General features: G+C 51.2%; 1 protein-coding gene, 1 non-coding gene and 1 pseudogene across 2 annotated transcripts; 1 reads left to right on the top strand and 2 right to left on the bottom strand.

Annotated features, from left to right (window-relative positions):
• Positions 1-11,088: 11,088 nt before the first annotated feature.
• Positions 11,089-39,216, bottom strand: LOC124514412 (hsc70-interacting protein-like; annotated as a pseudogene).
• A 172-nt stretch (positions 39,217-39,388) lies between these two features.
• On the top strand, positions 39,389-112,011 carry TNFRSF8 (TNF receptor superfamily member 8). The gene is made up of 22 exons (XM_047082396.1): positions 39,389-39,484; positions 41,224-41,244; positions 41,565-41,692; positions 46,591-46,651; positions 56,061-56,136; positions 56,309-56,425; positions 62,823-62,975; positions 66,568-66,661; positions 67,024-67,187; positions 69,441-69,557; positions 77,337-77,489; positions 81,069-81,162; positions 81,525-81,688; positions 83,942-84,058; positions 86,865-87,017; positions 94,559-94,655; positions 94,857-95,002; positions 96,869-96,970; positions 97,098-97,151; positions 103,749-103,774; positions 106,350-106,554; positions 109,714-112,011. The coding sequence occupies exons 1-22, from the start codon at positions 39,389-39,391 to the stop codon at positions 109,959-109,961; spliced, it is 2,586 nt and encodes an 861-aa protein (XP_046938352.1). The 3' UTR covers positions 109,962-112,011.
• On the bottom strand, positions 57,518-57,591 carry TRNAK-CUU (transfer RNA lysine (anticodon CUU)). Its single transcript has one exon. It is a non-coding gene; the product is annotated as a tRNA-Lys (tRNA).
• Positions 112,012-114,069: the final 2,058 nt, after the last annotated feature.

Here is a 114,069-nt window from a genome sequence, read left to right as displayed (position 1 = left end):
ATTCTTTGGTCAGAGGGAGAAGAGAATCTGGGTACCTTCGGCCCAACGAAAACGAAAAATTTACAGCTGAGATCAACTCCTAAGTTCAGCTGACCCCGAATAGCAAGTTTAAACAAGACAGACATGTTTCCCATAAAAGTCCAGACTGCAGCGCTGGGTCCAATTAAGTGCTCAGGGTAAGTGGTTTCTCTGGAAGGAAACAGTTCTTTTGGAGACGTGGCTTTCACCTGTTGGCTTTCGTTGCTTCTGTGTGCGAGACACGACACCCATGGTCTCCTGGCAGCGTGACACCGTAGACGGTCAGACTCACCCTTATTTTGTGTACCGGGAAAAATGGTGCTAACCTCTGACACTCACCCGGGCTGTGAGATAATGCTAATTTCGGAGACGTTAAAATGTGAAAGAGTTAGCATCTTCGAAGTCTTCAGCCTAAGGCCTCCGGGCTGTCTATGTGCTGACTCCTGGGTTCTGCGCACCCCCAGCTGTCTCAGTGGCTTCCTTGGGGCCGTTGGGAACAGTCGCCTGGGCTGGGAAGACAGCAGCCTTAACCTGATCTTTGCTGCTGGTCAGCCTGTCAACATTTCAGGGAGGTCGAGGAGGGCTTGGCCCCAGGATCCTATCCTGCCCTCGCCGCCTCTCCCAAACTGTCGGTGTGACTGCTCCAGTTTGGGGACGAGGCCTGTCTTCAACCCTAAGGGGCCCCAAGAGTGAAGGTGACAGGCAGAGACCCCTGGACAGAGCTCCGTGTCTCCATGGCCTGCTTCACTCAGCCTGCAGCCCCCACCCGCCGCCGTCCTGCCCTCCCAGCTACCCACGAGCCGCTGCCAGTCCTTCAGGGTCCTTCCCTCCCCCTCCCCGGGGTTGCCCGGATCTCTCCTTGTCCCGTACCTTCACCCCTCTAGCTCCTACCCAGTCTTCCACATCTCAGCTGGCGAGCCCGTCAGATGGACCCCACCGGTCACACGCCTCGCCTCCCTGCGCCCGTCCGTCTCGGGCCTCGTGTGTTACTGAATTCCTGATCCTGAGATTCCTTGCTGTGTGCCCCTCTCCCCTGCTAGAATGTAACAGCTTCATGAGAGCTGAGGTAGTTCTTTTTTTCTTCATTGGAATTTTTCCCCCTACTTTCTCAAGAGTGGTGGCTAACCTGTGTTCCGCATTTGGCGTTTTCCTCTCGCCTGGTTTTCTACCCACATCATGAAGGTGACGAGAAGGATGCTCTAATTTCATGGAACCGAAGGAGCCCCGTGGTTGCCACAGACACTGGTATGTCTTACATGTGTCTCCCCACTCCTGCAAATTAACAGCATTCTTTTTTTTTTCCTTTTTTACATTTTATTTCATTTTTTTTGAAAGACGGAGACAGAGCACGAGCAGGGGAGGGGCAGAGAGAGAGGGAGACACAGAATCGGAAGCAGGCTCCTGGCTCTGAGCTGTCAGCACAGAGCCCGATGTGGGGCTCGAACTCACAGATCATGAGATCATGACCTGAGCTGAAGTCGGTCGTTCAACTGACTGAGCCACCCAGGTGCCCCTAAAAAAAACTATTTAAAAAAAAGAAGTAAAGGAGCACCTGGGTGACTCAGTCAGTTAAGTGTCCTACTTCAGCTCAAGTCATGATCTCGCAGTCCAGTCCGTGGGTTCAAGCCCCACGTCGGGCTCTGTGCTGACATCTCGGAGCCTGGAGCCCGTTTCGGATTCTGTGTCTCCCTCTCTCTCTCTCCACCCCTCCCCCGCTCATGCTGTCTCTCTCTCTCTCAAAAATAAACATTTAAAAAAAAGTAAGAACAGGGTCTCCTGGCTGGCTCAGTCGATGGAGCATGCGACGCTTGATCTTGGGGTTGTGAGTTCGAGCCCCACCTTGAGTGTAGAGGTTACTTAAATAAACTTAAAAAAAAAAAAAAAAGAACAGAGGGACTGACCTCTGTTGCCTGTATCACAGCATAGACTCGTGGACCCTGCACAGGTCATTCACTCACTCGTTCACCGTGTGTGCACCGAGCTCCTGCCGTGTGCCATCACCGTGTCCGGGGCCCTGCAGTGAACCTGACAGCAGTGACAGCAGCGTCCTGCCCCCACGGGGCCCCCGTGCAGGAGCAGGGACCGAAAGCAGCCAACGCTGTAAAGTGCGAAGTGGCCGTGGTGCCCACCACCTCTCCTCCCTTCCGCTCCAGCCCTGCTCCAGCTTTTCTTCTGGGTCTTTTTTTTTTTTTTTTTTTAAATTTTTTTTTCAACGTTTATTTATTTTTGGGACAGAGAGAGACAGAGTATGAACGGGGGAGGGGCAGAGAGAGAGGGAGACACAGAATCGGAAACAGGCTCCAGGCTCCGAGCCATCAGCCCAGAGCCCGACGTGGGGCTCGAACTCACGGACCGCGAGATCGTGACCTGGCTGAAGTCGGACGCTTAACCGACTGCGCCACCCAGGCGCCCCTTCTTCTGGGTCTTAAACCTGCCGCTGCCCCCGGCCTCCGGGTCTGGATCCACGCAGCTCCTTCTGCCCAGAATTCTCTTCCTACCGCCGAACTACGCAAGCCTCAGCTCCCGTGTCTGCTCGTCGGAGGCCTCCCCCAATCCCACAGAACTGGCCAAGGCCCCCCCGAGTCCGAGACCAGCCTCGGCTCTCCTGCCGTAGCCTCTTCCACCGAACAGTGAGATGTTGGGGGGCGGGAGCTGGGCCCAGACTCGTCCTCAGCTCTGTCCTAAAACAGCATATGGCATGTGGTTGGTGTTCAGTAGGTAAATGGTGGGTGAGTGAATCAATGAGCCCCTGGGACTTGGGAGACAGACCCACACGGCCCTGGGACCCAAAGGGTGACCTGGGGGTTGGCCCTGGCAGGTGAACTGTAACTGACTAGTTTTTAGTATGTTATGTTGTCCTGTGTCTCGGGCAGATCACGGGGGGTCTGGCCTCCTGGGAGGGGACGTGGGGAGCGGCTGGGGACACTGTGGCATCTCCATCCTGGAGACTTCCTACACCTGTCTGCCTCCGTCCCCAGAATGCAGATGGGGAGTGTGTGGAAAAGCGAACTCTAGCTGGCCTCTCAAGGGACCCTTCCAACGTCCCAAAGAACAGAAGCTCCCCCAGCTGCCATCTGGGAGGGTGGCTGTCCCTGGAGGGGTGGAGTGGCCGCTCTGCTGCTGCTCTGTCCTCACGGAAGTGGCCCGCACGTGGCCCGGAAAACAACAAGACGTTGGATTTTCCAGAACTATTTCCCCACGTGCTGTTTGAATGTAGCGTTCTGATGTCCTGAGGATTTGCAGCATTTTGGTGCAATAAAAAGTTTCTACTGGGCACCCCGAGTCAGAGATCGGGGTTCAGACTCTTGCCGCGGTCTGGCGGCTTCCTGACCCATGTCCTTGGGTGCGTCACCTACTCATCCTGTGGAAAGGGTGACAGCACCAGTGGGCAGGTACAGAAGGCTGCACGTGGGCCGACCTGAGAACAGGGCCCTAACTGGTAAGACAGGTCAGGTGTCCCCAGCTCCTCACGTCCCCCACCCCGTCTCGTCAAGACCAGTGCCATCTGGACGGGGCACAGTGCCCTGCCCTCTGAGTTCAGCTTCCTTGTGTGCACCTTCTCCAGGGGCGGGGGGGGGAGCCATTAAGTGTGGAGTCTACAGGGTTAAAGCCTTGCTGCTCTGGGGGCTGTTGCCCAGAGCAAATGGGTGACAGAGCAGTCCGTCATCGGGGCTCTGCCCGCAGGGAGTAGGACAGGCGAAGTCAGCCACAGGCCGCAGGTGACCAGGGCCTTCCCCAGCCATGTGAGGGGGGTCGGCCAGGCTGTGCAGGAAGTCATGAGGGGAAGCCAGGGCTCCATGGGACCAGGCTGTGGCCAGAGGGGGGTGGCCTGAGGTTGGACCTCGCTGACTGGGTGGCCTTCAGGGACGTCCCCCTGTCGTGGCACCAGGCTGAGCCCTGACCACAGGGTACTCCTTTTCAGGTCCTCTTTGTCTGACTGGAGGTGGCAGGGTTTCTCTCTCCGTTTCCAGAAGCCACCAAAACAGCCTCTGAAAGTCCCCAGAGTCCTCTCTGCCTTATGGCAGGGGAGCAAGGGGCCCGGGTGCAGAAGGGACCATTCTTGGCTACCCTGGACTGGGAACCCATGGGATCTCAGCTGGGAAAGAAGGTGAGGGAGGCTTGGAGAATTTTCCAGATCTCAGGTATGGTGGTGGTGGTGGGGGATCTTTCCTGCCCTCAGGGCTGGGGAATCAAAACCCCAGCCCAGAGGGAGACCTCTCCTTTCTAATCCCAACAAATTCGGACAACCTCCCCAGCCCCCCTTGCCCAAGTCTGCTGGGAGTGGGAGGAACAGCACGAGAAACACCCTTCCTGGTTGGCGGGCTCAGTCCCAGCCAAGTGGGCAGAGCACTGAGCCTGGAGCCGTGGGCCTCTGAACCTCAGTTTCCTCATCTGTGGAATGGGGATTTTAATGCTGGCTACCTTATGAGGGTGTTTCGAGGACTAAATGAGATAATAAATGCTTAGTGCAACAGCTAACACTTTGTGCTTGATAAATACAAGGGACTGATTGAAAGCAGGCGTCTGTGTAAGTATTTGAAGGAGGAGGTCCTGTCTTTGGGGAGGTCTACCCCACCAGACTTGAAACATAGTAAGGAATGAGGGAGGGAAGGGGAAAGTTCTAGGTAGTTTCTCTGGTAAATGATTGGTAAAGGACCCTGCCTGGCCCCATGTCCCTCCCAGGGTGGGCCCCCATGGGCCTGCATGCCCAGGAGAGCCGGGTGGGTGGGTGAGAACAGCATGGCTGGGCTGACCAGAGGCCTGGAAACCACTCAGGCCTTTCCAGGAATCGTTGGGTTAGAACTAGGGGCGTGGGGCTGGCCGACACAGCCTGGGAAGAGAGCGGGACGTGGGCGTGAGGTTACGCAAGCCTCCATCCATCTCCTTTAGGAACAAACCTCTCTCCTGTCTTCCCTTCAAGAACTGTTGTCCAGACCTTTCCTCAACCTCCCTGCCTGGCCCCGCACTCCTTGCCCCCAACCCCCCACCTCTGGAAACCATCCCTGGCCTTCATCTTCCCACGTCTCTTGACCAGGGCCGGGTGGGCTCATTGGATCTTCTTGCCTTGCTGGGCGGGGGCCGGGGTTCCCAGGGGCTGCTCAGCCCCGTCGGCCCCAGCTCGTCGATGCCCATGGAGGACGTGGTGGCCACCAGCATCGGGAAGAGCCAGTATCGCCCCTGGGCCCCCAAAAAGTGGGTTCAGTGGTGGCCCCAAGCATGGATCTTCCCAGAACCTCAGAATGTGACCTTATTTGGGGTTGGCGTCTTTGCAGACGCCATCAAAGTAAGGCTCTCAGGATGAGATCATCCAGGATGAGGGAGGGTCTAACTCCAGCAGCGGGTGTCCTCGTAAGAGGAAAGGAGCACACGGACACTGGAGAGGGGACCTGACGTGTCTGGAAGCCGAGGGCTCCGGGATTGCCGGCCGCCGCCAGGAGCTGGGCAAGGTGCCTGGGACAGATGCTCCCTCAGAGCCTCCAGAAGGAACCGACCCCGCAGACACCTTGCTTCGGGGCTTGCCAGGGAACGAGGCGCGGCCCTGTGCGGGGCTGGCCCCCTTGATGGTTGCTCGCGTGGGCGCCCCGGTCCACAGCTGGGCTCTCAGCTGCAGCAACTGACTTTGTGGGCAAACAAAGCCGCCGCGTCACGGGCCGAGCGTGCCCCGCCACCACCAACTCGTACGTTGAAACCCTAACCCCGCGCACCTCCGAAGGTAACCAAATTAGGAGACCAAGTCTTTAAAAAGGTGATTCAGTTCTTTACAACCCAGCACGACTGGTGTCCTTATAACAAGGGGAAATTTGGACTCAGATGCACACACACGCACACACACACACACACACACACACACGGAGGAAACACATTTGGGCTTTGTCAGCCACGGGGCGCGTGGTCCTTTGTCAGGACAGCCCCGGGAGACTGATCCCCCCCACCCCCCCCACCCCCGCTGCCACACACACGCGGCCTCAAGGGCACACGCCCTCCTGCACGCTCACACATCCCCTCACACGATCAGCACGCACACACGCACGCACACACACACACGTGCTACAAGAGGCCTTGTCGTTGTCACTGTGGCCCCAGCACCTAGTCATTTAACACCCCACTGGCCTCCGCTGCTTTCATGGAAGCCAACGTTTGGTTTTTCTTTTGCCGAGAGCTTCTCACTCAATTTCTCTCGGTCTCACTTTTCATTCTGACTGGGAAGGGTTTTTTTTTGTTGTTTTTTTTTTCAATCTCTCTCTCTTGTGGTTTTGGCTGTGCCAGTGGCTGCAGCTCTGTCCCCTCACCTCCGAGCTAGCTCTTGCCTCTCCCAAGTGTCCACTGGGGGGGGGGGAGGGGGGGACGTGCCCTGCTTGTCAGTCCCCTCCCCCGCCAGCTGCCCAGCCCTTTGCAAAATGGAAGGTGGAGGGGAAGGACGTGTGAGGGTGAGACGCGAGGTCGCCGCGGGGGCTGGGGTGGAGGCCGGACCCCAAAGGCACGAATGTGTCATTCAGCCTCCTCTACTGGGAGTTTCTGTGAGCAGTTCGAGAAGTGTTTGGGCACAGAGAATCGTGACGTGATAGCTAGAGCCCCTTCAGGGACTTGGGGTCACCAGCTGATCACAGAGCTTTCCTGGGGATGCTGACACCTGCTTGCCCCAGATTCTTGCCCCTCCCCCAGCCACCACGCTTGGGGTTCTCCAAGCCGGGCCTCCACCCGCTTCCTCCAGACTGTCTTCAAGTTCAATTCTGCCTCTGCTAACGGAGGAACTCTGGGCAAGGCCCTCCATGCCCTCATTAACTCAGAGTTGTGAAGTATGAAAAGTTCTAGAACAGTCTGTGGGAGAAAGCAGCCTCTTCCTGCTTCCAGACGCTTCAGACCCCAAATCCTATGACTCCCCTCTTCCTTTTCAGATTATTTGGATTTGGGGAGAGGGGCCACAGAGAGATGTGGTGCATCACTGGAATAGCAGAAAATTGTACTTTTTCTTCTTTCTGATGGGATATTGGATAATTCACCCCTCAACTCAGTTTCATATCCATAAACTGGCTATTGTAATGCCTACCTTGTGGGACACAGGGAAGAATAAACGAGCTCGTGAGGCCCTACGCCCCAATGTGACCATATTTGAAGATAGGGCCTCTGGGGACGTACGGTTAAGTGAGGTCATAAGAGCCCCGGTCCTATAGTGGGCCTTAAAAGGAAAGGACAACGGGGGATACACAACCAGGAGCAAGGTCAAGTGAGGACACTGAGAAGGTGACTGTCTGCAGGCCAAGGAGAGAGACCTCAGGAAAACCAAACATGCTGACACAGCGACCTTGGGCTTCTAGCCCCTACGGCTGGAACTAGGCTTCTGCTGTGTGAGCCCCCCAGTCTGTGGTATTCTGTTACAGCAGTGATAGCAAGCTAACGTAGAGGCTATTTTTTTAAGTGTTTTTTGTTGTTGTTGTTGTTTATTTATTTTGAGAGAGAGAGAGAGAATGCAGGGGAGGGGCAGAGAGAGAGGGAGAGGGAGAATCCCAAGCAGGCCCTGAGCTATCAGCACAGAGATCGATGCAGGGCTCGATCCTGTAAACAGTGAGATCATGACCTGAGCTAAAATCAAGAGCCGACACTCAACCGACTGAGCCACCCAGGTGCCCTTAACATAGGGGCTATTGTTGGGATCACTGGCATGCACAAAGAAACTGGTCAGTAAATGGGAGGCAGTGTCGTCGGTGGGAGGCAATTCTCCCTGCTGTTTCTATAGATCTCATGGCGGCTTTTGTCCTGGACAGTCCGTTTGCACAGCGCACAGCCGAGGGACCTAGTGACTGTCTCCCTGTGGGTCAGAGAACAAGTTCATTTACCCTCTAGGATGGTAGGGTCTGCCACCACCCCCCCTCCCCCTCCAGTCCCCAGTGGAGATGTGCTTCCATTGCCGGGTAATAAAAATAATGTCATCTTGGGGCAAAGGATGAGTCTTATGAGATTGGGGGTCTCCTAAACTGTGACCCAGACAACTGTATGCTCAGCATTCAGCTGGGCCAGCGCCACGCATCACTCTGCGGGACTGGAGGGCAAGGGGACCCGTTCAAATACGGGGCTCAGGCTGCATGCGGTGCGGAGAGCAGTAAACCATTTAAATCCCTTTGGGCTCCTGGAATGCCACGGAAGGGTGGCAAGCCAAACTAATTGTTTGACATTTATTATCACTGACTCAGGATGGCTGTATTCATTAAATCAAATATTTATAGTGCCAAGCCCCGGGGGGAAAAGCATTGAAGAAATTAGGCAAAATTCCCTGGCTCATTGAACTTGCCTTCCAACGGGGGTTCTGAGACTCTATGCGCAAGTGCTCCTGTGTGCGTGCGCTGAACCCTTGGGGACCTCGGGGGCCTGCAGGGAGCATGGTGGCCTCATTTGTACTAGATGGCAGTGTATTTGCATGTTTAGAATAGATCCCTGTCTTTGTAGTAGTTAGGCAATGAATATTCGCGAGCTTCCTGTGTATCCAGCACTCCGTGAAGACTTATCAGCTCCTTTAATCTCTGCACAACCCTGTGAAGTGGGTGAAGCGGGCCTGGGAGGTTAACCAGCTTGCTCCGGGTGGCTCAGCTGTGGCAGAGACAGAGGCACGATTTGAACCCAGCTTTGTCTGACTTACTTTCCCCAAATTCTTGCTTGCTTGCTGCTTTTTTTTTTTTTTTTTTTACAACACTGGGTGTGCCTCCAATTCCATTCTATTCATACAAGGCATTTCTTTTTCTTCTTTTTTGAAAAAGTTTGCGGCCCAGGTGTTCCGCGTGCTGTTCATTTCCCTGAGCCCCGGGGAAGGCGATGGGGATGCCAACGCAAGGAAAAGCTCGCCTTGGCGCCTGGGCTCTTGCAACGCTGAGCTCCCACACAGGGGCCCTGGGGGTGAGCTCTGCCTGACCTGGTCATTTTGAAATCAGGGGCCCCTCCTGGGAAGGATGCAGCCTGGGGAGAGCTGCAAGGCAGGCTCAAAAATCAGGGCTTGAGATGACTCATCTGTGGCTATTTATTATCCATCTACATTTCTCGGTCTGATTGGGCTGCTCGAGGGCCAAGCCTCCTTTTTTCTGGGTGCTGAGTAAGCAACCCAGCGTCCTGCCCACTCTGGCCTTATCTGGAGCTCGCTCTTCTCGCCCTCGGCAACGCTCGGGCCCCGTGGGGCCACGGGAAGTTCCCCCCAACTGCCCTCACCGAGGTCTTCCCAGCAGCACCCCCCCGGCCGGTTCCTGTCCTTTTTCCCCAGACGGCTCTTCCTTCTGTTCTCAGCCTCTATGTCACCACCTCAGGGAAGCCCTCTCTGACCACCGCACCCACCCCACCGCAGTCTGCTTACGTGGGCAAGATGGAGTCATTCATGTCAAGCAGGGGCCTCTGTCGAGCAATGACACAAGCAGGGAAGGGCATCGCACCGGCATCAGCTGCCACCCCAGAACTGGTAACAGCCAGAAGCCGAGGGCGTCTGCAAGAGCCCAAGAACGATTGCGTCCCTTTCGAAAGGGGAGGATTTTTTTTTACCGGCAAACTGTCAGACTCTTCGGATGTGACCCCTCTGTGTCTGACCACTTCAAAAAGGCAGCTCCCGCCCAAGGCTCTGCCGGATGGCTCTCCGAACAGAACTGAGGTCCTTCCCTGCTCCGACGTGATAGGCAGCAGGTGTCGACAGCCGACCCGGACGGGACGGACCGGGGCCTTTATCTCAGCTGCGTGCCTCGGACTGACTTCACGTTTGGCTCGTTGACTTCCTACGGCCTCTGTTACCTTGACCATGGCGTGACTTGTCTCATGTTCTGCTCTGTGTGCCACGTAAGAGGCCAAGTTAATCACGTGGTGAGATGTCATTGAGTTTGGAATCCTGAACCTGCTTTAGAACCATGTTAACTTTATGACCGAATAAAGCTGACATCCTGGAGAGACGCGACCCGTGTGGGCGCCTTCCGAGTATGCTCGTGACAGTCTGGCGTGGTCGGCAGGACTCCATGTCGCCGACTCATCGTGTGTTAGAAAATTTAGAAACATCGGAGTGCCTGGGTGGTTCAGTCGATGAAGCGTTGGCTCTTTCTTGCTCTCAGCTCAGGTCTTGATATCAGGGTCGTGGGTTCAAGCCCTGCGTGAAGCTCTGCCTACTTAAAACAAATTTTGAGGGGCACCTGGGTGGCTCAGTCAAGCTTCCACCTGACTCGGTTTTGGCTCGGATCATGACCTCACAGTTCCGTGAGTTCGAGCCCCGTGTCGGACTCTGTGCTGGCAGCCCGGAGCCTGCTTGGGTTTCTCTCTCTCTTCCTCTCCCTCTGCTCCTCCCCCACTCTCGCTGTCTCTGTCTTTCTCAAAATAAATAAATAACGTAAAAAAATGAAATCTTTAAAAAAAGGAATAACTGGAGGAAAATTATGTACTGGTGGGGTCTCATATTACAGATTAGAGACTTGCTATACATTCTTGTGCCCCTACTTACTTTGCACTTAAACGTTATAGGACAAGTCAAATACATGCACGCTCACTCACATTATCAATTAGGATACGAAAATGCATCGCCGATCTCGTTTCCTGCCATCGACACCGCTCAGTGAAATATTCCTTATAATTGCCAATATTCTCTTGATTTCCCCAGTTTCCTTTATAATTGCCAATATTTTCTTGACTGAGCCCCCGGGGCTCAGTCTCACGATCCTGGGATCACGACCTGAGCCAAAATCAAGAGTCAGACACTTAACTGACTGAGCCACCCAGGCGCCCCTGAAGATTTTATTTTTAAGTAATCTCTACACCCTACATGAGGCTCAAGTTTACAACCCCCAGGTCAAGAGTCGTATGCTCCACCAGCTAAGCCAGCTAGGTGCCCTGGTTTCAAAAGAGTTTAAAGGGTGTAATTCCTAACAGAACATTCTTTGATTGAACACCCTAATGACAAACCACTGTACCATTAATGTTTCAGTTGCGTGTGGGGGTAGAGGCGTAGGGATTATCTTGACGGCACCCCAGCTTTCCTCCTGAGAAGGTCAGAGCTACACTGGTTTGTAGTAATGCGACATCCATTAGATGCTTGAAGTTGCTTTTCCTTCAGGGAGGGCTTTATTTGCCAAGAAGGCGTTGTGCTTGATCTCCAAACTTGGCTGACAGCTTACTGATGAGATTCATAACCTTTGGGTTGCCGTGATATTTGACACGTTTGCTGGGTTCTGGGCCATGTCCTGGAAGGCCACCATAACTTCTGGATCCTGCGTGGCTACAAGAACGACTGGGTCACTGAGAATTTCACTAAGCCCAGGCATTCCTGCCATTCCAAGCTTGTCCGCTGCCACTCCTCTGGGAAAATTACCAGGGATTCCCCCGGGTAAGCCACAGGGGTAAGAGCCATCCTGAGCTCCTGATTGCCCTATGGCTTCTTCCTTCCCACGGGCTGTCTCATGTTCTTCCTGAGCCTTCTTAACCCCTTCTATTCTCTCTTTGACTCCTAGTTCCTCATGTCTTTGCTCGTATTTTCTCCAACGTTCGGCAATTTTCTAGGCCCTCGATCGAACTTCTTTCAGTATTGAGCTAGCATTTTCGTCATAATCCAGTTTGCAAGCAAGGGCAAGGTCGTCTGCTGCTTCTTCCCAATGGCCCGGAAGTCTGGGCGCTTCCCCCCTCGTCACTCGTAAGGCTGAGCCGAATCAGGATTTGTTTCAATAGCCCCGTCACAGTCTCGGATGGCAGCTTTTGGCTTCTGTAATTTGACGAAGACACCGGCTCTCTTGGCATACAGAAGGGCCAAGGGAGGATTCAATTCGATGGCATCTGAACAAGTCAATGGCTTTCTGTAGTTCACCATCGCTTAGAGCATCAATGGCAGTCATTTTTGTTTTTAATCATTTACCCGATCCATCATTTCCTCAGTCATCTCTACATCGTCATCTCCCGTTTCTTGAGGGACATCAGTATCTGGTTCAATGACACCTTTGTTGTCAATTTCTAGAACACTTTCTTCGCCTGATGGTTAGTGTGTCTTTCTGTTTCCTCTGCCTTCTTACTTTGCGATTTTTCTTCCTTGGTATTGTCTTCTGATTGAGTTTGATAAGTGGCAGGGGGTAGTCCCCCCTCCCCCTCCCCAAGGCTCTCCACCAACTCCCTCAGGAAGCTCATTTCCTCAGTGTGCAGAATGCTCGGATCCGGCTTACACATTTTCACAAAGATCTAAAGCTCACTCACTGTGTGTGTGTGTGTGTGTGTGTGTGTGTGTGTTGGGGGGGGGGGTCCATAGTCCACAGGCTCCCTGTGGGGCAGTGGACCCTGCAGAAGTTGCCGCCGGATTCCAAGCGCAGGTAGCAGCTCAGCGTGACTGTGACCGTGTGGAAGGGGGCGGCTGCTGCGAGCTCTCCTGACGTTTTCTCTTGTTGCATTAACCAGATACTTCACCTATTGCCACAACGGAAATTGCCACGGTGGTAACGAGACCCCAAGCATCGCGCGGAAAATTAGCCAATCCTACCATCTGCTTAATTTTGTAAAGATTACTTATTTTGTTTTCAATTGTTATTTATTTGTTTTTTAGAGAGAGCGAGCGGGAGAGGGAGCAGAAGGAGACAGAGAATCATATTCTTTTTTTAATGTGTATGATTTATTTATTTTGAGAGAGCACCAGGTGGGGAGGGGCAGAGAGAGGGGGACAGAGGATCTGAAGAAGGCTCTGCGCTGACGGGCTGACAGCGGCGAGCCCGATGCGGGGCTCAAACCCACGAGCTGCGAGATCATGATCCTGAACTGAGGTCAGATGCTCAACCGACTGAGCCACCCAGGTGCCCAAGCTTGAGAGGATCTCAAGGAGTCTCCACACTCAGCTCGGATCCCGACATGGGGCTTAATCTCCCAAACTGGGAGATCACGACCTGAGCCGAAATTGAGAGTCGGACGCTTAACTGACGGAGCCACCCAGGCGTCCCACCATCTGCCTAATTAACGCAGCATTAAAAGAAGCAAGGTTTTTCACATTAGCGGAGAAAGACGCACCAAACAGCAGACCCGGCCATACCAGACCTCCCAGAATCTTCTGACAACGATCTAGATTTGGCACGTACAACGTGGGGGGGGGGGGGATGATCCAGAAATTGCCCTGCTCGTTGAAGCGGCCTGGGAAGATCTCTCAGATTTTTCAGAAGACACGTCCGATGTCGATGCCTGGCCACAACAGGTAAACGCCAACTGGTGTAAGTGCCAAGATGTGCTCACCCCCGCGAGGCATCCTTATTTTAATGATTGCTTCTGGACTGAACTACAAGCACTGCTAGGAGCCTTACAACGACTACTGAAAGTCTCAAAGAGATGGATTGGTGGCTTTTCATATCGTATTGTCAATGTCTCCAAGGGCTGATTCATCAGAGAGATAATGGAGGACACGATTCTAGGCTACGAACATACCCCACCCCGTACCACATTATTGGCAAAATTTGGTGGCCCCTCTTATTTTTTTTTTAAATTTTTTTCTTAACGTTTATTTATTTGTGAGACACAGAGAGACAGAGCATGAACAGGGGAGGGGCAGAGAGAGAGGGAGACACAGAATCCGAAACAGGCTCCAGGCTCTGAGCTGTCAGCACAGAGCCCGATGCGGGGCTCGAACCCATGGACCGCGAGATGGTGACCTGGCTGAAGTCGGACGCCTAACCGACTGCGCCACCCAGGCGCCCCTGTGGTGGCCCCTCTTATGTACCATAACCATAACTATGATGAATATCCTGATGAACTCAGAAGACAAAAATGATATGTTAGCTCCTGAATACAATATAACATTCCCTACATCCCCAAAACAGCTCACACCTGAACTCAGTTTTTCAAATCATGTCCCGGGGCGCCTGGGTGGCGCAGTCGGTTAAGCGTCCGACTTCAGCCAGGTCACGATCTCCCGGTCCGTGAGTTCGAGCCCCGCGTCGGGCTCTGGGCTGATGGCTCAGAGCCTGGAGCCTGTTTCCCATTCTGTGTCTCCCTCTCTCTCTGACCCTCCCCCGTTCATGCTCTGTCTCTCTCTGTCCCAAAAATAAATAAACGTTGAAAAAAAAAAATTTAAAAAAATCATGTCCCAACCACACCAGGGTTGCCTGAGCACATATCAGGCTGTATTTTATACAGTAACATCTTTTCAGAGCTAATTACATATGCACTTCATTCTACCAGAGCTCAGAAAGCAGCTTGAAGACACGGTAGCACAATTTTAGAACCAAATTTTTATTCTAGCTTACAAACTGCACACCTTGGGGCACCTGGGTGGTTCAGTCGGTTAAGTGTCTGACTTCAACTCAGGTCAGTTTGTGGGTTCGAGCCCCACGTCGGGCTCTGTGCCAACAGCCTCAAGCGTGCTTCAGATTCTGTGTCTCCCTCTCTCTCTGCCCCTCCCCTATGTGTGCGCTGTCCCTCTCTTGCTCAAAAATAAACATTAAAAAAATGCTGCACACCTTTGTCGAGCCATATACAGAATTAACTACGCACTAGATGATTGTGGACAAAATACGATAACATGTGAAAGACCAGAATTATGTTCTTTCAATGAAGACTTTTTTTTTAATGTTTATTTTTGAGAGAGAGAGAGCACGAGTGAGGGAGGGGCAGACCGAGAGGGAGACACAGAATCCGAAGCAGGCTCCGAGCTATCGGTACAAGAGCCCGACGTGGGGCTCGAACCCACGAACTGCAAGACCGTGACCTGAGCTGAAGTCGGACGCTTAACCCACTGAGCCACCCAAGCGGCCCAAGACCTGTGTATTATTGAGAGAGGATGTTGGAATGCTACACACTGTATGAGAATGTTCCATTGGAAGCCACAGTAGATACATGGTGTTACCAACCCAACACCAAAAATCCTTAGGCCAAATATGTTTGAGTCTATTTTACTTAACCTTCTGAGAATTGTATACAAACCCATGCCACAGAGAGTTGAAATACTCTTCCGAAAGAAACAATGCAAGTTGTACTATACACAATCTGAACATAAAATTTATGGCACAGAGTTAGGAACAACCACCCATGAAGGGCCCAACTGACCACCCATCAACAGGATTGAGTTTAGAAAGCCTACAGTTCTGGTAGGATTAGGCATCATCTCTAATTTAATTATCTCTGGAATTCAGGAAGCAAGAATTCAAATTACGAAGCAGGAATTATTTGCTTTTTAAAAACATGTGAATCCCCTACTTAATACAGTAGGAAGTTTAGATTCCAAGATCTCAGCATTCTGAGAACTATATTCCCTTGTCTCAACTGTGCATGATTACCATGCCTACCAACGGGAATTAAAAAAAAATTAAAAAAAAATTTTTTTTAAATGTTCATTCATTTTTGAAAGACACAGAGAGACAGAGCACAAGCAGGGGTGGGGCAGAGAGAGAGGGGGACACAGAATCTGAAGCCGGATCCAGGGTCTGAGCTGTCAGCACAGAGCCCAAGGTGGGGCTCGAACTCACAAACCGCGAGATCATGACCCGAGCTGAAGTTGAACGCTCAACAGATTGAGCCACCCTGGCGCCCCCACCCCCCAATTTTTTTTTAATGTTTATTTATTTTTGAGAGAGAGACAGACAGAGTGTGAGCAAGGGAGGGGCAGAGAGAGAGAGGGAGACACAGAATCCCAAGCGCGCTCCGGGCTCTGAGCCGTCAGCACAGAGCCCGACATGGGGCTCAAACCTGAGAACCGACATGGGGCTCGAACCCGAAAAACGTGAGATCATGACCTGAGCTGAAGTCGGACCCTTAACCCACTGAGCCACCCGGACGCCCCTATGTGTGCGGCATTTCAACAGGCCGCCCGCTTCCCGTCCCCTAATGTTTCATCAACCTCTGCAGTCACTCGTTGGTACTTTCCTTGTCAGGGTCTGAAACTCTGGTGTCAAACCTTTGCTCCCCTGGAGAAGGCGGGTGGTACCAAGCAGCAAATAAGCATGATAAAGCAGGGGGGTGGGGTGGGAGAAGAGGGCAGAAGACTGAGGTCTAGGGACTGTCCCTGCACTAACTTGCTGCCCGACTTTTCCTTAGGGACGGTGTAAATGGGTGGGGGAGGGGTTATCCCACGGTAGCGACTCATCGCCTTCCAGATCCCTCTCAGCACTCACACTCTGGGCTGCCTTCTTATGCAAATCAGTAGCTGGGGGCTGTGGGTGATGACTGTTGGGTTTTTGTCAGCCCAGAAGAGAGTCCCAGTCTCCAGCAGGGACCCCGTGAGTCTCCAGACCTAGCCGAGGCCTGAGTCGGGGCTGTGCCTCAGTTTCCCCAGATCGTGAGGCTTCGGCTCCTATTTGGAGGGAGAGAAGGCCCTGGGTGTGGGGCCGCCCCTCCCTCGGTGGTGTGGAGGGACTGGAGCTGGAAGATGCCAGGAGGATTTTCTGAATGAACTTCACGTGCTGATAGGCAGCTCTTGCCAGGAACAGGGTCCCTCCTGGCTAGGACTGTGGCCTGTTCCCGTACCCTCTCCCCTACCCCCGCCCCCCATCCCCCTGCTGTGAAGACAGCAGGACAATGGTGCCACGACTCTGTCCTGGGTTTTACTTTCAGAGCAGTGCCTGCTTTTCTCAGCCTGCACGCTGTACCCCTGGAGGGGTCCCTGGGAGGCAGGGCTGATGTCTCCCCGGGCCCCTGGCCTTGTCGTTCAGTCATCCAAAAGATATGCATTAAGCCAAGCCCTGGTCACATCAGTGGGCAAGGCAGACGGTCCCTGCTCCCATGAGCTCCCGTCCTGGGGGGGACAGTCAGGCTCCTGGCGGAGACAGTTTTAGATGGTGGTGTAAGGCGTTCCTTGAAAGGAACAAACGGGGTGACGTGACAGAGACTGGCACCAGCAACTTGGGGGAAGGCCTCTTTGAGGTGGTTTCATCTAAGCCAAAAACCTGAAGGATGAGAAGGGCAGCATTTAAACAATTTATCTTTTTAGGGATGCCCGGCTATCTCAGTCCGTGGAGCATGGAACTCTTGATCTTGAGGTCTTGAGTTTGAGCTCCTCGTTGGCCATAGAGTTTACTTTACAAAATTTAGTTTGGGGGGCACCGGGGTGACTCAGTCTATTGAACATCTCACTCTTGATTTCGGTTCATGTCATGATCCCAGGGTCGTGGGATTGAGCCCCGCATTGGGCTCTGTGCTAAGCATCGAGCCTGCTTGGGATTCCCGCCCCCCCCCCCGTTTTCTCTCCCATCTTCTCCCTCCCCCCATACTCTCTAACTCTAAAATAAAAAATAAAAATTAAAAAAAAATTATTTTTATAGCTTTGTTGAGGTGTAATTGACATATAAACTTTATTTAAGGTACACAATTTGGTGTTTTGGCATATGTATGCATCCATACAACCACAACCAAGGTAATGAACATATTCATCACCCCACAAGTTTCTTTGGAGGGCCAGCATTTTGAAAAGTTGGGGAATAGGGTTTCAGGCAGCAGAACTGGCAAGTGCAAAGGCCCTGTGGCAGGGACAAGCTTGGTGGCCCCAGGAGCAGAAAGGAGGCCAGTAGGGAATGTGATGGGGGATGAGGTGACGGTGGTGAGGGGCAGGAGCCCCACATGGGGGTCTTTTTGGTCTAGGTAAGAAGCTGAGTTCTGAATCTAAGTGCTTCCTCGACACCCTCTTGACTGGTGAGTGAGCAGTCGCTTTATACTTGGCCATCAGCTCCTCTGGCCCTATTCTCACCAAGGCTCTTCTGAGAAAGCAGCCATGTGGGTCTATGACACCTGCGAATGACTTAGTAAGTGGTTTCCCCCAGAAATGATTTATATTTTACTGGGGCCTTCAATACCTCCGCCCAAAGGAGTGAGTAATGATGGAATTTCAGGCTGATGGGCAGGCCCGTGGGAGGAGCCTTGATCAATCACTCTTCTGTCTCTAAGTTCTCAGCCTTCAGAAAGTGAAGCTGGCTTCTTGAATGTTCTGGTCGTAAGTCACGATTTGAGGACAGGGTGCGTTTGACTCCCTCCAATCCTCCAGACTTGGTCCTTGGGAGCCTCCCCCAGCTGGACTGCCAGAGGCAGAAGGGGAAGGAGGGGGGTCGACAGAAGCCGATCCTCATAGAGCAAGTTCCTTGACAACAGACAGCTCTGGGAGCCTGAGAGCAGACCGTAGGACCGACGACCAGGGAGTGAGGAGTACCCCTGGGGCTTCAGGACAACATGATTTTGGGGGGCCAGTTCCAGCAAGGACAGCCACCACCCTAGAGAGGAGCGAGGCTTACTCTAGAGTCACAGATTTGGGTTTGAATCATGACTCTAGAAACTTAGTAACTGGGTGGCTTGAGCGGATGATTTCTCTGAACATCCGATTTCTCATGGATTTTAAAAAATCGTCCCTTAAAACAAAAATCATCACTTTGCAGGGCTACTGTCCAGGTACCTTGTAAGTACCTTTGATTCATTTATTCTGCATTTTTTTTTTTTTTTACCATACACCCATTTTGTGCCATGCATGGAACATGGTGGGCAAAATCCCTGCCCCCGGGGGTTACTTTTCCTCCTCGGAAGCCAGCAGACCCTGGCCTTGATTTTTCCATCTGTAGGGTGGGGGCAGTGCTCCCTGGAGAGAAGTGTGGCTCATCCAGGTAGGAAGGTCCCTGTAAGGAGTGGTGCCCTCTTTCCCGAGGAGCCACCTGGGGAACTCTTGTCCAGGCACACAGGATTGGGGACGTGCTCAAGGGTACACCCCCTCCTCCCCTGTGCCTCTGACTGAGCTGCTGCTTGTTTCTTTCTTGCACCCGAAGCCTCTAATTCCATGATTAATATCGGACTAGGCTTGGTTTCCTGAGAGTTGAAATGACTCACCCCCATTCACAACGGCCCTGCTGAGCATGAAGGTCTGGGGGAGACGGGGACTCCGTGATGGGGAGCTGAGGCCCCTGGGGTCATCCCTGCCACCTTCTCGGCCTTGGCCAAGTCTCTTTCCCTCTCTGGTCTTACCTTCCTCCTCTGCCGCTCTGGAAGGTGGAAGGAAATATTGGAAACCGGGAAGAAGAGTGGAAGCCCCTGCCAGGTTCCTGGTCCCAGGAGCTCAAGAGGGTTACAATCGTCTCTTGGGGCCTGGTCAGGGCCTCCTCACGGTTCTAGTCACAGGAACCTTTTTAGTCCTCGCTGCAACCCTTTGCAGTGGATACGCTGTTCACATCATGCATGAAGAAATCGAGACTCAGAGAGGGTGAGTAACTTGCTGAAATCCACACAGCTAGTAAGTGGCAGAGACAGGGCTGGACCAGTGCCTGGTCTTAGCGTCTCCACCAGCCTAGAAGAGCAGGGCTGGAAGTATCTTGCAGGAGCCCCGCAGGCCCGGATGAGACCCAGGCCTCCTCTCCTTCATTCTCCCTGGAGCCTCAGACCAAGAGGACTTAAAGCAGACTGTCAGATACCAGCCCCCCATTAAAAATTTTTTTTCTTTTTCTTTTTTTTTTTTTAATGTTTATTTATTTGTTTTTGAGAGAGAGAGAGATAGAGAGTGAGCAAGGGAGGGACAAAGTGAGAGGTAGACAGAATCCCAAGCAGGCTCTGTGCCGTCAGCACAGAGCCTGATGTGGGGCTTGAACCCATGAAACATGAGATCATGACCTGAGCTGAAATGAAGAGTTGGATGCTTAACCAACTGAGCCACCCAGGTGCCCCTAAAAAAAATTTTTTTTTATGTTTATTTAGTTTTGAGAGAGAGAGAGAGAGAGAGAGACAGAGCATGAGCAGGGGAGGAGCAGAGAGAGACACACACACATACAGAATCGGAAGCAGGCTCCAGGCTCTGAGCTGTCAGCACAGAGCCTCACGTGGGGCTCGAACCCACGAGCTGTGAGATCATGACCTGAGCCAATGTTGATGCTTAACCGACTGAGACACTGTGCCCCCAGGCCCCCATTTTACAGATGAAGGCACTGAGGCCTGGAGATGGGTAGTTGTACAGCTAGATGCAGACCTGGGCTCGAACCTGGGCTCCTTACCCTCCTTTCAGTCTTCCCACCCCTACAGCTGCCACCTATTAGGCGGGAGCCTAGACGGAGCCCGTAGCTGGGCACGGAGGCCCGAGGAAGTGCCCCACAGTAGCTGTGTGACTAGCAGGCTGGCCTGTGCTGAGGCACAGGGGGTGGTCGCCCATGTAGCGTCACCTGAGAGGCCAGGGAGGACCTCTGACCCCAAGGCTCTCGCCTGCGGGCACCCAGAACCCCGTATGAGTCACTCCTAGCTGGAATGGTGAATGCCATGGGAAACTCATGCCTGGGGAAGGGGAACCCCGGACTGTGAGCATTTCGTCTCTGGTCCCAAACGGAGAGGTCTGGGGCCGCAGCAGGGGCCTGGATACCCAGTGGGGGTGGGGCAGAAGGCAGCGAAGCTCTTTACATGTCAGAGCTTTCTGCGTCCACTCTTTTATTCAGGGTTCATTGCAGCCCTCAGAAGGCTGCCTGGCAGCTTTATTTATTTTTTATTAAAAAAAAAAGTGTATTTATTTATTTTTGAGAGAGAGAGGCAGAGCACAAGCAAGGGAGGGGCAGAGAGAGAGAGGGAGACACAGAACTTGAAGCAGGCTCCAGGCTCTGAGCTGTCAGCACAGAACCCCGACGTGGGGCTCGAACTCACGAAGAGTGAGATCATGACCTGAGCTGATTAACCGACGGAGCCACCCCTGCGTCCCTGCTCGGCGGTTTTAAAACCCACATCTGGCAGAGGAGGCCACATGCCGCCGGTGGGCCCCGTCCACCTCCTGGTATTCACACGCCTGTGCAGTCCCCACCCACAATGGGGAGAGCCAGCCTGGGTCACCAGTAACACAGTGTGGAAATGACGAAACATGGCTTCTGAGGCCAGATCGTCCGTCGTCCACGGCCATACCACCCTGAACGCGCCCGATCTCGTCTGAGGCCAGACCATCAAAGCCATTGTGGCTTCCGTCTTGTTCTTTGGGGATCACTTGCTCTGGAGGAAGCCAGCTGCCATGTTGTAAGGGTGCTCAAGCTGCCTCGAGAACTGATGCCTCCTGCCCATAGCCATGTGAGTGGCTGATTTTGGAAGCAGGTCCTCTAGTCTCAGCCAGGCCTTCAGATGCCTGCAGCCCCCCAGGGGACATTTGACTGCAACCTCCTGAGAGACCCCCCCGAGCCAGGATTACCCTGTGCAGTACCCCCTGGATTGCTGACCCACAGAAACAGGGTGATATAATGTTTATTGTCAACTTAAGCTGCCAAGTTTTGAGATACACAGCAACAGATAACTAACACACTCAGAGAAAAGAAAATGTCTTGTGACATGGCTAGCCCCAGGACTCCTATAGCCGTGATCTTCCTCCTGGGAAAAGCAAGGGTGACAGGGGCCTAGGAGGAAAAAAGAAGGCGGCTGAGGCCTGAAAGTCAGACACGGTTGGAGCCAAATCCCAGCTCTACCACTCTCAAGCTGTGTGACCTCAGGCAAGTTACTTAACTACTCTGAGCCTCGGTTTGTTCATCTGTGAAGTGGGGACAGCAATACTGACTTGAAATCTCGTTGCCAGGATTAAATATGTAGCCAAGGGCCTGGGTAACCTGCTTGGGGGGTGTACTCCTGGAGCTCATCCAGGCAGCTGGGAACCCCTAGTGTTTGTGCCTTCCCAACTTGAAGGAGTGAACTTCCTGCCCCCAGCCCTCTGTGGCCACTCCTCACCACCTTCTGAGAAGCCCGAGCTTAGTGACCAGGATCCACCTCGTGTCCTGGGCCTCGAGGCAGGGAGACCTCCGAGGCTTTGATTTGGAGGCGGCCGGACTCGCAGGGCCTGCCGGATAAGCTCCCTGACAGCGAGTCCCACTTGCATTAAGGCTCCAGAGAAAGGTACTCAGAAAAGCACCCGGGCTAATCAGAGCGGAAGGGTCCGGGCTTTCCTCTTCCGGTTTGCAGCCTCCTACCTGCCGGCTGCTGCCCGTGGCAGAAAGAATCCCTTTATCTGCCGAGGGTATTTTGGGGCCATTTGGGGCTGGGGTTCCCAGCTGTCGGGGAAGTCCCCGACTTTCCTGAGCCTTGTGTCTTACTTGTATCTCTTCGGCGACACAGGCTGCCTGTTCCCTTCCGAAGGCTTCCTGCTGTGCCCACCTTGTGTCCCCCTCGTCCGAGACGAGGTGGTGCGGGCAGGCACTGCTCACCTTCCCGCCCCCCGCAGGCCTGGGGTTGGCTTCCACAGCTCACTCTGGGCATGTGTGGCAGCCCGTGGCCCCCGCGATCCCACAGCAGCGCCTGCCTGCCGCACCTTGCATGGGGCCCAGGGACTTCCCCTCCTGTTCTTCAAAGCACTTTCACACTTGCGAGGGGGTTCGTGAACCGCCTGGAACCTGCACAAGGTGCCCACTCGGCCCCGTCCAGTGCCTGCCCTTTATAGTCAGTCCCCTAGGCCGCCAGTCTCCTGGGCCGCTGCGATTTCGACAGTAGAGGCCGGACTTCCCCGGGCTCCAGCTCGCCCCCTGGCCCCAGAACGTGCCCTTCTCCCTGCTGGCCAGCTGTGGGCTCCCAGCCCTGTGCCGGGCACCGTCTCGGGCTCCGGAGACATCCCGGTTCTCCAGGAGCCCACGGTTGCCTGGGGCGGATGGATCCACGAACCAGTCATTACAGTCATGACGCAGTAAGACCAGTTCTAGAATTGACGTACAAAAAAACGACAGAAACCGCCTTTCTGACTGGGAAGATGGCTGGGGGGGGGGGGGAGGGACAGTGCCAGGAAAGTGACAACGAGGAGGTGGCCCCGGAGCAGGCTCTGAAGGTACACGGGAGGCTGAGGTGTGTCCCGAGGGAAGGACCAGGATGGGCAAAGGCATGAAAGAGGCGGGGGGGAAGCTGGAGGGGAAGACAGGACGCTAAGACCGGGCCATGGTACCAAGGGCCCTGAGTGCCCCTGGCTTGGAGGAACCGGAGCCTGGTGGATTCACTGTGCCGTGCCTCGGTTTCCCACCTGCACAATGAATGGGTATGCCATCTTCCTCGTGGGATTTTCCAGAGGATTGGAGGAAGCAACGCCTGAAAAATCCTGGCCCCAAGTCAGCACTCAAAGGCAGCTGTTGTTATTGTCATCAAGTAAATGACATGAGTTTTCATGTAATGAGAGCCCCCGCCCCACTCCCACCGCAGGTCTGCGAGGCTTCTATGCAGAGGAGATGTGGGGAGCTGTCCCTTAGGAAGCCCATGAGGGGAATGCCAGGGAGGGGACGCAGGCTTCCAGAGCACCATTATTATGATCATTTTTAATGGATGTGTAGTATTCTAGTAAGCTGGTGTACCATAATCTTCTTAACCCTTAACCCCTGATGTTGTGATTCTTAGGGTATTTCCAAAATGTATAAATAACATTTTAGGAAACATTGCTGTGTTTATAGTTTCCTTTTTTCTTCTTTCCAGTTGAACTATTACCTTGGTTTTTCTTTATGGGGGTGAAATGACTGGGCCACAAGTTGTAAACATTTTTTTTTTTTTTTTTTTTTTGCGGCGGGTTGGGGGGAGGTTGGGGTGGGGGTTGGGGGTTGAAGGGGGGCTTTTGCTAAGAATTGCTACATTGCTTTCTGACCAGGGTTGTTAACATTTACCAGCAGAGCATGAACGCATATTCCAGTTTTACCACAACTTTGGGGTTGGATTTTACCAAAGTTGCTTTTATAAAAAAAAGCAAAAAAAAAAAAAACAAAAAAAACAAAAAAAACCCTGATGATTTAATGAGTCGAAGACGACATCAAAGGTTGCTTTAATTTGTATATCTTCGCTCGCTAGAAAAGTGGAATTTCTAAAGCGTGTAATTAACGTTCATTGTATTTCCCGTGTCCACTGTTTTGATGTTGTTGTTTGGTTATGCATATGTGTTTTATTCAGAGAAGCTCTTCTATAGTAGAAAGCCCTGACCTGAGGTGTCCTGAGTGACTCCTGCCCCTGTCTGGCTCTGTAAACATCATGGGTGGTCACTTCCACTATTACTCACTTGTTTTTTTTTAAACCCTCTTTTAAAAATTTTTTAAAAAATGTTTATTTTTGACAGGGAGAGAGACAGAGTGTGAGCGGGGGAGGGGCAGAGAGAGAGGGAGACCCAGAATCCAGAGCAGGCTCCAGGCTCGGAGCGGTCAGCACAGAGCCCGATGTGGGGCTTGAACTCACGAATCCCAAGATCAAGTCGGACGCCCAGATGAAGACGGACGCTTAACCGACTGAGCCACCCAGGCATCCCATAACAGACTCTCTTTTCTTTTTTTGTTCTTATTTATCTTAAAAGAGAGAGAGAGAGAGAGTGTGTGTGTGTGCACACAACTGGGGAAAAGGCAGAGAGAGAGGGGAGAGAGAATCCCAAGCAGGCTCTGCGCCGATGTGGGACTCAAACCCGAGACTCATGAGATCAGGAGCCGAAATCAAGTCGGACGCTTAACTGACTGAACCACCCAGACAACACTTACAATCACTCACTTAAGTATTTAAATTGTTTAATGAAGTCCCAGCTCAAACATCCCAGGGCACTGGGCCCGGGCACCCAAAGGAGAGCCCGGAAGGGGGTCTCCCTGGGGTGGGTGCCCACTGCAGAAAGTTTCTCCAAGTAGAATCCAGGAGCACGAGGACAGTAGGGTGTGGCAGGAAGGGCAGCTGTGGAGTCCTGGTGGGAAACTGCTGGTGGGCCAGGAGATGAAGACGTTTCTGTAAGATGGGGGGGCCTTATACTTTGCAGGACAGAACGAGGTACAGATCCTGAGAGTCACTGGGCCATTCTGGGCTCAGCGAGAACAACTGGCCATCTTTAATCACAGCACCTAGAACTGGCTGCCTGTTTCTTGGTTTCCAGGTCTGGGAAAAGATTACAAAGACAAGCGAATGAGTCCCTGACCAGCAGCCTCCCTGGTGGATGTGCAGTATATGTGTATGGAATGTACAATGAAAGGAGTAGAGAAGCCGTGGGTTGGAGAAGCACGGGAAGGGAAAATTACCCTCTGCAAATGAGAACTTAATCGGAACGAGGCTTGTATAGCTTCTTTCTCTTAGGTAAGAGTTCTAGCCTCTTCCTCTAGGCAGACGACGTTCAGGGGGGCAGGGAAATATTTGTGGATTGATAACCAAACGCTCTGTTCTCTGTCCATCAGTCCCTTCAACAGTCAGTCCATCCGCCTATCCAATCATCTGCCCTCGTGTGTGCCCATCCATCCACTCACCCACCCACACACCTGTCCATCTGTCCACCCAGCCACCCAGCCATCCAGCCAACCACCTATCCACCCATTGATCAACTCACCCACCCACCCATCCATTCATCTGCGGATTCATTTTTCAGCATATATTTCTTCATGGACGTTGGCTGTCTCTGCAGTCTTCTGACTCCAGCTGTCCCTTTGAAAAGAATCCCCAGGACAAGAGAGAAGGTCTGGGTTGATCTGTGTCAGAAGCAGGAACCTACTCAGGTCTGGCCCTTTCTTGGGGTGGGAGTGGGGTGGGACTTTTGCACCTGGGACCTCCCAATCTCCTGAGTCCCCCACCTCCAGAAGCAGGGGGTGGTGGGCAGGGTGTGTGGGGGGGTGATGGGGGAAACAAAGGCGGAAGGAAACGGTAGATAAAATAAAATTTCCTTCTAACCTGCAGCCAAGGTGCTGCTCTGTCTTCCCAGCGAGGCAAACTTGGTCCACATGCCAATACCCATTGTAGTCTAGAATGTGATGGGGGAGCAGGAGAGGGCAGAGCCTTTATGGCAGGCAGCGATCATAGCGATTTTGTTTCAGTGCTACCTTGAGTTGCTTTGACGCCAGGAACCTCTGACATATCCTGTGTGTGGGACACCACCTGGGACTCCGGGGAGGATTTTCTTGATAATGGGCCCTGTCTTCTTTTCTAGGATCATGGGGGCATCTTCAGTCCCAAGGACTCTCCCTTGACACGCCTTTTAACCCACTGGAAACAATTCAGATTGCAAAGATTGAAGAAAGGACTGACCTCCTCTAACACTGCCTGGCTTCAGTAGGGGTCAACCAGTTAGACCTCTCCTGCAGAAAACTGGGCAAATGGATGGACGTACCAGGCCTTCATGGCTGTAAATCAGGACCTGGACCTAAGGGCCTCTTGCAGAATGGTTTGGCCACTAATCAGGCCAACAAACCTCCTGCTCTATTGGATGATAATAGTCTAAATAGGTCTCCTCCAAATAAATCCAGGTTGCTGGAGGAAACACAGGCCATCCTTAATGAAGACGATACTGCCCCTCTCTCCCACTGTTCCTCCTCCTAATAGATGTGGGGGCTTCTCCCTCATATATTTCCTGGGCTCATGGTTACAATCAGAGTCAACTGTCTCTGGTAAGTCTCCCTTCGACAGGGACTTTACGTAATATTCCCAAGTAGCTGCTGAAACTCCCTTTGTTTTGGGGAAGTTCCCCATTCTCCTGCCCCATGTGGACTGCATATTTCCACTTTGGTGGGAAAATCATGGTGTCTGCTCCTCTGTCTGAGCTGGCAAAGTTTAGAATCAGGAACCCTCTTTCTCTGCCCTTTGGTGGCACCCTGCCTCTTCTGCCTCCTCCTGTTTCTGCACCCCTGTGGGTGCAGCCTGCATAAGTGGTTCCCACAGAGTCCTCTGTGGTGCCTCCTCAGGTACCATCGGCTCCCTGTCCCGCCCTTGTTGTCGAGGAGTGAGGAGCACCCAACCAGAACTTGCTCTGCCCCCTTCAGATTTCCCCACTAGTGTCCCAGGTAAAACACTGACAGTGGGGAGCAAATTGACTTTTAAGTGGACACAGGTGGAACATATTCAGTACTTAAGCTAATTTAAGTTTGTTGGTTTAATTAAAATAGGCATGTATTTAGAGTTATCAGCATTCAATACGAGAATGTATTCTACCTAGGTTTACTGAAGGTCGAATAAGCTAGTGGTCTCTGTTGCAATTTGTTAGCAAAAAGTTGAATTAAAATGATGGTTAATTCCATGTCAAAGTTTTCATGGGTAATTGTTAAGAGAGCTTTCAAAGTCTTTGGTAACTTGAAACTTCAAATCTTTGCATGATAAATGGGATTCAATCCATTGGACATCTAGGTCTTTTCCAAATAGGCTGGGGCACTGAAGCATTGATTTCTGAACATAGGTGTGTGTTTTTGGTTTCTTCTTATTGCAGAGAAGCTAAGGATACTTGGGTCTGATGGTAAACATTTTTTTAAGTTTATTTATTTATTTTGATAGAAGGTGGGGGAAGGGGCAGAGAAAGAGAGAGGGAGAGAGAGAATCCCAAGCAGGCTCTGCACTGTCAGCACAGAATCAGACTCAGGGCTTGATCTCTTGAACCGTGAGATCGTGACCTGAGTTGAAATCAAGAGTTGGACGCCCAATGGACTGAGCCAGCCAGTTGCCCCAGTAAACCTTTGTGCTTAAATGTATTCATAAATTTGCCATCTAAAGAATTCTGGTGTAACAAACCATTCATAATGGGTTACTGCTTAGTTTTCACTGGAGACTAAAGGTTGCAAGCGTTAAAAGTGCTGCTAATTGTAATTAGATGGAAATTAAGGAAGCAACTCCAAATTAAAAAAAAAAGGATTTTTCTCTTTTGTCTTCCTGGAAAACTAATTTCTATGCTCTTTCTTTATCAGGTCTTTGATTACTTAAAGTTAAAACCTCTCAATATAAAAGGAGCTCAGTGGGGTTTTTTTTGTTTTGTTTTGTTTTTAACGTTTATTTACTTATTTTGAGAGAGACAGAGAGAAGCAGAGGCAGAAAGACAGGAGAGAATCCCAAGCAGGCTCCACAATGTCAGTGCAGAACCCCTCTTGGGGTTCAAACTCACAAACCATGAGATCATGACCTGAGCTGAAATCAAGAGTCAGAAGCTTAACCAAGTCACCCAGGCACCCCAGAGCTAAGTTTTCCTAGTAACTGTATAATCCTACATATTTGCTTTTGGAATCTTTTATTGTCACCTTGGTTAAATAAATAATTAAGTTTTGTAATGACCTCTAATCCTCTAATCCACCTTAGGAAGTGCTTTATAGCTTTCTACGTTGTTTTTTTTTTTAATTTTTAATGTTTATTTATTTTTGAGAGAGAGAGAGAGAGAGAGAGACCGAGTGTGAGTGGGGGAGGGGCAGAGAGAGAGAGAGAGAGGGAGACACAGAATCCAAACAGGCTCCAGGATCTGAGCTGTCAGCACAGAGTCCAATGGGGGCTGGAACAGCGAGATCATGACCTGAGCTGAAGTCGGATGCTTAACCGACTGAGCCACCCAGATGCCCCGTAGCTTTCTAAGTTTTTAACAAACTTCTCAAGATTTAAACTGTAAATGAAGTCTTTTTGACCAAGTAGATGTTTTTATTTGGTATGTTAAGTTACTCCGGGAGCACTGTCAAACAAATAATAAGTCATATAATAGTAAGTTGTAGGTTATGTTTGGGTAAATGCTATAACTATTCTAGAGATAATATGCAATTCATAAGGTCTTAATATGTTTTGGTAATAAGGTTGTCATGTGATATTGTGATTATCGAAGTGTTTTGTGTTACAGAAATAAATGGATTTCCTTGTCAATTGCATCAGAATGAACTCTCATATTAGATTAACAATGTCCATTCCTGACATTTTGTCATTAATAGTTAATTGTTCTGATTCTCTTACCAAAAAACTAGTTTCATCTTTAAGGAGATTTATAAAAAGGACTTTTAGGGGGCACCTGTGTGGCTCAGTCGGTTAAGTATCTGACTCTTGGTTTAGGCTCAGGTCAGGATCTCACGGTTCATGAATTCAAGCCCTGAGTTGGGCTCTGCGCTGACAGCACGGAGCCTGCTTGGGATTCTCTCTCTCTCTCTCTCTCTCTCTCTCTCTGTCCTTCCCCTGTGCTCCCTCTCTCTCTCTTTTGAATAAATCAACTTAAAAAAAATAAAAAGGACCTTTAGGACAAATACATGTATTTGACACCTTTAAAATCATAAAACTGAAATAGGTTAAGAATTTCTAGAACTAAAAAGCTACATTCAGGCGGTCTGGGTGCTCAGTCTGTTAAGCATCCGACTCTTGATTTTGGCTCAAATCATGATCTCGCAGTTTGTGAGTTGAAGCCCCGCGTCGGGCTCTCTGCTATCAGCACGGAGCCCACTTTGGATCCTCTGTCCCCCTCTCTCTCTGCCCTGCCCTTGTGCTTGCTCTCTCTCTCTCTCTCTCTCTCTCTCTCTCTCAAAAATACATACACATTTCGGGGTGCCTGGGTGTCTCAGTTAGTTAAGCATCCTACTTAGGCTCAGGTCATGATCTAGTGAGTTCGAGCCCCACGTCAGGCTCTCTGCTGTCAGCACCGAACCCACTTCAGATCCTCTGTCCCCCTTCCTCCCCCACTCATGCTCTCTTTCTCTAAAAAATACACATTAAAATTTTTTTTTAAAATAAATGTATGTTAAAAAAAAAAAGCTGCTTTCAAACTAAACAAGACTTAGTAATGACAAAGGAGTGTAAGGCAAGTTGATAATCCACAAATGCCTTCCCGGCTTTGGTGGGATACATGTGACATTCCCCAGGGCATTCCTGGCTGCTCCAAAGCTAAAAAAGGAGAAAAACAAATGGTTTACTGATAGAGATCACAGTCATGCAGGATATGAGTCTCCATCAGTTTATAAATGTCTGCAATTTTATCAATAGCCTAACCTCCAGAGACCCATAGATTCAGCTTCCTGGAGCCCTAACATCACGGTCCCCTCCATAGAGATGTGGGGAATAAAGGCAAGAAGGAAATGGCAGAAAAAATTCAATTTCCTTGTAACCTGAAGTCCACTGACAAATACTTGAGGCGGGGGAGTATGAAATTTTCCGGGAACTCCCTCCTGCCTTAATGTTCATGCTTTGCTGGAGGGAAAAACAACCTTAGCCTGACAACAGCTAGACCTCCAGTGTCTTTGGAGTCCTCTGTAGCATATAAAAGTCCTTTTGGAATCTTATCTTTTTTTTTTAGTGTTTTAAATTATTTTTATTTATTTTTGAGAGACAGAGACAGAGAACCAGCGGGGGAGGGGCAGAGAGAGAGAGGGAGACACAGAATCTGAAGCAGGCTCCAGGCTCTGAGCTGGCCGCACAGAGCCCGTCGCAGGGGCTCGAACTCACGAACCGTGAGATCATGACCTAAGCCGAAGTTGGTCGCTTAACCAGCTGAGCCACCCAGGCACCCCTGGAATGTCATATTTGAGAGCGACATGCATAGACTCAGATATGAGTAGACAGTTTTAAGGAACTAGGATCGACTTTATGATGCATAAAGCCATAAAGCCCCTTGGAAATGCTGGTCTGATACCTTGCTTACAGAGTTCCCAGCAGCCTTCCCATCTGAGTAAAGACTGTCACTTCCTTGCAGGTGCAGGAACCTCAGGATATCTTGGGGACCTTGTGAAGAGGAATTCCCCCAAATCTACAGGTATTGCAGGCGAGTCTCATGGCAAGTACTTGGCTTGGTGTCTGGCCTTGGCGAGGCCACTAAACGCTCAATCTAGACACTCCTTTTGAAAAAGTTCCAGCAAAGCAAACTTTAAAAGATCTATATGCTCAATCACTATTCTTGCTTAGTTTATGTAAATAATTAGGCCACGTCTGTTAAAATTAGACTTGTTTGCTAAATGAATAGATCCTGAATTCTTCTGATTTCCTCAGATATTTGGCTATGACTCTCCAAACCAAGGTTTCCAAACTTCTTCCAAAAAGCCCTTTCTCACTGCAGACATATCAATAGATGGAGACTATAATGCTTTATTAAGTTATTCCCTTGAGGCCAGGTTCATTCATACGTTTCTAAATAAATATACCGTCCATATCCTTCCTGAACCCGAGCGGATAGTGCTAGAAACCCACCCCATATAATCTGGTTTATCTCACGGATTGAAAGCCTAATAAAGCAGGGGATTTAGCTCCAAAATGGAAGGGCCCCCGCCAGGTCCTATTATGTACTCCCACTGCAGTAAAAGTAGGACGTTCCTCATGGGCTCACATATCAGGAATTAAACCTGTTCCTTCCCCGCAGGAATCTAGCACACCAGCTGACAAGCTTTCTTATTCCTGTGAACCTGTGGGTGACCTCCAATTTCTCTTCAAGCGACGATGAAGAACTGGAGGAAATTTTTGATTAACCGTCAAAGGCCATTTTTATTGGGCTTCTTCTCACAGTGACATTAACCACATTTTGTTGTCTTTTCCCGTGTCTCTCTGCCTGGTGCCAAGATTCCTTCGCCGCCATAACTTCCAGCTGACAGATGTTCCTTTCTACTGAATGAGGTTCATATACATGTTGTCCCCCTTGGATTGGCTGCCTCTGCCTTTGGTAACTCATATATAAATATATATAAAATGGTCAGGTGGGGAATTAATACATATATAATAATTATACATATTTATAGTTATATATATAATTATATATATATCATGGTCAGGTGGGGAATTAATGCATATATGTAATAATTATATATATTTATAATTATATATACATAATGGTCAGGTGGGGAATTTATATATATGATAATTATATATATTATATATATAATGGTCAGGTGGGGAATTAATACATATATATAATTATATATATTATATACTTATATATATAATTATATATATAATGGTCAGGTGGGGAATTAATACATAATAATTATATATATTTATAATTATATATATAATTATTATATATAAATGGTCAGGTAGGGAATTAATATATGTAATTATATATATTATATATACTTATATATATAATTATATATATAATGGTCAGGTGGGGAATTAATACATAATAATTATATATATTTATAATTATATATATAATTATTATATATAAATGGTCAGGTAGGGAATTAATATATATAATTATATATACATATACTTATATATATAATTATATATATAATGGTCAGGTGGGGAATTAATATATATTATATATAATATATATAAATAATAATATATAATCTATATACTACTATAGGTAGGGACAGCACGCCACCCCTATTCAGCAGGAAGAAGTTACAGAAGAAAAGAAAGACCTTCCACCGTCAGCGACCTTAAATTAAGGGTCAAAATGGTTCCGGGGACAATGATGTGGGGAACAAAGGCCGAAGGAAATGGCAGATAAAATTAAATTTCCTTATAACCTGCAGCCCATTGACAAATACTTGAGGCAGACAGAGTAAAACATTCCTCCTGGAACTTCCTCTGGTCTTAAGGTAAATGCTTTGCTAGAGGGAAAAACGGCCTTAGCTAGGTCTCAGGGATCCTGAAGAAAGTCCTTTTGGAAACCTGCCCCTGCCTTTCCCGCCCCCAGCTCCCAAGTTTATAATCACTCACTCCTCGCAGTCCCCGGGGCGGCTGTTTCTGCCCAGGGTCCGGTCCCCAATAAGATCACCTTTTGGCATCAAAGACGTCTCAAGAATTCTCTCTCGGCCCTCCGCTAAGGACGCCACCCCCCCCCCCTCCAAAACCACATCCCCCTGGGGGAGCTGCCTTCCCGGCCCCTCAGCCCCGCTGGGCCAGGCAGCAAACTCCCTGGAGCTGGGGGACCACGCCTTCTGTCCAATAGCGGCAGGTCTTTCAAACAGCCCGAGGCGAGCCTGGCTGGTCCTGAGTCATCTCTGCACGTGTTTGTCCGCGCTTACTTTGCTGCCGGTAGCGTTCCTGGAAACAGTTCGGGGTACACCTCGGGATGCTGGAGGAAGTTAAGAGCTAAGGCAGAACGGTCGGAGAAAGCAGTCCCTTTTGAAGTGACTTTGCAGCTGTGGCTGGTGCCAGCGGGGTGCGCCGGGGGAAGTGGGCTGGCGCCCGAGGTCCACGCAGGTGCGGCTCCGGGGCCCCGGCACCGCACGTGGGCGCAGCGCGCTTCCCAGGCCGCCTGGGTGGGCACCTCCCTGGCCAGCTCAGCCTTCCGCCCGCCGGGATGCGCCCCCTCCGCGCTGTGCTGGGACTGCTGCTCCTGGGGGTGCTGGGAGCCTTCCCGCAGGTAAGAGGTCCGGTGGTCCGGAGTCCCCTCTTTGCCGCCACTGCCCAGAGCCCCTGGGAGCGTGGGCGGCGTGGGGGGCGGGGGAGGCCAGGGAGTCTCCTCCCCTCATTAGCGCCCAGCTGGGGTGAGGGGGCACAGGTGACAAGGAGGGGGGCCGCAATGTGCAAGTATTCACAGGTGGGAGGTGGGCCGGCTGATGGGGGCCCCTCCTCTCCCCGCCCGGGGCGGAATGCTGGGATTATTCATTCCGTCGACGGCAACTGAGCGGTGGGGGGCTGCCTGCAGGAGGTAGGCTGTTTGTGGGTGGGGGTCCTGGGCAGGCCAGCTGGGGCCTCCATGACCAGGAGAAGTCCGTGTTGGGGCTCTCCCTGCTACTTGCCCCTGGTCCCTAAAACGGTTGGCTTGGGGGAGTGGAGTGTGGGTGCGAGGCAGGGGTGAGGGTGCTAGACAGGCCAGACTAGTATTCCCCCCCCCACCACCCTGTCTGGATTCCTTGCCCTGGAGCACGTGGTAGGTGTCCGCCCCTGGAGAAAGGTCAGTGGTGGGGCTGACGTCTGTTGTAGGAAACCCCCGAAGCAAATGTGGGGACTACTTTAGGAAAACTGTGCACTTACCAGTGGCCAGCACTGAGCTAGGCATGGGGTGGGGAGAGAGCTCAGGTTAACCAGAGGTGGTCTACCATGCCAGCGCCCAAGCGGCGGGTCTGAAGAGGAGAGACAGGCCTGTGGCTGACCATAATACCCGGGTGGAACACAGTAGGTGTTGGTGAGGGCCCGCCCAATCTTGGTACCAAGGACAAAAGTGGGAACAGCAGTCTACTGAGGGAGGGGCAGGCCCACCCCCTTTAATCCTATAGGAAGGGTCCCTCCAGTGTGGAGGTCAGTCCTATTCATCCCAACCTCGGGAGCCGGGAGCAGGGGAAGAGGGTAGAGGGGTGGGCGTCAGGCAGGAGGAGGAAGAGTTTAGGTAGAAAGGGGGGCCAGCAAATGCCTCCCACCCCGCCCCAGTCTTCAATGGGACTGTATGAGACCACCCCCCAACAGAGGGCAGAGGGGGCAGCTGATGCCCTGGCTAGAGAACCCTCCTGGCCCTTCAAGTCCTCTGCTGGTGACCTGGGGGAGGGTGTGAGTTTGGGGTGCCAAAGTCTTGGGGAGATAAAGGGAAAGAAGGAATGTGAGGCAGGACTCGGGGGCTTTGCTAGTGTTTGGTGGCTGGAACTCCTATGCTTCCTTTCTATAGCGAGAAACCCCTGTTTAGATGAAAAACAAAAAAGGATGCATTTAATGACACAGGGATATATGAATATATCCTCAGTGCAGAAAGTACAGATAAAGCTAAATCTTTGGACCGCGCCTCTTCTTGATTCCTTTGGAGGTGTAACTGCCGTTATGGCCCTGATGTTTCCTTGGCCGACCTTGATAAACGCGTGTCCATATTTTATTAGTGTTGTAGAAGTAGGTGGGGTTTTCCATGTACTGCGCAGAGTGTACCATCCTTCATTTGGCCGTTCCTGTCTGCAGTAGGTCTTGGGGATACTGCCTCAGCGAGCCCCTGTTTATCCTTTAAAATGCTGTCTACTGTTCTACCAAATGGGGGGTTCCATTGTTTTACTTGTTTATGTCCCCGATGGGTGGGTGATGAGGTTCCTCCCACTGTTTTTTGTTGGTTTGCTATTGCAACGTATAGCCCCACAGCCCCATATGGATGCTTCTGGGAACGCGTATGCTGCTTTCCCAGAGAAGAAGCTGAGAAGAGAATGTAGAGGTTGCTGGGTGAAAACGCATTCAGATTACAAGACGCCACCGAATTGCCTTCCAAGGTGGCTGGACAATTTACCCCCGACCAGTAGTACATGAGTATCGACTTCCCCACATCCTAACCGACCTTTGATCTTATCAGAGTTTTTATTTTTGTCAACGTGACCGGTGAAAAGGGCCATATCCTTGTTGTCTTAATTTGCATTTCCCGCCTACTAGAGAGACTGAGTGACTGTCGTGGGCTAAGACACTGGGTCATTTCTTGGCAGGAATCGGGCTCCCTGTGGGGGTGGGGGCTGCCAGCTCCTCCTGGGACACCCTTCGACTCAACCAAGCTTTCTTCTGCCTCTGCTGTCCCAGTAAAGTTTTAGGAATTCATTATTTTTTTTAATTTTTTTATTCATTTTTGAGAAAGAGAGAGACAGAACGTTAGTTGGGGAGGGGCAGAGAGAGAGGGAGACACAGAATCCGAAGCAGGCTCCAGGCTCCGAGCTGTCAGCACAGAGCCCAACATGGGGCTCGAACCCACGAACTGTGAGATCATGACCTGAGCTGAAGTCGGACGCTTAACCCACTGAGCCACCCAGGCGCCCCTAGGAATTCATTGCTCAAAAAAAAAAAAAAAAAAGAAAAAAAAATCCCAAGTCAAGGGTTGCATTTTAAATCTTTTTTCTCACCGTCTGATTTGAGACTCCATCATTTTGTGGTTGACGCCCGAGATGAGAATGCTTTCTTGCTGTGTGTCACCTTCTGAGAAAGAGATTTGGCTTCTGATGCCTGATACCATAGTCTCCCCAAGAGTGGTTTTTGTAATGTGACCCACGATCGCTCTGATGTGACTCCGGAGAAGAATTCATTGCCCTAATGCCTCCCCCTCCCCTTCAGCCCCTCCATCCTTCGCACCCCGGTGGTGGCGGCCGCGCAGGGACGCCCAGGGTCTTTCCACGAGCTCTTGCAGCCTTCACATTCCCATCCTGGGCTTCCAGCGCTGAAGTTACAACACAACTCCCTCCCACACCCACTCCCTCCCGTTCCACCTCCTTTTCCCTCCAGCCAGATGTAGACCTTTGAGGCTCCCGCTGGGCACGGTTCTTGTTTGCTGGCGTGGCTGATAAGCTCTGTATGTCTCTCTTCTCACCAGGCTTTCCAGAGCTGGGCTGGTGACCCCGTGGAGCGGAGTGCTGATCAGTGGGTTTTAGGTACCGGCAGATGGAGAGGAGAGAGTTTCCGGTTTTGTTTGGGAAAGGGGACTTTTCCGGGGCCGCTCAAACGGGCGGTTTATGCACCAGGAGGAAGGGACCTGGAGGGCAGGGGGTGCCGGATGTGAAGAGCGGTCAGCGGGGAGCTTTGGGTTGGTCTTACTCAGGGCCTCCCCCCCCTCAGAGAGAGAGGCTGGGGCAGCCAGGAGAGCACAGTGGGGTTTGAGAGGGGCCATTAGTCAGCTTGAGAGCAGTCAGTGCTGGAAGAAGGGCAGCGTTTACTGTAAGTTTCTGACTGTGCTCTCACTCATATCTGACCTAGACTTGTTTCTTGAGTTGATTGTGATTCATCCTTAAGCTCAAATGCACCTTCCTCAACACCGCTTTCACCTCGGGAACATCATCAGAAGGAAAACGGGGCTGAGGGATGTGTGTGTCAGGGCCTGGGGAGCCCCGGAAACTTGGGGGTCCTTGGCACAGATAGGTAGGTTAGGCCAGCCGGGGCCGGCGTGACCTCATGGTCTGTCTGGGGTCATGGTCCCCATTTCCCAAAGAAGCAGAGGCTCAGAGGCACGGGAGGGCCTTGTCCACAGTCCCAGGACTGGTCAGGGGTTGAACAGGACCACCGCGCCAGACCCTAGGGACAGAATGTCAAAAAAGGCACCTTAAGCGAGACAGTTCTCCAACATCTCTCTCTCTGTCTCTCTCCTGCCACCTCCCCCAAGGGGCCCTTGGGGTGGAGGTAGGAAGATTTCAGTCCCAAATCTTTGCTGCCTCTGGTTGAGAACTGCTGGCATCCTCAGTGTCCTCGCTGGTGGGAAGGGACTTTTATATGTCACCCAGTTCAATTGCTTATTGACTTCTTCAGTCTTCAGGGACATGCATCTGAATACTTCATTCATTCATTCATTCATTCATTCATTCATAAAATCATAAAGCTGCTCTGTGCCTGGCATGTGCTGAGTGCTGTGTAAAGGTAAGCCATTATTAAGCTCCTGTTGTATGCTAGGTATGGTGAATGCAGGATGAAGGTGAACCAGTCCTTGCCCTTGAGGATTGTGAGAAGAGGGACACGGAGGAGAGTGACCGGCGCTATGTAGAACCCTGTCCCCCACCAGCGGGATCCCACAAAGGGCCTGCCCTCTCCTCCACCTGGGTTGGCGGGGCACAGCTTTTGGAGTGGGGGAGATGAGATGGCCAGGCTGTAGAGTGAGTGACAAGAAGCTGTGTACCGTGGATGGTGCCAACGTCCTCACCAAGGGCCGGGTGGAACAGCACGTCAGCGAGGGTGTGTGTGTGGGCCCGGCGCTCGGAAGCTCCATCATTAACTTCCACGCAAGGTCTCTGAGCCTCCAAAAGCTACATGCCTGACCCGCTTCCTGCGCCGGGGGAGTGCACGCTTTGCTGAAAAGGTTCCAGTCGCCCAGGACCACGAAACCCCTAAACCAAATCTTCGCCTTCCTGCTCAGAATGTGTGTCCACCGCTGCTGTGTCAGAAGAGGGAGGCCAAGAGTTGGATCTTGGGGAGGCTGGGAACCTGGCTGCCCTCTCGTGCAGGCTGGGATGGAGGTGGTCGAGGAAGCAAGCCGGCCCCTCTAGCTGGGGGAGGAACTCAAGGCACCTCGGAGGGCAAAAGCCCAAGTACCACTGGGTACTTCTTTTTTTTTTTTTTTTTTTTAACGTTTATTTATTTTTGAGACAGAGAGAGACAGAGCATGAACGGGGGAGGGGCAGAGAGAGAGGGAGACACAGAATCGGAAGCAGGCTCCAGGCTCCGAGCCATCAGCCCAGAGCCCGACGCGGGGCTCGAACCTGCGGACCGCGAGATCGTGACCCGAGCTGAAGTCGGACGCTTAACCGACTGAGCCACCCAGGCGCCCCATTGGGTACTTCTTTAATGCCATTAAACTGTCCCTGGCAGCTGCTGGTGTCCCTCGGTGGCTGCCGCTGGGACCTGTGGTCCAGGGCTGGCAGATTTTATCCCATCTGAGGTATAGCTGAGTGTGAGGCCCAAGGACTTGCTGCAGCCCCAGAACTTTCGGGATGACTGTAATCCAAACAGTTGGCTCAGGCAGCCGGCCCCGGGTTTCTCTGGGCGGGGGAGGGGCTTCGGTGAGAAGTGAGGAGTCGCAGATTTTGAATTCCAGGCCAGACCCTGACAAGGTTGACTTCGTGGCCTCCATCCCATCCGTTTCCTCACCTGTGAGTGGCTCTGTAACCTTAAGTGGCTCCCCATGGCCAAAGGCAACATTTCCCAAAGTCACTTCCAGAGAATGAATAGGAGTTGCATGAAGAGAGGGTTTTATGGCCAACTCAGGGTGGGAAACCATTTGTGTCTCTCTCCCCAAGCTTTTCCGTGGCGAATTAGAGAGCAAGCAGGCACAGTAAAGGCCCTACGATTTAAAACGCAAACCTCTCCAGTGGAATCCAGTGGCTGGGTGGTGGGTTGTGTTTTGTTTTTGCTGGCCACGCTTGGACATCGGGTAGTATTGGCATTGGATGGAACAGTGTGTGGGAAATGACAAGAAAGTGCAGACTGTGTGGCCCTGAGTCCTGAGCCTTTTCTCCTTCTGCAAACTGCTGAGCCCCCCCCCCCCCCCCCCCCGCCCGCCATGGCTCTGTTCTTTCCTGCTTCCGCGTCCTTCACTTCTGCAGGGCTTCCTGCCAGGGATGCTCCCCCCTCGTTTCCTCCTGTCAAGATCTCACCCTCCTTCAAGAACAGGGAAGTGCTCCTCGTCCAAGAAGCCTGCGCGACTACCCTGGGCTAGTTTCTTCCCCTCCTTACCGTGTGACACTTGCATCGTTCTGCTTTGGTTTGGTCATCCGTGTGCTCTTCTGATCTTGTCTCTGAGCTTCTCCCACAGTCATTCTCTCCAGAGATTGCTGTTTAGTGTCTCCCGTGTGCCCGTCGTGGGAGCTGCGTTCGTGAGCTGGAAGCATCTGGAACTGGCTTTCGTGTGGCCCCTAACACCTAACCCAGCGCCTGATTCCTGCTGGGCCTTCGAGGAATGCTTGGTGGCAGGGGGGACTTGGTGGAGGGGGGGTGGGGAACTCGGCTTTATTCTTTGCCTTTTTGGCTGGGGCCCTGGTGTAGCTCCCCGTTGTGGCTGTCATTACCATTTAGGGGCTCAGAACAACACAAAGGGTTATCTGTGGTTCTTAAATCCCAAATGTCACCGGGCTGGAATCAAGGTGTGGGCAGGCCTGCCTTCCTCTCTGGAGGCTCCAGGACAAAACCCACCCCCTTCCTTTTCCAGCTGCTGGAGGCGCAGGCTCTCTGACCCCGCCGTGTCCCAGCTTTCTCGGACTCTGACCCTTCTGCCCTTTCAAGGACACTTGTGATGGCGCTGTGCTCACCCGGATAACCCAGGACCATCTCCCCATGTTAAGGTCACTGATTAGCAACCTCAACTCCCCTCTGCCACATAAGGTGACCTAGTTCTAGGTTCCGGGGATCAGGACGGGGATGCCTTTGGAGGGGCATTGTTCGGCCGACCACGGCCCCCTTCTCCTCTTCTTCCGCCCCACCGGGAAGATTCTCCGGGAGAATGGCTCCTATTCTTGTCACCTCCATCTCAGAAAAGGTGCTCACCTATTCCTCGTGTTCCCTCCTGCTAGGGGTGCCAGACTGCTCCTCTGTGGCTGTATCCGTGTCTTACTGCCTTTGAGCCTTGTCTCCGGCCACGGGGCCAGGCCACACACAGCCATGCACCCTCCCCCCTCAGCAACCTGGAGGCCAGAGGTGGGCACACAGGTGTGGGAGCTGCAAGGGATGTGGCCCGTGGGCAGGGACAGACTTCATGTCTGTACACGTGTGGAAGGTTGGGCAGGAGCATGACTTCAATTTTAGCTGGGCTCTTGGCCTGGAGCTCCAGTCTGCCCTGTGGGTGGACAGTGGGGCTCAGAAGCCTCCAGGACTAGGAGAAGACAAAACCCAGTCTGGTGGCAGAATAGCCTCGTGGTTACTTACAAGCAGGACTGTAGTCAGAATTATAGTCCCTTAAAATGTCCGCATCCTGACCCCTGGAACCTTATGGAAAAGGGAGACTTTGTACATGTGATTAAGAGCCCAGACCTTGAGGCGGGGAGATTAGCCTGGATTATCCAGGTGGTCCCACTGTCCTCACATGCATCCCTAAAAGAATCTTCCTGGGGCGCCCGGGTGGCTCAGTTGGTTAAGCGTCTGACTTCGGCTCAGGTCACGATCTCGCGGTTCGTGAGTTCGGACCCTGTGTCGGGCTCTGTGCGGACAGCCCGGAGCCTGGAGCCTGCTTCGGATTCTGTGTCTCCCTCTCTCTCTGTTCCTCACCCGCTCACACTGTGTCTCAAAAATAAGTAAACATTAAAAAAAAATTTTTTTTTTAAAGCAGAATCTTCCCTGGCCGTGTCAGGGAAGGGTGATGTGGAAGAAGAGGGAGATGGGATGGAAGGATCTGCCCCAGCGGTATGGGCTTTGCAGAAGGGGGAAGGGGGCTGGCGGAGTTGGAGGAGTCAAGCAGTGGAGTCCAGGGAACACAGCGGTCTCTAGAAGATGCCCTTCGTTGATGGGCAGCAAAGAGATGGGGCCTCGGTCTTCACCACAAGGAAATGGGTTCTCCCCCATAGCCTCCAGCAAGGATGCAGTCCTGCCCGCACCTTGATTTTAGCCTGCTGAGACCTGACCTGAATGGGGATGTAAAGCGGTGGGGGGGGGGGGGGTTCCCCGAGGATGCGGCAATGCATGAGTGAGGTCAGAAGGATGGGTGGGGGTGTGCCGGGCAAGGGGAATGGGGTGGTCAAGGGATGCACAGGCCAGCTGGGGCTCCTGGGCCATTGTCCACACTATGGGCTTCACTCACAGTTGAGTCGGAACCCTTCTGAGTGTCTTTCAGCAAGGTGGAAGGAGGACACCAGGTCTGCGTTTCGAAAAGATCCCTCTGGCCTCTGCACTGTGAGTGGGGCATGGGGAACGAGGTTGATGCGAGGAGGGCCTTGGACACCCTTGGGGGGTGGTGAGGAGGCGCTGGTGAATTTGAGGGTAGCACTGGAGGTTGAACAGGCAGGACCAGTAACAGAGCGTTGTGGATAAGAGCCTGCACGGGATGATTCGGGCCAAATCCTGGCTCTAACGTTGCCCAGCTGTGTGATTTTAGGCGAGTTTCTTAATCTCGCCGTGCCTCAGTTTCCCCACCTGGTAGTCGGTGGGGCTTGGGGTTCTGCGTTTTTAGCGAGCTGCCGAGGGGTGCCAGTGCTCCTGGCCCAGGCACCTCACCTTGAGTAATAGAGGTGGGGGTCCCCTGGGGTGGGGGTGGGGGTGGGGTGCACCCCCCAGCTCTCCCTGGCTCTGACCCCTTTGGGTATTTTGCATTTGACCTGACTCCTCCAACCGCCCCCCCCCCTCCAGTCTCCAGCTTGGTCCCTGCAGGTGAGACTCCCCTCCTGTTCCCCTCTGCGGCTGAAACCAGGTGGGGCTTTTTGAAAGTGAAATTTACCAGGTTTTGCAGGGAAAACCAAACCAGCCTGAAAATAGGCAGGTTTAGAAATGGGAAGGTTTCGGGCCACCCTCTTTTTATCTTGATGCCTCCAAGGTCGGGCCGCCACAGGCCTCGGGTTGCACAGCTCGTTACCCTGTGGACACCTCGCTCTGCCTCCACCCTGCTGGGGAACCCCACCCAAAAGCCCCCCTTCCAGTCCCCGGGCTTCCCCCTCCCACTCTCCCCTTTCTGACGCCCCTTCTCTTCCAAGGCCAGGGCCCGTTCCCCAGGGGCGGCAGGAACTGATGGGCCATCCGGGGTCTGGGCCCATGGCCGGCGGGGATTGGTGGGGCCCCAGTATTCGGAGGGTCAGCCTTCTCAGGGCTGCGTTGTGCTGAGGTAAATGACCTGTGTGAATGGGTAGTGGTGCAGGGCAACAGGGGACATGGGGGCAGGTGGGGAGATGGCGGGAGGAGGAGAGTGACGAGCAGGCCCAGAGGTGAGGGCTATGCAAGCTTTGGGAGATCACAGTGTTGCCGAGGTGAAGCCCAGGACCCCAGATGCCAGCTCTCTCTAGTTTATGAGCTGGGTATACCCTGGGAAGGTGCGGTTGTCTCCCCTACCGGAGAGACAGCTCCTAGAGGCTGTTTGGGGGCCCCGTCGGCTCTCCGGTGCTCCGTGGGCACTGGATGTACTCACGGAGTGGTCCGGAGTCAGCTGACCTGGACCCAGATCCTGCCCTGCCACAAGGTGCCGCCTTGGGCAGCTCGTTCTCCTCTCTGAGACTAGTTTTCACGGTAGGAGGGTCTCACAAGGGCTGCTGGGTTCAATTACTGCTGTTACTTCTACCACACGCGTGCACCGCACTGGCCCCATTTTCTGGGCACTTGCAGAGTCATGACATCATAGGCAAGAAAATTCCCCTAGTGTCTCTGCCAGAGACGGCCAGCCACAGCTGCCTGGGGCATCTGCGGTGGATGCTGGGGGCTGGCCCTGAGCTGTGCCCCTGCCTGGACTCCGCCTATGCCCCTTTCCCCGTAAGCCCCCCAAGGGAACCCCGCCACCACGACCTCGACTTCTCTCACCGCATCCTGGCTGAGGGCCCACCGACCTTGTGGACCGCGAGAGGGCAGCGCCCCCTGGCGGCGGCAGCCATGGATTGACACAGGTTTATCGCTGAAAATTGTTGCCATCTGTTTCCCGGGCACCTATTATTGACACGTGTGGTTTTGTACAATTGCTTTATTTCTCTCTCACGATGTATGCTCCTCCTCCTCCTCCTCCTCCTCCTCCTCCTCCTCCTCCTCTCCTTCCTTTTCCTCTTCCTCTCCTTCTCCTCCTCCTCCTTCTCCTCTTCTTCTCCTTCCTTTTCCTCTTCCTCTCCTTCTCCTTCGCCTCCTCCTCCTCCTCCTTCTTCCTATTTCCATTTTCTTTTGCTAAACCATTAGCAGGTTCGTTGCAGACATTTTGAATTTTTACCCCTAAATATTTCAGCAGGTTCTTCTACAACAAGGACACCTCTTAGATAAACAGGTTATAAGATTCAGGCTTTCAACACTGAAAGGACAGAATCAGATACAAAGTACGTATTCAAATGTCATCAGCAATCTCAATATTCTCCTTCATAGCCCCACCCAGATTCAGAATCCAATGCAGACATTGCATTCAGCCACCATGTCTCATTAGTCTCCCTATTCTGGAACATTCCACAACTCTTCTTTGTCTTTCACGCAAAGAGTCCAGGCCAGTTGTTTTATAGAAAGTCCCTCAGTTTGGGTTTATCTGATGTATCCTCATGATTTGATTCAGATTATGGAGTTTTGTTAGAAAGACCACGGATGTGGCAAGATATCCTTCTCAGCACAGTAGACTGTTTTTCTTTTATAGATGGGCAGCCTGTGGGCCAGAGAGGGGAAGAGAACTGGGGATATGGTGAAGCTCAAATATCATCTGTGCGTTTAGTCGCTGTGTGACCTCGGGTGGGTGACTGCACCTCTCTGAGCTGCAGTGTCCCCATCTGTAACATGGGGTGATGTAGGGGGGCAGTGATATGCAATACCATGGGTTCCCTATTCCCTTCCACTGACCCAGGATTGGCAGGAAGTGAAGAAGAAGAATTCAGGCTCCCACCAGCTGTCCCCCCCAGACCCTGAAAACAGAGCAGGGGCTGGACCTACATCTCCTCCAGAGTCCATAGTTATCAATGAGATGAGCAGGCAGCCAGGAGGGGAAAACCCAGGCCAGAGACCCAGAATTTTCCCCACACTCAGCAGGCCTAGCAGGCCTAGCAGGCCTGAACCCTCGCACCCGACTCCACCCCACCTGTAGGCTTCCAGGCTCACTGGGTGAAATGCTGTGGGTCAGACCGTGGTTGTCCTGGCAGGTCTCTCTTCCTAGAGAGGCTCCCAGCAGCTCCCCGCTCTCCTTGAGAAGAATGGGATCCTGCTGGAGGGAGGAGGCTGGGTGTGGGTGGGTGAAGAGAGGGTCCTCGAGGCCTGGGGCTCTGGATTAAATGAGAAAGGAGGCAGACAAGTGCCATGTGACTAGTGTTGCACAAACGTCACGTTATATTTGTTATTTCCCATGTATATGGCGACGTTTCAGATGTGCAAAAAAAAGAAACAAGGAAAATGTGATCGATGCTCCGTGTGTCCACTGTCCTGCCACGCTGGCCTCCTCCTGCTCTCTGACCACAAAGGAAATATTTCTTAGTTTTCACTGTTCCCTTGGCTGGACAAGAGAGTAGGGAAGCCCTGAGGCCAGCCAGGCCTCTCCCCCTGTGGCTTCTGCTCCCCCCGCCGCCCCAATCCAAGAAAGCCCTTTCATCCTCATCCATCAGGCCAGATGGCAGGCACCATCTGGGAGGCTGCAGATACAGAGGTGGGACACAGCTCCCTCCTTCCCTCTCCCCTCTCCCTCCCGCCTCCCTTCCTGAAGTCTAGAAACCTGGTTTCTGCCCTGCTTTCATTCTAGCAGGACAAAGTTCCTCCCCCAGGATGTCAGCAGAGAATTTCCTCTCTTGGGCCCCTTCTAACAAAGGGGCTTAACTTTCAAAGAGCCCTGGAAACCTATGGGGAACTTGTTAAAAATGCATGTTCCAGAAAAAAGCGAGTCTTGACCTCTACTTCACACCATGCGCCAAAATGAAACCTACCTATGGCAGGTTAAGCGATAGCATCTAGTGGATAATGTGGGAGAGCATCTGTATGACAGCGGGCTGGCAAATATTTCTTACATAGGACATTAACTGTGAAAGAAAAGACTGATAAATTGTTCCTCATTAAAACTAAGAACTTCTGGGGGCGGTGACTCGATCTCAGAGTTGTGAGTTTGAGCCCCACTCTGGGTGTAGAGATTACTTAAAATTTTTTAAATGTTTATTTATTTTTGGGAGAGAGAGCGAGAGAGAGCACGCATGAGCAGGGGAGGGGCAGAGAGAGAGGAGACAGAGGATCCAAAGCAGGTTCTGCACTGACAGCAGAGAGCCTGATGTGGGGCTCGAACTCATGAACCATGAGATCATGACCTGAGCCGAAGTCAGATGCTTAACCCACTGAGCCACCCAGTGCCCTGGGTGTAGAGATTACTTAAAAATAAAAATCTTAAAAAGATCAAAAAACAAAACTAAGAACTTTTGTTCATCAAAACTCTCCCTTAAGAAATTGAAAGGCAAGCCATAGAATTGGGAGAAGATATTTCCCAATACCAAAGGGCCTGTATTCAGAGTATATAAAGATTTCCCACCCATCAGTGAGAAAGGTCAGACAATCTAATTTTTTTTTTAATTTTTTTAACGTTTATTTATTTTTGAGACAGAGACAGAGCATGAATGGGGGAGGGTCAGAGAGAGAGGGAGACACAGAATCTGAAACAGGCTCTGGGCTCTGAGCGGTCAGCACAGAGCCGACGCGGGGCTCGAACTCACGGACCGCGAGATCATGACCTGAGCCGAAGTCGGACGCTTAACCGACTGAGCCACCTAGGCGCCCCGACTATCTAATTTTTTAATGTTTATTTATTTTTGAGAGGAGAGAGAGAGAGTGCGAGGGGAGAGGGGCAGAGTGAAGGAGAGAGAATCCCAAGTAAGCTCCACACCGTCAGTGCAGAGCCCCATGTGGGGCTCGAACTCAAGAACCTCGAGATCACGACCTGAGCCGAAATCAAGAGTCGGACGCTTAACCGACCAAGCCACCCCGGTAGCCCAACGGTAATACCAAATGTTGACAAGGATGCAGAGTGACTGCAACACTTCTAAACTATAGTGAAGTGTCGGTCCAGTTTGGAAAACCGTATGAAGAGTCTATCAAGGCTGAGCATACATTACAACCCAGCAATTCTGCCCCCTACGTACATATCCAATAGAAATGCATATATTTGTGCACCAAGATATATGTATAGGAATGCTCCTAGTGGAATTATTCATAACGATCAAAAGTGGAAACCCCAAGGGCCATCAAGAGTAGAATGGATCAGTACATTGTGCACGTTCACGCGATGTAGTACTACAAAGCAATGAACCTGAATGAATGGCCGCCATCGGCAACAATGTGGGTGAGTCTCACAATATGATGTTGAGTTAAAGAAGCCAGTTGCAAGAGAACAGAAATGATTTTATCCTACGTCAAGCTCCAAAGGTGACCAAACAAATCAATGGCGTAGGAGCTGGGTTAGCGGGCACCTTTTGTGTGTAGTGCATGGGAGAGGCCTGAGGGAGGGTGCTGGGGTGTTGCCCATGTCCTGTGGCTTGATCTGGGTGCTGACTGCAAGACGTGTTCACACTGTAAAAATTCAGTGGGTATGCATCTGAGGTCTGTGCACGTTTCTGTGTAAGCGTGTGAGACTTCAAAAAACAAATTTCCTAGAAATCTGTATTGCTGGGTCCATGCCAGAGGCCAGGTGGGAGGCAACTGAATTAATTAATGCTGGGGAGAGAGGATGGGGACTGGGACCAGGTGGAGGAGGTGAGGACATTGGTCCAAAGAGGCAGAGAGAGAGAGGGAGAGAGTTTGCTGCTGGGTTGAATGTGAGCATGAGAAGAGCGAGTCAGGGGAGACCCCAGGTTTGGGGCTGAGTTATGGAAGGCTGGAGTTGCCATCACCCGCCCCCCCAGCTGGGGTGCATTTGAGGCAGATGTGAAATCGGTTATTTCTGTCCCAATTGCCTTCTAAAACTTGAGGCTGTGTCTCAGGCCTGGCCTTGACAATGAGTGGAGACCAGGCCTCCTGGGACCTGAGGGGCAGGAGAGAGGATGCGTGTCTGGGACCGGCCCGGTCTCACCAATTTATCCCGTCCTCCAGGATCGAGTTCCGAGGGACGTCTATGCTGGAGACCCTGGCCACCATCACGACAAAACTGCCGGTAGGTGCTGTTACTGCTGCCCCGTGGGTGAGTGGGGGTGCTGGGGACAAGGGGGGATTTTTGTCCTCAAGTTATAAAATTCCAGGGGGAATTGGCGAGTGGCAAGATGGGAGCCCACATTGCCCTGTTGGCTATAGGTTCCTGAAGGCCAGCCCTCTGAGTTTTTGTTTTTAGTTACTAGCTGCCTCTTATGAACTTATACAATGCATGCACTGGCCTGAGACCTTCACATGCATTGCATGACCTCATAAGATCCCCACAAGCATCCTTTATCATTCCTACTTTGCAGACGAGGCTGTTAGGGGTGCTATAAGATAAGGTAACTGGCCCAAGGTCACAGAGCTGGGGAATGGTGGAGCTGGCCGGGGCTGGAGCCCAGGGTTCCGTGACCCCAGAGCGTGGGCTCTCGACACCCCCTGGCCGCCCCTCATTTCTGGGCCTAGAAGCCCTTTGTGGTCCTCATGTTTTTCAGCCCAGAATGTGTGTTTATCCCCCGGGGCCCCCCGAACTGTAGATCTCTCTGGAACCAGGCTCCCTGCTCAGAGCACATTTCTGGAAGGCTCCCCCTCCCTCAGCACAGCGATCGGCTCTGAGTAGATCATCATCATCATCATCGGGCAGTAGATCACCTGCCCATCCCCACTCTGCGGGTGATGCTTAGGCCCAAAGACTCGAGCCAGCAGAACAGGGTCGGGAGGCACCGCCAGGCGCTGTGGTTGTTATCGCAAGTTCCCAAGGCACATCCAGGGGCCTTCGTGGGGCGGGGCGTGAGACAGAGCTGAACCGTGGTCTCTGACCTCTGGTGGCAGAGTCTTGAGGGGGAAAGATACGAGTTCTGGCAGCGGAGGCTGTGAGGGCTGTACGTGCCTGGTTCACGAGAACTGCCTCATGCTCGGAGGCCCACAGGCCACTGGCAGTGGGGGTGAGTGACCTTCAGGATGGGTGGGGGGCCACCTGCCCGTCCTCTAAGCCTCCCAGCATTGCTGTCCGGAGGGTGGCGACAGGCCACGATGCACAAAGTCGCCGAGGGTAAGTGGCCCGAGCCGGGCGGGAACCTCAGTCCGTCCGTCCCGAGACCTGCACGCAGCCTCTTTTCTCCACCGTGAGGACAGGCCGAGCCCTGCTCAGGCCACCAAAGGACCGTGAAAAGCATTTGGGGAAAGAATTTGATATTTTCGTTTTCCGAAAATGATTCAGAGTAGTCACGGTGGGGAAAAGAAATAGACCTTTATTGGATTTTCTCACTTTTATGTTGTGGTTTAGTATGGGTTTTGAGGTGCGTGTATCAGGTGGGTGCCCGTGCTAGATCTTGGGACTCCAGTGCCTAACTGGCCGGCCCCACCCCCATATACCTGCCCATCCCCCCCATCCCTTCGCCGCTCTCTTACCTGCCCACCCCTCCCCCTTCTGTTCCCTTCACCCCCTTCCCCAGTCCTTCTGCCACCCCCCCCCCCCCCATCCATGTCCCCGTCTACCTCAGTCCGCTCTGGCGGCCAGAACAGAACATCACGGACCGGGGGGCTTCAACAACAGACAGGTGTTTCCTCACTGTTCTGGAGGTTAGAAAGTCCAAGGCCAGGTTTCCAGCAAGGTTTGGTTTCTGGTGAGAAGTCTCCTCTTCTTGGCTTGCAGACAGCCCCCCTTGTCATGGCTGGAGGACAGAGAGAGAGAGAGAGAGAGAGAGAGAGAGAGGAGAGATCTATCTTTCTTCTTTCCTTATAAGACCGCCAATCCTATCAGATCAGGGCTCCGCCATTATAATCTCATTTTTTCTTTTGTTTTTTAGTGTTCATTTATTTTTGAAAGAAAGAGAGGGTGTGAGCAGAGGAGGGGCAGAGAAAAGGGGGACAGAGGATCCGAAGCGGGCTCCATGCTGACAGCAGAGAGCCTGAAGCGGGGCTCGAACCTGTGAACCGCAGGATTGTGACCCGACCCTTAAGGCAGACGCTTAACCGATTGAGCGCCCCCACTTCTGACCTCATTTAACCTTGATGACCTCCTAAAGACTCTCTCTCTCCGAATAAGGCCTTCAACGCATGGATTTGGCGGGGCGGGGGGGGGGGGGAGGGGAGGACACAATCAGGCCACAGAGCCACCCTGCTCCTCCCACCCCCTTTCATCTGCTCTGCTTTTTGTCCCCCTGACAATTGTTTATTGCTCCTTGTTGTTGTCGTGATGTCACTTGTCCCCTTTCCGGCCTCTTTCCTTTGGCTTTTCTACCAGAACTGCTGTGCTTGGTGTCCTCTGAACGCACTGTGTGCTTTCAAGTCTCTGGGTCTTCTGTCTGCACCTGTTGCACCGCCCCCTCCCCCTCCCCCTGCTGCAGTCCTGGCACCCCTTCCTCCATGAAGCCTTCCCTCACCGGCCCAGTGCTGTGTGGCCGCTCACACGCTGCTTCTCCCCGGGAACAACTGCAGTCAGGGTGGCCCACAGGGCTCTGTGACTTTCCATAGGATCCATGATTCCAGCGGTAGGAAGAAAGACACTTCCTTCCCATGCTCTCCAGCTGCCCTCACCCCTGCCTTGCTGGTGAAGTGGGTGGAGGCAGAGTGATGTCTGGGTCCCCGGCTCCCTCCACTTCGATGCTGTGACTTGTGAAGAAGGGGACTCCCCTCCCCCTATGTTCCCTCTCCATGGCCCGGCGACTGGGGGTAGGTGAGCACCTAATGCCGAGGTGTGGTGGGCGGGGCATTTTGCTGGAGTTTTATTGACTCTGTGCTTCCGGCAAGCAAGAGGAAAAAAGAAAAACCCACAAAAACCCCTTCCTCGGTCTCTGGGGGAAATTTCTGACATTTCGCCCGCCCTCTGCAATCAGCGCTCAGCTCAGCTGTGCGGCAAGGTTTGCCGGCGGTGAGTTGCTGGAGGAAGGAAACTGGGACACCTTTTGAGATTGAGAAATTTAGATGTCACTGAATCTCTCCTCTTGCCCAGCCTGTAAATGCTCTTTGTAGCATCCTCGACAGCTGATCCCCAGCCCTCTGCTTACACACCCCCAGTGACGGGGAGCTCACTCACTGCTTCATAACCAGGACAACCATTACCGATGATGGAGTGTGCTCTATGCCAGCCACAGGGCTCGCCCTTTACCTACATTAGCTCCCCGAAACCCTGATAGGAAGCCCAGAGAGGAAACTTGGACTTGATGAGGTTCAGAGATTTGCCTACAGCCACATGCTAGTAAGGAGCCAGTGGGGGCTCCAGTGTGGCCGGCTAACTCAGACACCTGAGCTCTTCCCCCTTAGCTGGTGTTGACCCCCAAGACAGAGCAGATCAGTGAAGGAGACAGCAGAGTCTATCAGCAAAGACCCCATGTGGGGGCTACAAACCCCTTCCTGTTCTAGACCCTACTTCCTGGATCAATCTGCCCTTGGTGCCCGGACTCCCTTCCCAGAGGAAGGGATCTCCCCTGCAGACGTACGAGTCCTGCCCAGGTGTGGGGGTACAAGGGAAGCCAGGCCTGGTGTTAGGCAGAGAGCATGGCTTGCTTGGGGCCTGGCAAGTATATCCCGTCTTGTCCCAGGAGCGGAGGGTCTCTCCGAGGGCTGTGAGCAGCGGGGAGTGGGAGGAGGCCTCCCTGGCTCTCTGGCCCTTGGCCGAGCTTGGCTGGCCTTTAGTCCCCTCCCTGGTCTGTTCTCCCTCAGTCACCTGAAGGGACGCTTGGCAAACATCTTTCAGCCCCAATTCCAGAGCCCAAGAAGGAAGGGTCTGATGGTGCAGATAAGTCTGGATGTCCGCCTCTGCTCTGGTCCCCCCAGGCCAGGACTGCTCTAGACGACAGCTCAGGGGAGAGGTGGGCCGGGGGCAGTTCTCTGAGAAGGGTGGTAAGTAAGCCCTTGCAAAATGTGTCTACTGCAGCTGGCTGTTAGAACCCGGGATGGTGATGGGGTGCCTGGGTGGCTCAGTTAGTTAAGTGTCCCACTCTTGATTTTGGCTCAGGGCATGATCTCACTATTCATGAGTTCAAGTCCCGTGTCGGGCTGTGCACTAACAGCATGGAGCCTGCTTGGGATTCTCAGCCTCTCTCTCTCTCTCTCAAAAATAAATAAAAATTTAAAAACACATTAAAAAAAAGGAACCTGGGATGGTGTTGCTGGGAGCCATGGGAACTCACTCCCGGGGCACCTGACCTGATCAGAGCACTCAGGGGGTCTTCCTGGAAGAGGTGGCATCTAAAGGAGTCCTGGGGATGAGCAGGGATAGGCCAGGCCAAGGCGGGGACGGGGTGTGCTCTGGGCAGAGGCACAGAATGTGCAAAGGCCTGGAGGGGAGTAGGACGGGCTGCTGAAGAACGGGGAAGTTTACACTTGGCTGCAGCCCGAGCCTGGGGTGTGCAGGGGAAGCCCGGGAGGGCAGGCTGGAGGAGCTGGTGGCCCAGACTCAGCATGGAGCAGTTTTCAGTGTGGGAGTTTTGGGCGCGAGAGCAGCTGGGGTGGGTTGCCTGATGCTGAGCCAGAGGTGAGAGGCGGTGTGAGAATGTTAGCACAAACTTTGAGAACATCTGGAGTCAGCGACGGGCCCTGAGCCAGAGGGGATGTGGCTGGAGGCAGATCAGGGAAAAGGGATACGTGGGGACCAATTCTGGCATCACCACCACAGCTTTGGAGCCTTTCTCAACCTTTTTTCTCCCTTTCTTGCTTCCTTCCTTCTTCCCTTCCTTCCTTCCTTCCTTCCCTCCTTCCTTTTCTTGCTTCCTTTTCTTTCTTTCTTTCTTTCTTTCTTTCTTTCTTTCTTTCTTTCTTTCTTTCTTTCTTTCTTTCTTCATTTTCTTTCTTTCTTTCTTTCCTTTCTTTCTTTCTTCCTTTTCTTTCTTTCTTTCTTTCTTTCTTTCTTTCTTTCTTTCTTTCTTCATTTTCTTTCTTTCTTTCTTTCCTTTCTTTCTTTCTTCCTTTTCTTTCTTTCTTTCTTCCTTCCTTTCTTTCTTTCTTCCTTTTCTTTCTTTCTTTCTTCCTTCCTTCCTTCCTTTCTTTCTTTCTTTCTTTCTTCCTTTTCTTTCTTTCTTTCTTTCTTCCTTTTCTTTCTTTCTTTCCTTTCTTTCTTTTCTTTCTTTCTTTCTTTCTTTCTTCCTTTTCTTTCTTTCTTTCTTTCTTTCTTTCTTTCCTTCTTTCCTTCTTTCCTTCTTTCTGTTTGTTTGTTTATTTATTTATTTATTTATTTATTTATTTATTTATTTATTTATTTATTTTGAGACAGAGAGAGAGAGAATCCCAAGCAGGCTCTGCGCATGGAGCCTGATGTGGAGTTTGATCACAGAAACTGTGAGATCATAACCTGAGCCAAAATCGAGTCTGACGCTTAACTGACTGAGCCACCCAGGCGCCCCTCAACCATTTTTGTTTCTGATTATGAAAGTGATATCCAGGGGCAGCTTGGTGGCTCAGTCGGTTAAGTGTCTGACTCTTGATTGTGGCTCGGGTCATGATCTCACAGTTCATGGGTTTGAGCCCCACGTTGGGCTCTGTGCTGATGGCACAGAGCCTGCTTGGGATTCTGTCTCTCCTTCTCTCTGCCCCTCCCCTGCTTGTGCTTTCTCTCTCAAAAAAATAAATAAACTTAAAAAAAAAAAAGAAAGGAAGAAAGTGCTATTCACTACAGAAGATCAATGTGGAAAACGGGAAAAGAAGAAAATAGAAATGAATCAACAGTCGTAATTCTTTGGCTCCGCCTACTGCAGATCCCTCCCCTCCCCCCCCTCCACCATGGCCTTTCTGTTCTTGGCACAAGCCATGCTTGTTCCTGCCTCAGGGCCTTTGCACTGGCAGTTCCCTCTGCCTCAAGTGCTCTCCCCACAGCTCTCTGTGCAGCTGCCTCTTCCAGCCTCCCTGATCCTACTCTCTGGAGCTCTCACCCCTCTCCCTCTGCCCTCTCTCTTGGTTCCTGCTTTATTTTCCTCAAAGTTTGTATCCACACTGGAAGCCAACTTGCTACTTTCTTTTCTTTTCTTTTCTTTTCTTTTCTTTTCTTTTCTTTTCTTTTCTTTTCTTTTTTTAACGTTTATTTATTTTTGAGACAGAGAGAGACAGAGCATGAACGGGGGAGGGTCAGAGAGAGGGAGACACAGAATCTGAAACATGCTCCAGGCTCTGAGCTGTCAGCACAGAGCCCGACGTGGGGCTCGAACTCACGGACCGCGAGATCATGACCTGAGCTGAAGTCGGCCGCTCAACCGACTGAGCCACCCAGGCGCCCCCCAACTTGCTAATTTCTTTCTGCACTTGCTTGCCTCTCTTCCCCAGGCTAGAGGGTAAGCTCCACAGGAGCAGGGACCTCACCTTCTTCTATCTCTAAGTCAGTGCCTACCACAAAGGTGGTAGTCAATAAAGGTGAATTGACTGAAAACATAATCCTGCCACTGGATTAGTCACTCAGGTCTGCTTCAAATCCTTGAACCGATTTCCTGCAGCAGGGGGTTTCTAAAGTTCACCCCAAACAGCCCCTGGTGCTGAGAGGTGATTTTAAAGAGATCCAGAGAGGGGATCTGGATGGGGATCAGGAAAATTCCACCAGGGGATGGTATTTCATCCTGAGCTGGCTGTATACAGACAGTTCCCAGTGGGTGGAAATGCAGATGGGCAGGTGCCTCAGCCTGGGCAAAGCACATTTGTATTTGTTCTCTAGGGCTGTCATTAACCAAATACCACAAACTGAGTGGTCAACACAACAGAAATTTATTGCCTCACAGTTCTGGAGTCTAGATGTCCAAGATCAATGTGCTGGTAGGGCCATGCTCCCTCTGAAGGCTCTGGGGAAGGGTCTCACCTCTCTCTCAGCTTCTGGTAGTTCCTGGCTGCTGACATCATGCCTCCAGTCTTTACCCGGCTGTGTTCCTGTGTGCATGTGTATTTCATGTCCAGATTCCCACTCTCCCTTTTTATAAGGATCCCAGTCATCGCAGATCATGGCCCACCCCAACGATTGCCTTTTAATTTAATTACCTTTGTTAGTATGCTGTCTTCAAACAAGATCGCATTCTGGGGGCGCCTGGGTGGCTCCGTCCATCGAGCATCCAGCTTGGGCTCAGGTCATGATCTCATGGGTTGTGACTTTGAGCCCCCGCATCGGGCTTTCTGCTGTCAGCACAGAGCCCGCTTCGGATCCTCTGTCTCCCTCTCTCTCTGCCCCTCCCCCACTCACTCTCTTTCTCTCAAAAACAAACATTAAAAAAATCATATTCTGAGATACTGGGGGTTAGGGCTTCAGCATATCTCAACCAATAACAACATTCGACCCATAACAACATTCCAGGACACAGGAGGGGTGCTAGAGAAAAGCCCGAGCGGCACAGTGGTGGCTGCAGCATAGAGCCCATGAAGTGAGTCGTGTACAGTAACGCCAGAGCAGGAGTCGGAGACAAAGAATGCGAGGCTAGTTCCATATTGATTAGGTGGTCAGAGCACGTATTGATCAGAAATGTGCCAGGCCCTGTGAGATGGGAATCATTGGTGCGCTGAAAGGGAAAGATTCAGCCTCGAGGAGCTGACATTCATGTGAGGAATTCAGACACTGAGACGATTTGTCCCACAAATAAATGTGATCACACATCTAGATTAAATAGATTACAGCAGCGTTAGGTGGAGGAGGGAGAGGTACATGGGTCTCTGATAGTTTATAACAGTGGCCCTGGCCAAGTTACTGACAAAGTGATACGTTGACAATGATGTGAAGGCTGAGCAGGAGTTTACCAGGGAAAAGGTAAGAGGAATATTCCTGGCAAAGGGCAAGCTTGTGCAAAGGCCCTGGGGGCTGAAGGGAGCATGGCCCCTTTGGGGGACATGGAGATGCCAGTGTGGCTAGAGATTAGACAGTAGGGGGGGTGTAGGCGGGCAGAACCTCCTAACCCAGTAAGGACCTAGGCCTCTATCCTGGGAATGAGAAGGATTTGAAAGTTTTAGGCAAGGGAGGATGGGACCAGATTTACCTCTCTGAAAGACCACTGGGCAACTACTGAAGTTTTCTGAGCTAGAGGGTGTTAGCCATCAAGCTAGTATTTTTCCAGAGGTTCTTGCGTGTTGTTCTACGGCAGGGGTTTGCCTTGGGGTCCATGGATTCCCTAGTGCCCATGGGTATATTTCAGGCAGGCCCTGAACTGAACGAGGTCACTCATTTTTCATCAGCCTCTAACTAAAATGTCCTGTATGAATTCCTTCCATTATGAATCAAGATAACAAAACATACTAATAATATCATAGTACCTGCAGTTTTTCCATCAGTAGAAATCAGACATTCTCATGATATACTGCAATTATATTATAGTTGCTACAGTTGTCATGAAATATTTATGTTCATCAGTACTATGAAACCATATTTATTAGACATTAATGAGTTTATAAAGAATCACATATATGCCTAGATCTTAAATTATTTTAATGTTCTGATAACTGTATTCTCACATAGCTAGGTTCCTTTGTAATCCTTTGTATTTTATTTTATGCACTCAGAAACACAATCCTGAGCAGTGTCCCAGGTTTCCCCAGAACGACTAGGGGGCACAAGAAATACTGAGAACCCATGGTTTAACTTTAGTCTGTAACCACTCAGACCTAACTTATTTAGGCACAAACAAGACAAAAGAGAAATAAATGGCTCAGTAACAGAGAAGTCCATGGCACCATAAATTCACTGTGAATGTCCTCAGCAGTCCATTTCTCTCTGTCTCCGGACTTCTGCTCGCCTTTGGATCATCTCGTTCTCAGGCATCCTGCCCATCCTGCACCTGCCATGACCTGGCAGCGCTGGACTTAAACCGCCCTTTGCACCAGAAGTCTGAAAGTAAAGAGAAAGGCTATTTCCCAGGAGCTTTTGTGAAACTCTCAGAGATGGGGCTCATTGGCTGGCATGGGTCACGTGTCTAAGAAGCAATTAGAATGGTGAGGAAGATTGGCTTCACCTCTGATTGGCCTGTTTGGGTCATGTGCCCGTCTGAAGGACGAAGTATTCGGATTGGCCTATCTGGGTCATGTGCCCAACCTGAGGGCTGAAGCATCTGATTGGCTTACCTGGGTCATGTGCCCATGGAGCGATGAGATATTCTGATTGGCCTACCTGCGTCATGTGGCCATCTTGGAATCGAGCGGTGGGCGGGTGGCCTGTCGGTACGTGACTGGAGGGAGAGCCCACAGGGCAGGTGAAGGCGCCCTGCCCGCTTTGCCCCAGGCAGTTGGTATCAACGCGATTCGTGTCGCATCCCTGTGTAGTGGGAGCAGGGAACGGTGTGGCACTACTCGCTGATCCGCGAGCGTCTCAGGCTGGCTTAGGCTCCGCAGGGTCTCGGGACTTAATGGCTCCCCGGTTCCTGCAGTGAAGCAGGCCTCCTGCCCAGGAAGACAGCCGCCAGTGCCCCTCCGGCACTTGCTGTGTGCTAAGCACACGTTAATTTTCACAACCCCTGTAACCCGCTCAACAACCCTGACAGGTTGAACTTAACAGTGCCCGTGAGGTGGAACCCCAGGCCCAGGGCTTCTCCCAGCTGCCAGGGGACCTTGGGGCAGGTCGGCCCTCCCCTGCGCCAGCGCTTCCGTCTGTAACGCCAGGGGCGGACTGACGTGTTTGGGCGCTAAGGGGTGGAACTGGCGGTGGCTTTAGGGAGGAGCGGTAACCGGTGGGGAGGTGAGGCCTCTGCCCTGGCGGCCTGGCCTGGAGCTTGTCTGCTTCTTTCCCCAGGGCTGACCTCGCAGCCGCCGTGTCCCCAGGGGTCACCTGACTGCAGGAAGCAGTGTGAGCCCGACTACTACCTGAACAGGGACGGCCGCTGCACGGCCTGTGTGAGCTGTGCTCGAGGTAAGGGCTGTGTTCTCCCCTCCAGGGGCAACTTCTTGGGAGGGGGTCACCGGGGGTGGGGGGTGGCAGAGAAGGTAGGGAGCATCAAGATTTGCTGCCTGGACTCCGGGTTGGCCCCCTGGTGCCTCGGTTTACCCCTCTGGATTTGTGAGTTGTTATCAGCCATGATGTTTTGCATCCGTTTTCAGAGAGACTTAGTTAACCCGTTTCCTCAAGGGAGGGACTCGCATTTATTGAGTACAATCTTCACAAGACTCCTAGAAGATTTTGTTTTTCTTTTCATTTTAATTTTTTTAAAATGTTTATTTATATTTGAGAGAGAGAGAGAGAGTGCATGAGCAGGGGAGGGGCAGAGAGAGACGAGACACAGTTCGAAGCAGGCTCCAGGCTCCGAGGTGTCAGCATAGAGCCTGGACGTGGGGCTGGAACCCATGAACCCTGAGATCATGACCTGAGCCGAAGTTGGATGCTTAACCGACTGAGCCACCCAGGCGCGCCTGTTTTTCTTTTTTTAAGTGATCTGTCTGCCCAAGGTGGGACTCAAACTCATGACCCTGAGATCAAGGGTTGCACACTCTACAGACTGAGCCAGCCAGGCACCCCGAAGGTTCTTTTCTCTTCCCCGCTTTCCAGTGAGGAAAGCCAGGCTTAGGGAGGTTAGGACCTTTGCAAAGTTACAGAAGTCGGGTAAATGGCAGAACTGGAGTTTGAGCTGTGGTCTGACACCAGGAGCTGTGTTCTTTGCCTGCGACCACAAGTGCTTCCAGGAGATTCTTCCAATGAGCACTTTCATTGTTAATTTCTTATTATGGTGAGTGAATGTGGTTTGTGAGCTCTCTGATGTTGGTTTTGTTTTGTGCGGGTTTTTTGTGAGGTGGGGCTGGGAAATTTGTTGAGATTTCTTGTGCCCTAATAAATGTGGATATTTTTAAAGCCTATTTTTAGTGTGTTTGGAGAAAAATGTGTGTTCTGTTTGTTGTGTACAAAATTCTCTACATACCTATTGGATCAAGCTTGTTAATTGTGTTTTTCAAATAATATGCATTCTTTTCAACAATTTGTTTTTGAGTTTATTTTTTTCAGTAACCCCTACACCCAACGTGGGGCTTGAACTCACGACCCCTGAGATCAAGAGTCTCATGCTCTTCCAACTGAGCCAGCCAGGCATGCCCCCAAAATAATATGCTTTTTTAAAAAAATTGTTATTTATTTTTGTCACCTTCCCAAAGGTTGATGTCAGAGATAGATGTGTTAAAATTCATCTTCCCTATGCTTTTTTTTAATCAGATTTTCCTTGTGTTCTATTTTTTTTTTCTCTCTCTATGTCAAAGCTATGTTATTAGGTACAGTGTTTATGAATATTTTGTTTTCTTGGTGGACTGGACCTTTCATCAGCATGAAATGTGTAATATACCTCTTTGCTCCTTATAATGTATTTGCCTTAATTCCATTTTCATTTGATGTTAATATTGCCATACATCTTTGTCTATGTGAGCATTTCTCTGGTGTATCTTTAAGTTTTTAAAATTAATGACGATGTTGTATGAAATAAAAGTTATAGGCATTCATTATAAAAAGTTCAAGTAATACAGAAGTGTAAGGAAGAAGGCCAACTCTGCCTGTTCCCCATCATTGGATGTCTGACTGACACTTCTCTGTGTATATATATAGAGAGGGAAGGAGAATGGGAAGATTCGTAGCCAGACTATACACACGTAGAGAAAGGGATTTAAAATTTTTAAATTTATTTTAAAGAGAGAGGGAGAGAGTGAGCAGGGGGAGAAGGGCAGAGGGAGAGAGAGAGAATCTCAAGCAGTGGCTACGCTTAGCATATACCGCAGCGAGTGGCTGGATCCCTGATATCCGAGCAGATACCAAGAGTCAGATGCTCAACTGACTGAGCTACCCAGGCACCCTGGGAAAAGGGATTTTTAGAGGATGAGATCATACTGTTGATGACATTCAAGCGATTATATTTAATTTTATTTAAATGTATCAGAGGGGGGCGCCTGGGTGGCGCAGTCGGTTAAGCGTCCGACTTCAGCCAGGTCACGATCTCGCGGTCCGTGAGTTCGAGCCCCGCGTCGGGCTCTGGGCTGATGGCTCAGAGCCTGGAGCCTGTTTCCGATTCTGTCTCCCTCTCTCTCTGTCCCTCCCCCGTTCATGCTCTGTCTCTCTCTGTCCCAAAAATAAATAAACGTTGGAAAAAAAAATAAATAAATGTATCAGAGGAAGAAGAAAGCAAAATTAAAAAAGAATGAAATGATCACAAGAGACAGTAGTTTCTAAGAAAATCCTCTAAAATTAGGAAGAGGTGTTGAAAATCAAGAAGCAGTTAGGAATCATTTAAGGAACAACTATGTCTTGTATTAAAGTCATGTTCTACTTGTTTCAGATTTTGGACGGGATGGAGTAGATTGGCTTCCTATAATGAAAAATGAAGTAATTAGCCTGCCTCCTCCCTGTCCTCTTCCTGACTTATTACTTACTTTTTTTTTCTTTGTTATTGCCTGTGGCATTTATATTCTTTTCTGTAACCCACAGTCCCTGGGCGTGTTTGTTTTAGTTTGGTATTTAAACTCATTCGTTGTACAGTATGAGCACATTGACCACAGCTTCACTCTTTCTGAACTTTTTTTGTAAGTCTATTTCTTTCTTTCTTTTTTTTAACGTTTATATTTTCGAAAGAGAGAGAGACAGAGCGCGAGCAGAGGAGGGCAGAGAGAGGGAGAGACACAGAATCCAAAGCAGGCTCCAGGCTCTAGGCTGTCAGCACAGAGTCCAATTAAGGGCTCAAACTCATGAACCATGAGATCATGACCTGAGCCGAAGCCAGAGGTTTAACCGACAGAGCCGCCAAGGCACCCTCTGCTCTAGGAAGTTCCTACACGTAGAATCATAACATATTTATCTTTTGTGACGGCCTCATTTCACTTAGCATAATGTCTTCAAGGCACTGTATCATGTGTCCGAAGCTCCTTCCTTTCCAAGGTTGACTAATATTCCGTTGGATGGATCTACCCCATTTGGTTTATCCATTCGTGCCGATGAACACTTGGGGTGCTTCTGCCCGTCAGCTATTGTGAATACGGCTGCTGTATACCTGAGTCTACAAATGTCTGTTCAGGTCTCTGGCATCAGTTCTTTTGGGTATACTTAGCAGTGGAACGGCTGGATCATGTGGTAATCCTGAGTGTTACTTTTGAAACTGATTTTAGGAGTCTGAGGACCTGGGTGGGAGGCCGAGTGCAGCCAGAGATGGGTGGTGTCCTTGCTGGAGCACAGATCTGCCTTCCCTTCTGGAGATGGTCATTACCAGAGCTCCTGTGGCTGCAGAGAGGTGTATCCACTCCCGGGGTCTCTACCGATTTCCACTGGGCCTGCCTGCCCAAAAGTTAGCCAGTCCAGCACCTTTCCCCCCTTTGTTCAGGCTTGTGATAATTATGTTTGCTACTACTCTGGGGTTTAAAACCCTTTTTTTTTTTTAATTTTTTTTAAACGTTTATTTACTTTTGACACAGAGAGAGACAGAGCATGAATGGGGGAGGGTCAGAGAGAGAGAGGGAGACACAGAATCCGAAACAGGCTCCAGGCTCTGAACTGTCAGCACAGAGCCCGACGCGGGGCTCAAACTCACGAACCGTGAGATCATGACCTGAGCCAAAGTCAGACGCTTAACCGACTGAGCCACCCAGGCGCCCCAAAACCTTTTTTTAAAGTAGGCTAACGCCAAGCGCAGAGCCCAGTGCGGGGCTTGAGCTCATGATCCTGAGACCAGGACCTGAGCTGAGATCAAAATCAACCAAGCCACCCACGGTTTTACATGAATTTAACAGGGGTGTCCACTGTTTGTCCTCAGCCGGCCTGCCTCTCTCTTAGATTTTCTACACTTCTCAGGATTTTATTCTCTCCTCAGTACTGCTTCTGGGGTGCGGGCGAGAGTTAGGGGCTACAACAGTGCAACCACAGCAAGGAAGAGAGAGATGATAGAGCCTCCTGCGATGGTTTTAGGGGCCAGGCCTGGGAGAAGCCCTTATCATTTCTGTCCACGTCCCATTGCCAGAATGCCATCATATGACCCAAACCAAACTGCAAGGGAGGCTGGGAAATGTAGTCTTTCTGTGAGCCCACTTGAATTGGTGAACACAACATTGTGCCCAGGGGGTTTCTTTTTATGGCTTCCGTTTCCTTTGTGCCCTTCCTTGAGCTCCAGGGGATTCTGTTTTATAGCTGCCGATTCCTGAGAATATTAATTGTACTGATTCTAACAGCTCGTTCTGTTTTTGTTGTTGTTGCTTTGTTTTTTGTTTTCGATTACCTGCTTTCTCAAGAGTTTTTTTGAGTTTGGAGGTCTTTTTGCTTGGTGCTGGTTTTCTCTCATGGGTGGTGACCTCTAGTTCTGCACATCCTATCTGATGACCACTGGGAGGGGTTCTGTTAAGTGGCTGATCTTCTGGGTCTGCAGGCTCCCTTCTTCCCAGGTATGACCAGCCAGGGCACTGTCCCGATACCTCCCCTGAGAGTCTCCTGGGGGAGATGCTTGGCTTCTGTGTCTGTGGCATCAGTGGATGAGAAGTGTGGGGAGACCCCCTGGGGCACTCCCCATCGGCTTCCCTGGGGCCTGCCCCTGCCCTCACCCACTTGGAGACTGGAGTACCCCACCCCAGAGCCGCTCCCAGAGTAATCCTCTTGGGTATATTCTGGGCTTTGGTCTCCTTCCATGCGATCCTATCTGCCTTCCACATTCTAGGAAGTCTTCATTGCTGCTTGACCAAGGATGCCCTGTGTTGCTTTGCAGGGATGTGTGCATTTGTTAATTACTCATACCGGTGATTTTTTTTTCTCTTGAGATCAAACTCACCATTGTTTTCTTTTAAATTCATTTTAATTACACTCTTTGCTTATTTATTAGTTTCTGAAATAAGTTCTATGCCAAACATGGGTCTTGAACTCATGACCCTGAGATAAATAGTCACATGACCTGCCAACTGAGCCAGCCAGGAGTTGGTAAAATTCACCATTTTAAAGTGTGCAATACAGGGGCGCCTGGGTGGTGCAGTCGGTTAAGCGTCTGACTTCAGCCAGGTCACGATCTCGCGATCCGTGAGTTCGAGCCCCGCGTCGGGCTCTGGGCTGATGGCTCAGAGCCTGGAGCCTGTTTCCGATTCTGTGTCTCCCTCTCTCTCTCTGCCCCTCCCCCGTTCATGCTCTGTCTCTCTCTGTCCCCAAAAAATAAATAAACGTTGAAAAAAAAATTAAAAAAAAAAAGTGTGCAATACAGTATTTATTTATTTTTTTAAATTCACAATGTGGCACCACCACCACTATCTGATTTCAGAGCATTTTCGCCTCCCCCAAAAGAAACCCCTTCTCTCCCAATTCACTCCTTCTTCCATGCCCTTACAGTGACTCATCTAGGTTGTGTCTCTATGGATTTGCCTACTCTGGGCATTTCATCGAAATGGAATCATGCAATATGTAGGTTTTCATGACTGGCTTCTTTCACTTTGCAGTGTTTTCAAGGTTCATTATGTTGTAGTACCAGTCATTCCTTCTTTTCTTTTCTTTTCTTTCCTTTTCTTTTCTTTTCTTTTCTTTTCTTTTCTTTTCTTTTCTTTTCTTATTGTAGTGCTCATTTATTTATTTGAGAGAGAGCGAGAGAGAGAGAGCGAGCAGGGGTGAGGTAGAGAGACAGGGAGAGAGAATCCAGAGCAGGCTCTTTGCTGACTCAGTGCCCAATCCCACAAACCTGTGAGATCCTGACCTGAGCCAAGATCAAGAGTCTGATGCTTAAGTGACTGAGCCACGCAGGCACCCCCTGGGTCATTGCTTTTCACAGCTGAATAACATTCCTTTGTATGGACACACCACGTTTTGTTTATCCATTCATCGGTTCATGGACATTTGGGTTGTATCTACTTTGTGGCTGTTATAAACAATACTGCTGTGATTATTGGATTTAGGGCTCTCCTCCCTAACCGTGACAAGCACTGATCTTTCTAGTGTCTTTGTAGTTTGTTTTTTCCTGAACGTCGTGGAGTTGGAATCACACAGCATGTAGCCTTTTCAGATTGACTTCTTTCACTTAGCAATATGCACTCAAGGTTTCTCCGTGTCTTTTTTGCCCATTTTAATGGGGTCATGAATTTGTTTTTAATATGATGGTAATGACGTCTGGGGATATGAGCGGGGAGTGGAGGCTGCCTCGTAGGCCCCACCTGCCATCTTGCCTTCGTCGCAGGAACCCTCTGGAAAGAAGGGCCGGGTGTGCGGGCTCCCTGCCCGAGGGGAGGCCAGAATGATGTCTTGTCTCACGTGCCAGGCTGTCCCTGAGGGGTCCCTGGATCCCTTCCCCGGTCCTCCCTCTGCCTCCCATGCCCGTCTCTGTGTCCCTTAGACGATCTTGTGGAGAAGATGCCGTGCTCAGGGAACTCCTCCCGCGTCTGTGAGTGCCGCACGGGCACGTTCTGTGCCACATCAGCCACCAACTCCTGTGCCCGCTGCATCCCCCACACCGTCTGCCCGAAAGGGATGATTGTCAAGGTCCAGGGTAAGTATCCCCACCCTCAGCCCAGCACCAAGACCTGTGCCAAGCTGTACCCCGCCTCCACCACCGTCCCAGATCTCCAGATGACCTCTGACCTTCTCCGTCCTCCTTCCTGTTGGACTGACATGTCTCCTTTCGAGATGCTGTGGGTGTACCATTTACTCAGAGCCCCCCAGCCTCTCCCCTGCACTTTGGGTCCCAGGCTGAGAGAGACCCTGATGGCCTGAGACACAGGCCTGGCTGGAGGAGTGTTGGGTTAGTGGAGACTCGGGGCAGAAGTTCTCTGATGCCTGAAAAACAAGAGCAAAACTCCAGTCTTCTGTCCCGGGACTTTCCCAGGGTATTGGGGCTGTTTTTCCCAACTCACAGTCGAGGCATTGGGAGTTAGAGGAGCGGAGAAACTCGGGTTTCTTTTCCAACTTGCCGTGTGAGTTCAGGCACATGCTTTACCCTCTCTGAGCTTCTGATTTTGTGACAGTACAAGGGGCCAGAAAAGAGGCCAGAAAAGAGGCCAGAAAAGAGGTAAGGGCCACAGATCCGGTGCAGGTGGTATTGAGAGCACGTTTCAGAGGGAGGTTGGAGAGTGGGTGGGCTTTGGACCATGGCCCACTAGTGGTGCCAGAGCCACACGGGCTGGGAGGCTGCAGGGTGGAATCAGAGAGCTACACCCATTAGGGAGAAAAGTGCCAACACTGAGCCCATGACGCTCCTTCTCCTCAGCTGGTCCTTTTCCAAAGCCCAGGCCTAGATTTTGCCCAGATTTTGCTCCTCAATTCTGTCTCCCGTTCCCACCCCCATTGCCTCCTGTCATTCCTTGCCCATGGCTGACAGGCAGAGCCACTCTGCTTAACCAAATCTGATTTCTCTCTGCCTGTCTCTCTCACCCCCACACACCTGCCATAAAAACACTTCAGTATTTTCTCATTTCTACAGCGATAATGACATGATCCTTTGGCAAAAGAGAACAGGTGTTTGGAGGGATTTCTTTAATTCTGCTCCCGTTGGCATTTCTGGGCTGCTGGTTTATCGGGCTCCATGTCTGGGATCTATGAACAAAGAGAAACCCCAGGGGACTTGCCACTGTGTCCTTCCTAGGGTTCCAAGGGCTACCCTCTGCTCTCTACTGTTCAGAGCCTTCTTTGTTTCATACATATTTTTATCTGTATAAAGCACGTATATGCATGTTTTATACATGTGCCCGGGCGTTTAGCTGTCCTTAGTGGGAGGACTAGGGAAAAGGGCACCCAGTCCGGGTTCGCACGAGCAGTCTCCAGGACGTGACCCTGCACGCGACCCCGCGCCGTGTCCCCCTCCCTCCTCCAGGTCAGACACCCGCCGGCCCCCTCCTTTCTTGGCCCCACTGGTCTGCTCACTTTCGGCTCCGTGGATGTGCGGTGCTTCCCACTCCTACCAGGCGTTTGTGCGTGGTGTCCCCTCAGCACATCCTCTCCTCCTGCTCACTCGGTCACCTCCTGCTCAGCCTGGCCTCTCTGTCCACACCTCACTTCCTCAAGAGGAAGTGCCATGACTTGTGACAGGTCACATCTCCGTTGTGATCTCTCATCACACGGAGTCCTTTTCCAACACGGATGTGAACACCGGTGTCTGTCTTGGTTCGATCAACGCTGGCCTCCCTCCCTGGGCCGTAGATGCGTGAGGGCCGAGGTCATCTATCTCCCCATTGCCTGCTCAAGGCCAGGCACAGAATCTTCTCTGCAGAGATCTATGCAGAAGGACGTGGGGGCCCCGGACAGCTCAGTGCTGCGGGTGGGTGGGGCTCAAATCTGGCCCAGTTCTCCCCGGGTCACACAAATGCTGTGCTGAGGGTCTTGCGGCAGCGCGCCACCTGCGAACAGGGCCGGGGGGGTGGAGTGGAAAATGCTCTGGGCTGGGCACCAGGTCCCCGGGGTATTGTTCGCCTGCAGCCGTGGGGCATGCTCCCACCCCATCCTGGGCTTCAGTGTCCCATCTGGGAAATGTAAAGTTGCCAGTAGACGGCCCTGGGGGACCTTCCAGCTCTGAAACAATTGCATCTCTGCTAGCATCGGTTTAGAGTTCTGTTCCAGCCAGGGCCCTTGGACCCGCTCCAGAAAGGAGGCCCTGTTTTGGTGGTGTTCCTGCGACTGCCGCATGGTGGCGCCCGAGCCCCCCCCTTTGCTGCCCCTAGACCCCTGCTGCCCCTAGCGGTACCATTGGCCACATGCCTCCACGGAGCGTTTAAAAGGTGGCCAGTTGCAGGCGTACAAAAATGTAAAACATCTCATTAATTATCGTTATGTTGCTCGTCTACCTCTGTAGTTTAGATATATTGGGTCACATACATTAAATTAATTTCACGTGTTTCTTTTTACTTTTTTAAAAATTTATCTTTCTTTTTACTTTTTAAAAAGGGGTTACTTGGAAATTTAAAATGACAGCGTGATTCACATCATATTTCTGTGGGACAGCGCTGCTGGCTGACTTCTGGGCTCCCACGTGGACGCTCCCAAGGGCAACTCTCCAGCTGCAAGATGGACAGTAGTTTCGGCTTTAGCGTCAGCCGGTAGCTAAGCCGCATGGGGCAGCTTACATAGGTGTTCCCTCCTGAAATTTTCAAAACTCCAGAAAGTAGACGGAAGTATCCCCATTTTAGAACGGGGGAAATTGAGGTCCAGGGATGGCAGGTAAATCGCTCAAGACCACAGAGCAGGGAATGTCTGGGCTAGACTTTGAATGTCACACCCAGGCCTCGTCACGCCAGGGCACTCGGAAATACGAGACACGTGAGCATTGTTCAGGCCCCCTCCACTGAAGCCTTCAGATCGTAATCGCACACGTGGGACTGTTTCCAAGCAATGGGACAGAGATCTAGAAGGGGAAAAGGACACGCTGTTCATGGGGCGTTTACTCTGTATCGCGCAGTGTGATGGGCACAGTGAGGACGTGTCAGAGGTGGCAGGCAAACTCAGATCCACCTGATGGAAAGTGCTACGTGTTTTTCCTCTTTACCGTGTTTGCACCCAGGATTCTTCAGGAGTCTTTGGGTTGCACGTAACAAAATCTCAAATTTTTTGGCTGATGTAACTGCAAAGTCTGGGGCTGGCTCTGGGTAGTATCAGGCATGGCTGGATCCAGGAGCCCTGTCTTTACCTATTTGTCACCTCTGCTCCCCCAGATCCAAGCTTGCTTCCTACCCGAACCCAGTAGAAAGACGGTTTCTCCTTCCTGCAATTTCAACAGCCATGATTGAAACCATGATATTGTACCTCATGGGCGTGGCTGGGGTCACGTGCCCACCGCTGAACCAGCTCCTCGGGGTCAGAGGAATCAAAGGGATTGATTGGTCCAAAGTCGTCTGGGTTTACTCCTGGGAGGGTGGGGTGGTGAGTCGGCCTCAGCCCCGTGCACGGATGCTGAGACTGGGGAGAGTGTTCCGGGGAGAATCGGGATGGCTTAGCCCGAGGGGGAAGGGGTGCTGGGCAGGCACAAACACCAGATGGCCGCTGCGTTTTCCAAGCACCTCATTCCAAACTGTGGGTCGTGGTGGGAAAGAATCTGTTCCTAGAGCCTCCAAGCTCCTCGGTAGCACATCTGTCCACCTTGTGATCCCCTGCAGGCACAGCGCAGATGGATACTGTGTGTGAGCGGCCTTCCCCGGTGACCAGCCCTGACCTCGGCACGGGCCCAGAAGACTGCCAGGCGCCCACCAGGTGACTCCCGGCCCTCTCCCTTCCAGCTGAATGTGGCATGGGGCTGTCCCAGCCCCCAGGATGCCCAGAGCACAGCTGGGCTGTGGTGTGGGTGGGGTTTGGCCCAGGGTATCAGGACTCCAGGGTGCCTCTCTGTCAACCCCACAGTCGCTTGACCCCCACCGTGTGCCGCGTGTTGCCCGAGCGCACGAGAGAAGGTCTAGACAGCACAGCCGTGGCTCCCAGGAGCGGACGGTGGGGCTGCCAGAGGCTGTGGGCTGAGGGGCTGGGAACCCCTTTGCTGTGGAAGCGGTTACCCCCGAGCACAGACCTCCCTGCGTCATCAGGAGGGTTGGCAGTGCCCTTTCCGGCTTCTTTCTCAGCGACACCAGTGCCCAGGCCGGGCCCCTGGTGACCTCCTCAGTGAGCTCCGGTGCCAGGACCACGCTCCTTGGAGGGGGCACTGCCATCACCCCCGAAGATGATTCCAAAAAGACGGGGGCCCCCGGCTCTCCGTCCTCTGTGAGGAAGCCCAGTCCAGATCCAGGTAATTTCTCGAGAAGCTTTGGGTTGTTTCCCAGGGCAGCGGCGTCTCACTGGCAGGCGACCTGTGTGTGGCGTTCCCCTGGGCAGGTGGGTCTCTCCTGGTCCAGGGAGAAGAGGGTCTCTAGGTCCCTTGGGGCTGCAGGCTTCGAGGGCCAGAGGGGATAAAGGAAGAAGTCATTCATTTGACAGCTTAGTGCCTGCTGTGTGCCAGACACCGAGGTCCTGGCAAAGGAGCAGGTGTGGATATGACGCCCTCCTGGTTCCTGTGGTGACAGATTGGGGTCCTCAGTTCTCTCCTGTTTATCGCTGACCAGCCTTCTGTTGTATGGGTGTATACACTGTGTGTATCCAGTAGTGTTTGGATTTGGGTTGTTTCCACTTTTGGCTACAGTTAACAGTGATAAACAAGTCTTTGTTTTCATGTCTCTAGGGTTTGTTCAGTTTTAATTGAAAAAATTTTTTAAGCGCATTAATTTATTTTGAGAGAGAGCACGGGGGAGGGGCATAGAGAGTGGGAGACAGACAATCCCAAGCAGGCTCTAGGCTGTCAGTATAGATCCCGATGTGGGGCTCCATCCCAAGAACCATGAGATCAGGACCTGAGCCAAAACCAATAGTCTCTGCTCAACCAACAGAGCCACCCAGGTGCCCCGCTAAAGAGGTGTCCCTAATTTTAAAGTCATCACGTGGGTCCATCTTTTCTCTTTATGTCCTGCCTTGTGTTCGCTGAAGTCTCCACTGAAGTCTCAAAGACATCCTGCATTACTCTCTAGGATCATTGCTGTTTTGCCTTTCACGTTTAGATCCACTGTCTGCCTACCTTTTGTTTGTGGCGGAGGCAGCGGTCATGTTGCAAGAGGCCACATGGATATGCAGTTGAACCAACGCCTTTTATCGAACAAATTGTCCTTTCCCCGCTGATTTGCATGCCTTGTTGGGGTAAATCTAAGGTCCATAGGTGCCTGGCTGTGATGCGGACTTCATATTCCTTTCCGTTCGTTGTCTTTTTGTCTGGTCTGTGTGGATGCCATGCGGTCTCGACTCCAGGAGATTTTCGGTATATGGTGGAACAACTTCCCCATCTCTGTTCTCCAGCCCTGCCCTGGCTCTTCTTGGTAATTTGCATCTCTGCATCGACTTTAGAATCAGCCTTTCACACTCCACAAAATGTCCCGTTGGGATTTTGATCGGGATTGCACTGAATCTGTGGATCAGGTTAGAGAGAATCCGTATTTTTATAGCATCAAGTACACGGGAAAGCCGTATGTTTATTCAGGCCGTCTGTCTGTCTGTCTGTCTTTATTTATTTATTTGTTTGTTTGTTTGTTTGTTTGTTTATTTATTTATATGAGGCCCAGCTTTCACGGTCTGTATTCGTACTGAAAATCAAGATCGGCCATCTTTATTTTTATGTATTTAATTTTACTTAGGGCAGCTGAACTTCTCTCTCCCAATGATGTTTTATTAGTTTCCATGTAGAACGATTTACATCTTTGTGTTAGATTTCTAGGTATTTGATGTTTCTGATGATGATGACAGTGGTGTTGTATTTTTCCGTATTGCGGGTTGTAAGTCTTCATTTTTAGTATTGTTTTGAACCGTGTGAGTAGTCAGTATGTGACAGCCTAACCTGTCACAATTGCAGTCTCATAGGGTTCAACCCAAATGTATAGACACTCAGCTGAGTTTGATGTAATAACATTATATCCAGTTACCTTGCTAAACTCACCGTGAGTCCTAATAACGTATCTGCCGATTCTTTTGTGTAATCTGTGCACCTAATGATGTCATCTGTCCCTGGCAGCCTGGTGTCTTCCTCTCCTGGCCTCACTTCTTGTCTCTCCTTTCCTTGCCTTACTGCCTCGCCTGGGACCCCAGGGCCACACTGAGCGGAAGCTGTGGTAGTCGGCATCCTTGCCTCGTGGCTGATCTCAGAGGGAAGTGGCCCCAGGGTTTTGAGGAGGGTGGTGACATGGTGGGGCTGGGGAGAGGGCCCTAGTGTAGTGGCAATGACGGATCTCAGAGGGAAGGGCCTGGAAGCAGAGGGGCAGTTCAGAGGGAGTCAGTGCTCTTTTCCTGTGTGGCTGTAGACACATTCCTTCCCTCTCTGGGCTTCAGGACTCCCTCTGCAGATTGATCTGACACGTGAGGAGTCTGCCTGGGAGCTGGTGGTGGCGACTGGGTGAAGAGGTGGTGGTGAATGGGGCCTCTGCCAAGGTGGCCTGGGCTGGAGCTTGTCTGCTTCTTTCCCCAGGGCTGACCCCGCAGCCGCCGTGTCCCCAGGGGTCACCTGACTGTAGGAAGCAGTGTGAGCCCGACTACTACCTGGACAGGGACGGCCGCTGCACGGCCTGTGTGAGCTGTGCTCGAGGTAAGGGCTGTGTTCTCCTCTCCAGGGGCTACTTCTCAGGACGGGGTCCGTGGCTGGCGGGGAGCAGGCAGATTTGCTGCCTGGACTCTAGGTTGGCCCCTTGGTGCCTCAGTTTACCCCTCTGGATTTGTGAGTTGGTATCATCATGATGGTTTGCATCCGTTTTTAGAGAGACTTAGTTAACCTGTTTCCTCAAGGGAGGGACTCACATTCATTGAGTTCAATCTTCACAAGACTCCTAGGAGAAGAGTTTATGTTTCTTTTTTTAAGTAATCTCTGCCCAATGTGGGTCTCAAACTCATGACCCTGAGATCAAGGGTTGCACGCTCTACAGACTGAGCCAGCCAGGCACCCCGAAGGTTCTTTTCTCATCCCCGCTTTCCAGTGAGGTAGGCTTAGGGAGGTTAAGGGCCTTTGCAAAGTTACAGAAGTCCGGTAAGTGGCAGATCTGGAGTTTGAGCTGTGGTCTGACACCAGGAGCTGTGTTCTTTGCCTGCGATCACAAGTGCTTCTAGGAGATTCTTCCAATGAGCACTTTCATTGTTAATTTCTTATTATGGTGAGTGAATGTGGTTTGTGAGCTCTCTGGTGTTGGTTTTGTTTTGTGCGGGTTTTTGTGAGGTGGGGCTGGGAAATTTGTTGAGATTTCTTGTGCCCTAATAAATGTGGATATTTTTAAAGCCTATTTTTAGTGTGTTTGGAGAAAAATGTGTTTTGTGTACAAAATTCTCTACATACCTATTGGATCAAGCTTGTTAATTGTGTTTTTCAAATAATATGCATTCTTTTCAACAATTTGTTTTTTGAGTTTATTTTTTTCAGTAACCTCTACACCCAACGTGGGGCTTGAACTCACGACCCCCGAGATTAAGAGTCTCATGCTCTTCCAGCCAAGCCAGCCAAGCATGCCCCTAGATAATATGCTTTTTTTTTTTTATTCTTAATTATATTTGTCTCCTTCCCAAAGGTTGATGTCAGAGATAGATGTGTTAAAATCCATCTTGCCTATACTTTCTTTCATCAGATTTTCATTGTGTTCCATTTATTTTTTCTCTCTATGTGTCAAAGCTATGTTATTAGGTACAGTGTTTATGAATATTGTGTTTTCTTGGTGGGTTGGACCTTTTGTCAGCGTGAAATATACCTCTTTAATCCTTATAAAGAATGCCTTAATTCCATTTTCATTTGATATTAATATTGCCATTCTTCTTTGCGTTAGCATTTCTCTGATGTATCTTTTGAGTTTTTAAAATTAATGACAGTGTTGTATGAAATGAAAGTTACAGGCATTCATTATAAAAAATTCGAGCAATACAGAAGTGTAAGGAAGAAGGCCAACTCTGCCCATTCCCCGTCATTGGATGTCTGACTGACACGTCTCTGTGTATATATAGGGAGAGACGGAGAATGGGAAGATTCATAGCCAGCCAGACTGTACACACATGGAGAATAGGGATTTAAAAAAATATTTTTTTAATATTTTATGGTTTTTTTTTGAGAGAGAGAGCGCAAGTGGGGGAGGGACAGAGAGTGAGACACAGAATCCAAAGCAGGCTCCAGGCTTAGTGTCAGCACAGAGCCTGAGGTGGGGCTCAAACCCACAAGCCGTGAGATCATGACCTGAGCAGAAGTCAGACGCCCAACGCACTGAGTCACCCAGGCATCCTGAGAATAGGGATTTTTAAGAAGTTGGGATCATACTGTTTATGACATTCAAGTGATTGATTACATTTTCTTTTATTTAAACGTATCAGAGAAAGAAGAAAGTAAAACAAAATGATCACAAGAGACAGCACCTTGTAAATAAAACCCTCTAGGGTCCCTGGGGGGCTCAGTTGGTTAAGCATCCGACTTGATTTCAGCTCAGGTCATGATCTCTTTGTCTGTGAGATTGAGCCCTGCGTCGGCCTCTGGGCTGACAGCATGGAGCCTGCTTGGGATTCTTTCTCTCCCTCTCTCTCTGCCCCTCCCCTGCTTATGCTCTCTCTCTCCAAATAAATAAACATTAAAAAAGAAAAAACACCTCTAACATTAAGAAGAGGTGTTAAAAATCAAGAAGCAGTTAGGAATCATTTAAGGAACAACTATGTCTTATGGTAAAGTCATGTTCTGTTTGTTTCAGATTTTCTTTTTTTTTTTTTTTAATTTTTTTTTTCAACGTTTATTTGTTTTTGAGCCAGAGAGAGACAGAGCATGAACAGGGGAGGTGCAGAGAGAGAGGGAGACACAGAATCTGAAACAGGCTGCAGGCTCTGAGCTGTCAGCACAGAGCCCGATGTGGGGCTCAAACTCAGGGGCCGTGAGATCATGACCTGAGCCGAAGTTGGACGCTTAAGCGACCAAGCCACCCAGGCGCCCCGTTTCAGATTTTCGATGGGATATTGTAGATTGGCTCCTGTCACAAAAAATGAAGTAATTAGCTTGTCACCTCCTTGTCCTCTTCCTGACTTTTATTACTTACGTATTTTTTTTTACATTGTTACTGCCTGTGGCATTTATATTCTTTTTCTGTAACCCTCAGTCCCTTGGCATGTTAGTATTAGTTTGCTATTTAAACTTATTCACTGTGCATTATGAGCACATTGACCACAGCTTCTCCATTCCTGATTTTCTCATTTTGATTTATTGATTGGTTAGTTAGATTTCACTGACCTTGGGATTTATCAGTAAGGACTCATCTTTGCACATCCCTCAGAGGATTCTTTTATGTTTGAGAATGTTTCTTGCCTTTATATTCCAATGACAACCTGGGCAGATATATGATTATTCCTGGGACCTGTGTTCTCCAGAACTTTGTAGACATTGGTGCATTGTCTTCTCATGGTGAATATTGCTGGCGAGGGGTCTGCTCTCTGCCTTCTTTCTCCTTTGTAGGCGACTGCAAGAACAATTCTTTCTTTATCCTTAATGATAAAAAACTTTGAACCAGACTGTGCCTTGATATTAATTGTTTGGAAATAATTCTGGAATTTCTTTTATTTTTAAGTTTTTACTTATTTAAATAATCTCTACACCCAACCTGCAGCACCTGTAGCCCCAAGATCAAGAGTTGTATGCTCCACCGACTGAGCCAGACAGGCACCCCTGGAATGTCTTTTTTCTGTCTGCACGTTTAGTTCTTCCTTCATTTCAGGGAAATTGACCTGGAATTTAATTTCTTTTTTTTAATATTTATTTTTTTATTTTGAGAGAGAGAGAGCAAGTGGGGGAGGGACAGAGGGTAAGGGAGGGGAGAATTCCAAGCAAGCTCTACCCCAGTGCAGAGCTCGAACCCATGAACTGTGACTTCATGACCTGAGCCACAATCAAGAGTTGGACTCTCAACCGAGTGAGGCACCCAGGCGCCCCTGGATTTTTATTTCTGCTAAATACATATCTCAATGTCAACTTAATGGACTCTAGTTATCCTTCTGTTTGATTGTGTTTGCCTTTCCTCCCTGTTTTATTTCATTGCATTAGTATCTTTGTCTCTTCACCTTGCATTCACAGATATTTTCTTGATCCTTTCTCCATGCTGTGAACTCTATTTTGTTTCTCATGTCTTCTGCTGCTTGCCTCCCAGCTGTCGCCAGGGCTCCTAAGACACTGCTAATTTATTTATCGGATATCTGTACGGTACATCTCAGTTTGCTTTCTTTAGCTCTCTAGTCTTCCTTCTTAGCCCATCCTTTTTGAAGATCAGCTTTTCTTTGAGCTTTTCCTTTGCCAAACTTCTATTCTTCTTAAGTTCCTTTATAGTGGGGAGCATGCTTGGGATGGCTTCTGTTTGTTTTAGACTGGGTTCTTTGTCTTTCCAAAATATATTTCTGTTTCTTTTAGATTTTCTATTTCTTTTCCTGTCTCCCTGTCCTGGTACAGTGTGACTTCTCCTTACATTCCCCCCACCTCCCCACCTACCTCACCGGGCTCTACTTGGTCCTTTCTGCTCAGAGCTTCACTGGGGACCGAGTGTTACTTAAAAAAAAATGCTGTAGTAAAATATACATAACATAAAATTTAGTGGCACTTAATACTGTGGTAAAATATACGTATATAAAATGTATCATTTTGGCATTTTTAAGTGTCCTGTTTAGTGGCTTTAAGTGCATTCGCATTTTAGGGCAACAACCAACAATGTCTAGCTCCAACACTTGTTCTTTTGCCCCAACTGAAACTCGGTTCCCATTAAACACCGGCTCCTTAATGCCCCCTCCCCCACCAGCCTTTGGCAGCTCCCAGGCTACTCTCTGTCTCTGTGAATTTGACTACTCCAGGAAGTTCATAGGAGTAGAATCATAACACATTTATCCTTTGTGACGGCCTCATTTCACTTAGCATAATGTCTTCAAGGCACTGTATCATGTGTCCGAAGCTCCTTCCTTTCCAAGGTTGACTAATATTCCGTTGGATGGATCTACCCCATTTGGTTTATCCATTCGTGCCGATGAACACTTGGGGTGCTTCTGCCCGTCAGCTATTGTGAATACGGCTGCTGTATACCTGAGTCTACAAATGTCTGTTCAGGTCTCTGGCTTCAGTTCTTTTGGGTATACTTAGCAGTGGAACGGCTGGATCATGTGGTAATCCTGAGTGTTACTTTTGAAACTGATTTTAGGAGTCTGAGGACCTGGGTGGGAGGCCGAGTGCAGCTAGAGATGGGTGGCGTCCTTGCTGGAGCAGAGATCTGCCTTCCCTTCTGTGAGATGGTCATTACCAGAGCTCCTGTGGCTGCAGAGAGGTGTATCCACTCCCAGGGTCTCTACTGATTTCCACTGGGCCTGCCTGCCCAAAAGTTAGCCAGTCCAGCACCTTTCCCCCCTTTGTTCAGGCTTGTGATAATTATGTTTGGCTACTACTCTGGGGTTTAAAACCCTTTTTCTTTTTTTTTTTTTAATTTTTTTTAAACGTTTATTTACTTTTGACACAGAGAGAGACAGAGCATGAATGGGGGAGGGTCAGAGAGAGAGAGGGAGACACAGAATCCGAAACAGGCTCCAGGCTCTGAACTGTCAGCACAGAGCCCGACGCGGGGCTCAAACTCACGAACCGTGAGATCATGACCTGAGCCAAAGTCAGACGCTTAACCGACTGAGCCACCCAGGCGCCCCAAAACCTTTTTTTAAAGTAGGCTAACGCCATGTGCAGAGCCCAGTGCGGGGCTTGAGCTCATGATCCTGAGACCAGGACCTGAGCTGAGATCAAAATCAACCAAGCCACCCACGGTTTTACATGAATTTAACAAGGGTGTCCACTGTTTGTCCTCAGCCGGCCTGCCTCTCTCTTAGATTTTCTACACTTCTCAGGATTTTATTCTCTCCTCAGTACTGCTTCTGGGGTGCGGGCGAGAGTTAGGGGCTACAACAGTGCAACCACAGCAAGGAAGAGAGAGATGATAGAGCCTCCTGCGATGGTTTTAGGGGCCAGGCCTGGGAGAAGCCCTTATCATTTCTGTCCACGTCCCATTGCCAGAATGCCATCATATGACCCAAACCAAACTGCAAGGGAGGCTGGGAAATGTAGTCTTTCTGTGAGCCCACTTGAATTGGTGAACACAACATTGTGCCCAGGGGGTTTCTTTTTATGGCTTCCGTTTCCTTTGTGCCCTTCCTTGAGCTCCAGGGGATTCTGTTTTATAGCTGCCGATTCCTGAGAATATTAATTGTACTGATTCTAACAGCTCGTTCTGTTTTTGTTGTTGTTGCTTTGTTTTTTGTTTTCGATTACCTGCTTTCTCAAGAGTTTTTTTGAGTTTGGAGGTCTTTTTGCTTGGTGCTGGTTTTCTCTCATGGGTGGTGACCTCTAGTTCTGCACATCCTATCTGATGACCACTGGGAGGGGTTCTGTTAAGTGGCTGATCTTCTGGGTCTGCAGGCTCCCTTCTTCCCAGGTATGACCAGCCAGGGCACTGTCCCGATACCTCCCCTGAGAGTCTCCTGGGGGAGATGCTTGGCTTCTGTGTCTGTGGCATCAGTGGATGAGAAGTGTGGGGAGACCCCCTGGGGCACTCCCCATCGGCTTCCCTGGGGCCTGCCCCTGCCCTCACCCACTTGGAGACTGGAGTACCCCACCCCAGAGCCGCTCCCAGAGTAATCCTCTTGGGTATATTCTGGGCTTTGGTCTCCTTCCATGCGATCCTATCTGCCTTCCACATTCTAGGAAGTCTTCATTGCTGCTTGACCAAGGATGCCCTGTGTTGCTTTGCAGGGATGTGTGCATTTGTTAATTACTCATACCGGTGATTTTTTTTTCTCTTGAGATCAAATTCACCATTGTTTTCTTTTAAATTCATTTTAATTACACTCTTTGCTTATTTATTAGTTTCTGAAATAAGTTCTATGCCAAACATGGGTCTTGAACTCATGACCCTGAGATAAATAGTCACATGACCTGCCAACTGAGCCAGCCAGGAGTTGGTAAAATTCACCATTTTAAAGTGTGCAATACAGGGGCGCCTGGGTGGTGCAGTCGGTTAAGCGTCCGACTTCAGCCAGGTCACGATCTCGCGATCCGTGAGTTCGAGCCCCGCGTCGGGCTCTGGGCTGATGGCTCAGAGCCTGGAGCCTGTTTCCGATTCTGTGTCTCCCTCTCTCTCTCTGCCCCTCCCCCGTTCATGCTCTGTCTCTCTCTGTCCCAAAAAAATAAATAAACGTTGAAAAAAAAATTAAAAAAAAAAAGTGTGCAATACAGTATTTATTTATTTTTTTAAATTCACAATGTGGCACCACCACCACTATCTGATTTCAGAGCATTTTCGCCTCCCCCAAAAGAAACCCCTTCTCTCCCAATTCACTCCTTCTTCCATGCCCTTACAGTGACTCATCTAGGTTGTGTCTCTATGGATTTGCCTACTCTGGGCATTTCATCGAAATGGAATCATGCAATATGTAGGTTTTCATGACTGGCTTCTTTCACTTTGCAGTGTTTTCAAGGTTCATTATGTTGTAGTACCAGTCATTCCTTCTTTTCTTTTCTTTTCTTTTCTTTTCTTTTCTTTTCTTTTCTTTTCTTTTCTTATTGTAGTGCTCATTTATTTATTTGAGAGAGAGCGAGAGAGAGAGAGCGAGAGAGAGAGCGAGCAGGGGTGGGGTAGAGAGACAGGGAGAGAGAATCCAGAGCAGGCTCTTTGCTGACTCAGTGCCCAATCCCACAAACCTGTGAGATCCTGACCTGAGCCAAGATCAAGAGTCTGATGCTTAAGTGACTGAGCCACGCAGGCACCCCCTGGGTCATTGCTTTTCACAGCTGAATAACATTCCTTTGTATGGACACACCACGTTTTGTTTATCCATTCATCGGTTCATGGACATTTGGGTTATATCTACTTTGTGGCTGTTATAAACAATACTGCTGTGATTATTGGATTTAGGGCTCTCCTCCCTAACCGTGACAAGCACTGATCTTTCTAGTGTCTTTGTAGTTTGTTTTTTCCTGAACGTCGTGGAGTTGGGATCACACAGCATGTAGCCTTTTCAGATTGACTTCTTTCACTTAGCAATATGCACTCAAGGTTTCTCCGTGTCTTTTTTGCCCATTTTAATGGGGTCATGAATTTGTTTTTAATATGATGGTAATGACGTCTGGGGATATGAGCGGGAAGTGGAGGCTGCCTCGTAGGCCCCACCTGCCATCTTGCCTTCGTCGCAGGAACCCTCTGGAAAGAAGGGCCGGGTGTGCGGGCTCCCTGCCCGAGGGGAGGCCAGAATGATGTCTTGTCTCACGTGCCAGGCTGTCCCTGAGGGGTCCCTGGATCCCTTCCCCGGTCCTCCCTCTGCCTCCCATGCCCGTCTCTGTGTCCCTTAGACGATCTTGTGGAGAAGATGCCGTGCTCAGGGAACTCCTCCCGCGTCTGTGAGTGCCGCACGGGCACGTTCTGTGCCACATCAGCCACCAACTCCTGTGCCCGCTGCATCCCCCACACCGTCTGCCCGAAAGGGATGATTGTCAAGGTCCAGGGTAAGTATCCCCACCCTCAGCCCAGCACCAAGACCTGTGCCAAGCTGTACCCCGCCTCCACCACCGTCCCAGATCTCCAGATGACCTCTGACCTTCTCCGTCCTCCTTCCTGTTGGACTGACATGTCTCCTTTCGAGATGCTGTGGGTGTACCATTTACTCAGAGCCCCCCAGCCTCTCCCCTGCACTTTGGGTCCCAGGCTGAGAGAGACCCTGATGGCCTGAGACACAGGCCTGGCTGGAGGAGTGTTGGGTTAGTGGAGACTCGGGGCAGAAGTTCTCTGATGCCTGAAAAACAAGAGCAAAACTCCAGTCTTCTGTCCCGGGACTTTCCCAGGGTATTGGGGCTGTTTTTCCCAACTCACAGTCGAGGCATTGGGAGTTAGAGGAGCGGAGAAACTCGGGTTTCTTTTCCAACTTGCCGTGTGAGTTCAGGCACATGCTTTACCCTCTCTGAGCTTCTGATTTTGTGACAGTACGAGGGGCCAGAAAAGAGGCCAGAAAAGAGGTAAGGGCCACAGATCCGGTGCAGGTGGTATTGAGAGCACGTTTCAGAGGGAGGTTGGAGAGTGGGTGGGCTTTGGACCATGGCCCACTAGTGGTGCCACAGCCACACGGGCTGGGAGGCTGCAGGGTGGAATCAGAGAGCTACACCCATTAGGGAGAAAAGTGCCAACACTGAGCCCATGACGCTCCTTCTCCTCAGCTGGTCCTTTTCCAAAGCCCAGGCCTAGATTTTGCCCAGATTTTGCTCCCCAATTCTGTCTCCCGTTCCCACCCCATTGCCTCCTGTCATTCCTTGCCCATGGCTGACAGGCAGAGCCACTCTGCTTAACCAAATCTGATTTCTCTCTGCCTGTCTCTCTCACCCCCACACACCTGCCATAAAAACACTTCAGTATTTTCTCATTTCTACAGCGATAATGACATGATCCTTTGGCAAAAGAGAACAGGTGTTTGGAGGGATTTCTTTAATTCTGCTCCCGTTGGCATTTCTGGGCTGCTGGTTTATCGGGCTCCATGTCTGGGATCTATGAACAAAGAGAAACCCCAGGGGACTTGCCACTGTGTCCTTCCTAGGGTTCCAAGGGCTACCCTCTCCTCTCCACTGTTCAGAGCCTTCTTTGTTTCATACATATTTTTATCTGTATAAAGCACGTATATGCATGTTTTATACATGTGCCCGGGCGTTTAGCTGTCCTTAGTGGGAGGACTAGGGAAAAGGGCACCCAGTCCGGGTTCGCACGAGCAGTCTCCAGGACGTGACCCTGCACGCGACCCCGCGCCGTGTCCCCCTCCCTCCTCCAGGTCAGACACCCGCCGGCCCCCTCCTTTCTTGGCCCCACTGGTCTGCTCACTTTCGGCTCCGTGGATGTGCGGTGCTTCCCACTCCTACCAGGCGTTTGTGCGTGGTGTCCCCTCAGCACATCCTCTCCTCCTGCTCACTCGGTCACCTCCTGCTCAGCCTGGCCTCTCTGTCCACACCTCACTTCCTCAAGAGGAAGTGCCATGACTTGTGACAGGTCACATCTCCATTGTGATCTCTCATCACACGGAGTCCTTTTCCAACACGGATGTGAACACCGGTGTCTGTCTTGGTTCGATCAACGCTGGCCTCCCTCCCTGGGCCGTAGATGCGTGAGGGCCGAGGTCATCTATCTCCCCATTGCCTGCTCAAGGCCAGGCACAGAATCTTCTCTGCAGAGATCTATGCAGAAGGACATGGGGGCCCCGGACAGTTCAGTGCTGCGGGTGGGTGGGGCTCAAATCTGGCCCAGTTCTCCCCGGGTCACACAAATGCTGTGCTGAGGGTCTTGCGGCAGCGCGCCACCTGCGAACAGGGCCGGGGGGGTGGAGTGGAAAATGCTCTGGGCTGGGCACCAGGTCCCCGGGGTATTGTTCGCCTGCAGCCGTGGGGCATGCTCCCACCCCATCCTGGGCTTCAGTGTCCCATCTGGGAAATGTAAAGTTGCCAGTAGACGGCCCTGGGGGACCTTCCAGCTCTGAAACAATTGCATCTCTGCTAGCATCGGTTTAGAGTTCTGTTCCAGCCAGGGCCCTTGGACCCGCTCCAGAAAGGAGGCCCTGTTTTGGTGGTGTTCCTGCGACTGCCGCATGGTGGCGCCCGAGCCCCCCCCTTTGCTGCCCCTAGACCCCTGCTGCCCCTAGCGGTACCATTGGCCACATGCCTCCACGGAGCGTTTAAAAGGTGGCCAGTTGCAGGCGTACAAAAATGTAAAACATCTCATTAATTATCGTTATGTTGCTCGTCTACCTCTGTAGTTTAGATATATTGGGTCACATACATTAAATTAATTTCACGTGTTTCTTTTTACTTTTTTAAAAATTTATCTTTCTTTTTACTTTTTAAAAAGGGGTTACTTGGAAATTTAAAATGACAGCGTGATTCACATCATATTTCTGTGGGACAGCGCTGCTGGCTGACTTCTGGGCTCCCACGTGGACGCTCCCAAGGGCAACTCTCCAGCTGCAAGATGGACAGTAGTTTCGGCTTTAGCGTCAGCCGGTAGCTAAGCCGCATGGGGCAGCTTACATAGGTGTTCCCTCCTGAAATTTTCAAAACTCCAGAAAGTAGACGGAAGTATCCCCATTTTAGAACGGGGGAAATTGAGGTCCAGGGATGGCAGGTAAATCGCTCAAGACCACAGAGCAGGGAATGTCTGGGCTAGACTTTGAATGTCACACCCAGGCCTCGTCACGCCAGGGCACTCGGAAATACGAGACACGTGAGCATTGTTCAGGCCCCCTCCACTGAAGCCTTCAGATCGTAATCGCACACGTGGGACTGTTTCCAAGCAATGGGACAGAGATCTAGAAGGGGAAAAGGACACGCTGTTCATGGGGCGTTTACTCTGTATCGCGCAGTGTGATGGGCACAGTGAGGACGTGTCAGAGGTGGCAGGCAAACTCAGATCCACCTGATGGAAAGTGCTACGTGTTTTTCCTCTTTACCGTGTTTGCACCCAGGATTCTTCAGGAGTCTTTGGGTTGCACGTAACAAAATCTCAAATTTTTTGGCTGATGTAACTGCAAAGTCTGGTGCTGGCTCTGGGTAGTATCAGGCATGGCTGGATCCAGGAGCCCTGTCTTTACCTATTTGTCACCTCTGCTCCCCCAGATCCAAGCTTGCTTCCTACCCGAACCCAGTAGAAAGACGGTTTCTCCTTCCTGCAATTTCAACAGCCATGATTGAAACCATGATATTGTACCTCATGGGCGTGGCTGGGGTCACGTGCCCACCGCTGAACCAGCTCCTCGGGGTCAGAGGAATCAAAGGGATTGATTGGTCCAAAGTCGTCTGGGTTTACTCCTGGGAGGGTGGGGTGGTGAGTCGGCCTCAGCCCCGTGCACGGATGCTGAGACTGGGGAGAGTGTTCCGGGGAGAATCGGGATGGCTTAGCCCGAGGGGGAAGGGGTGCTGGGCAGGCACAAACACCAGATGGCCGCTGCGTTTTCCAAGCACCTCATTCCAAACTGTGGGTCGTGGTGGGAAAGAATCTGTTCCTAGAGCCTCCAAGCTCCTCGGTAGCACATCTGTCCACCTTGTGATCCCCTGCAGGCACAGCGCAGATGGATACTGTGTGTGAGCGGCCTTCCCCGGTGACCAGCCCTGACCTCGGCACGGGCCCAGAAGACTGCCAGGCGCCCACCAGGTGACTCCCGGCCCTCTCCCTTCCAGCTGAATGTGGCATGGGGCTGTCCCAGCCCCCAGGATGCCCAGAGCACAGCTGGGCTGTGGTGTGGGTGGGGTTTGGCCCAGGGTATCAGGACTCCAGGGTGCCTCTCTGTCAACCCCACAGTCGCTTGACCCCCACCGTGTGCCGCGTGTTGCCCGAGCGCACGAGAGAAGGTCTAGACAGCACAGCCGTGGCTCCCAGGAGCGGACGGTGGGGCTGCCAGAGGCTGTGGGCTGAGGGGCTGGGAACCCCTTTGCTGTGGAAGCGGTTACCCCCGAGCACAGACCTCCCTGCGTCATCAGGAGGGTTGGCAGTGCCCTTTCCGGCTTCTTTCTCAGCGACACCAGTGCCCAGGCCGGGCCCCTGGTGACCTCCTCAGTGAGCTCCGGTGCCAGGACCACGCTCCTTGGAGGGGGCACTGCCATCACCCCCGAAGATGATTCCAAAAAGACGGGGGCCCCCGGCTCTCCGTCCTCTGTGAGGAAGCCCAGTCCAGATCCAGGTAATTTCTCGAGAAGCTTTGGGTTGTTTCCCAGGGCAGCGGCGTCTCACTGGCAGGCGACCTGTGTGTGGCGTTCCCCTGGGCAGGTGGGTCTCTCCTGGTCCAGGGAGAAGAGGGTCTCTAGGTCCCTTGGGGCTGCAGGCTTCGAGGGCCAGAGGGGATAAAGGAAGAAGTCATTCATTTGACAGCTTAGTGCCTGCTGTGTGCCAGACACCGAGGTCCTGGCAAAGGAGCAGGTGTGGATATGACGCCCTCCTGGTTCCTGTGGTGACAGATTGGGGTCCTCAGTTCTCTCCTGTTTATCGCTGACCAGCCTTCTGTTGTATGGGTGTATACACTGTGTGTATCCAGTAGTGTTTGGATTTGGGTTGTTTCCACTTTTGGCTACAGTTAACAGTGATAAACAAGTCTTTGTTTTCATGTCTCTAGGGTTTGTTCAGTTTTAATTGAAAAAATTTTTTAAGCGCATTAATTTATTTTGAGAGAGAGCACGGGGGAGGGGCATAGAGAGTGGGAGACAGACAATCCCAAGCAGGCTCTAGGCTGTCAGTATAGATCCCGATGTGGGGCTCCATCCCAAGAACCATGAGATCAGGACCTGAGCCAAAACCAATAGTCTCTGCTCAACCAACAGAGCCACCCAGGTGCCCCGCTAAAGAGGTGTCCCTAATTTTAAAGTCATCACGTGGGTCCATCTTTTCTCTTTATGTCCTGCCTTGTGTTCGCTGAAGTCTCCACTGAAGTCTCAAAGACATCCTGCATTACTCTCTAGGATCATTGCTGTTTTGCCTTTCACGTTTAGATCCACTGTCTGCCTACCTTTTGTTTGTGGCGGAGGCAGCGGTCATGTTGCAAGAGGCCACATGGATATGCAGTTGAACCAACGCCTTTTATCGAACAAATTGTCCTTTCCCCGCTGATTTGCATGCCTTGTTGGGGTAAATCTAAGGTCCATAGGTGCCTGGCTGTGATGCGGACTTCATATTCCTTTCCGTTCGTTGTCTTTTTGTCTGGTCTGTGTGGATGCCATGCGGTCTCGACTCCAGGAGATTTTCGGTATATGGTGGAACAACTTCCCCATCTCTGTTCTCCAGCCCTGCCCTGGCTCTTCTTGGTAATTTGCATCTCTGCATCGACTTTAGAATCAGCCTTTCACACTCCACAAAATGTCCCGTTGGGATTTTGATCGGGATTGCACTGAATCTGTGGATCAGGTTAGAGAGAATCCGTATTTTTATAGCATCAAGTACACGGGAAAGCCGTATGTTTATTCAGGCCGTCTGTCTGTCTGTCTGTCTTTATTTATTTATTTGTTTGTTTGTTTGTTTGTTTGTTTATTTATTTATATGAGGCCCAGCTTTCACGGTCTGTATTCGTACTGAAAATCAAGATCGGCCATCTTTATTTTTATGTATTTAATTTTACTTAGGGCAGCTGAACTTCTCTCTCCCAATGATGTTTTATTAGTTTCCATGTAGAACGATTTACATCTTTGTGTTAGATTTCTAGGTATTTGATGTTTCTGATGATGATGACAGTGGTGTTGTATTTTTCCGTATTGCGGGTTGTAAGTCTTCATTTTTAGTATTGTTTTGAACCGTGTGAGTAGTCAGTATGTGACAGCCTAACCTGTCACAATTGCAGTCTCATAGGGTTCAACCCAAATGTATAGACACTCAGCTGAGTTTGATGTAATAACATTATATCCAGTTACCTTGCTAAACTCACCGTGAGTCCTAATAACGTATCTGCCGATTCTTTTGTGTAATCTGTGCACCTAATGATGTCATCTGTCCCTGGCAGCCTGGTGTCTTCCTCTCCTGGCCTCACTTCTTGTCTCTCCTTTCCTTGCCTTACTGCCTCGCCTGGGACCCCAGGGCCACACTGAGCGGAAGCTGTGGTAGTCGGCATCCTTGCCTCGTGGCTGATCTCAGAGGGAAGTGGCCCCAGGGTTTTGAGGAGGGTGGTGACATGGTGGGGCTGGGGAGAGGGCCCTAGTGTAGTGGCAATGACGGATCTCAGAGGGAAGGGCCTGGAAGCAGAGGGGCAGTTCAGAGGGAGTCAGTGCTCTTTTCCTGTGTGGCTGTAGACACATTCCTTCCCTCTCTGGGCTTCAGGACTCCCTCTGCAGATTGATCTGACACGTGAGGAGTCTGCCTGGGAGCTGGTGGTGGCGACTGGGTGAAGAGGTGGTGGTGAATGGGGCCTCTGCCAAGGTGGCCTGGGCTGGAGCTTGTCTGCTTCTTTCCCCAGGGCTGACCCCGCAGCCGCCGTGTCCCCAGGGGTCACCTGACTGTAGGAAGCAGTGTGAGCCCGACTACTACCTGGACAGGGACGGCCGCTGCACGGCCTGTGTGAGCTGTGCTCGAGGTAAGGGCCACGTTCTCCCCTCCTCGGGCTCCCTCTGGGTGCAGGGGGTCTTGGCCGAGAATCTGGGATGGAAAACCTTGAGTTTGTTCTGGGACTGGTGAGTCCTCAGGAGCCTAGCTCTCCATTCTAGCATTTTTGAGCAGTTAGATTTTCTGAGTCCAGTTGTGATTATAGGGTTTTAATGGCAGTGATCCCTTTTCAGAGAGCTTCCATTTTCTCACTCCTGCAAGGAAGCTTTGTCATAACCTACCCTGTTCTAAACTTGTCTCATTATTTTTAGTAGCTACCTTATGGTGCATGGATTACAAATATCCCTGTTTTACAGAAGAGAAAACTGAGGCTTTGGGAACTGAGGCGTTACAAAGGCCACACATCCTTGTGAGAGCCAGAGCTAGAGTTTGAACTTTGAGGTTCTCAGTTGTGGTCATTCCCTGCGCTGTCCCTTAGCGCATGCCCTGGACCGGCACTTGCTGGGTGCCTGCTGTGTAGACAGTCAGCTCACTTACGGCAATACCAGCTGCCCCATGACGTCTGTGAGGGCCACAGAGGGCAGGGGAAGCTGCCCAGGACCCGAGGAATGTGTGATTATGTCTCCTTGTCCAGAGTTTCTTTCACACAACAATGCAGCCTGAAGTCCAGGGAGGCCTGAAGAGGAAAGAACACTGTTTGTTGGGGCGCCTGTGTGGCTCAGTCGGTTAAGCGTCCGACTTCGGCTCAGGTCATGATCTCACGGTCTGTGAGTTCAAGCCCCGTGTCGGGCTCTGGGCTGATGGCTCAGAGCCTGGAGCCTGCTTCTGATTCTGTGTCTCCCTCTCTCTCTGCCCCTCCCCCGTTCATGCTCTGTCTCTCTCTGTCTCAAAAATAAATAAATGTTAAAAAAAAAAAATTTTTTTAATTAAAAAAAAAAAAAAAAAAAAGAACACTGTTTGTGGTCACCAGGGGCCACTGTTCCAGTTATGAGGCCACATAGCAAGTTTTGTCAAACCTTGTGGTAATAAACAAACCATTCTTTGTACTCGTGAATTCTGTGGGTCAGAATTCAGACAGGGCACTATGGGGACAGCTGGCCTCTGCTACACGAGGTCTGGGGTTTCCATTGGAAAGTGTGAAGGCTGGAGGTTGGAATCATCTGGAAGCATTTTCATTCATGGGTCCGGGTTTGATGCCAACCGCAGGCTGGGGCCTCGATGCTGTCTGTGTTGGCCTGTATATGGCTGACTTTGGGCTTCCTCAAGGCCTGGTGGCTGGACTCCAAGGAAGGGGGAGGGGTGGGCACAAGCCATATCCCTTTTGTTGACGTTACCTCAGAAATCACACGTCGTAACTTCTGCCGGTTTCTACCTGTTGAGGCAGTCGCAAATCGCACTGAGTCATTGGAAGGAAAAGAAATCAGGCTTCTTGATGGCTAAGTGGCAGAGGCGTAGACGAGCAGATGGGGCCAAAATGTTGCTCTGGCCATTTTGGACAAATGTAACCTGTCATAGCCACGATGTCAGATAGAGAAGCAGGAGGTGGCTGTGGGTCTGAGAATTCCTTTAGCTCTAAGGCTGAAGCCCTGCAAAGCAGTGGGTGCAATACAGGGGCTAAGAGCACAGACTCCGGAGCTCAAGTGGCTGGGTTCAAATCTTGGCTCCACCCCTTTCCACTCTTAAACATAAGCACGTTTCTTAATTTCTTGTGCCTCAGTTTCCTCATCTGTAAAATGGGTATAATAATAGTACTCTCCCAGAGAGCTGTTGCAGGAATTAAATAGGTTAAACCAGGTTAATCTGAGCAGAGTGCTAAGAGTACTACCCCCCTCACCTCGATTGTATTAATGCTGCCTCACAGGCACTCAAAGGTATCAATAGCTATAATCATGAGAATAGCTATTACTGTCCTGTCTCACCTCTCTCACTGCTGAGCTCACTCTTGCCCTCCACACAAATTCTCCAGAGCCTCTCTGCTTCCCACTCTCTCTGGAGGTTTCAGGAAGAAAGTGTGAGGTCCTTTATCATTAGAGGTCTTTTCAGTATCCTGCTGACTGAGAAAAGCCCTTAATGACCAAGTCATATTTGTCTAATCTAATAACGCCGTAATTCTATTTTCACCCACGTACAGCACACAAACTATTTCTGAACATATGTAAATGCATTATTATATGTTTTCTGTTCACAAAACCTCTAATATTTTAATTTTGGGGGAAAACCCCTTTCTGTCATTGAAAACGTCAGACCTGTTGAGAAGCAGAAAGAGTCAGGAACGGTTGTGGAATATTCCCCAGTTTTAAAGAATGATCAAGGCATGGCCAGCGTGGGTCCACCTATGTGCACGCCCACTCACCCTGTCCTCTAGATTATTTTCTTTTAACAGCTCTGTTGAGGTATGATTGACAGGCAATGCAATGCGATGTCTAAAGTGTGCCATTTGATACGTTTTGACATATGCACGTAGTGGTGAAACCATCACTACAGTCGAGGTAGATGAACTCTCCATCCCCCCAGAAAGTTTCCTTGTGCTTCTTATCATCCCTCCCACCACTGTTCACCCCGCGTCCTTTCCCAGGTCACCATTCTGCTTTTTGTTACTGTGGAAGAGTTTGCATTTTCTAGCATTTTCCATAAACATAATCACATAGTATGTACTCTCTTTTCCTGCCTTCTTTCACTTAGCATAACTATTTTGAGCATGCCAAGAGATCCGCTCAACGGAAGAGTCATATGAGCATTTGCTTCTGGACAAAGGAATTCTCTGCCCTCCTGGGTTCTCTGGAACCCCTGCCCTTGCCATCCCAGATCCTTCCCCGTGACCCTTCTGTGTCCCTTAGATGACCTGGTGGAGAAGACACCCTGTACCTGGAACTCCTCTCGTGTCTGCGAATGTCAACCTGGCATGTTCTGTGTCACACCAGTCACCAACTCCTGTGCCCACTGTGTCACCCGCCCCGTCTGCCCACCAGGCATGGCCACCAAACCCCAGGGTAAGCAGTCTGTACCCCCAGCCAAGGGGCTGAGGTCTGTGCCCTTATAGCTGTACTTTTCCCTACCCCCAGCTGGGCAAATGACCTTCAACCCTAGCTGTTAACTAGGTCAGGTTTGGGCTTTGGTTTTTCTTTTAATAGCTAGATCCAGTAAGTGGAGTAAAATCTGGATTTGGGGGCGCCTGGCTGGCTGAGTTGGAAGAGCATGTGACTCTTGATCTCGGGGTTGTGAGTTCAGGCCCTGAGTTGGGTGTAGAGATTACTAAAAGATAAATCAATTTTAAAAAATGTTTATGTATTTGTGGGGGGGGGGCGGTGGAAGAGAGGGAGAGAGAGAGAATCCCAAGCAGGCTCTGTACTGTCAGCTCAGAGCCCAATGCAAGGCTCGATTTAATCTCATGAACTGTGAGATCATAACCTGAGCAGAAACCAGGAGTCGGATGCTTGACCGACTGAGCCACCCAGGCACTTCAAAACATAAATAAACTTAAGAAAAGTCTAGATTTGGCATTTTGGTAAGAGATTCTGATAATATTTTTTAAAATTCTTCCTTCTGAAGGTGTTGGGTTTGTAAAATTTTGACTTGTTTTTAAAAGGCTGTTTGATGACTCAAGACAGATAAATGAAATTTTTGAAGATGGTTCCAACTCAGATGGTAGACATTTGGGGTGCCTGGCTGTCTCATTCAGTAGAGCATGGTGCTCATGATCTCAGGGTTGTGAGTTCAAGCCCCATGTTCGGTGTAGAGCTTACTTAAAAAAAAAGAAGAAGAAAGAAAAAAGAGAAAAGGAAAAAGAAAAGATGGTAGACATTTGCCAGAGTGCAGAAAATTATAAATTCTTGATGGTGGGGGAAAAAACCCAAAACACGGTTCATCAGTAGATGAGATTTCAGCAAATTTCTAGAAGGTAGAAAACAGAGGGAAGGGTGGTGATGGATGAAACCAGGGGAAGGAAAGCTCCCCCCAGGATTCAGTGTTGCAGGAAATGTGAGAGGTAACTTGCTTTGAAGACCCCACAGAAGCTCTGTGCTCAGAGCAGGCAAGTAAAAGGAAGGATGGGATGGGAGCGAGATGGAGAATTGAAAGGTACAGAGGGTTGCAACTTCAGCTTGAAAACAAAAATTAAAGCCTGTAACAGAGGCCTACCACGGACACTGACCAGTCTGAACAGACGGTACCTGAGTTTTCATCCTCTGGTGAAAATTGTCAACTTTTTGGCTAAAGATACTGAAGGAGTATCCAGGGAAACATAGGGCTACTGGTGGGGGTACTGCCACCCTGCTGTAAAGCCCTCTTTGGTTGTGTATTTGGGAGTACGCCCTGTCGATAGGCTACCCCTGCCGAGTCACCCTGGAGTGAAAACTGCCAGCCTGCACTCCCCCCATGGGCCCAGAGTTCCTGGGTGGATCTCCTACTCAGGGAAGAGACCCACTTTGAAAAGGACATGCTGGAATATTCAGCATCATTCTTTTTATTATTATTATTATTTTTATTTTTAAAATTTATTTTTCAGAGACAGAGGGCGAGAGACAGAGCACAAGTGGGGGAGGGGCAGAGAGAGGGAGACACAGGCTCCAAAGCAGGCCCCAGGCCCTGAGCTGTCAGCACAGAGCCCGATATGGGGCTCAAACTCAAGAACTGCGAGGTCATGACCTGAGCTGAAGTTAGAAGCTCAACCAACTGAGCCACCCAGGAGCCCCTCAGTGTAGTTCTTTTTAAGTAAATATGAGTGAGCAGTAAAGATATCCAGACTGGTAAGGAAAACCAGCAGCATGAAAGAGAATAGCAAGATACATTGACAGAAACATTTACTATGGATGGAGCAATAGGAATTGCTTCAGGAATAGCAATAGAAGTTTAAAAATTTAAATTAGTGTCCACAGGGGGTGCCTGGGTGGCTCAGTCCGTTGAGTGTCTCTTGATCTCTGCTCAGGTCATGATCCAGAGGTTCATGGGATAGAGCCCTGCGTTGGGCTCTGTGCTGACAGTGTGGAGCCTACTTGGGATTCTCTCTCTTTCCCTCCCTCCCTCTCTCTCTCTCTCTCTCTCTGCCCCTCCCCCACTCACTCTCTCAAAAGAAATAAACTTAATATAAATAAATAAGTAAACTAGTGTCCACAGAAAAATTCAAGTTGCTACATCCATAAAGTGAGAACAGAACGCAATGAAAAAGAAATAGTAAGAAAATAGAGGACCAAAAAAAAAGGCTTTTAGAAAGTGTGCCTGTTACCAATGGTGGCCTCTCAACTCTCATTGCACCCTCAGCTCCTGCTGTGCAGTAAAGGGCTGGACTCTTTCCGCATTTCTCCTCGTGAACGTGATGTTAAGCTTTGCCCGTAGAGGGTGCTGGGGAGCCACTGCAGGAAGAAGGAGGCTTTTCTTGGCTGCATTTACTTTTTCTTGCTCTTGCTGCACACTCTCTCAGCAGGGCGCATGGGTGGGGTCATCTGGTCCCAGTCATGCTCCCAGAGTCGACGGTCCCTTGCAACCTCATAGCCCCAGCCTAGGTCTGGTGACCACCTTGGCATGGCCCTTCCAGTGGGGACACTGGTACATCCCAGGCCTCATGTCAGCAGAAGTGCCATAATTCCCTCGGTGCACTCCCAACCCCAAGTCTTAGGTCTTCTGCATTCCCATTTCTCATGGCCCTCTTGACTTGGTCACTGTGTGCTCCGGGCCTTGTACCCACAGCGGTGCCCCAACTTTCCTTGCATACTTGACCTGAAAAATACAAGATTTCAGACTGAAAGGACTTACCAAGAGCAAAGCAGGATGAATGAAGATTACCCACACCTAGACATAATAGACGTATTTATTTATTCATTCACTAGTTGACAGACATTTGGATTATTTCCAGTTTGGAGCTATTTTTTAAATTTTATTTATTTTTGAGAGAGAGAGAGAGAGAGAGAGAGAGAGAGAGAAGGAGGGAGGGGTGCAGAGAGAAAATCCCAAGCAGGCTGTAGGCACAGAGCCTGACGTGGGGCTAGAACCCACAAAACATGAGATCATGACCTGAACCAAGATCAAGAGTCAGATGCTTAACCAACTGAGCCACCCAGGCAACCCTCCAGTTTGGAGCTATTATGAATACAGCAGTTACAAACATTCTTGTACAACTCTGTGTGAATATATATTTTTGTCTCTCATGAGTAAATACCCAGGAGAGGGATGACTGGGTCACTGTGCTGGCCACACAGAATGTCTTTAAGGGTCAATTTAGAACCTGCCACCACCTGTGATCTGATCTCACAACCTAGTTTTACAGATGGAGAGAATCATAGGGCCAGAGCTAGAGCTGGAACACAAGGATACTGAGTTTTAGCCCCGAGTACTCTCCACCAGACCACATCAGCTCCTTCTTAGTTCTGAACCTAGAATTTTCAGTTAAGATACAATTAAGTTTGAGAGCAGAACAAAAACATTTCAGACATAAAAGGGTAGAAAGATTTTCCCTCGTGTCCTCTTTTAGAAAGTACTTGAAAACGTAATCCAGCTAAATGAGGGACAAGAAACAAAAATCCATGAATCTAGAAAACAGTGACTCTGTCCCAGGGGAGCAAGAAAGGGAAGTCCCAGAATGATAGCTGTGTTGCAGACCAATTGAACCAGATAAGAGGGGTAAAATGAAAGAGGGCTCCAGTGAATTGTCTTGTCTGCAGGAATGAAAGAAAGAATTGCAGTGAACTTTATGAGTAGTACCTTTGAAAAACTTCATATGGTGAAGGCACATTATTCTTTTATCAACAAGAAAAAGAAAGGCAATTGAAAACTCCAGGGAAAATAGAAAGCTGACAAGAAATTTACACTCCGAATATGAAGATGAAAATTTCATCTGACTTTAAGCACTTGTTGGATATACAAAAAGATAATCCATTTTATCTTGATGCTAAGACCATTCTCCTTCAAATGGCCCAAGGATCAGGTGTTTGGATTTAAAGAGAAATATTTCAATCTGGTAAATAATATCCTTTTTAGTTCTAAATTGGGACAAAGAGTAGGTAGGTTCTTTTTTTTTTTTTTTCTCTTTCAGTGGGTCCTTACCAGAGAACACAGACAGGCAAAGTAGTGGCTAAACAATACCTTCTGTTTACCTCCAGATTGAAAGAAGGAAGAAAAGGGGAGGGTCACTAACCCAGGGAGGAAGGAGGAAGGTATGGTACACATAGAGAGGTTGAGAAGCATCCAAAGACCACTGGGTCCATCTTCTCCACTTAGAGAAGTTCTATTGCTGGATTCCAGCAGGTATTCTAGTGGGAGCTCAGACTGAGGCTGCCTTAGAGAGACACCAGAGGGCTCTCTGCTCATGGTGCTACCTGCGTGTATCCATACGTGGTATATTTGAACACAAGAATTTCTCCAATCCTCTCAAAGTCAACTCTTGTTGAAACCAATGACATCTTAAATGTAATTCAAATACTGATTTACAAATAAATAGAAATTATAATAACAAATTGCATCATGTTCCTCATAGGCTAAAGCCTCCAGGCTTCAGCTAATTCAGGTAATAGTCTGGTGGCCATGTGGAAAGATATAGCATCTATTTGGAGACCGCCAAAAGAGGAGAGTTCCTCAGGACCCTACTAATCCAAAAAGGAAATTAATCCTTGCTTCGCTTTCTCTTCAAGGTATTTCAGGAAAAATCTGAGAGGCAGCACGAGAGCTTTTTAGAAGGGAAATGAATGTGGGTGGGGGATTTGCTTTGTACCCCATCAGAGGAGGGGTGCTGTCACCAGGAACATGGGGGTAAAGAGGGATAGTGATCAGCTTCAAATGTGGGCCAGTTTTTTTAGCCCTACAAAAGCAGTTAATTATAAACTTGTAAGAAAGTGCTCATTCCCAAGGCAGGAGGTGTGCTCTGGGCTGGGACTAAGGAGCCCTGCCTTCTGGCTCTAGCTCTGGCTCTATGATTCTCTCCATCTGTAAAAAAGAGGTGGCTGGGTCAGATCAGAGGAGATCATCTCTGAATGGTCCTTAAAGACATTCTGTCTGGTCAGCAAAGTGACACAACCTTCTCCCTCCAAGGTACTCAACAGGAATGAAATTCTATGTCCTCACAAAGACTTGTACGAGAACATTCAGAGCTACCTTATTTATAATAGCTTCAACCTGGAAACAACCCAAATGTCCATCAGCTGGTGAATGAGTAGGTAAATGGTGGTACATCTCTACCATGGAACATTGTTCCATGGAACATGTTGCTCTGTGCAACATTAATGAATCTCAGAAATATTATGCTGAGTGAAAGAAGCCAGACGCCAGAAAGTACATACTGCCTGATTCCATCCTGTGCAATTCTAGAACAGGCAAACCAATCTACAGTGACATAAAGCAGACCAGTGGTTTCCTGAATGTGAGGGGAGGATTTATGGCAGAAAGGCACTAGGGAACTTTCTGGAATGATGGGAATGTTGTAGATCTTAAATGGAGTTAGAGTTACATGGATGTATACGTTCTTCAAAACTCATCAAACTGTACACTTAGAGGTCATTTTCTTCTATATAAATTATGCCTTAATGAAGTTGATTTCAAAAGAAAGATTTTAAAAATTGAGGCTACATTTAAATATCAGGGGATAGTATTTAAATTTATTCATTTATATGTATTTATCCGTTATTTATATAAAAGAGTGAGCGAAGGTAAGCAGGGGAGGGACAGAGAGAGAGGGAGAGAATCTCAAGCAGGCTCCTCACTGTCAGTGCAGAGCCTGACATGGGGCTCGGACTCACAAACTGTGAGATCGTGATCTGAGCTGAAATCAAGAGTCAGATGCTTAACCGACTGAGCCCCCCCAGGCGCCCCCAGGTTTCTCTTTTAAATAAAGTCAGAAGACCTAGAGCCACCAAGCCACCTTCCTATGTGACCACAGTTGGCTGGAGATAAGGAGCAGCCTTTTCACTTTGATCTTTTGAGACACGAACCAGACCGTCTCAGCCAGCTCTAGCTGCAGGAATAGCGGCTGACAAACAACGTTGACGTTTCAGTGTTCAGCTCCTGCTCCTCCGTGGGTCAGCTGGGCACTCTGTTGACTTGCCTGGGCTTACTGGTTTGGTGTGGGTTTGCTTCCAGCATTTCTCATACTTCTGGGGCCAGCGGGGGCCCCTCCCTGCCCAGAGCACCATCTCCTTATGGCAGCGGTGGAAGTGCAGAAATGCCCAGGCTGGAAACAGGCACTCTCTTACTTCTGTCCTGCTCCCCTGACCGTCAGAGTCGCATGGCGTTGGTGAGGCAGAAACACAGGCCCCTCCTCCACCCGAGGAGTGGACCCTTGATTCAACCTACCACACGGATCCCATCCTATATCGCTAATTAAATCGTTGCTTTGGGGAGAAAGACAATTTTTTTAAAATTTATTGATTTATTGAGAGAGAGAAAGCTAGAGAGTGGGGGAGGGGCAGAGAGAGAGAGAGAGAGAGAGAGAGAGAGAGAGAGAGAGAGACAATCCCAGGCAGGCTCCGTGCTGTCAGCACATAGCCCAACCAGGGGCTCCAACTCACAAACTGTGAGATTATGACCTGAGCTGAAATCAAGAGTCAGATGCTTAACCGACTGAACCCCAGGCGCCCTGAAAAAGCCCCACTTTTTAAGAACAGCTTTATTGCAGTATACTTTACATACCACAAGATCTGCTGGTTTTAGGTGCGTATAATTCAATGATCGTAAAGAAATTTACAAAGTTGCAAAACCATCACCACGATCTAAGAGACCTCACACCTTTAGTGGTCAATCCCCATGTCCCTCCCCAGCTTGGACAAGCACTGATCTACTCTCTGTCCCTCTAGATAAGACTTATCTAGACATTTCCAGAATATGTGTTCTCTATCGGGGTTCTTTCACTCAGACTAATACTTTTGGGGTTCATTCAGGCTGTCACATGTATTAGTACTTTTGTTCCTCTTATGTCCACACAATATTGTGGTACTGATATACATTTTATTTACCCGTTTACCAGTTGATGGGCATTTGGGTTGTGTCCACTCTTCTGGCTGTGATGAAGAACACAGCTATGAATGATCATGTACAACAGACAGTCGTGTGCACGTTTTAATGCGGCTGCACACCAGCCTCCCCTATGCGCTCGCTCTCTTCCTTCCCCCACCTATGAGCCTCCCCACTTTCAATTTCCTCTGCTTAGATGGCCCTACCCGTACACACATCCCAGCAACAGCCTCCCGAGGGAAGCCTTCCTGGTCAGATGAGGTTGAGTCTCCCATTAAAGGGAGCACATGTGCCTTTGTGTGACACCTGCATCATGTCTGTGAGCCCCACCAGCCTGCAAGCCCCTGACGGTAGGGATCGGTTTTGTGCACTGCTATGTCCCAGGCTGCAACACGGTCCCTGGTACACAGTAGGTGCTCAGTAAAGAGTTGTTGCATGGAGGGAAGGAAGGAGGGAGAGAAGGAAGGAGACAGGGCCAGAACACTAACCTGGGTCTGCCTGGCTGCAGTGTCGTTCCGGCCTCACCGTGTCGCTTCCCTGGAAGTTACCAGTCCTGCTGGGTAAGGCTCCTTGACACTGATTCTACGACCACTCCCTGCAGGTACAGCTGAGAGGGATGCCACCCATGAGCCGCCGCCTCCCCTAGAAGCCCACCCCGAGTGCAGCACCAACCCAGAGGACAGCAAGGCGCCCACCAGGTGACTCCCTGGTCCATTTTGGGGGAAGCTGGGCTGGGGTTGGAGGTGGGGCCTGGGCTGGATCTCTGTGCCGAGGTCACAAGTCATCTTGGAGGATGTGTGCCCATTTCTGTGCTGGGGTGGCTGGGAATGGCTCCTGTGTACACACTTCCCTCTTTCCATCTCAATCATCAGTCTTACCTCTGGCTTCTCTCCTGGCAGTGCCACGGCCTCTCCGGTCTCCGCAGCAGACCCCCAAGGCAGTAAGGAGCATGGAGGGGGCAACACCCACACCTGGGGAGACACCTTCACATCAACGAGCTCCCCTATCTCTTTCTCCTCCACGGGAAAGCCCATTCTGGTTTCAGGTAATGATTACCCCCCAGAAAGGAGGGTCTGCCTCCCAGGAGGCCAGGAGGAGGGAGGTTTCTTCCTGGGCAGCAGCATCCATTGGGTGGGGGAGCCCAAGGTTGACCCCAGGTTTCTGGCTTCTTGAGCTGGGCCTGTGGCTCGGTCACTAGCTAACGATTGTTCCTCAGTTCTTGTGAGCAGGGACTTTGTTCACAGCTTCATCCCCATGGCCTGTAATTGCTACTCAGAAAATGTTTGTACCTGGTTAGCTCAGTTGGTAGAGCATACAACTCTTGATCTCAGGGTCATGAGTTGGAGCCCCACGTTGGATGCAGAGTTAGTTCACTTAAATAAAACTTTTTTAAAAAGAAGAAACACGAGAGACGATTAAACGTATTTGGTGAATGGATATATGACCTTGACTAGTTGCTTAATTCCTTTGAACCTCGGTTTTCTCACCTGTAAAATTGTAACGCCATGTAGCACGCAGGGCAGCAAGCATTGGAATACATGCAGCTGGTCCAGTACGGACAGGGCTCCTTCTAGACAGACATTCCAAGTGCGCTTCATTTTAGGGCTTGCAGTTCTCGTGCCAAACACTAGGGGGCGGCAGTTCTCCAGCCAGCCGTCCTCAAAGCGCCCGTCCTGGACTTGCAGTCTCAGCAGCTTGTTAGAAGAGCAAATTGTGGGCTCCACCCCAGCCCCACTGAACCAGACTCTGCATTTGAACATGGCCCCCGGAGATCCCTATGCACATTAAAGTTTGAAAAGCACACATATGGCGCATGCTACTTTTTAACATCTGAAACTGGACTTAAAAATCAGTAACTAGGTATGCGATCTTCATAAGGGACAAAGGATAAAAGGAGCAATTTAAGTACTAGGTTGTAAAAAAGTATATACTTAGCTAGCGGTTAAGCGTGTAGGCGCTGGAGCCACCCTGGCCTGGCCCAAGCCATGATTCTGCTGTTACCCTTTGCCATTTAAGTGAGTTACTCAATCTTCGCAAGCCTCAGTTTCCCTCGTTTGTAAAAATGGAGACGGTAGCGGTGCCTACGTGATATTCAGGGAACGCTTGCTGAGCATGTTTATGTTCTCACGGAGCTTCCCATCTGGAGGGTGGCTGGGAGTCCTCCCAGACTCCCCATGTCACCCGCCTCGCTACTCTGCCCGCCCCCGCCCTGACTCTGGCCACACCGGAGGTGCCACAGGCTGTCGGGGACGCACATGGCATGTGCCCTCCTCCACGGCCACTGAGACTGTGACTTCTTTGTTGTTGTTGTTTTTAAATGTTTATTTTTGAGAGAGAGAGGGAGAGAAAGGGAGTGCGAGCCTACAAGCAGGGGAGGGGCAGAGAGAGTTGGGCAGAAGATCCGAAGCAGGCTCTGTGCTGACAGCAGAGAGCCTGATGCGGGGCTCACTCCCTCCCACGAACCATGAGACCATGACCTAAGCCAAAGTCAGATGCTCAACTGACTAAGCCACCCAGGCGCCCCTAGACCGTAACCTTTTGGACCTCAGTTCCTTCCCTCTGGCTCTGTGACTCCTCAATTTCTCCCTGTCTAAAAATGGTTTGCTCTTCTGTCAACTATTCAACTCCCCCGATGGGCTCCCTAGAGCCAGGTGAGGGAAGGCAGGTCGATAAGGGCCTGGTGCCAGGGAGATACAGGGTCTGGGTTTCAGTCCCCTCTCAGGGAAGGACCTGGTCCTGCCAGCCTCCATGGCATGTGTCCCAGGAGAAGGAGAACATAGTCTGGGCTCGTGAGGGCCGCCCCATGTGGTTGCAGCAGGGCCCCTGGCACACCGCGATGGTGGAGACCTCGGCCCCCGCCCCCCCTCCCCCGCATCAGGGCGGAGAGTGCAGGGCCGCCTCTGTGTTCCAGGACCTGTGCTCTTCTGGATGGTCACGATCCTGGTGGTGGCCTTGGTCTCCGTTTCCTTCCTCCTGTGCCACTGGAGGGCCTGCAGGAAGTGGATTCGGCAGAGTGAGTAGATGTGTCCTGGGGGCCTTGGAAAGGGCCAGGCGCCCTGCACTAGTCTGGCTGGGGCCCTGCCCTGCCCCCTGAGGCTCCCTGAGGCTGGCACCTCCAGCCAACTCTGCTGTCCTTCCAGAGCTCCACCTGTGCTACCCTGCCCAGACCTTCCGGCCCACGCTGGAGCCTGTGGGTAAGTGTCCACGTGTCCAGAGGGGCTGCTCGGGCCACACGGACACAGCAGCTCTGGGCCCTGGGTTTGGGGCCCCCTCTGTCCGCAGCCTCATCTGTAACAGGAATGTGATGCGGGTGGGAACTGCACGGTCCGTGCCTCACGGTCCTCCCAGAGGGCTGGCAGGAAGGTTTAAGATCCACCTCGTCTTTCGTTCTTTCCTCCACGGTGCCTCCCGGAGAGGCATTCCTGAACGCCTTCCCCTCCTTCCTGGCCTCCCTGCGCCTTCCTTTCTCCCCTCTCCTGCTGGCAGCGAGGGGCATAGTGGTCTGTAGGGCAGGCTGATAGGGCTGGGATCCTGGGTCTACCACTTACCAGCTACATGGCCTCGGGTGAGTTTCTTAATTCCTGTGTCTCCGTTTCCTCACCTGTAAAAGGAACAGTGGGACTTCGGAGGGCGGGCGTGTGGATCCGTCGAGGTGGGCCTGTTGGTGCTGTGCGGAGTGCGTGGTGGGTGGGGCCGTGCAGCGGGGGGACTGCTGACTGACAGACCGGCCAGTGTTGGGGGCTTTTTCCTCACCAGGAATCTCAGGGCTTTCTGAATTCTAGGTTGTTCTGAAGCCCTCCCTGGCCCTTACTCTCTGATCCCTGCCCGGCTTCCGGGTCAACTTTTGCAGGCCGCCTTTCGGAACCCCTGACCTATTTCCAGCTCTCACCTGGTGTGTGTGTTGTGGGGGAGGGGTCCCAGCCATCTGTGCCCCAAGTGCCTTTTCTCCCCTGTGCAGCCCTTTCCAGGCAGGGCAAGGTCTTCATCAGCACTCCATAAACACTGATTGAGCACCTGCTGTGTGCGGGCCCTGACCATCGGGGAAGGAGTGAATGGGAATTGTCTGAGCTTCCCTTTCTGGTTTCGAGGAAGGCTCCCATAGAGGGTCTCACTGACCCAGAAACCCCAAGGGAGGTGGGTGATGATCGCCATTCCACAAGGAGGCAGCCAGGCTCAGAAAAGGTGGATAAGTGCCCGGGGCCACACAACCTTCAAGGCTCAGGTGTGGTCCTGAGCCTCAGATTGTGGACTTTGTGGAGTACAGACCTGGCACCTCCACCTTCCTCCCCTCAAGCTGTGTCCACCCCCAGAGTCCACTCATGAGCCCAGTGGTCAGCCTCAGGCCAGGTCACAGCTCCTTTGTCCCCCGGGCCCCCATCTCCCCAGGGCCCTTGGAGACCCTCACTGTGGCCCGCCTTTTGACTTGAGCACAAAACCTGTCCACTGAAGCCTGTTTTGAATTTGATGAGTTTCACAGCAGGTGCATGTGCTCCCTTAGCAAGGGGGGTTTTCGTGTTTTGATAGTTTCAAGCCTTTTTCCATGAGCTGTCAGCCCTAATGTCTCATTGAAACCTGTGTTTGCTTTCTTGACATTTTTCTAGTATTAAAATTTCCATTGCCGTCAGTTTATTTTTTTCTTCAAACCTTCTTGATGGCAGTTTTGCCACAGAGAGAGAGAGAGAGAGAGAGAAAGAAAAAAATCACCTCTTAAGAAGCCAGACCTACAAGGAACCAAGCTCTGAGACTCAGTGGTGGCCATCCTGTTTGGGGCTGTTTTCGGCCCTCTGGCTTCCGGTGGGTCCCTGGGCAGGGGGCGGGGGGTGGGGCTGGGTTCCCAGGCCTGAGATGGAAGGAAGGCGAGGCCAAGATAAGCACCCAGGGCCCAGGATGAGAACGGCCAGCGGGGTGGATGCCCCATTCCCTCCCGAGCAATGGGTGCTAACGGGGGGAAGCGGCTTTCATTCCTGTGCTTGCTCATTCGTGTATTTAGATCGTCTTCCAAGTGGCTCTGTGCTGGATACCGAAACGGTGGTAGCTCTCCCAAGCCTTCAGACCAGTGTCAGTTCTTTCAGGGGACGGAAGGCTAGCAGGATGGGAATGCGTGACCCAGCCCTCCCTATCCTGGAGCCCCAGCGCTTTACCAGCCTTCACTTGAATTGATGTGACTTTATGGCACGTGTCCTTGGTGACAGGCCTTTGCAAAACACATACGTGTACAGGGGGTCTGTGAGGCGTCTGCTATTTTTATTCCCATTTCACAGACCAGGAATCAGAGGCACAGAAAGGTGGAGGAACCTGTTTAAGGCCACTTGGTTAATAGGCAGTATGACCAGGATGTTGTTGTTGCCGTTGGTGGTGAGATTTTTGTACAAAGGGCCTCTCACTATTGACGTGTGGGGCCAGGTCGTCCTTTGCTGTAGGGGCTGTCCTGTGTGTTGTAGAAGGTTCTGCAGTTTCCTCGGTCTGTAGACCCACCAGATACCAGTAGCGCCTCCCAGCTGTGACAGTCAGGCACATCTTCAGGTAGCTCACTGTCCCCTGGGGGTGGGAATCACGCCTGGTTGAGAAACACTGACTAAAATTCTTTTAATCCTTCCTTTTAATGACACTGAAGTCATTATCTGCTACTTCAGGCAGGTTGAAGTTGAAAAACATTTTGTGTTGTTTTGAAACAATTTCACACTTACAGAAAAGTCACAAATGCAGTACAAAGAACTTAATTTTTTCTGAACCTTTTGAGGTAAGTTGCCCACTTAATGCCTTATCATCTCCAAATACTTTAGCGTGTGCTCATACAAACATGGGCGGATTTTTAGACAACGTAGTGAAACCATCAAAATCAGAGAATTCACACCGATGCATTTACCACCAACTAATTCTCAGACCCCTTTCAACTTTCTTCATTTATCCCAGCAACATCCTTTATGGCAGAAGAATCCAGAATTTCGTGTTGCATCTGGTTGTCATGTCTCTTGAGTTTCCTTCGGTATGGGTGCATTGCCGCCTTTTCCTCCATGTTCACGACTTTGCCACTTTTGGGGATCCCAGCCCTCGGTTTGTGGATGTCCCTCACCTTGGGTTTGCCTGATGCGTCCTCACTACTGGAGATTGGAGTCCGGTCATGCGTCTCCGGTGGCGGGAAGATCCTAGGAGTGACACCCAGTTCCCTGGTGGCATCCATCCTGCCAGGCTGCAGCACCAAGTTGCTCTTTTCTCCTTGGCAAGTGCTAAGCACTTTCAGGGGGGGTACTCTGAGGCCCCGGGAATGACCGCTTCCTCAACAAACTGTCTTCTTTTTCCTTTGTGTTTATAGCTGCCTGGACTCTTGGATTGCTATTTTATTCTGTTGCCATCGTTATTTAATTTGATGTTCAAGTTGCCTCAGATTAGGCCAGTGGGGGCCCTTGAAGCTGGCTCCTGTGTCCTTTTGTCCCATCCTTTCCTGTTTTGAGCACTTCTTTAAGATGATCCCAACTTGCCTGGTACTTTCCTGCCCTCGCCCTGGAATCGGGTATGTCTCCAAGGAGCCTAGGTCTTAATCTCGGGGTGCCCATTGCCAAAGCCTGGCTGAACCTCTGTGCCGGACTCCTTCCCTGGGTCCGGTCTGCTGCCCGCAGCAGCCAGGACCCCAGGCCACATTGGGGCTGGGACTGAAAGGGGAGAGCGACCAAGATGGAAGGGACCGATAGTGTGCGCGTCAGAACCCCTGTGCTCGGCTACGGTGGCCCTCAGAGTGGCCCCGGGGATACCATGCACTTGTCCCAGGGGTGGCCCCGATGCTTAGTGTGTCCCTGGACTCAGGTCCTAGGGTGCCAGATGCGTTTATAAGAAGATCACAGTTATTCCCCAAAGCAGGAAAACAAATCAATGAAGACAGTGGACTGAAGCAACGTTTTTAGGGGAAACGCACTTATGAAATGTGACCTCTGTACTTGGCATGACTGGTTCTGGGTCTTTAATCAAAGCACACACGTGGGTTGTAACGAAGCTGTAGGCAGACATTAGTACCTCTGGATTCTGCCTTTTCACCTTTGTGTTATTTTATGCTTGTTTCCAAGAGTCAGTATCAAATGCTGATTTTCTCTTTGGGGGGATGGAGTGCCGAGCCTCGTTAATGTCCCGGGACCCACTGTATGCCAGGCAGCATCCTGGGCACAGTCCCTTTTCCATGTTTAAATTTTTAAAAATTTTAAACACTTCATTTTTTAGAGCATAGGATATTTGAAAAGATAGTACAGAGAGTTCCCTTATCACACCCAGTTTCCTCCGTTATTAATGTCTTACGTGAACATGGCGTATTTGTCACAATAAACAAATCAATATTGATACATTACTATTGACTTTATAAAGTCCGTACTCTATTTAGGTTTACTTAGTTTTACCCAACCTTTTTTTTTTTTTTTTTTTTTTTACTGTTCCAGGCTCCCACCCAGGAAACGATGTTACAAATAGTTGTTGTCTCTGCTTGGGCTCCTCTAGACTGGGACAGTTTCTGACTTTCCTGTTTTTGATGACCTTGGCAGTTTTGTCTTGTTTTTTTAATTTTAGAGAGAGGGTAAGAGCATGAGCAGGGGAGAGGGGGCAGCAGGAGAGAGAATCTTCACACAGGGCTTGATCCCATGACCCTGGAATCATGACCTGAGCTGAAATCAAGAGTCGGATGCTTAACCTACTGAGCCACTCAGGCGCCCGTCCACCCCCATGACCTTGCCAGTTTTGAGGAGTACTGGCCAGTTATGTTGCAGGATGCCCCTCTGTTGGAATGTGTCTGACATTTTCCTCCTTTCCTCCTTATTAGATTGGACTTAAGGGGTTAGGGGAGGAAGACCACGTGAGTACAGGGTCATTCTCGTCATATCACATCAAGGTTCATGCTCTCCGGGTGATTAATCATTGGGCACCTTCACGTATGAGATCTCATTTATCGTCACAAAAACCCTCCAAAGTTGGCATGATGTGTCCCATTTTCCAGACATGAGGACTGAGCCTGGGAAGGTGAAGTAATGTTGTGTTGGCCTTCCTGCCAGGAAGGCCTCTGCTTCAAGACTGCTAAGCAACCTCATTGTTTGGCATCTGGCTCGTTCTCAGTTTTTTGTTTATTATAAATACCACCTCTGTGCACAACCCTGTTGTGTTCTCTTGGGTTATTTCCTGAGGGTGTGTACCCAAAGAGGGATTACTGGGTCAAAGGGTGTGAGGTTTTCCTTGCCAGTTGGCTCTTGAGAAACATGGAACCGGTTCACAGGGCATGAGAAGCCGTGTTCCTTTTTACCCACATCCTCTCCAAGACTGAATTTTATCACTTTTATTTATTTTATTTTATCTTGTTACTTTGTTGTACTTTCTCCCTGGGGCCACCCAAATCAAAGTTGGCTGTTTGCAAAACTCAAACTCACTCTCAAAGGACAAAGATGAGGCCTCACTGACATCATTTAAAGGAAGCTGCCTCGGGCCAGAGAGCATTTGGTGGCTTGGACTATGGACAGTGGCTACCTAGTGGGAATGAGCCACGGCCTCCCAAGGTGACCACTGTGCTGGGAACACCAGTTACCAGAGGAAGGAAACTCGGTGCATTTGTTAAGTCAAGAATCCAGAATTGTGTCATTTTGTACACATTCTCCTTTTGACCATCATTCTGGTTCCTTTCCTCTTTAGACACTTTTTAGTGTCCGGTTCCTTTCCTCTTTAGACACTTTGCTGATGGTCGCTTAAAAGGTACATGTAAGAGTGTTCCCCAAACTGACCTAATGTCTACACAGCATGTTCACACCACCTGTCTTGTTTGTATTATCACAGCTGGCGGGCCTCCAGTGAAGTGTTTCAGCTAGGATTCAGGGCTCATGGTTCCCAGAGCTGCTGAAATCAGAGAGTGTTCTGGAGGTGACTTAGCTCATTGGCATTTTCAGAGCAGATCTCTCTGGTCAGGTGTGCACACCCACAGCAGTCTATTCCAAGTCTCCGAGAGGGCCTCCTCGGGAGTCCGAAAGGGCTGTGTGTCCCTAGAGGACGGTCTATGCCGGGAGTTGATTTGCCCTCGGGTAGACCAGATGCCTGGGCACCATCTCCAGCTGTCTCAAATGGCCAGTGGGCCGTGGCTAAATACCAACATGTGCTTGGCCATGACCTGGCCCTGTATTTGATAGGAGAGAAAACGTGGGGGTGGGGGTTTGGGATAAGAAGAAGTTGTGCCCTGAGAATCCCTGAGTCTGTGCCTCCTGAGCCCACCAGAGGGGGATGGTAGGTGGCAGGCTGACGATGAGCAGCTGTCTTCCTTGAAGGTGGTCATATGGGCTCTTCCAGGCACGAGTCGTAGAAACCGAGCTCCCACAGAAGGCCTCCAGGGTCGCCTGGCTTCGGTGTGCCCGGAGCAGGTTCAGCAGAGGTCCTCAGGATCGGTCATCTGCTCTGTGTTACCAGCCCTGAGGTCTTCCGTGAGACCTTTGCATGGGGCTCTGAGGAGTTCTGGGCTCTCTAGACCCTGGGGGCTACAAGATAGTGTCCGCAGCCACAAACCAACTTCTGAGCCCGTGGGCTGGGGGAGGGCGTCAGTACTGTGATTGGCTTAGTGGCTGGGGGAGAGGTGGTTCCCAGTTCTCCCATTGCCGCTACAGAAGTGAGTGCTGGGAAATGAGTTTCTGTGCCCAGGGTTGGGCGCGGACTCTGAAGCCATCCACTGCTCTCCAGCCCGAGGGCCTAGTAAGTGTCAGCCGCCGTCCATGCGCGGGCTGGGACGGGACCAGGTAGCTCCCAGACCCTCCTTGGTGAAGTCCCTGCTCTGCTTCTTTTTGCAGATTCCAGGCCCAGGAGGAACCTGACCGTAAGTAGCCCTTCTTTGCCCCGCCTCCCTGGCTTTGTGCCCCTAACTCTGACTCCTTCGCTAGCAGATCTGCCAGGTCTGAGAGCTGTGGGTCATTCCCCAACCACAGTGATGGGGTGCGCCCCCCGCCCCCGCAGGTTCAGGCTGGGTCTGCCCCCCGTGGGATGCTCTGAGCACAGCGGGGCGAAGCCAGGCTCTGGCAGTGGATGGGGAGCCCCACCCGCTCAGCTGCCTCTGGCTCCCGGCTCACCCTGCTGGGGACTCTTCCAGAAGGGCCGTGGACTTGGTTTGGGCCGATTTGGGTGCCAGGTGTGGTCAGAGGAAGGCCATGCTGACCTCCCCTTTTCTCCTTCACTCCTCTGTGGCTCTCATCCTCACAGCTGGGATGGCAAATCCAAAGCATGACTCTGAAAATGTAGCCATCACACATGGGCACTTCCCAGGAGCCAGGCACCTCACTTGCGACTCTTAAAGTTACCTTGGGTAGGCCGTACAACACTCAGAGGTTGGTGCTGTGGTCCATTTTACAAAAGAGGAAACAGAGGCACAGATGGGAAAGGATACTCCACAGCTGGAAAATAGGTCAGCGAACCCTGGTTTGATTTGAACCCTGGTTTGTATGGCTCCAAAGCTGGTACCCTGGGCTCTAAGGAGCTCTTCACCTGCCTTTTACAAGCAACTTGCTGTGGGCAGGCACTAGGCCAGGCTTTGCAAACTTTACCGTTGATCCTACGATTACCCCAGATGGGGCTTCGACACCTGGTCCTCACTGGGCTTGGCCTGGTGCCCTGCTATGCACCCAGCCTCCAGGAGCAACCTTTGGGGGGAAGAGCAGGGGTGTTGCCATCGGGAGCTGAGGGACAGGGCAGGACATATGGATGAGTCTCATGTGTGTATGGTTCACCTATTTTTGTTTTCTTTGATCAAGTTTTCCATACCCTTTTTAAAAAAAATTATTTATTTTGAGAGAGTGTGCATGCATGCAGGTGGGGGAGGGCAGAGAGAGAGGGATGGAGAGAATCTCAAGCAGGCTCCCCACTGTCATCGCAGAGCCCACGTGGGGCTCAAACTTGTGAAACTGTGAGATCATAACCTGAGCCAAAATCAAGAGTCGGATGCTTAACCAACTGAGCCACTCAGGCGTCCCCCCTCACCCACCCATGACTTTCTTTTGACTCAGACTTTCACCCTTGGAGAAAGGTTTCCATCCTTTAGTCTTTAAATATAATAGAACCACAATGTGAGTTCAGTTTCACATTATGGGAGGTCACATTCAAATATGCTTGGGTCAGATAAGTGGCTATTACAATACCAGGAAATTTCATGAACAAGGCATTTAATGATTTCTAAGATAACCAAACATCTTTTGGCCACGGGAGTCAGTGCTTTTATAGTAACTTGTTTAAAATGCTATCTTTTGGACTTCAAATTAATATAAAAGAATATTTGGGGTTATGTAGATATACTTTGTGAATTACTTAGACTCATTCTCTAACTAGTATGTGTTAGAACATTTCATGAGGGGCGCCTGGTTGGCTCAGTGGTTAAGCATCTGACTCCTGGTTTTGGCTCAGGTCATGATCACACGTTTCATGAGATCGAGCCCCAAGTCAGGCTATGAGCACAGAGCCTGTGCTATGAGCACAGAGCCTGCTTGGGATTCTCTCTCTCCCTCTCTCTCTGTTCCTCCCCCATGTGCTCATGTGCTGTCTCTTTCTCTCTCTCTCTCTCTGTCTCCCTCCCTCTCAAAAATAAACTGAAAAAACCCAGAACATTTCATGAGACCACTTCTCCTTTATGCTTACATATAAAAGTAAAAAACTAAACCATTTTCCTGAAAATGTACAGAACGCATTGATGTAATCATGAACGACCGCTGTCCCGGGAGGTCAGGGCTGGGGAGTTGGGGTGGGTCTGGAGCGCACACTTACCAACAGGTGCTTTATGAGCATGGATTCCGGAGCGAGGCGCCAGGGTTCAAGTACTGGCCCAAACACTTACTAACTAACCTGAGCAAGTTCCCTGACTCCTCTGTGTCTCTGTTTCCTGATCTGTAAAATGGGGAGGGGGCTATTCTCAGCGCATCGCACTGAGTGATGCATTGGTGAGTGCAGTGTGGGATGCTGGCTACTGTCATTTAGTACAAGTTAAAAGCAACACGACTTCTAAAATTCTCCACAGGGACATCAGGCTCTCAAACCTGAGAAGCCTTGGGGCACCTGGGTGGCTCAGTCGGTTGGGCGTCCGACTTCGGCTCAGGTCATGATCTCACGGTTCATGAGTTCGAGCCCCACGTCGGGCTCTGTGCTGACAGCTCGGAGCCTGGAGCCTGCTTCTGTGTCTCCGTCTCTCTCTGCCCCTCCCCCGCTCATGGTCTGTCTCTCTCTCTGTCAAAAATAAATAAACATTAAACAAAAAAAACAGCTGAGAAGCCTTGGGTGGTGTGTGGCAGCTTTAAGGCAGAGAGGGAGACCCACTGGGGTCTACCGACATGAAGAAACAGGGGCTTCCCAGTTCAGAGCCCGAGGGGAGGTTGGGGCACCCCGCATCAACTCCCCATCTTCTGTGTCCACAGCAGTTGAGGAGTTGCATATCGGTGGCCAAGCCGGGCACAGAGGAGCTGGGATTAATGGGCCCCCCGGCCGTGGAGACCTGCCCCAATGGGGAAGCCTGCCTGGAGAGCATGCGGCTGCTGGATGCCAGCCCGGCCGGGAGCCCCCCGTCCCCCAGGGACCTTCCCGAGCCCCGGGTGACCTCAGAGCATACCAACAACAGGATCGGTGAGTCTGCCGATTTGGGGTGTGGTCAGGGCCGAGGGGGCAGCGGGGAGATGGGCACTGGTCTCGGAACCAGAGACCCTAGGGCGCGAAGGCCCAGCGAGGAAGAGGCCCTTGTAAGCAGGAGATGCTTGTTGTGAGAGAGTTAAAGCATGCTTAGGTATATTACGAAGGCTGTTCCCCCTTGTTACCCCAATTCAAATTTCTGTAAAACAGGAATAGTGCTAATTCTGCCTCATAGGGCCATTGCGAGACGTGGAATCATGCGTGGGAGATTGTCCTGGTGGGTGGGGGTGAAGGTGGGGGAAGGGGCTCCCCTGCCTGGTGCCTGTTGTTGAGGTGAGATGTGGACGCCGCCCCATCCCCCAGCAAAGAGCCCCGTGAAGGGAAAGGAGGACACCTTGAAAGGTGCCGGTGACAATAAGACCTGCCACTTGTCTAGGTGAAAGTCATCTCTCGTTGTCCCATGGCCTCTGAGGACAGTGTCTTCCTCCTCTTTTTATAACTGGGGACACTGCAGCTGGTGGGGGGGGGAGGTAGGTGCGTGAAGAGATCTTCCCTGTCACACAGCCACTGAGTGGCCCAGCTGGGACACGGCCCCCCACCTGCGGGGCTCCGAAGCCTTTGGCTTGCCCACGGCGGCCTGGAGGCCAGCACTTCCCGAACTGCAGCCGCCCTCCCACTCAGGCGGACCTTCTGCTTTGCCTTCCCAAGGGCCTCCCTGCCTCCTCTCCTTCTGCTCTCCACCCTGCTACACCCAGAGTGTTTGTGCCAGAATATATGCCCGTCCGTTGTGCACCCCTGCTTAAACCCCTGGGGCTGGGGCAGGGGTCCCTGTTGCTCTCAGGATGGATTCCAGGACTCTTATTCCGGCCTTCGGACTGGTCACCAACTGCCTCCTCCCCGCCAGACTCACCTGCCTCCTGACCCCACAGGCCTGCTTCTCCTACCCGCTGGCAGTTTCCCGAGTTCACAGAGCCCTCCCTCCCTCCGGAGCTTCTCTGTGGAAGCTGCTTCCTCACCCTGGATGGGCAGCTCCCTCTTTAAATCTCGTCAATTCCCGAGCTCCTGAGGCCCCTGCCCTTTTGCCTCCTCCTCCAGGAAGTCTTCCTGGCCCTCTGCACTCTCCTGTCTAGACCAGATGCCCCTCTGCTGTGCTCCCCGAGACCCCAGGCCTCCTGACCTAGTATCCTCAGCACCCAGCAGTGTGACTATTTGTAGCCTCCCTTCCCCCCTCCCCTCACCCCTCCACCTGGCTGTGAGCTCCATCTCTGTCCTCTGGAGGGTTAACCGTTGCTGGGTGATACCAAAGAGGCTTTGTTCTCCACATTTCTGTCGCAGTTGCTGGTGGATTGAACTCTTTGGGGCTGAGTCTTTCATATGAAAACAAAACTTTTGGAATTGTAGCTTTCAGCAAGGTTTTTTGTTTTTTCCCCATTTTTAAAAAGAGGGTTATTTGGGGAAATACCACCAAAGACATCTCCTTTAAATTTCCTAAGAAGTCCTAATTTGAACGTTTGAGTCCCGGCCGAGGGCAGTGCCCGGAGCTGCGGGGGCAGGTGGAGGGAGGTGCCGAGCTCCCGGGATGGGAGGGGGCAGTCTGCTCCAGCTGGCCTGTTAGCCTTGCTGGCGAGCGTGGTGGTTGGGAGCGAAGGCCTTGGAGGTCCTCTCAGGAGCCCTTTGTCCTTCTCATACCACCCCAGAGGGGCCCCTGCTGCCCTGTCCAGCACCCCCGGGGGACCAAACTGCAGCTTGAGCTTTATCCCTCGCCCCCAGGGCACCAGGCAGGGAGAGCCCCTTCACTTCCCACCAAGATAACTTGCCTGGGTTCTAGAACCCTGGGTGGGCTGCTCCATCCCAGTGCCCTGCTCCACCCCAGCTTTCAAGTTCCTTCTTGAGCTTCCTCATTCAGACTCCAGAGATAGTCACGGGGCCGGGCTGCTGGGAGGCCCTGAGTGCAAGGCCACGTAGCTGGGCCGGGTAAAGGCTCCTCGCTTCTCGGCTTACTTAGCTCCCCTGAGCCTCCAAAGCCCCAGCCATAGATGGTGGTACGACCCTTAGGGGATCGTGCCTCTGATGGGCTGTGCTGCTGATTCATCCAAGCAACATACACCAGCAGCCCTACTACGTGCTACTCAGGCACAGCTGTGAAGGCCTCGGGTGGGCGATGGGAAACACGTAGCGAACACCTGAAGACCCGAGGTACGGCCCCGAGAAAGACTCCCAGGCTGCGGCTAATTATCAACGGGGCTGAGGTTTCTTTTTTTTAATTTTGTTTTTAAGGTTTTTCATCTTTCAGAGACAGAGAGACAGAGCGTGAACGGGCTCTGAGCTGTCAGCACAGAGCCCGACGGGGGGGGGGGGGGGGGGCCAAACTCACGGACAGCGAGATCATGACCTGAGCTGAAGTCGGACGCCCAACCGACTGAGCCACCCAGGCGCCCCAGGGCTGCCTGGGTTTACCTGGACCTTAAGAGGTTCATGGGGCTCGGGACTGTCATGGCCATGTCCCAGGATTGCCCCCAGGCAAACCGGGACAAGTCCGTCACCCCTGGTTTCTGATTTAGGCACGTGGATAGGAGCGGAAAGGGTGGCCAGTCGGGTGGGGGTTTCTTCTGAGACTTCTAACTACCTGGTGACTTTGGGCAGGTCTTTTAACCTTTCGGGGCTTTAGGTTTTTTATCTGTCCACGGGGACAATCCTAGACTCTCCCCCTGGCAGCCGGGATGTGAGGATTCGGGAGTAACGCATGGAGGGTGTCTGGACAGTGTCTGCCACCGGCTAACCTCCTCTGGAGCTTCCCGGGGCTGCCACTTACCGGCTTCTCTCCCCAGGGCTCGCTTTCTCTCCCGTCTTTACTCTCTCCTTCCCTACCAGATCCCCACTGAAACTGGAGGAGACCGTGAGCCTCTCCCACAAGGAGCAGGCGGGCCGGGCCAGTGCTTAACTTCTCAGTGCATGGTTTCTAGCTGTTTTATTTCCTTTGAGCCTCAGGACACCTGTGAGGTTGGTGAGGCTTACCGTGGATCGGAGAGATTGTGTCATCTGCCTGAGGCCACACAGTAGGAGTGACGAGGCTGGGGCTTGCACCCACCTCCGCCTCCTCACTCCGTCCAGCCAGGGCTCCCGTTCCCTCACTTCAACCCATCCTTTTGCTTACAGAGAAAATCTACATCATGAAGGCTGACACAGTGATTGTGGGGACCGTGAGGACCGAGGTGCCTGAGGGCCGGGGCCTGGCGGGGCCGACGGGGCCTGAATTGGAGGAGGATCTGGAAGGGGACCACGCGTACCCCCACTTCCCGGAGCAGGAGACAGAGCCGCCTCTGGGCAGCTGCGGGGACGTCATGTTCTCAGTAGAAGAGGAAGGAAAGGAGGCCCCCTTGCCCATGACTGTCTCTGAGAAATGAGGCCTGGTCTGGGTTGGGGCTGAGAGGGCAGCTGGGTGGCCCCGGAGAGGCCAGGGTGGCACTAGTGGCACCAGGCTGGCAGCAGAGGCCTGTGTGGCCCGAACTGAGGTTCCGGCATCCGGTGGAAGACCAGCCTGGGCAGGGGGCTTCTGGTGGTTTCCATTTGCGCCCCGCCCAGCTGCCCCCCCAGCCCAGACCCCGGGGGAGCCCGGCTCGTGCCGTGGAGACAACCCAGGGGCTGGATCCGCACGGCAGTGTTGGAGCAGCAGGCAGACAGCAGGGACTGGGCGCCCCGTCTCCCACCACTGCCAGGAAGACGCCCTCGGAGCCCGGAGCATCAGACGCACGCCGCCAGGGCCGGAGCTCACTGGCGGCAGAGATTGTGAGGCACGGACCCCTCGGCCTGCTTCTCTCGCCCGGGGCCTCAGGAGCAGTGCCCCCCTGACCTTGCTGCCATGCCGGCAGCCCCCAGTTACTGTGGTGTGGCCCCCATGGGCACCGAGCCAGCGCCTGTGGTGGTTTCTCCTGAGTCAGTGGGGAAGCCAAGGGACGAGGCATCATCCCCCATCTTGGCAACGGCTGCCACGCTGTGCTCTGTGCCAAGGTGTGTGCCCAGCCTGGCCTCCTGCCCTGCTAGGGCTGAGCGAGACCCTCCTGGTGCCTCCAGCCCCTCCCACGGTGGGCTGAGGGCCTGGGGTCAACTGTCTCAAAATGTCCCCACCAGTTCTCCCAGTGGGAAGCATCTTGGGACCCAGATGTCTGTAGATGCTCCAGTTGCGGGGTCCTGCTCCAGCCGGAGACCCCGCCCACCCGGCTGCCCTCCTGGAGAATGGCCTGCTGAAGGGGAGCCGTGGGCCCTTCCTGGATCCTTGCTGCTGTGTCCTGGGAAATGAAGATGCACCTTCCCCAGCTCTGCCACGCTTATAGATCCCGGCGGCCCCCCGCCCTGCCCTCGGGCTCCCCTGCTCAGCACCCACGGTGGGGATATGGATGTCAAAAAGTAACGCGGCTTCGCCCAGGCATTCAAATGCCTTCTTCTGGATTCTTGGAAAAGCAAGTAGTTCAGTCCAGATTTCAGGATCTTTGCAATTCACGAGAAGGAGAAGCTGCCCTAACTTGGGTCCGCTGGCCTGCTCTCCCCAGGGCTTTGAGACTCCTGTAAACACACGAGGGGCCTTGGAGAGGGGCCTGTGGGCAGAGGACAGGTCGGCCGCAGCCCAGGGCATGGAGTCTCAGCCACCTAGAGGCTCCTGGAATTACCCCCCGCAGGAGGCCAGGCCCGGGAATCTGCTGTTTACCCACCAGCCTGCTCACTGTCAGGAGGAAGTCGAGGCTGGGTCAGGAATCACAAGGGTAGTTTCTGAAACTGCTCAGATGTTTTTGGGAAAGTTGGAGAGGCTAGGACGCTGACAGACATACCAGAAGCTGGAGAAGTTCACGTGAAATTTTAGAGACAGCACCGGCACTGTGCCCTGAGCTTTGGCTCTGAGGGGCCCCGAGGACGCCCCACCCCGCCCAGCAGGCCACCCAGCAGGGTTCTGGCAGTCTTGACTTGAAGATACTGACGCACGTCTAATGAAACGGAGCATTCCCTTGCCCAAAGGCCCCTCACAAAACTTTCGATCCTCCAAAACTTTTGATCCTCAGAAAATTAGTAAGGTCCCTTAAAAAAACTAATCGTAAGGCTCAGGAAACTATCTTTGGATTAAGAGTATTTGAGAACCTCTGAGCAGGAAGGGTCTGGGCAGTCTCTCTCCCCACAGGACAGGGAGGTCCCTCTTCACCTATCCACCTGGGCAACCAGCCTCTGGTGACAGGGAGCCCACTATCTGCTGAGGCAGCCCTTCCTCTGTGTACCGCCTGCTCCCTGGTCCCAGACCTGTCCTCCGAGGATATGCAGAATAAAGCCTCTCTTGTCATAAGGCTCCCTTTGGGTATTTGCAGAAAGAGATCCCTGGCCTCCCCATGACCTTCTTCCCTCTGGGCTGGGCTGAGCAGCCTCCCAGCTTGGGAAAAGGGGAGTCACAAAGTAGTAGCATAAACACGTAGTCTCCGGAGGCGGGGGATGGAGGGGGCGGGCAAGGGGAAGACGAGGGGGTAAATGTGAGACTTGGACTTCGGGCCTGAGCTGGGGGGGAACTGCCCCCACAACCAGCAGCCAGCCTGGAGCCCCCCTCTGACTGTGGTTCCCCTGTGGGGTGGAGGAAAGAGACGGAGGGCTGTGGTCAGACCTCACCCACCCCATCCCCAGGACTCTAGCTGATGTCCAGACCTGCAAATCAACCCAGCCGTTTAACCAGCGTCTGCCTGCCATGTGGCCGGTCTGAGAGCCACGGTGAATTTCCCTGTCTTGACCCGTGATCAGGGGCCACTTTTCAACCTCTGTCTGTTCTGATGTCCAGGTGGGCAGACGGGCAAGGCCCCACCTACTCAGGCTAGCACTTCGTAGGCTGTAAGGATCCCTCCCGTGCACATGTACATCCCTCTTCCTGAAGAGTTTGTATTCGGGGAGTGACGGTAAGTGATGTGTCCTACGGAAGCTATTGCACTCAAAGGAAATTTATCATTTCCCAAGCTGTCTGGTAGGTTGTAAGCTGTTCTAGGTTCTGAGAATCTGTAAGTAAGGCCAGGGCCGGTCCCCGAGATGGAACAAGAGGCTTCTGTCTCATCTCACCCCTCCCCTGGGTGGGGGGAGATCCTGAAGACCGGTCACCGGGAACTGGCCTGTTGGGCTAAACAGAAATGAAAATCGGTGCTGACAGTGCAGGAAGTGGAGGGCGGGTGGGGTGGAGACTGAGACAAAGTGCAAGTGGGGGAATAAGGCTTGATTGGAGGCCAAAGTGAGGATATTAAAAGTTTCGAGGTCCACTCCGTGACCCTCCCCCAGGCCCCTCGCCCTGGGCCAACACCCCATGCTGGGTGCACATCCTGGGGCCGTGCCCAGGGGCCAGAGGAGCACAGGTCACCGGTGTTTGAGAGCGAGGTGCAGGCAGGGAGGTCTGCCCACCGCTCTCTGGGGCGTGGGCACAGAACAGCAGCAGTGTGCAGGTGGGGATGGGTCCTGGGGTCAGACCTGGTTTCGAGTCCTAGCTCTGCCACTTACCAGATGGGCACTCTTGGTTATGTGCCTCTATCTCCCTAAAGCGATTTCCTGGTCTTCGAGGTGAAGGTATCAGTCTCTATCCGGTACGGTCATGGGGTTGCATTAGACGCCACCTGATACGTGGGTTGTGCTTGCTGCGTGGAAGCTTCTGTCCTGGGTGCAGCCTGGCTGCCACTTGCCAAGAGCGAGCCCTTCCTAGGCTAGCAGAATTCAGCTCCTTCCAGCCTACAAACAGGTCACCCTCAAAAGGGCATTATAAGTGGTGGTTGGTTCCAGCAAGCCTGTGTTTGCTCTGGTAAGGTTAACCGGGGCTTTCAGGCTCTCCTGGGACCTGGCCTCCCTTGGGGCCAAGTTGCAGTGGGAACCCCTCACATCATGGTCATAGGACTGGGCTGTTTATTAGATGTCTGGAACTCTGGGTATTTGCGATGTGCTCTGGGTCCCTCTGCAAGGGGTGTCCTGCTCGTGGTTCTAGTGCATTCCAGGCTGCACTGCATTGCTACTCAAGATTTTTTTTTTGAGTGGCCTCCCTCCCTCCTCCTTCCCGCCCTCCCTTCCTTCTGAAAACACCTATGGTGACCAGGCCCACATCTAGCTGCAGAGGGACCTAGGAAGGCCTAGGTCTGTCTGTCTAGCGCTCAGACTTGCTGTCCTGGGTCCTGGGTCCAGTGGATGGAGACTGATGAGTGTACATAACTGATCAGTGAACAAGGTCATTCCAGGATTAATCCCACTGTGTGCTACAAGAAACCCCAATCTGGAGCCTGTGTCACAGTGTCTGGAAGGGAGGGGCAATTCTGGCCAGGTGGCCGGGGAAGTCTTCTCTAAGGAGGGGTCCTCTGAGCTCAACCTGAGGTGACATGACAAGAGGGAGTCTGGGGACCTGGCGGCAGAACATTCCGGCAAGTCAGGGGAACAGCAACCACAAAGGCCCTGAGGTGGGAATGGCCAGGAGATTCAGGATGCACGGGGCATCTGGGTGGCTCCGTGCACTGAGTGTCCAAC

Source organism: Lynx rufus, unplaced genomic scaffold (assembly GCF_022079265.1).
Source record: "Lynx rufus isolate CCGP_SWC_20201006 ecotype Redwood Valley unplaced genomic scaffold, mLynRuf1.p SCAF_2, whole genome shotgun sequence".
In the NCBI taxonomy this organism is placed as follows: Eukaryota; Metazoa; Chordata; class Mammalia; order Carnivora; family Felidae; genus Lynx; species Lynx rufus.
This window is presented reverse-complemented; position numbering and strand designations above follow the sequence as displayed.

What these genes read in the sequence shown, in the direction of transcription:
- TNFRSF8 (XM_047082396.1), top strand. Translation starts at nt 39,389, where the DNA reads ATGGCTCCTATTCTTGTCACCTCCATCTCAGAAAAGGTGCTCACCTAT. An exon ending in AAAGCCCATTCTGGTTTCAG is followed by an intron (nt 95,003 to 96,868) that starts GTAATGATTACC and finishes TCTGTGTTCCAG; the next exon opens with GACCTGTGCTCTTCTGGATG. An exon ending in GCCCACGCTGGAGCCTGTGG is followed by an intron (nt 97,152 to 103,748) that starts GTAAGTGTCCAC and finishes TTCTTTTTGCAG; the next exon opens with ATTCCAGGCCCAGGAGGAAC.